Below are 105,512 nucleotides of genomic sequence, written 5' to 3' on the forward strand. Positions count from 1 at the left end.
TAAACCCCCAGGTTACAGAGCTGTTGTGCCCCTTTCCTTTTCACCTCCCAGTTCTGGCACTACTCCTCCTGCCCCTTTTCCAGCTGCCACCACACTGTGTATGTCTGGGGAAAGTAACAGGACCAGGGTTTGGATCCAGCCTGGGGGCAGTGTTACCTTAGGCTACCAAAGATCACAACGAGCTTGCCAACAGCAACCCAGCTGCCTCCATTTCTGCTCCCAACCCACACAGACCCACAAGACGCCTTCAGGTGTGCCAGGCAGGGGAGCAGCCACAGACACTGTGGGACAGCTTGGAAATGTGCACGACTGAGGGAAACTGAGGAAAGGGGAGCCCGCTCACCCGGGGTTCTTGGACTTGAGCCAGTTCAGCAGCGCGTCCTTGTTGAAAGCTGCCGTGGCCACCATGTTGCTCTTGTTCAGCTGGATGTTGGCGATGGTGTCCGAGTGCATGACCACCTCAATCAGCCCAGTCTTGTCTCCTGTGGAGAGGCAGCCATAAGGGGTCATCCTGCAGAGATGAAAGAAACCCTTCCACTGAAATCCTGCCCAGAACTGGGTGGTGTTGACTTTTAAGCTTTCCCTTGGCTGCCATGTCTCCTCCATCTCTCCTCTGCAGTTCTGTTCCCCAGTACCACAGGACCTGCCCAGCTGCTCACACCACACCAGACAGACCTGCTGGGGGCAAAATGAGCTTGCAGAGAAAAACAGCCTCACCAGCCATGATTTATCACTGCAGTAGGACAACTGTGTGCACACCACTCACCTCAGGTCCAGGCCCTCCTGCTTCCACAGGATGTCCATCAGCTGGATCATCTGCAGGGTCAGCATGTCCTGACGCAGATCTGTACAGGGGAAAAAGGGGCATCAGGACCTCCCAGTGTCCCCTCTCCAGTGCTCCTGTAAGTGGCCCTTGTTCTGTCCCTGCAGCAGAGCTGCTGGAGGGGCCTTTGCCACGTCTGTCACTTGCTGGTCCAGCTCAGAATGAACACCAGCACAGAGCAGTGTTTGCTGCTGCAGGAACAGTGTAAAACCACCCCACCAGGCACCTTAACTCCCATGATTTTACTAAGGGAGGTACAGGCTACTTCAATTTGCCCAAGCTCTTGCCATGGCAGTCACTGTGGCAGTGCAGAAATATCTGCCTGGACACAGCAGTGAGCAGCAGCCACCCCAGCCCTGCAGAGCTCAGAGTGCTGGAGCTCCTTCACACCTCACATCAGGTTCGGGTTTATTGTTCAAGGGTATCCAGCCACGCCTGCACTAAAATCTACAGGAAAGAGGGCTGCAGGTGAAATATAGAGGGGAGCTTATTATCTTTCCAGATTAGTGCCAAAAAACCTCAAAACATTAAAGGTCCTCATTTCCACAACATCTTGATTGTCCATATTTAGGCCCACTCACCACAGTAAATACTTGAGACTAAAGGATATGTTTTCAGAGCCATTAAATAAAGACTTACCATCTCCATTTTTAAAAATAATGCCCACTCCACCTCCACCTGTCTCTTCATTATTAAACACAATCCATAAAGGTTTCATTTTGGAGTCCATGAAGGTGCACTGATCCACACTAGAGGAAATAAAGATATTACCATCAGAGTTCCCATCTGTTAAAAAAGCAGCCATCCAAGCTGCCAGTTCAACAGCACCTACAAACACTGGTGGAGTGGGGACTTCCATGAGGAAAGAACCTTGGGATAACCTGAAACCTGGCTCCACTGCCAAACAAAGCACAGGTGAAGAGGTGCAGTTCCCTTCCTTACCAAACTTCGGCGAGGATAATGTTGGGGTTCAGGGGGGACTGGAGGTGGGAAAGTGCTTCACGGTACGTTTCCTGCTTCATGCACACATGCATCATCTCCTTGGTTTGAGGCTTGGTGGCCTTCTGAGAACTCACTTTAACAAAGTCATTCAGAGCTTTCATCTTGTTGAGTGCTTCTCCCTGGAAAAAAAAAAAAAAAAAAAAGAGAGTTGGAACAGGGTTAACAAATAGGAAATTCCTGGAGGAAGTTTAAAAAACATTAAAACCTCCCGTGAAATGGAAACCTCGGTTGCACCTCTTATTTTCTCTTCAACTTGTAGCAATTTCACATGTTGCAACAAAACAAATTTAGTAGTATCTGCTTGAGAGAGATCCATAATTAACTGTGGATACTCTGCTCTGGGCACAAAGGCATTGGAAGGTAGTGACTGCACTGCTCTGAATCAGCCAATTGTGACCAGCTCCCACTAAATGATAACTCAGCCACTTTATCTAATAACAGCACTGCTCTTTGAGATTTCAAACCATTCTAGACACACAGTGTGATTTGGGGGGGGTGTGGGTGAGTAAGAGATGAGGGAACTCACACGTGATGGGGATCTCCAGGCTCCCAACAGGATGTGCCAAAACCAACAGAGCAGTTACGAGGCTTTTTTTGTGTTGCTGATAACGTGAAGTTGGAAAAGCCAACAGCTGAGAACCAGCCCCAAGCAAGAGGGAAGTCAACCTTATGGCTAAAAGCGATTTTTACCTGTTTCATCAAAACTTTCATGTGGTGGGTGCTGCCTCTGCAATAAGCTTCCAGGATCAGCCCAAACCTCAGGGAAACAGCAGGAACGTGCATTTCTGACCTGGGGAGAAGGGAGGTTACAGCAGTGCTGACTCACTGCATGACTGACTCATCCTCCCATTCATACCCACACCAGGAGGGTGCAGAATATTGGCTGCTGCTTCTTTCTGTGTAATGGGGAAGGAAAAAAAAATATGCCCCCAACCCCAGAAGGTGATGGAGGAAAACCAATGGGTGAGACATTTTCTGTGTGACTAAATCACTAACCACTCCTTTGAGAACGGCACTTGGGGAGCAAGAACAGTTCAGGGCTTATGGCTCAGAGCTGGTAGGTGGCCATGGATGTCCAAAGGAAATTCCAGCTCACAGGCTTGTGTGTGTGTATATACACATATAGACAAAAACTCTGAAAACAGAACCTAAGCCGAACTCCACCAACTACAACAGACAAAAATAAATGAACAAAAAACTGTATTGTCCCCTCTTGGAGAGCTGGACTCGGTGATCCTTGTGGGTCTCTTCCAGCTCAGGAAAGTCTATGAAATAATTCTTACTCAGTTGCCCAAGGTAAAAAGCAGCAGTTTCTGGGTTTTGGGAAACACAGCAAGGAAATCCCATCAACGCTTAGGTGGGAGACACAAGCTAAGGGACAGCAAACAAACACCCTGTCAGCTCCACATCCAGCCAGGCCTGCTGTCCCACTCCACAGCACAACAAAGAAACCAGAGAATGCTGGTTTCACTCAATTGCTGAGAAAAAGCCTAAAAGATTTGCCCTTCACCTCAGGTGCCAGAAGAGGAAGTGGCCGATCTTGCGGTTGGATAACGCCCTGTCCAGCAGGAACTTGGTTAATTCACAGTCTAAGTAGGATTCGTACTTGAGCACCTGGACGAGCTGCAGCAGGTACTGGAACACATCATGATCTCTGTTGGCAGAAGGGAAACAGAAAAGACAACCTCATCTTTCCTGCAGAGACAAGGCTGTCAGGCTTGTTCACAGCCCCCCTCAGCAGCCCTGGCCAGGAATAGAAAGGGGCTCTGTCCCCTGGGGATGACACTTACGTCAGCTTCTTCAATGAGTTGATAGCAAAGGAACCAACATAACGGTCGGGAAAGCTGAAATCCAGCAGCTCCAAGGCATTCAGGACAGGCAGCTCTGGCCAGGTCTGAAGCAGGGAAATCATCTGTAATGGTCAAAAAAAAAAAAAAAAAAGGCACAAGGTTTCATGACAATGAATATAAATCTGAAATTCTGCTGATGGAAGAGCAGCTCCTTGTGGTGGGTCACTATTTATAGATGCCTCACAGCAAGTTTGCAAATACCAGGTCAAACCCTGAGGTGTCTTGTGCTGGTCTCTCACTGTCATTTAAGAATATCCAATCCAGATCCTATTTTTCCCATGAATTAAACAGATCTTTTTTCCCTTGCCTCCAGTTTTTTGAAGGAATAAATAAGACCTTGTTGGTTAGTAATAAATCTGGGACAGCCCACAGAGGCAAACCTCAGCTGGGAACAGAAAACCTTCCTTTGGGGCACCCTGAAATGTCCCCAGCCAAGCTGGGCCCCCAAGCACAACACAGGAATGCAGGCACTGAAAGATGCATCAAAAAGGGAGTCCTGGCTTGCTAGCCCCAACCTCCTCACCTGGGCAACATCCTCGTGCTTGTTCCACTTGGTGATGATGAGCAGCTTTGCCAGGGCCTGTGGGTACTGGTCGCGGATGTCGTACCTCATCTTCCACACCAGGTCCTTCTCGTGCTCGTACAGCTCCGTGTGGCTCCTCCGCTCCAGGATCTCCCTCAGCTGCAGCTTCTGCTCGTGGGAATCACAGGAAAGAGCACACACAGGGCTCAGTCTCAACCCAGAGGCTGAGAGACCCTGTAGGACTGGGGCATGGCCCACTTTGGTGGAAAAAGCTGGTGGGGTAAGGTGGAAAGGTCTGACTTGATCCATGAAACCAGGTTTGCACATAGCTGAAAAAGTGGTGTCAGAAGACTCACCTCCTCAGGATCTTCTGGTGCAGCTCGGGGTGGTTCTCCATTCCTCCCCAACTCCAGCAGCTGGGACACAAATAAAGAGTCTGAGGAAGACTGCTCAGTGATTCTAGCTCACCACCACTTCAGGGATTTATGCTGTGTTAGAGGTCAGTCACTTGCCACCTCTGGAGAAGGGAATCACACCTCTCACAGCCCAAGTGTAGGTCAGGGACTCAGCAGGACCCCCCTTGCCCATGCTGCCCCTGCCCTGGTGGTGACAAGGATGAAGGGATGAGTCCTTGCCCCCAAAAGGGCACGTCTGCACTCCCAGAGAGCTCATGAGCTCTGGGTCACTGAGCTCCAGGCTAACATGACCCATCCCAGATTCTCAGAACTGGGGAGTGTTTGCCAAGCAGTCAGTGCTGCCCGAGCCCCCCCTGCACTGGCACAGCCTGTTACACCCCCTGAGCCAGACCCTGCACTGAGGGGAGCACACAGGCATGCCCTGGCAGAGCAGAGCCCCCTTCTCCCCTGTAACAGGCACATTTCTTCTTCCACTTGTCTGCCCAGTTGCAGTGACAGATGGAAAATCCCCACCCAACACAACACATTATCACTCTGCTGAAAGGCTGCCTGTTTTCACTCATTTCCCCTTTTATTCTTCTTCCTCCCTACAGAGTTTAACACTGCCTGCAGTTTAAAGGCAGCTCAGTTAAACCCATTTTTTAAACAGGTTCTTGTCTATAAGAGCAACTTCACCTCAGTAATTCACAGCTTGGAAAACTATTCACCCAAAGGTCCGTTAGTTAAGAGAAAAAGTCACATTTTCAGTCACTAATATCTATTTATCAAGTCTGCTTGTGCCCAACTGCCCAAGGGACAGTGACACTGGATGCTCCCACCCCAGCACAGCCAGGGAATTCCTGTGTCTCCCAAAAAACTGTCCCAAGTGTCCTACCTGCTCGAAGGACGGGTAATACACGGGATGTGCTGCCACGCTGGGGAAGCAGATGACCAAGGCTGCTGCACTCTCAGTGTTGGGGTTGCATTGCACTGTGCCCATGGGGTTCAGAAGTTCCCCTTTCTCGTCTGAAAAGCAAAGCACATAAACCCCCTGGACCCAAACGTGAAGCTTTGGTGCAGAAAGCAGAGCACAGAGCACTGCCAGCCCCCAGCACTGCCAGCCCCCAGCTCTGCCACCGGGCACTGCCCGGCCCTGAGCAGCTCCTTCATTGCCCTGACCTCTCCCAGGTGAGGTGCACATGACATCTGCAGGTCAGCAGCCACCCCTTGTGTCACATGTGCAATGCCAAGCACAAGGCCTTCACCCTGGCAGGGCTCTGGATGCCACCACAGCACAGAGCAGTGACCACACAGGGTCTGCTGGTCTGAACTGGACAGCAAGGCAGGACCTGGGGCACCCCTGTCTTTGTGAAGACGCAAAACAAGACAGGAGCTCCATCTCCTGACATACCTGGGAAGGAGGACCACATGTGCAGGCAGCACTCCCCGGTTTTCAGCTGGTCCTTGTAGTCAAAGAGCATGACATTGACCCAGGCGATGGGACAGTCCTGCAGGGCACAGACAGCAGCTCATTTGGGGCTGTAACTGCTAAAGGGGGGGTGAAGGGAAGAGAAGAACTAACAAGGAAGTGAGATATCCCCATCCAAAGGCCTCACAATGTCCAGGAATCCAAAGTTATACAATCTTTTCCAAGTCTGCAAATCCCTGCAGGCGGGGAACTTCCCATTCAAGAGTGTGTGGGGACCCCCTCATCAAAGAGTTTCTGCAAAAAATTGTACCAGGGAGCCATCCTGTCTGCCTAACTTTTAAGTTCTCTAAAAGTACAAGATGACATCAAATTCAGGTGTTTGCCAAAAACTGAGGTCTTTTGTGTAGCGCTGAATGGCACCAAACACCCCCCACAAATATGGCTAAAAATTCATCACCTGATACTTTTTATAACTAAAGAACCTCAAAGTTTCCAGTAAGGCCTTGTTACTCTACACTCAATGATATTTGAAGGAGCTGTGAGGTATTTCCTATATTTCACAGTGTGGGGGGAGGGAGAAGAACCTTAATGTTGAAACAGGGAACGCGGAGTTCACATGACTGCAGAAAACTGGGCTAAGAATGCTAGAAATAGCTCATAATAGGGGAAAAAAGGCTTGGCTCCTTTGTACGAGAATAAACACTATCTGTAGGAATCAAACTTTATGCTGCCAATCCCCCACCACACCCCCAAAATAAAACCCACAAGCCCAAGCCAGGCTCATTTTGGAGGAGGGAGACTCCAGCAGGTGACGGGACTGGGACACGGCCAAGACAAAGAACCTGTCTCCCTGCTCAGCCCAGCTCCCTCCCCCAGAGCGGGCCAGACACATACTCCACAAGTGACCTAAGCTTTCCTGCAGTCAGGTCCCCCAGATGGAACACTTTACCTCATAGCACGGCCTCAGCACCACCAGCACTCGGAGCTCAGAGCACACCAAGGCTCGAGCACAGAAACCAACTGGAAAAGGGGTTACGTGGCAAAAACTCTGCTCAGACCCACCCACAAAGAGCATCGTGTGTGAAGGGAACCACAGTGACACGTCTTCTTCCACTGGGGCCTTCTAGAGAGCTCAGCAGGCTTACCCCCAAGGCCACCACAGGCTTGGTGGAGGTGACAGAGTCCCCACTTCCCTCTAAGGTGACAAAATGAATCACTTCCCAGCGGCCTCTCACAAACCCTGGAGCTGATTTGATTACACTAAGTATCTTCAGCAAAATCCCCTTTGAGACATCAGCTCCTAGATCACGGGGAAAAGCCAAACAAAACACCAGCAATAACCTTTTCTGACAGAGTAAATGGCAGCAAACCACAGCTCAGAGCCTGCCAAAACACAAGGCAAGATTCCTGGCAGATATAAGGCCCAGCAAAACAAGGATTCAGCATTCTAAATTCAGACATCTCCTGCATGATTTAGAGAAACACTGAAAGCCAACCCTCTGGGTGACATTAACCCTGTGACTCATTCAGTCAGCCTGAAAACACGTCTGTTTTTGTGGTAGTAAACGACTTAGTCCCACCTATCTGCTCTGCTCAGTCTGCAGAGAAAACAACATGCATGGCATTAACTCTGGGTGAGGAAAAAGATTAATAATAAAAAAAAACAAAATAAAGAAAAAAATCAGGGTGCACTCTGGCTGTAACCTGCTCTTACCAATCATTTTAAATGATTTCTGAGCACCTCACCCAGAGCTGCAGCTCAACGTGTGGAAAAATCCTTTTGTGCAGAGCTCAGCTCCAGTAAAGGTGATTTTAAACTAAAAGCTCATCAGAATGCATCCACCTCGTTAAGATCCTTTTAACAACTCAGCTAACCAGACTGGGTTTGTCTTGCCAATCAGAACAGTAAGATTTCCTTCTGACTGTTTCAAAACTGAATATTATTCCAGAGCGGTCACAAACATCCAGCCTGTAGATGAATCAGATCTTCTGTCCAACAAAAGCCTCCAGCAGGAGCTGGGACTGTGCTATTCTAAAATAACAAAAAACAACAATAAAAAGGTTGATCCTGGTCCCGTCCTCAGAACGTTTCCAGTCTGAAGTTTCCAACCCAGAGACTGGTCCCCACAAGCAGGATTCATGAGTTGTCTGCTGCTCCCAGACATGACTGCACAGTAACCCTGAGAACCCCACTGATGTCAGCCCAACAAAGCCCAGTGAACCTCCCAGCAGAGAAAGGGAGGGAGTAGAACTGCAACCAACATCTTCCCCGATCACATTTGTCAGCCAGCCCCTCATTTCTCTGCACTCTAGTAAGGATGGCAGGACTAACCCTCTCTCCGGGGCATGAAAACAGTGTTTTTGTGGCCACACAAGCAATAATTTGCAGAGGAACAAGTGCATTTGCTGCTCATAAAGAAAATTCTCACATACAAAGAGCTCGAGGCCGTGAGCTTAAGATACAACTCTGGGAAACCTGGAATTCAGTTACAGGCTGCACTTGGATCTAGTTACTGAACCATTAATGGGCTAGAAGTTTTGGAGCAGAGGTGAGGAAAGTGAGGAATATCCCCACCTCTCCAGTTAAAGAAGCTCAAATCAAGAGCTTCCAAAGTGATTTAACACTTTCCATCCCCAGTTTGCTACACCTGAACAACAGTAACCTTGAAGAACCTGCACTTTCATTTTACCTCCAGCTTTGCCATAACCAGTATTTACATTCCTCAGTGTATTCCCCCTTCCTAGCTGCTAATTAGCTCCACAGGGGATTTGCAGGAAAGACCTTATTAGAAAGAAAATGCAACACAGACGATGGTTTAACCTCAACTACCAAACAAGGAAGTTGCAGAGCAGTGAAACGGAGACACCACCACCACAAGTGATTCCTCTTTAAGTGCAGTCAGATGCTGGGCATGTTTCTTAATGGCCTTTCTAGAGGAGAAATGACACTTAAACAACCTTCCCAACAGGCAGCCACTCCTCAGCTTCCCGTTCCTGTTGGAGAAGTTGGCCGTTACTCTGTAAGCCCTTTTATTAATAGAAAGTCTCCTGAGAGCCCTTGGTTCAGAGCGGTGTCCTCTGCCCTCCAGCCCTGGCAAGCCTGGCTCAGCCCCACACTGGCTTTACTTACAGCTTTCTTGGACTTCTTCTTGGTGGAACGTGCCTTCTTGGCCTTCTCGATGACGGCGTAGAGGGCGAAGCAGAGCCGGGCCATGCGGGGAAGGTCACAGATGTTGATGTCGAAGTCCAGCCTCTGCTTCCACACGGGCTCTGAGCACACATTCACTTCTGAGCTGGACACTGTCTTGCACAGCATCTCGTTGCCATGGAACAGCCCTGCCTGCACCACCAGCTGAGGGAAAGAGAAATAAGGGAACACCATGAACCCGTGGGGAATCGCCTTGTTTGCTGAAGGCACACGATTAGGAGAGGAGTGGAACTGGGCACCCTGAACAGGATGTCCTGCTCCTGCCTCTTTCCCAAATCATTGAGACATTCAGTTCTTCAGTCTTTATCTTTACTCAGCTTCAGGAAGGGCATTGTTATCTTCTTACTTAATGCAGACTTGCACATTGTATAACGTGATATATTCCTGCCCTATTTGCTTCCTTTCCCAAAAGGCAGCCATTCCCCTGCTCCCCCTTCATGGCAAGCACCCTGCATATCCCAGGGCCTGCTGCATCCTGCTTTCTGCCTTCACTTTGCCAGCCACCACCTCTCCCATCATTCCCTTCTCAGAGCTGCACTTCCCCTCCTCTGCTCTTTGCAGCTTCCCCGTCCCTCCACACCACTGCAAAATGCCATCACCACAGGGCAGCAGCTCTGCTTGGCTGTGCAGAAGCTTTGGCAGGGCAGTGTTTCTAAGGCTGGGCTTCTGCCTGACCAGTTCCCTTCCCCTTCCTGCTGTGCTGCAGCTCAGAACTTGCCCAAAGGCTGGATGAAGCACCACAGAGGATCAGGTGAGATCACACTTGCAGCCACTGCTGCCCTCACCACACAGACAAGACAGATGTGACGGGAAAAGCCCGAGTACAAAACCCCAGAGTGAGTCAGTACCCACCTTCATCCTCTCATCTGCATTGACCTTGCTGCCTTGCACCAGCTCGATGTAGAAAGGCTGCTCTAAGGACCAGAGAGAACCATAGTTTGGCTGGAAAGAGAAAAGGGTTCTGATCAGAAATAAATGGAACAAGGACCTCTCAAGCCAGCACCAGAACTCAGCTCCCATCACATGATTTTTGCTCCCACAGGAAAGGACATGAAGCCTGGGACAACCAGGGAAGCCGTGGAGGGGGCTGGAAGGCTGCCTGGAAATTCCCACCTCTGAGACCCTTGCGAGGGACTCATCCTGAGAGAGGAGGGAGAACCAGCTGCTGTTCCCAGCCCAGGTCAGCATCTCCATCTACAGACAAGCTGAGGGGACCCCACAGACCACTGTCCCCTTTTTACCTTTTTCTTGGGGAGCGGGGGAGGCTTGGGAGCCATCTTTGGGGGGCTGGCAATGCAGTTGGTCTGCTCATCCCTCATGGCAATGATGGCAGAGCAGTGGACCATGGTCAGGTGGGGGGTCAGCCCTCGGTGCAGGCAGCTGCGGATGTACTGCAGAGACAGAGGCAGGGGGGTCAGAGCCATCACACAAACCACAGCTGGCTGAAGGAGCCAGGAGAGGACACAGCAACAATCAAACTTCAGTTCTAATTTATCTCCTCTTGCTTCATGAGCCTGGGCTCGTGTTGCCAGAGCTGAGAATATGAAGTGCCTTTCACAGCTGGCATTTCATCAGTGCACTCAAATGGCTGCATTAAGGGAAAACACTGAGAAGGGTTCAGCACTCCCAAGAGGAGTTTGCCCTGCCAGGACAACACAGCTTACAGGATTACTTGCCCAGCTTTCAGGAAGAGAAGCCCCAGCCCACCACGCAAGCAAGCAAATACTTCCAGAACCATGGTCTATAAATGTATTTACACAGCACTTGGCACCCAGAGACAGGCTAAGATCACTGGCCCCCGAAAACATAAGGACCTGTTAAGTTGCCAGAAGTACCCCTTGCCCTGAATAGCACCCAGGTCCTGTCACTGCTGTGCTGCACTCCTGTAAACAGCATTGTCTCCTTGCTAACATGTCTCAGTCCATGCCCCCAGCAAGAGGAGGCCATGAGGGAACAGATTCTTTGATAAAGCAAGACACGAGGCTCACCTGGAACTGGTACAGGGGGTAGTTCCCGTAGAGATATTCCCACTTCCCGTTCACCTGCAGGGTGTAATCCTCTGGCTTCTGCACCGTCTCGTGGCGGAACACAGTCGCCTGCTTCTTGATGGCATAGCTCATCAGCGTGATGGGGAACTCCTTCGGGGAGATCTGGAAGGTGAAGCTCTCCTGCAATCCCAACAACACAGCACAGGCCGTCAGACACCAGCAAAGGGCTGAGGCAGCACACACACAGGTAACAGCCCTCCTGCTGAGGACAACAAGGAGAAGGACGGGGAGCTGGAATCACACAGACATCAGCCAACCAGTAGGGATGTTTGCCAAACTGGGCGGGAGAATGTTTCAGCAGCGCAAGCGTGAGGCTGGAAATCAGGAACTTCAAGCCCAGTTTAAGCAGAATCACCAGCTCACGTGGTTGCCAGTCATTAAAAACCTTCCCACTGTCACTCCAGCAGCAAGGCACAGGGTGGAAGGGTCACCACGCTCAAACACACTGCTCTGGAAGGCCCTTCTCCCTGGGCATGGCTTCTGCTTCATGCCCAGGCACAACATGCAAAAATAACATTAATTAGGAGTAGCAGGCAATACCAGGGGCCCACGGGCAACACAGGCTGGTGCCTGTAAGCAGTGTGTGCTGAGCATGAGCTGAGCAGACTCGTGAGCTTCCAAAGGAAAGGCATGTGAATGATTTTGTGCTCCTCTCCTACCCAAAACCAAAACATTTCCACCCCATTAACATGCAGCAACCTCAGCTACCAGATAACCAGTACACCCAAGGCATGTTCAGGAAGGGGAACAGCTCCCTTGGTTGGAGGCTCAGAGTCTCCCTCCCAACCATCTCCACTGGCAGAGGAATCTGGAGAATGAAGATGAACACATGGAAACACTGTCCACACACACATTATTCTGTCTCCAAATGCCCAAAGGGTCCCAAAGGGGAAGCACAAACCACCAAACACTGGCACAGAAAAGTTTGTGCTTTACCCCTCCAGACTGGAACTTGACGTTGACGAAAATGTTCTTGGTGGGGGTTTGTAGAGAGCCAGTCCCAAAGCCCTTGGCCATGGGCTCCAGCTGCAAGGGGAAGTTGTACTCCATCCAGGCTGCCCAGCTGAGCTGCTGCCTCTTTGCTGCTCTCTCCTCACAGAACTGGCACATTTTGGTGCGGAAGTCATTCACCTCTGGATCCTGAACGGAGTCGAACTCGTGCAAACCTGAGTGGAGAGCAAGGGGGAAAGGCAAAATGAGCATCTGCAGCCAAGGGGGGAAATGAGCCTTTTACTCAAGTGCCTGTGAAAGAGTCTTCCTGAACACATGCTTAATATGTGGCCAAGAGGAGAAGAGTCAGCCAAGCTACCAGCAATCATTTATTGATGATTTACTATTGACTCAACTACCCCAGCCCTCATCCAGCAGGAGGGATCCCCCGGCTTGGGTCTGCACTCCCACTGTTCCCTCACCGGACCCACTGGAGATCAAACCTGCTGATCCCACCTCCCGCATGAGCAGGGCTCCAGCACTGCCCCAGGGAGTCTGGGACAGGAGCAGTCCCACCTGCAGCCCCTGACTGATAAGGGGGGAACTGACCTTTCCCAATGAGCAGGCTGATCTGGGAGTTAATGACCTTCTTGACCCTGTCCCCTTCCCGGGCCACGAGGCGCAGCACGGGCAGGAAGGGCTGGATGTCGCAGAGCCGCCGCTGCTCGTCCTCCAGCTCCTGCTGCTCGGCCGTCTGGTTGATGCAGGTGAACACATAGGCCTCGGGGTCACTGAGCATGTGGTACAGGGGCTCATACTGGGCGTGCTTCCACACCACCTGGGCCAGACAACAGCACAGTGAGCCCTCCCTGCGCTGCCACAGCTGCAGCTTCCCCGCTGCGGGTCGGTTCCGACCTCCGCTGTCACCCACGCCCTCGCTCTCCCAGGATACACCACTTAGGAAAGGCAATGCACAGCCCAGCCTCCTCCCAGCACTCCTGGACCTGCAATCCCAGGCTGCTTCCCACTCTGGTGACTCCCAGCTCGTGCTGAACTGCTCTGTGGGTTTAATTTCAAGCGCCTTTAACTGATTTCCTTTTCTCATGCTTGCCTTTTGTTTCAGGCAAGGTAAATCCCTCAACCTGAGTGTTTAAATAACCCCCACCTGATCCTCACAGAAAGCACCTGTGACTGTGACCCTGTGAAACAGAGGAATTACTCACACTGGAAGCAAAACTGGGATAAGTACCTTGCCCCCAGTAACATGAAATCTATGACAAGAGCCAAGAGCTTTTCTCACGTCTTGTCAAGACTACCCAGTTCCCAAAGATCCTCCTCTCCCAGGGGACAGCACTCCCACGTGATTGTTCATATCCCATTTTTTACTCTCATCCTAAGTGTCTGCTATAGACAAACCTCTGGAGCAGATGGGCCTCTGGCTCTGACACAAACCTGTTACCTAGCAGCTGGAACAAGGCTGTTACCTGCTTGATGGTGCCCAAGCTGGCATTGCAGGGCACACAGAGGTTTAAGTATATTCCTGTGGGCAGCAGAAAGTCCACCTGGATGTTCTGGTTTTCCCCCTTGGACCAAAATTCCGTAGGGCAGTAAATGCCTGGGGGCATCCTGCTCACTGCTCAGCTACCACCTGCAAGAAAAGGGAAAATAGCCTGTTGCTGTTGACCACATATTGTCTGCTCAATTCTGTGCTGGGTTTTGTTGAGAGTTAAAGTGAAAAATAACCCAAAGAAAGGAAGGTCAGCACAGCCTCATAGCTCAGGAAAACATGGACTTTAGTCAACTTCCCAATCCGGTGTCTTTAAGCCACATGTAACTACTGCATTTGCTTCTATCTCAGTGCAACCCTCTCTTAATCCCTTCTAGACTGGGATTAACATCTACATGTGCATTTGAGGATGAAACAAAAGAATTATCTTTACTTGAGAACAAAAGCACTTGTCCCAACAGCTCATCTATGACCAAGCAGCCAAGAGAAACAGTGAGTCCCTACCCCTGGCTGTGTAAGGCAATCCTCAGGCCACATGCTCCAAGCTCCACTTTGTTTTTCCAGAGCTCAGTTCCAGCCTGCAAGAGGGAGAAAGAGAGTTGTTGCTGGTTCCAAGTATGCATGGATTTTTATACACACAAACAAATATTACTCTGCTGTATATCCCCTCCCTCTACAAGCATCAGAAAGATGAAGTTCAGGGCTGAGGCAACCAAAATAAGTTTGTTAATTCTGTCTGCAGCCTTTCCCTTGGCAGGGCTCTACAATTTATTCTCAGTACACCCAAGGAATGCAAAGAGGAGAACAAGAATCTGAAGGCTCTCAGGTACAAACTGCTGCTTTCAAACACAGGATGAAACAAAAGGCATTCACCAGAAGCCAGTTGGACATTTCCTCTCTCAAAGACACGTAAGACCAAAGTCAGAGACACCCTCACACTCCATCCCATTTGCCCACAAGCAAAATACTCCAGCAATAAAACTCCAGTTTCCTGCACAGATGACAAGCAGCAGAATGTGGTGTCCCCACGTGCTGGGGGAGACTGGGACTGGTGGAATTGGCTCCCAGCAGGAGACAGGGAGGTGGCTCTAACCAATTCTCTCCAAACACCTCAGCAGAGGAACCAGCTCACCTCAATTCCCTCTCACTTACCAGGGTTTTCCACCAGGTCAGCAGAGGAACATCCCAGTGGTACAGCCTGGAAGATGCTCCATAGCCAAGGTTTCAGCCTCCTGCCCTGAGCACTTACCCTCAGCCCATAAAACCAGCACAAAATTTGCTCATTCACAACTCAAAATACGGCTTTGCAGCTGCCAGTGTGGAAACTTTGGGAGAGGCTGAGCAATGTGCTGCTGGAGATTCGGGTCCCCCAAACCATGGGGTCCTGCTGGCAGCTCCTCCCGAGCCAGCCCTGTGCCTCAGCACGACAAGGAGCCCAGCAGCATCTTATCTGCCAGGTCCTGGGAGAGCACACCACTTCCCTGTCAGCACTGAGGTCAGGATTCCCAGAAACATGAGCTATGTTTTATCTGTCCTGCTTCCTCAGTGCACAGGCTGTATCACACAGCCACCGGATAGGGAGACCGCAAAAACCACCCTGAATGTGCCTGAAGAGGGAGGGCACGAAAAGGGGGAGGAGGCAAGGTTCAAAGTTTGAATAAAGAAAAACAAGCTGGCCTTGTTTTCTGCCCATTAACAATAAAATCAGCAAGTTTCTGGCATATCTGCTGCCTCAGCCTAAATCAGCAAACCACCACAACCCTAGTGACCAGCAGAGACAGAAGACACAGCAGTGGCTGAACTGCTTCCTCCTGCTGAGCATTTCTACCTGTCACCACATCCCACTGGATACGAGGTGCCTGTCCAAGCAATGAACACTAAAATGTCAATGTCAAGTTCAATACCTTGTCTTTCCCAGCTCACTGATTTAGAGGGATGTAGAAGGGTTTTTCCATATCCTGGAGTGGATATACCAAAGGAAGAATAACACTGGAATTTCACCATCTCTAACACATCATTCGCCAAGACTCTCCCCTTCCCACTGCCAAATTCAGAATTCTCTGTTTGTTGAACCTCAGATCTGACCCAGTGTGACAATTATTACATGAGGCAAGGTCTGCATAGATTGGTACTCCTGCACCACCTCACTTCCACCTTCCCTTTTGCCTTGGGATATGGAAGAGAATTCTCCAGGCTGTAACCTTGTTTGCACTATCTTGACCTCCTGAGTAAAAGTAACTACAACTCCCTTTTCTCTGGGTCATTTTGCCATTTATGAATAGCAGCATCACCCCTTTTTGTCAGGGTTGTTTTTGAGATATACTCTGTCTTTCACTGCAGCAGCCTTTAAAAAAAAACAAAGGATTCTCCATTGTAACTGACAGTTTTTAAAGCCCCAGCAGCACCTCAGACTTTCATCCTGGTGGACAAGCAGATTATTTTTAGAAATCCCATCCTGTGGTAGGGTTTTGGCCTGTAGGTCTGGTAGCCTGAGGTTCAAGTTAATCAACCCACACTTGACAAAGTAGTTTCCTGTACAACTTGTGTATCTCTCAGAGCCAGGGCAAGCCAGGGTGAGACAGAGCTTCGTGTTTTAGAGGGATGTAAACCCACAGAACCAACCTCCCCAGGCACACAGGTTACCAAAGACCCCTGCTTGTCAACGCTGGGCTGCAGCCACCCACAATCTACTGTAAGACACCCCCAGTTCTCACTCTTCCTGCTGCAATAAACCCCAAAGCATCTTCTTGCTAGAATACTTCCACATTCCCCCACCCACATCTTCCTACGACAGATCTTCCTCCCCCGCCGGCCACATCTCCCACAGCCCTCAAACGCTGGGTTTGGGGTGCAAGGCAGGTGCAGGGCTGCATTTTCCACCAGAAGGAAGCCCAGTGGATGGGAACTGGCTGTGAAAATGAGAGGCACGACCAGGCACAAGGCCGGGGGAGGGCCCTGCTGTGGGACAGGCTGTGCCCACCGAGCTGTGGGGCTCTCACAGCTGCTGCTCTCGGGCTGATGATAAACTCTCAAGCTCTCAAACTCTCTTGAGAGCTCTCAAGCAGCTCTCCAGCTGCAGGCACAGCATCTCTTTGGACCTCTCAGACCCCGTCAGAGGAAGGGAAGTGCTCCCTGTCACCCAACACAGGCCCCAGAGCATGGAGCACGTGCCCAGCAGGAGATTCCCATGAGTCCAAACACAAAGTTGTTCCCCACAGTTCCTGGACAATTCAAGTGCACTCCCCCTTTTCACAGGTATTTCTGCTCCGTGGAATATTTTTGTAAGGCAAAAGTTAAAAAACTGTGCAAGACAGACTTTGGCAGGAAACTAGGGATGAAATCCACGTGGAGCCATTCCACACTGACCCCTGCCTCTGGCTCAGAGCAGCACAGCAGCAGCAAAGTCTCCCAGTAGTGGACAATTTCTCCATAATCCCTCATTAATTCTGAGGTGTGGAGTCACTTCCCAGGGGAGCAATCAGGGAAGAGGCACCCATTGGTACTAATCACTTCCTTAGAGTCCCACATGCAACAAACCCATCACACAATGCCCAGTCCTCTTCACCACTGGGCAGAAAAAGAGGTGGAGGAAAATAATTATGAGACAAAATTCCACTTTTCAGATGAAGGCAAGTCCACAACTTCCTCTGTTCCCTTTGTCTCAATTCATGATTCACTTTGCTGCAGGAAAGCTACAGGCTGCTTTGCCCTCCTTAAGGTTTCCCCTTGCAGTAATTAGTGTAAAGGTAATAAATGTGTGTCTTTACCATAGAGGAGAGCTGGCCAAGGCAGAGCTGATGTGCACATGGGACTAGGCAATGACTAGCCTGCTAGGACAGAAATAAACCCCCAATTTTACTAAATTTCATGTAGAAAATATAGGCAAGACACCAGTGACAGGAGGGAACACACCTGAGGCATATTTGCAGGTAAAAGTAAATTTATACAGAGCGTAACAGACACACCTGAGACTACCCAGCCAGTATTTCTGGCATGTTGCCATAAAGCACACTAACACAAATTTCCCCTTGTGAAGTCTGTCAACCACACAGCTCTGGTGTTTGCAGCACAGGGCCAGCAGTGGCTGGCAGGATCACCCGGGGAGCGGCGCTGCCCAAAGCCCCGCGAGGCTGCACGGGAGCTCTGACACCCACGAACAAATCGCAAAGTTACTAAACCCCAGGACCACCAAAACACCTCCTGAGTTTATAAGAAACGAGCAGGTGGTGGTGCTGTGTGGGATACAGCAGGAAGGCCCTTTCCCTGCTGGCATCAGCTCTGCTGGGGGAAGGGCCCACGGGAATTCTGGTGTGCACACGTGTTAGACACGTCTTTGCCACACAGTCAGTGGGCACCTGGCAGGTCTGAACCGACCCCGAGCTTTCCGTGAGTGTTCTGAAAGTGTTCTAAGCTTGGTCTTGATTCTCTGGTCGGGGTCACAAGTTGAAACAAGTCCACTCTGCACTGTAAAATTAACCCACAAATTCCCACCCCCCAGGACAGACTGTGAACAGCCCTGCAGCAGGTAAGTGTGTCAAACTCTTCCTGCACGTGGGGGACTCCAGCCTTGCAGGGGACTCACCCCCAGTGCCAGTCACTTAATCACACAGAAAAAAACACGTGTAGCTGCTTCCCTTTGGCATAACTGGCATTAGTAAGATAGATTTTTGCTCTCATGTCACAGAGGTGTTTCCTTTACAACTTCCACTAATCTTCCTGTGAAATACAGATGTATTAACTTCTATTATTCTTCCTGTAAAATGCAGATCTGTGTCCCAACTGTGCCATCAGGCCATCACTGCTCTCTTTCAGTTCCTGTGACAGTGTTGCACCTTCAGCACAGTCCCGAGTTGCACCAGAGCTCTGTCTGTCTCTGGTTCCTCCTTCAACACACACACAAGTGCAAGACTCGGCTCGTGAACTGGGTGAGGAAAAACTGGGACCCCCTGAAAAGGTGTGGAGAAGCATTCAAACACTGAACAACCCCTAAAATCAAAGGCATTGGCTTCTGTACCTCCAGGGTTTGCTTCCTCTAATCCTAGTTTAAAATGTTCTAATCTCCTTTATTTGGTTTACTGTAATATGACTTCTACCTCTACTAAATATAAAAATCAAATAAAGGGTTTTTTTCAGATTATCAGCTTCTGTTTGTGCATCGATCTCTCATATCCTGCCACACAATCCCCTGCACTGATTCATTCATTCTTTCAGCAGCAGTTCATTGTTCATCCAGCTCTACATGGCAGACACATAGTTACATTGGTTTGATGATGCCTTTTATCAGATTTCTAAGCCCCTGATTAATCACTTTTAATTACATAAACAACTAGACTGATGTGGATGTACCATGGACTCTACCCAGGACACCTGGGCAAGGGATGACAACACACCCCCCTAACTCTTCAGGCCTCTGAGACACTACAGAGCATCCTCTTCCCTACCAGAAGGGCTGATAAAAACCAGCACTTAAGTCCCAAAAATCAGCATCTTCTGTGCATCAAGATCTCACTGGAGAGCCATGGATTTTCCCACCTTCCATGGAAGTGTTCTGGCTATGGGGAAACTACAAAAATCAAGCTTTACACAACTGCTGGATCCAAAGACTCCCTTGGCTTGTGCCCTTCCCTTTATGAAATAAAGGCTTCTTTACTTTGAGCTCTTATATAACTCAATGCCCGCCTTAGACACACACACGCTCCTACAAAACAGGCTCATGGGGAAAAGTAATGGGAAGCAGAAGTACACTAATGTGATCTGAACTGGAGCTAACCTTGTTTGTGTGCAGGGCTGATGATGGAAGGGGTTGTCACTGCAGAGATAGGAAAGCAGAATGGACACGTGGTGATAACAACAGGCTGCAGTTCCCGGGGCTCCCAGCTCCAGAAAGAGCCTCAGAGCAATATGCCATTGTCCAAGCTCAGCAGAACCTTAGATCCAACCAGACGGAACAGCCAGAGGGAGGGAAAGAGGAGCTCAGGTAAAGCAACTTAAGAGAAAAGGAGATGTAAAGCCACACCTCATCCTGGGACGAAAACCAGTGTCACCAAAGAGAGACAGAGGAACATCACAGAGTGAGAAAAGCATCTGATGGGAGACTCGAGAGTCTTGCTCTGGTGGAAAGTTCCAATCAACTTTTAGGCAAGCTCACAGCATTGCCTGAGGAACTATCTAGTAGGAAACAGTATATTTAGTGGTTAAAGCAAGAGCTTGAAAACCAACAGTGTGTAAAGTTCCATTTCCAACCCTGACAATTGTTTGATGCACAACTTCAAACAACGAACTCCTACGTGTTTCAGCTTTCTCACATGCTCAAGTACAACCTATAACTCATGAAGGATGTTGTAACCCTTAAATGCTGGCAAAGTGCTTGTGGCATCCTTGCACTCTTGCTATTACTGCTCATGCGGGCAGAGTCTGGGAGTTGGAGGAAGTTGTGACAAATAAAAGCTTCCAGCTGAAGAGGTTGCTGAAATTAGGCTTTTTCAACTGCTCCCATGAGTGGGCAATGCCAGAAACCCCCCAGGTGCATCTTGTTGATGAAAAAAAAACTAAGTCATGCATTTCTAATGACCTCTACCACGACATTCAACTTTCTTTACTTTCAGGTTCCCATCTCGGGCACATGCAGCACACTGTGTTTGGGTGTTAAGAGACTCTCTTCAGAGAGCTCTTAAGAGACTTCCTCATGCCCTGCCAGAAACACAATCCAGCCCACAGCAGAAACACACACGGCTATGAGCAACGGAACTCCTGCTTCAGGGAAGGGCTGGACGACCAGATGTTGCCACTCCCCAAACCCAGGAGTGACAATTGTGGTGACAAGGTGCCATGAGTCCAAACCTCACCGGTAAAGGCCTGGCAGACACCACAGCAGGGCAAGAGCTCACCACCTCCCCGTGGGGTGGACCACTGGCCAAAACAGCCATCCATCCATCCATCCATCCATCCACCCACCCACCGTGACACCGAGCAATCGCTGCCACCGCCACAGCGCTCCTGGGAGGGGGGGGGGACACGGCGCCAAGGGCGACCCTCAAGCAGCTCAAACCCGCGCACCACCCGCAGCTCGCCGGGTTCGGAAAGCCCAAATTTCCATAAAGCAGAAGCGCTTTTTTTGACCCTGAAGAACAGCGCCGTTCGCTAAAGGAGCCCGGGCAGAGCCGGGATTTGCCGCAGCCGGCCCGGCGGAGCCCCCCCAGCACCGGGAGACCCCCGGGGCCGCGGCGGGCGGGGACACCGCGGCCCCGCTCCCTTCATCCCCATCCCCATCCCCATCCCGGCGCTCACCTGCGCTGGTGCCCGGGGGGTCCCCGGGGGCTCCCGGGCGCTCCCGCGCTCCCGGCCCGGCCCCGCCGCCGGCACCGCCCCGGCACCGCCTGCAAAGGGGCGTCGGGCACCGGCTGCGAAAGGGCCGCCCACCGGGTCCGGCCCGGCCCCCCCCGCACCCCGGAACCCCCGCAGGGCCGTGCGGGGGCCGCTCCGGCCCCGCTCCGCGCCGGGGATGCGCTGGCGCGGGGTGAGCCCGGCGCGGGTCCCGCAGCGCTCAGTGCCCCGAGAGCCGCTCCCCCGCGGGGCGGGCAGCGGGAGGGGACCCGCGGGGAATGCGGCGGGAGGGATCGAGCCCGGCAGCCGAGCACCGAGAGTGTCCGGAGCGTGACATGGCTGCCACCCTCCTGCCGCAGCGCCGTGTCCCCGAACCGCACTCGCTGTCACGGGGAGCGGCTGCGGGGGCTGCGGGGGCTGCGCGACAGCACAGCAACCAGGGCAGGTCCTCAGCACGCATGTACGCGTAAAACTACTCACACAGCAGATGTGAAATGGTTTGGGATTCACTCCTTCCCTGGAAAGCCCTCCTTTGACAACCTCAGTCGTGCAACTGTTCTTCCTTCGTCTGAAAAAGTGTTGTGTAACGAGTACGGGGAAGAACCCAAATCCCCAAAGAGAGTCAAGTGGATTTGAGGGTGAGCACAAACACCTCCAAGGCAGGCAAGGAACCCCCGGCTCCGAGGTAGGGGTACCTCCTGGTGTTCCCCTACACCTGCTAATCATGGGAGTGGGAACAAACACTTTTATACGCTGGATGCCAAGGATGTACAGGGTTATCCACCCATTTTTTTTCTCCCTCCAACCTTTGGTACAGGTCCCTTGGCCGCAGAGGAAACCCACCCAGGGCCCTCCCACCAGCGCAGCACCCCAAGGTGGCCCAAGGCTGGGGACTCCTCACACCCCCTCGGGGCTGCGAGCACCCTTCGCACAGAGCAGCTCTCCCACTCATCACGGGAAATCAGTGGTTCCAAAGCAGCAGCAGATGGGGATCTGGAATGTTTCTAGTGTTCAAAGACAATCGTTCCTCTCTGCCTCGTTAAATTTTCAGCAGCAATTAGATACCCAAAGACCATTTGTTCATTTGAAAAAAAAATCTCTGTTTTTTTTCACACGTCTCCTCTGAAGCGCCCACCGTATTTTGGGTCACAAATGAGAGAAGATTGTGAGCGTGGATTTGTGATTTTAATTATTTCACTGCCCCCCAGGGAAACAAACAACCCTGGTACAGGATGTGGTTGGTGCTACTGTGTCACCCTGACTAGTCCTGCAATTTTAGGACTCCCGGAATCACCATTTTTCCTAAAGCTTCTGCTGCTAGAGGCATGTGATTAAGGTATAAATTCTTTTTTTTTTTTCCATGTTATCATCCAAGAAAAACTCATTATTCTTGCATTCTGACTCATTTTTTTCCCTGAACATTACTAGTTGGCAACACAGATATCTTGCCATCAGTACAAAATGTGACTGTTGAAACATTTGTTCTTCAACTCCATTTGAATCTACTATCGTGCCTCCATGTGACCTTTTAACGCTAAGAAATTGTCTATTTTAAATCATCAGCCCTGACATGTGTTGAAGATATTTTTAACAGACTGTTTACAGGAATTCTGGTTTCTGTTCTGCAATTTTTTTTCCCCTTTTCAACAGCTTTTCTATTCACCATCTCCAAGTTTCACATGTAGGACTGTACTGAACACTGACAGGGCATTTGCCCACCTGGCCTGTGAGAAGTTGGACACCAGAAACTGTTGGAAAGGGGAAAAAGGGCCTGAAAGTCAGAAAAATAGTTTGCAACCTGCTAGATTTAAGATCCGAGACCTCCAGGGAGAACAGAAGGGAAGGGTATTAGTTGTTTTCCCTCTGTGTTACTGAGAACCGAACAGTGCTAATGCGTGTGAAGAGAACGCTGGTGAGAAGGGCAAGTGGCATCCACGTGGCATTATTCCAAATGCACCCAGTGTGAGGGACGTGCAAGGCATGCCAGTTCACAAAGACCATCTCTGCTGCATGCCAGTCTGGTTTAAATTTACCCAGAGTTGTTCCTAAAGCTCTGAAAGGTTAGTGTTTGCAGCTCTCGGGTTCTCTTGATACAGTAGCATGTGCTCCATGGCACTTCAGCTGGTGAATTTGCCAGAAACATGATTCCCTGCTCCTGCTGAGTCAGGGGGATACCACGTCCTGCTTGGGGAAGATGCAGACCCCAGCCTGGGATTCACCACTGTCACACCACTGAGAAATTTAGCCCATGTTCTCAGCCTAGACGAGACAGCTGGTCAGCATTTGGAGGAACAACAGCGGGAGAAAGAAGAGGATGACGACAAGTAAGTAACGTAACCACAACACCTTGGTGTTTACAGGAACACCCAGCAGGAACACTTCCAACTGCCAGTGGAGCACCCGGAGAGACAAACACCCTGCCCTGCCTCCTGGGTCCCAGGCCATTCGTGTCACGAATGCAGGGATGTTGGCGAGTTTTGCGAACACCTCCCGAAGCTGCATTCGCCGCTTCCACGCGCCGGGCTAGAAGTCACCTCTCTCATCCTCCTCCTTTCTGGGGCAGGGGGTAAACAAACAAACAAACCAACCCAGCCACCAAACCGGCCGCATTTCTTAGCGCCACAAGGCAAACAGGAAGCCCCGGCAGCTCTAGGAGAGTGGGGGCTCTTTGCTCCATGTGGTTAACGCGACTCGGCAGCGGGAAACCGCGCCTGGCTGCAGCTCCGCCGCGCTGCTCCGGCACGGCTGGGAACCTGCTCGTGTTTAGAACTCAGACCAGGGTCTGGGTTTGGTTGTTGTTTTTTTTTTTTCGGCAACGAGATCCGAAATAGGATCGCAGCCACGTGAAGTGTGCAGCACTGATCCAGGCTGGCTGTCAGCGGGGAGCAGAGAGCTCACCTGTGTGAGAACAGCTACAGGACACATCCTTTGCTGAGAAAAGCCCCTGGCCAAGCCAAACTACTTCAAGGTTTGACTATCAGTTTCTTTTTACATGTTACACAAAAGCTCTCTGTGTTATAGCACAACACCACACTGCTACAGGCTCTTGAGATTCCTTTAAACACACACATATATATATATATATATATATTTGGGGCACACAGCAATGTGCACACCGAAGGGACATTAGGATATCAGGATAAACTGCACTAGGTATTAAGGCACCTCACAGCCTCCAGCCTCTGTACACACTCATTTGCATATTTTGAGCTTTCCAGTTCTTCACTTCAAATAGTCAGAGCTGGCAGAGCCTTTCAAATTCCAAGGAACTTCACAAACAACTTCATACTGCTGTATTAATACTTGTTCAAGCAGGCCAGAATGTAAAAGGTGAGGGGAGGACTTGATGTTCATCACTTTGAAAATCAGTGCTAATGCTCCGAGAAAGCGTTGACTAATCTGAACCAACTGCAGATCCAAAACCTCCTAAACTTCGTTGGAGAAATTCAGATGTGAAGTCACAATTTTAATGCCAAGCCCCGTATGACTATTCCTAGAGCAGTCAGCAGTGTGGTGGGACATCAGAGATAAAACAAACTGCTCAACTTGTCAGAAGGATTATCAAAGCAAACACTCATCCCGGGGAAACCGAGCTCTGATCTAGCACTGATGCGACAGCACCAACCTAATTTGACATAAATTCCTGTTCTATAGGAATACAGCACTACTAACAATAAATAATAAATAGTAAATATTGCTAATATATTCAGAACTCACACACTTTCATTTGTACTGCTTAAAACACTTAAATAGCATGTTCTGTAAACTCTGTGTGCCTCTGGCTCCACAAGACTGGCCTGTCCCCTGCTGAGGGCAAGGCAGGGGATGAACGCCAGGTGAGGATATTTAGGGAAACAAACCCCAAAGCATCACAAGCACAAACATCCTTAACCAACCCCAGGCAGTTTCTGTTTCCCTCTGTTCTTCACCTGTGCCCAAGCAACCTCGTCAGGAGGACATTTCTCTGAGGACAAACGCGACAGTTATTTCAAAGCTCAGACTTCAGGACAGCTGAGGGCACGGTGGGATAACGTGAGTTGTTTTTCTTTCAAGAACAAGGCCACAGTTTGCTTGTTGATGTTGCCACAAGAGAGGCTAAAACCACGACAAGGCCTCAGAGTGTTTTTTCTCTTTGATGGACATGCATTCAAACAAAAATGCCATTAAGCAAAGTCTTTCCCCGAGCTGCAAGGAGCTGATGGTGAATTATTAGGGGGTGGGATTCGAGGACCTGAGCAGCCTGTTCAAAAAGCCTCTGAAAGAGTGTTAAGCCAAAATGACAGAGAGAAGGGAGAACAATGACAAAAGATACTCTGCTCTCTTGCTGAAGGCCAGAGTGGCCTAATTTGGTGTCCTTGCCCAGATAAAAATACTGTTTTCTTTGTGTGACTACGCATTTCAATGAAGGATACTGCAGACTGGAGAACAGTGCATTCCTCCATGATTTCCCCACAAATGTCTGCAGAGGAAAAAAGTAACAAGAACTGACCCAGGTTAGCTGCAGTGAGCAGCTGAGAGTCCCATCTTGGTCATCAGCAACACCACAGGACTTGTACAGGAGAAAAATCCCTGGAGGCAGTTCTGCTACAGAATTATCAAAATGAACCTCCTCGGCTGTTTCTTCATCAGATTTTCTAAGTTAGAATCTCTGCCCATGCCAAATTACTGTGTTAAGGAAAAGAGCACGTTCTGTTAAGTGCTGGTGTTGCAGGCAGCACATCATCCCAGAGAACAGGGTGGAAGGTGTTAGTCCAATGTGAGATAGGAGGAGAGGCTGCTGACCCAGTTTGGCAAGATATGTGAGGCTACAGCTAAGTCAGGGATACAGGGTGAGCTACTGACTGCAGAAATGCAGGAGAAAATGGTCTGGGGGGGAAAAAAACCCCACAAATACAAACCAACACCAACAAAAATCCCCAGCAAAATTACACACCCTGCTGTGAAACCCCAGGACTTTCAAGGACAGGACCTGGAGTGAGGGACTCATGGTCCACTCCTCACACTGTGCCGATGCCACGGATTTCACTACACCAGCTTTCTCTGAGTGCAGAACACAGACAATATTACTTTGTGTTCCACAGGGCATTTTTGTGAAGCTTTGCTGTTTGTACAAGTCACTTGAGGCCTTTGTCTGGCGGTGCTTCACAAGTTCAGAGCATCAATAATGTGTCCACACAAAATATCACTTCCTTATCGCTTCAGAACGTCCCTGCGAACACACACGGGGAACATCTCCCCCCACACAAGGAATGCTGCTCAAAAACTCACTTCTGTTGAAGATGCTTTTTTGATACAAAACCAAAAAATGTCAGACACAGCTGGGCAGAAGCTCCATCCCCCTTTTCTGACTCTCAGTTCTTCAGGAGGGACAAACAACTCGATCTGAGTGATCTATAAACCCACAAATTTCCATTATGAATTGTAACTGCCTGTTTAACTAAACCACCCTGCTTAATCTTGAAATTACTCTGAGGGGATTCTGGATCCTTTTCTTTGCTGCCAGGAGAAAAGCAGCACCCAAGTCTTCCCACACTACAGTTCAAGTTCACACGAGCGTTGGGTTCTCAAAAAAAAAACCCCGTAAACTCAGAGCTCAGTGACAAAGTCAGAGCACTGAAATGAAAGTCCTTCATCCAGTTTGGGAATCTTGGGGGTCTTTATTAATTGTTTCCAGTAAGACCGGATCTTGTGTGGGTGGCTGGCTGGCTGCACACGAGACAGATGCAGGTGCCTGACTGTGCTAAATATTTTGCACAAAACGCATGAGTTTGTTATATTTCAGTGGTTTTTGTTTAGCTCTGTTTGGCATTTAAAATGTGTATTCCAAACTAAGCAACATTCAGAACCCAAACAAATACAGTCTCTGCATGAAAATCAGAATATATGTATCCCGTTACCAAACGAGGCGGATGCCAGTGACAAATGCTACAAGAATTTTTTTAGCAGCCACCTGAAAAATCACTTAGGAGTCAGAAATTAGTAGCAAAGGCCACTGCATGAGTCATCAGTGACAACAAGGAGAAAAGGAATGTGAAAGGAATTTTTTTTTCAAATATTTTTTCTAAAATGAGAGATGGCTTTGGCTGAGAGAAAACTATTTTTACTGTCACCAGAGGAAAATTTCCATTTGCAAACAGGGGAATTTCCACCTGAGACATATTGATGAAGACTCATTTACATAGCTGGAGGTAAAATTGCTTTTACCCTGGGAACAGTGTTGAAGGAAAAACAAACTCTTTTCGGCAGCAGGAAAAGTGCAAGATTTTTGTACTCGAATTTTGGTCCAGGAATAGATAATGTTTGTTTTCATTACGTCTTTAAAAATATTTACAAAGAAGAGAAGATGTACTTCACAGAAGTGAACAGTCCAGCCAGCCTAAACAGAACCAGGACTGGGAAACTGGATTATCTGTGTAAAGCACTGTGTGCTCCAAGGGTGAGTGGGCCTCAAAACATCACATAAAAAGCTCTGTTGTTTATTATTACAGCATCATCATTTAAAATGTGGCAGCAGCTCCATGTGCAGGTCTCACCCTGCCCCTTTCCCTGACACCAGCCATGCTACAAACTCCCTGCCTTGGTTTCCCTCTCAGCTCGGTGGGAACAGGAATATTTAGGGTTGGATCCTTTAAGAGTAATCAGCATTTTTTCACCTTGTCTTTATTGTTGGATTTTCTGCTATTCCCACGAAAAGGAGAAAAAACAAAGTGTCACAAACCAGCAAGGTCTTTAAAAATCAGTCTCCTAAAGCCAGAGAGAGGGGACAGTATGGAAGACCATACTGCTTATTTCAAGGAAAATATCTGAATAGTTTAAAATTAAGGGGAAAAAAAAAGAGTCCCACTCATTGAATTGATACTTTAGCTGAGTCTAGCACGTTAAGTAAATAATCTACTCCTAAATAGATAATAAACCGGTCCATATTCATAAACAAAACTGAATATTAATTCAATTATTAAATCAAGTGAATCATGGCAGTTTCCATGTGCAGTCCAAATTGCTTTCTAGAAGAGTCTGCAGTCTCTCTTCAATACGTGTACATTTTACACCCCTGAGGAACGAGGCTTCGCCTCAGTGACTTTTCCATTTTTCCAGAATGGCAGTGATCTAACACAGAGTGCAGAGCTTACACACCTTTGCCCACACAGTGCCTCGCTCGGCTGGAAAACTGGAAAGATTTCAGGTTGAATTCGACTTTATTTCCACCATCTCCTCAGTAGCCACTGTCTGTATCAGCATGTCGAGCTCACAGAGACTCACTCCCCTCCTCTCCTAAACAGGAGGAATTTTGGTACTCTCCAGACTGCCTGGATGTCCCTTTTCTAAGTGATCTCTGCTGGAAGCTGCTCTGCACCATCACAAAGACCTCAAGTCCAGCTTTACCCTGACAGTGAGAGGAATAGACCATCAAACACAAGCAGCCATAAAGCACCTGCAGCCTGTGGTGCTGGGGGGGCTCAGCGAGATGATCACTTTGCATTGAATTTCCTATTTTATTTCCTTGCTACCTGCAACAGGAAAAAAAATCAGCCTCTTGTTTCCTTCCTCCTGCCCGCTTTCTGTTGGGGGTTTTGAGTGACTGCTGTAAATTAGCTGCAGTCAGGAGCCAGATTTTTCAATTTGTCCTCCTCCTAAAGGCCATGGGCAGAGACACGGAGCAAAGTCTGCTGGATAAAGTGACAAAATGACAGGGGTGAGGAGAGCATGGTGACAGACACACGGGGTAGAGCTCACAGGCAGCAAGAGGAACGATGCTCAGTTGCTGACAGCACAAAATCAGGGGCACAGCCCTGTCAAAAACGAGATGGATTGAGCACAACTCTGGCGAGGTGATGCTTTCAGAATTACTGTTGGAAATTTAATGGGAAAATGTAGCGAAATCTCTGCTCCCACAAGCACCAGCTCCACAGGTCTGTGCTGTTTATAGAGCACAGTGATGTTGCCAAGGCCCTCTGCTGTGTGTGACTTTGAGAATGAAATGACCACCCATCATAGAATCACAGAATCATAGAATCATAGAATCACAGAATCACAGAATCAGCTGGGTTGGAAGGGACCTCTGAGATCATCAAGTCCAACCCTTGATCCAACCCCGCTGTGGTTCCCAGCCCATGGCACTGATGCCACATCCAGTTTCTTCTTAAAGACCTCCAGGGATGGAGAATCCACCCCTTCCCTGGGCAGCCCATTCCAATGGCTGAGCACCCTCTCTGGAAAGAAATTCTTCCTAATATCCCACCTAAACCTCCCCTGGCACAGCTTCAGACCCAGCCCTCTTGTCTTGCTGATCTTTGCCTGGGAGAAGAGACCAACCCCCCCTGGCTCCCCCCTCCTGGCAGGGAGTTGCAGAGAGTGAGGAGGTCTCCCCTGAGCCTCCTCTTCTCCAGGCTGAACAGCCCCAGCTCCCTCAGCCTCTCCTCACAGCACTTGTGCTCCAGTCCCTTCCCCAGCCTTGTTGCTCTTCTCTGGACCTGCTCCAGCACCTCAATATCATCCACCCATTCATCCATCCTTGGGCCCCCTTGGGAACCAAGATACTCAGTCAGTAAAGTATTCCTCTCCCCCCTGAAAAGCCCCCAGCAAATCCCACCTTTTGACTTCACGTGATTCCTTCAGTGTCAAAAGCAAAGGAACTCCACAAGCCCTTGGACTCTAAAAACACACCCTGTCTCTCCTCCTGGACTTCTCCTTTCGCAGAAACATTTCTATTCCTGTGCCATTTCCCAGCCTGTCACACTCGTCTCTGGGCTCCCACCCTGAAGCCAGACGAGTGCCCTCTCAAAGCACAGAGCTCCTGGTGGTGCCATATGGGCTTTTACTGCCATTACAGCACCCACTTACAGCCCATTCACCGCTGACAGGTCATGCCCTGGCTATTCCTCCAGCACATTATTTGTTTACCGTTCTTCCCTTCCTTCAGAGCTTTATTGATTGCTGTGCTTGCTCTGCGTGTTCCCTCTGATGGGAAGTCACACTCAGCAGTGGGGGGATGGACACCAGCACTGCTGCCTGTTCCCAAAACACCAGGGAGCTTTACTCTGTGGTCACATGAGAATCCACAGAGCAAACTTTTACACTGGAGTAGCTCCCTCAGATTAGCAAATGACAAAAAAAACCAAACCCACCAATCCCTCAAAACCCACACCTCTTTTTTTTTTTTACTGCTGAATCAGAACAAGCAAATCCTACAGAGATTTGAAATGTGTATCCCTCCTCTTGGCAAAATAACAGTACAGGCATCTGATCTTATTTACCAGGATGGCTGAGCCCTTGTCCCCCATGGCTCCTGTCTTTACTGAACCTTTGTCTGGCCTCATCTCTGATAGTGGACACCTCAGCATGTTTGGTGGTAACAGATTTGTCCCAGGCACTGGGAATTGCTCAATCCACAGCATCAGAGCATTTTTCCCTACTCCTCTTCCTGAACCTCTTTTATGGGGTTCCAGCTGACTGAAGGAGGGAAGGCAGCCAAACACCTACTCAACTTACAAACGACGAAAACCAGCACGTGAAATCCTGCTAAGTTGCAAAAAAATTGAAGATGAGAACACCCAACAAACTTGCCCAGAACTGCTGACAGAGCCAAGTCCCTTCAGTACCCTTCAGCCACCTTAGACAGCAGTGACCAGCCACGGGACAATCAAACCCTGATTAATTTTTGATCACCCTCTTGACTCTCGGTGTTTCCAGCTCACTGACAGAGGCTGTGCCTGCTACCTTGGCTGTGCTTTGGAGACCTTCTAGCTCCAGGCTGGCACGGGCAAACACATGTTCCTGCCCACATGTGGATTAGCAAAGACGGGATGAGCCCTGCAAACACTGCTCCCAGCATGTGGGTCCAGGGAAAGTGGCCTTCCTGCACACTGGCAGCATCAGAAGAGTGTGAGTTGTCCAGCAGTCCCCCCACACTTATTCCCTTGGGACCAGCCTTGTAGCAGAAAATTAAAACCAGTCACACTGCTTCTCTTATGTCATTAAAAAAAAAATAGAGGAAGAGGCCATAAAAAAAACCCAACCAGCAGCACAACTGATTCAGAAAACGATGTTTTTCTGTGCTCTGAACGAGGAGTCAGCAGCTCTGATTGCATGTGTGCAAATTCCCCCAAAGTTTCCCTGAAACTTTCCATTACAGAGAAGCAACTGAGCTCTAGTATTAAGTTTATGCTGATACTTGTTTGTTTACCTCAATGAAGAGTATCTGTTAGATCTTATCATGGCCGAGTGAATCACCCTCTACTACATATGTGTAGTTGGCTCTCCCCAAGGGAAGGAGCACGGCAGCAGTTCCACAGATTGCAAGTGCTCTGTGTTAAAGGGGCTTCTCCCAGCACCGCTTTTTCCTCCCCTTTTTTGGCTGGTTGCCTTCACTGAAGAACAAAATTCTGGTGGGAGGACTGAGAACAGCCAAGTGACAGGTTGTTTCCTTTAACATACAAGGCAGTTGTAGTTTTATGCTGTCTGTGTGCATCACAGATTTACGAAAACCAAAAGATCTGCTTAGGTAACTCAGGAAAATATCTCTGCGAGAGCCCACAGGGCAAGGAGGGAGCACCTGCTAAATCCTAAGCAGAGGTCCCTGGAAGATTTGTCATGGGAAACCAAACCAGGAAGGGTAACAGCCCTAGGAATTAATCTGAACGACATGAATGAGCGTCACCATGAAATCACCAGCGACCAAGCGACATCCAGCACACAGCAGAGACTGGCTGTTAAATCTTATTAACTGTGTCCTTGTATCACAGCAGACAGCTCTGCCCACAGATCAGACACCACAGCATTACACTGCAAAAATCATTCATGTGCCTGCTGGTGGCTCTGGAAGGAACTGTAGAATGAAGGAGAAAAAAGGAATCCTAATGGAAATCTGTTCCTGTCATTTAGAAGCCTGGATTAACCAGCATTCTGTCCGATCCCTTTACAGCCCTGGTACCAACTCAAATATGGAAAAGCCAGGCAACCCTCCTCCACAAACACTTGCACCAGCTGTGCTCCTCTCCCTGTATCACTGCTCACATCTGGCACCACTGGTAACTATTGAAAAGCCACAAAAATGGTACTTAATTTGCAGGAGCCTTTGGTGGAAGAAGCTTGAACGAGAGGATGCCCCCTCCCTCCCTGCCCTGCTCTGCCTGCAAAGCTCATACATTATTCTTCATCTCTCCCCAGCCACTGAATGAAGGAGTATCTTACCCCACTCCCCTTCCTTTCCCATCCCCAGTGAAGTCCTGTCTCCCCGTGCTTTGGCAGCTGTTTTTCCTTCTCCTCCCGGCCCATTTGCCTGCTGTTGCCTTGCTAATTATTTTTACAAGGCTCAATAATTGATGCAATCTTTCCCATTTTTCATCTCCTTCCTACAGCACTGTCTGGCAAGCCAGGAACTCCTCCAGCAGCTGTGCTCCCTTGGCTGCCCACCCACCTCCTGGGGAGAGGGACCAGCGCCAGAACAAGACTCTGCAGCCTGATCCTCTATTTACCTTTCTCTGGACTCAGCAACTATTATCCAGAGGAGCAGCTTTTGAAGTCACTTAGCAACGTGCCAGCAAACCAAAGCTCTGATGTCACCAACAAAAATAGCATCTCAGAAACACCCAGTTGTCTCATGCCTTGGACCAAAGTGTCTGTGGACATGTAGCTCAGTTCCTCAAAAATTGTTGCTTCTGGAGAATTTCTCTTCGACCCACTGGCAGACAAAGGAGCAACACAGCGATTTCAGGTTAAAAACAATCTTCCATTCTGCAATAACCAGACTGATGAGAGCACAGGGCTCCTGGTGCCTCTCTAAAGCACGTGGCATTGAACAGGAGCACAGACCAGATGCTGAAGTGACACGGCTCTATATTGAGGAGCAGTTCCCTCAACCCCTCAAGTTATTCACCTACAAAGACGAATTACAGATTTAAAATAACTTTCTTCACATTTTGCCTCTTACTGATGGTCAAACAGGCCATTTGCCCCCCTCCCAACGCAGAGGGGAGAAAACACGGCAGTAAATACAGGAATTACACCGACAGCAACTTCTTTGGTTTTTTATGAATGCTGTCAGGCCTCCAAAAACCAGAACTCACAGCTCTTGAGAATTTTCAATTCTTTGCTAATTTTCAGTTCAAAATTGCTGCCTGGCTCTCAGTTTGGGAACCACTTCTCTGAGCAGTTCACTGTAGTCCAGCCTCTGTTCAGGCTGCCCGGGGTCATGGGAAGGTAGGGCAGCTCCTCACTGCTGCACTCCAAACCAGAGGCTTCCCCATTTCACACACCCTGAGCAAACCTACACTGCCTGGTGTGTTTTGAGGCACAAAATCCCAGACTCTGCAGGAATCAGCACTGGTGGTTCAACGTCCAGCTTTGTTCTGGCACGGAGCACGTCTGGCTGATTGTCACAAGATCCCTAAGCACAGGACACATTCTAGTTTTGTCCATTCAAGAGCAGCTTGAGGAAGACAACTGCCAAGGGGGCAAATTAATGGATAGTTCTGCTGCACAGCACTGAGCAGTGCATTTATGAGGGGCACCCCCCCCCCCCCAGCATCACCCCCTTGGAGAGCCACTTCTGTGGGACACAGTGACAGGATCCCACCTGGAGGAACACATAACCCTGCAGTGCCTTTTCTGGAGCCTGCACCAGGACCTTTAGCAGGTGTTTCCAGAGGTTTCTTCCAGCCTACCAACCTCCACCCCTGTCCTCCCCTCCGCTTGCAGCTTGTTGTTTCTAAGAGCAGTGGTGTGAAAAAACAGGAAGCCATGCAGAGAAGAGAGAGAATACAGATTGAGGCACGAAACTGCACCAGCACCAGCTCCCCCAGCACTCACCCCACCCCCTCTTCCCCTCCCACCCCCTCACCACAGGCCACATTCTCGATGAGAAATGCTCTACTCGCTCTTGACGGGAAACTGGTTACGGAGTCGCGTGGCCGGAGAGCCATGGAGGGAGGGGAAATCCAGCAGCACGAAGGGGAACATCTCACTGGGCTCTGCTGAGCTTGGGGGGGTCCCATGGCCGTGGAATAAAAGGAACAGGCTGAACAGACACTGCTCCACAGGCAGCTCTGCATCCATTTTGCGCTCCGTGGAAAAGTGTGTAACTCCTTTATCCTCAAAGGTTCAGATTTGCAGCTTCAAATATCTACTGAGGACCATTCCACAGGCTGTTGGAGCTTTATCCATGGTCTGCTGCAATCAATCAGCTCTTTGCACCATTTTATGCCCATATAACCTGTTAAAAGGATAAGGATTCCGAGTCTCATCTCCCTACTGAAGAAGGACAGAGGATTATCTTGCCTGCAGCTCTCTGCATTCACAGCTCTCCCAACTCACCCTCTGCTGGCAAATTCTGACACAAAGACTTCTGTTTTGCAGGAGTCTTCCTTGCTCACGCCCTTATCTCTTCAGTCTCCAGCATCAGGCTGAGAGATTAAAAGGGTGGAGATGAGGAAACTGCAGTCAGGGGCAAAAACACGAGTGGGGGACAGAAAGGCCGAGCAAACTGCTGACAAACACACAGATACCCCAGTTCCATTCCATGGAAAGCATTCCCAGCTTTGTTGCTGCACATAACCACATCTGGGCTTGACCAACCATCTGGGTAACACAAGAGGGAAGGAAGCAACACCTTGGGAATCCTGGTGATGCTGAAAGCCAGGAAGAAGAAGCCCAACACCAAAGGCAGCTTGGCCAGTGCTTCTGGAGACCAGCACTCAAAATTTAAAGTGAATGCAGTGGGATGAGTGTGTACAACCTGAGTGGGTAACAGCTCACAAAACGAAGGCACAAAATGACCTACCACATCCCACAGTGAGCGACAGCTCAGGGTCAGTTATGGGGATTAACATGTCAAAATATCAGCACCTCCCCATGCCATGCTTGGATTTTGTCAATCAAAAGTCTTTTATATCTGTACTAACTCAGCACCATGCAGAAATTGGCCTCCTCTTCTACTGGCACCAGATAAGGCCTCCTCTTCTACTGCTAGTAACACATAAACCCATTTTTAATTGCTAAAACCAAAGGGGAAGGAGTGAAGACAGACTTGAGGCCACAAAATGTACAAGAATAAACAGTCTGATATCTGCTGGTGGGAAAGGGGAATGCTGTATTTCCTCAGTCATACCCAAAGCCTCTGCACTGCTCACAGAGGGATGTGCTGGGCTGAGGTTTATTTATAAAACCTATAAGAATGTTGACCTGAGGCTGTAACTTGAAGAAAAATAAGCAGAGGTCAGATTTTCTAAATGCAGTCGCAAGCCCAAGAGAGAAGCTTACCAGTAAGAGCCTCAGCTGTTGGAGGGAGGCAGAGCACAGGGGAAGCTCCAGCCCTTCTGAGCCACCAGGAAAGCCGAGCAAACCGGGAGCCATCCCCTGGTTTAAGTGCAGCCCATGCAGCAGCTTTCTGTTCCAGCCACAGAGGCGAGGCAGGGACTGGGGGGGAGTTCGGGGGTGCCTGAAGGAGGCTGAGGGGGATTCCCAGCACCTCCCTGTGCTGGCAGAGGTAGCCAGTCTTCCCAGGCTCTTAGGGTTTTTTTTTTTGTCTTTTTAAATAATGAAAAGAGAGAGAGGCTCCTACAAGTGGTGAGATACAGAGCAGGGCCTTTGTCTAAGTGCTCTGAATAGTTCTTTGGAGGAGCCCATCCCCGCTGACAATTGAAGGAGCCTCTGGAGAATACAGACAGCTCAAAGAGATGATTAACTCTTTTGTGGCATCCGTATCAGGGCATCCACGTAAGAGACAGAACCATTTGCTACTGGGGCTGTGGCTCATTACCCAAACCTGCTCCCAAAAAAGGACAAAGCAGGTGCAATAAGGAGCATAAAAGGAGGAAGAGCTCCTCACAAAGTGGTCTGCAATCCAAATACTTGACCCACAAGTAGCTCAGTCACGTGCATCCCTACTACTCTTACAGGGAATACCATGAACTCCACCTGCATTTGTTTGGATCTGACCATGGACCTCATCACCTCGAGAGAAATTATCCAAGCCCAGCATGACAGGGGCACTGCTGGGAGGGGGTGAGCAGGAGGGACCACTGCGGGTGAAAATAGCACTGGGACGTTCCCATCTCCATGTGCAGGGTTTTAGAATCTCTCTTTGACATTGCTCCAACACGTATTTATTGTTTCGTTTTCCGGAGGGGGTGGAGGAGATGCTGGGCTTTCACTAAAAACCCGTTTTAGCCTCGAGCGCCGCTCCTCACTCTGGGATGCTGGCACAAACGCCCCATCTAGTGGCAATCACAAACCGATTAAGTGCTGGCAAATAAATCACTCTTTACCAACTAAACAGGCTGCTAAAAGCGATCAAGGGCCAACATGACACATGAACCCACTGGAAAAAGAAGACAAAGCTCTTGACTCTTCCTTGTGTCCTCAAAAGCCTGCCACACCTGTATGTGTTTTTTTGAGAGATGAATATCAAGAGCTGGACCAATGCAAAATTCCTGCATCTATAATTACTTTGTATAATTTGACATTATTAGCATTTCTTAATGCACAGAACTCCTGTGCCCGTTTATTCACAATATAAATCATAACACAGGCTTTAACTGGAAACCTGAGACTACTTTCCTATGCTTTGCCTGATATATTGCATTCTCTCTCACAGTCTCCACTGCCTAGAAGGCATTCAGCATTTCATGCAGTTTCTAATACACAGCATTATCTTGCAGGATTTAGCCCCATCCATATCTATTTCCTGTTCTTCAGAAACCTGACATATAAACAGAGCTCTTGCTATGTATTAGTAATTATGTAAAGCTTGAAATGGCATTTCCAGTGTCTCTGCTGCAGTTGCTGAATAAAATGCAGGCTTATGTACCGACCACAATTTCCTTTTCTAGACAGTAAACTTTTTTTTGTTTAGGAATACCTGGGGCCTGAATGCTGTAGCTGTGAACACCATCACAGAGAAGTCTGCTGATAAACTACAATTATAATTTAAATGCATCCCGGACAGTTAAAAACTAGGACTGCTCTAGGAAATCCTGAAAACTTAACCAACCCCCCCAAAAAAACCCAACAAAAATACCCCGCCCCCAAACACCTCCCTACCCACCACTTTTAAAAGCCAGAGTTAACTGGGAAGTTCATTTATTTACTGAATCTCACACAGACAGATGAAGGATAAGACGGTCCTCACAGGATCTCCAACATAAAAAAAGGAACTTCCATCTACTAAATCATCAAAGACAAGGGATGAACAGTAAATCAGTTCTTCCCAAATTAAAATGCAACTGTAGAATTCCAAATGGAAAGACTTTTAAATGCCTGATATTAAAAAAATCTTGTGTCCAGGACCCAAATTCACTCGTTGTTTTGGAAAACCTTGGGCCAGATGTCGATAGTGATTTCCACTGGGCTCACCATCTCCGTGTGAGAATGGATGCCCCAGACACAAGAGCCACAGTTAATCCAAAAGTTAAAATGGGAAATAACAACAGGAAAAAAAAAAAAAAAAAGAAGCCACAAAACCCCAACAGTTAAGTCCACTTTTGAGTATGAAATGTCCGTGTCTTGGTACCTGCAGGATTACATGGGCCAGAGAACACACAGTAAAGTGCTCCTTTAGCGGCAAGTTGCTGCAAATGGTTTCAAATATCTGAAAATCACTTTTTTTTAAAATTTGTTCTCCTGCCTGGGCTGCATCGCTGCTACCACAGCACAGACAAAGCCGAAATGGATGACCAATTCCTCACTCTGCACCCACAAAAGCCAGAGGTGCCCGAGTGCCTCACGAGCCACGGGCACACAGCCCCGAATCCACCGGGCTATAAATTCACTTTATAATCTCTTATTTCCGAAAGGAATAATCACGGCAGGAGCGATCTTTACCTAAGGGGAGCATAAAAGCAGCCCTGTCATCGCATTTGGAGCCCACCCCGCTCAGCACCCCCGGCAGGGAGGCTGAGGAGGGAGCTCCCCTCACACACCCACCCCCCCCCGTGTGAGGGCACCGCGTCCCGAAATGGAAGTAAAGAAAGGGCCATCATTTAATCACTTACCCCAGCTCATCCCTGCCAGCTGGATGCCGAGCCATGGGCAGCCTCAGCCCAGGAGCCATCCCTGGGCCGGCACAAAGGGGTACGACATCCCCCGGGCTGAGGCGAGTGCGGGTCCCCGGGGCAGGAGACCCTCCCGGGCCTCGCCAGCACAGAGCAGGGGCAGGGACGGGCTGAGGGGAGGGCACTGAGCCCCCCCGGCTGGGCCCAGGCCTCTGGATAACGGGGGGATTCCCTGGGGAAAATGATGTCCTGGCCCTTCAGGAACGGGCATAGCCGCTGCCTGTCTCCAAGAGAGGGTATTCCACATCAAACCCCACCCAGAGAGCCCTTCTTGAAACCCCCCCACCCCGGGGACAGGTTTCAGCCTGCACGGGGCCCACCGCCGGGTTTCTAAGGAGACTCCATCTACTGGACCTTTACCTGGGCAATGGAAAAATCAGAAAATCCAGATAAAACCACCAGTGGGAGGCACACAATGAGAGTCAGACTTTCAGAAACCCTTCCTATTTCCCTAATTGTGTGCACTGTGGAATTAATGGGAGTGCAGAGGTCAAAATCAATACCCAAAATTCAGCAGCTGTAGTTTTACATATATGAATTGTTCACATATGCTCTAAACTGCAGCAGGCACTTAACAACTCTGCCAAGCAGAAGAGAACCATGCCTTATTTAGAACAAAAACCCCATAAGAATTTGTTTCAGTTACATACAGTTACCAAAAGCTTCAAAATAGAGCAATCCTTATGTACCTGCATTCCCCTTTGGGCACTGAATTGATTTTATAGCCAGAGTCCAAATACACTTCTTCGAAGTATAGCAAATGGTTTGGTGTTTAAAGATATCAGGAGCTACATGAAAAATGAGATGAAAAGAAAAAAACAACTTGAAACATGACAGAACTGCAGCATCTTTAATGTGTTGGCATCCCGTAAAAACAACCATAAAGTTGTCGCCCCATCTAAATCTAACAGTATTTCATTGTTTATAACATACTGGTAGAATTTAAAGATGACATTCAGAATCACTTCATAAACATAAAAAAATATAAAATAACTATAAAACTGGATTTCAGTTGTACCTACTTTCAAGAAAAGCATCAAAATAGTTTAAGTACTTTTTGAAGCCACAACTCTTAGGAAATACCACTCATTAATATAACATATAATAAATGCTGCTCTTCACATAACAGTATTTGAATCCTTCTCTCCCTTAAACTTAAAACGTGGTTCTTATTGGAAGCATATTTTGTCTCTGAACCCTTATTTTGAGAGAAAAGCATAAAAACTACTCCCTCTGAAACCCAAAGGGAAAACATTATTACACGGTAATATATAAGAAACTTGTTAACAATGAACGTATGCAAACATACATAACCAGCAACAGTATAAAACAACCCGTATGAAAAATCCCATATAAATTCACTTCAAATACAAACCCACAAGATTTCCAGTATTAACCCAAACACCTTTGGGGTTTGTTGGTTTGGGGTATTCCCCCCCCCCCCAAAAAAAAAAACCCCAACAAAACCAAAAAACCAAACCAACCCCACAACATAGATATTGCTTTTCCATAAAACCTTGAAAGAAAAGCTTCAAAATAAATTAAGGACACTTGAAAAAAATAACTTCCCTGCACGAACCGAGGAGTAGCATGTGCATGACTCCTCCTCGCGTACTTTCAGAGGTCGCCCGTGTTCTGCGGCTCCCTCTCAGGCTGCCTGAAGGTTCAAACACCAAAACCGTAATTAGTCCCCTGCCTGAAGGTTCGAACAACAAAACCATAATCCCTCCTTCCCCAAATCCAAACCGATGCAGTAGAGAAACGCAATTCATCCTCCTCGGGGCACAGAGGACCGAGACAGGGGGAGCATCTCAGTCACCGCAACGGGCACTTCTCACGCGGCGCTTCCCGGGCGGTTTGAAATCGCTTTCTCAGGAATCCAGCGGGTTTCAAACGCTTTCTCGGGAACCCAGCGGCGATGCAGCAGCGCCCCGAGTCCGGCCGGGGGGGGGTCACTTGAAGGAGGGCGACATCCTGGCGCCCAGTTCGCGGGGCATCCCCGCATCCAGCGGCCAGGCGGGGAAGCCCTGCGGCGGCCCCAGGAGCCCGGCGGGGGCCCAGCCGGGCAGCTCCGGGCAGAGGCACCCGCAGGGCAGCGCCAGCGCTGCCCAGGGCCCGTGCGAGCAGCCTGCGGGGACCGGGGACACCGCGACGGGCTGCGGCGGGGACCAGGGCGCGGTGGGCAGCGGGGCGGGCGGCGGTGGCGGCGATGATGATGATGATGATGATGATGATGATGATGATGATACGGGTGGGCGGCGGAAGCGGCGGCGGCGCCCGCGATAATCGCCCTCCGGGAACATGTCGTGGAAAGCGGGATCCAGCACCCAGTCGCCGCCGCGGCTGCCGCGGCGGGGCAGGCGTCGGAAGCAGGAGTTGAGGCTGAGGTTGTGGCGGATGCTGTTCTGCCAGCCCGGGGAGCAGCCGCGGTAGTAGGGGAAGTGCTCGGCGATGAAGGCGTAGATGCCGCTCAGCGGGAGCCGCTGCTCGGGGCTGGCGCGGATGGCCATGGTGATCAGCGCCACGTAGGTGTAGGGAGGCTTCTCCGGCTCGCCCGGGTCGGTGCCCGACATCGCCGGGTCGGTGCCCGCCGCCCGCAGCTCGCCGGGGTCCGCCTCGCCCATGGCCCCACTGCGTTGCGGCCCCGCGCTGCCGCCCTAAAACCCTCTCCCCACGTCTCCCCTCCCACCCCTCGGCCCGGCCCGGCCCGCTCCGGGAAGTTGGGGGTCGCGGCGGGGTCGGGACGGCGCGTTGGCTCCACAAACCCAAACACTGAGGAGCGAGACACAGCAGCGACGGCGGGGCGGCCCCGGGCAAAGGCAGCCCCGGCAAAGCTCGGAGCTTGGGGGGCAAAAATCCCTGTAGTAAAAGCGGCCAAATCCATCATTTCTTACCGTTCCGGCGGGTTCGGGTGCCTGGCTGCACACCCGCTACTTACAGGTGCCAACACCCCCCCGGGGAAGGGTCGCTCGGGGGTCCCTGCGGGCACCGGGAGGAGGATGGAGGAGCAGAGCTGTGGTGCAGCAACCCGGATTCCACCGGTGCTGCATCCGTGCAAGTCACTAAATCCTTCAGAATACATCCCTATGCACAGAATTATTAGTGGGCCTATGCCAGTTATTTAATTAAAATAAACCCTCCTTTAAAAACTACTTCCTTGATCACCCTTAATTAATTAAAAACCCACAAAAGTGCCTCAATTTAAAAAAAAATCTGGAAGGGTTTTTGGACGGAATCAGTCCCTCTTTTCCAAAAGTTGTACAGGGCTAAGAAACAGAAGGAAAAAAAATCGATGACTATCAGGCTGCTGTTCCCATTTACAAAAACTACCAACACTGGTGGCTCATATTTTAAAAATAATGCACAGGTCTTTGAACAGAAAACTTCTACTGGGCTGGATGGAACTATTTAAATAGCTAAGAATGAAACATCCCTACTGGTTATAACAAATCTGCCAACAGCAGAAGGGAGCTCTGATGGAGCAGAGGAAAGACTCAGCAGTGTGGCCACAGTGGTTGTTTTTCTGCCCTGTGTAATGCAAAAGCAATTAAACACGATGGCACCGCTGAAAATAAAAACAGGTTGCAGAAGCAAACAGGTCCCCAACACTGAAAGAACAGGGGTGAAAGGAAAAGTGCCTGAGAAGTGCATCCCCTCCTGCCCAGCAAAACACAGAACTTCTCCAGGTATTTAAAGATACAGAGAATACACGGCCAGGTCTTGAAACAAATTAGCAGCCCATTTTAACAATCTAAACATGAGTCATAAAAGTATAAATGGAGGAAAATGACAACCTTTGAAGCCTGTGATCAGAAAGCCTATGTCTAAAAGCTTATACCACCTGTCCCTTAACATACATTTCAAAATAAAAACATAAAGTTAAGACCATGCAACAATATGTAAAACACTCTCAGTCACCATCCCACAGAACAAAAAAAAAAAATCCCTTAAGTGCCAAATGAACACAAAAGTACAGTGTGCATATAACTGGACCACACACACTAAGGTGAAAACTTATCCATTTTTATTTTTTAAAGAAAAATATTCTTCTTTAAACACAAAGCATGAACTAAAAACCTCTGAGGAACAGCTTCTCCTTCCTTGGAGCACGTTTAACTAAACTGTACAGTGATAGAGCTCCCCAAAGAAGTATACACACATAACATACAGTCTTTCACAGGAAATAAGGTTTAGGACTTGAAATTGTCCTGCTCACCCTCTCTAGATACCCATTCAATCCAAAAGTACTCTGTACCTTACTCCCACCACAGGACACAGTGATGATAATTTCTGGATGCAGAAAAGAAAAAAAAAAAGAAAAAAGTGTTGGCCAAATTGGCCCTTTCTAACCTTTTAACAAATGTCTGTGAGAGAGGTTAAGACCATCATTTCCAGGAATGGTGCTTGGAAGAAAAAATATAGCAGCATCCACAGGCAACACAAGCCCTTCATTCCAGCTGCCCTGTTTTAAGGAACCCAGCCAGTTCAGCAGTGTCTTACAGGTATTCCCATCACCCAAGAAAATGAGGTGGGAATCCAACATTCACAGGCCGGATCTGTTGCTTGAACAAACAGCCTAAAATTCAGTGAATCTGGCCTACATATGCCAGTTCCCCCACCCCCACCCCAGAGGGACCAATTTAATGTCTAAAATTTTATGTAAAAAGATAAGTTGTTCTACCAACTCCCTCTATCCCATCAAATAGATATGGGCATAATATTTGTCACATCTGCCAAACTACCCAGACTGTGGAACTGGAACCAAACTCTAAAATCCAAATTCTTTCTAAGTCGGAACAGCAAAATCATCTACAGTATCTGCAAGGTCTCAGAACATGCCTAACAAGCCCATATGCAAAGAAAAAGTACCTGGGCATTTCCAATGGAAGGTAGGAAATGGAAAAGGTCTGGAAACAGAGCTCACTTATACTCCACCTGATCATTAACTGTTGGTATTATTAAGTAATGCTCACATCTTTATCACACCATTTTGTAAAGAGCTTTTTTCCATCCCACTCCAACAATTTTTGCAGTAGGAAAAATATTAGAAAAATAAAATCTCCCCCCGACCAACACTGTATGAAGATCAACAACATCAGTCACGAAGACTTTTACAGGGGGACCAGATCAACTTTTGTTTCCTCCAAACCAGCTTCATATAGAAAAGAGCAGCAAGATAGACACAGTATCTACGAGCTAGATTAAGGCCAACAATATAGAGACAAACATGGGCTCAGATCTTTTGAAATGAAGAAACCCTCCAGATGTTTTTATACACCTGCACACACACACACACACATACACACACTCACACACACACACTCATGGATTCTTCAAGCAAAGGCTTCACAACTGTGAGAGCACCACTGGAGAGTGTTCTAGCACCAGAATGAAAAACTTGGTTGTCTTCCCTCTTCACCAATAAAATCCAAAGTCTTTATATTGCTTTGGACAAGGTCACCAAACACCCCTCCAGGAACAGTGACAGGTCAGAGTGTTCCTGTTCTGGAATAGGAGTGGGAAGAGGTGTGTTGAGAGGCTGCAGCTCCTTGGTTGCTGGAAAGGAGGAGAAGGTTTCTATTGCAATCTGGTCGAGACCGAGAGCAACTTGGATCCAGGTGGGTGTGATGGTAAAACCCAGAGCAGGCTGGGAGGCGAAGGTGGGAAGTTTGCATACGTGGAGTCACAGTGCACATCTGTTGGTGTGACAAAGACAAGCACAGCCACAGTATTTTCTGGCAGCTTGTCTCTGTACAGGAGGCCCCTCAGGTAGGACAAGGATCCGTGAATGGGACGTCACACACTGCACCAGGACATCACGAAACCCAAACAGCAGAGGTTTAAATAGAAGCTTGGAAGTTGGTCTGCTAGCATCTTGCCTATACACATGCTCAAGTGAGCCTGCAGAAGTCTATAAAAGGGGACAAAGATCTTTTTACAGCAAGGTTATGGGTCCAGTTTGGCTACAAGGAACAATTCATGCAAGTTACAATAGAATCCATCATCAGCCCACAGCACATCTTCCTGCTGCAGGTCTGTCCTGGCTCCAGGGCTTTGTGTGGGAGGTGTTGCAGCTCCCGGAGGGGGCTGGGAGAGATGCCGAGTCAGGAGTGGCATCTCCTCAGCCTCTCAGATCAGCACGTGTGGGTGAGTCTGTGCTCCAGCAGTGCCAGGCAAAGCAGGAGGAGCAGACCTTGCTGAAACTATGCAAGGAGACGTGGAAAAGACAAAGAGAGACTTAAATTTTTCAGTGCTTGAATCAGCAGCAGCAAAGCCCCACTGAAGCTGTCATATGCATGCTGATGAGTCTGGTTATGACTCCAGTGATACTAAGTGAGGCTGTGGTGGGGACTTGATCAAAACACAAAAGAAAAAAAATGAGGTGAAAGGAAGGTGTGAATTCCAGGTTCAGAGCAGAGAATGGTCAGCACTGATAGACTTTGTTCTTTGCACATGCAAGAGCACAAGAAAGGGAACAGCAGCAAACTGAAAGGGAGGGAAAGACACAGTAAGCCCAACACTAATTTAAGATGCAAACACGGGACAGTGGGGTGGGGGAGAGAAATTTGAGGTAAAGGAGCCCAAGGGAAGACACAACAGAAAAACTCTTAATAGAGCAAGTCCTGCTTCAAGAAATACACAGCTAATGCCAGTCAGCTCTCTTTTCACCAGGTATTCTTGACACACTGGTAAATCTTCTCTTTGCACTTGGTATTTATAAATCAAAACACGAAGACATTTTTTTTTCCCTAGGATGCACTAAATGATTTTGAGTGTTCTGCACAATACTCTAAATGGCCCCTGAATTCCAAGCAATGCTGAAGACTCACCCAAAAGCAGAAATGCCAAATGATAAACTGCTTTTAGAAATCAAGGGTTACTTCCCCTGGGTTAGAAACAAAGAATCTATCCAGAAGGCTGAACTGTACAGGTTTGGCATTTTGAGAGCACCTGGGCATTTAACTAAGAAATATTTGAAACAGTTACTCAGCAAATCCCAACATCAGGCTGAGGCATCAGGTTTGTGGACAGATGTGCACAATCAGACAGCCCCTCACCCACCTCTGACAGAACAGGTTTGTGCGATTTACAGCAAGAACAAGCTCTGCCACCCACTGCTCCAGTGAAAACACCAGCAGAGCTGGGAGCTGAAGCCCTTTGACTGGGGTGCAAATCACAGCAGGATCCTTTCTTCTTACAGACTTCACTGGAACAGAATTAATGCCTCCTGGGTAAAGCAAAGCACATCCTCGTTCTGCTGCAGCCCCCCCAGATGTCTGTGTGGGGGCTGTGCAGCACAGTGTGGTTGCAGGCATGGACAGACAGCAGGACAGAACCAGCATGACCAGAAGGAGAACCGGCCAAAGTGGCCTCAGGGCCAGGTCCAGGTGGAAGAACATGGACATCTAAGATGCAAGAACATGACAGAGCAGCCAAGGTCACCCACGTGCTTAGGCAAGCTTAAGGCAACTAAAGAAAATTCACTGATAGTTTAGAGGAGAGTGCCAAAGGGAAGAGAGAAGAGGAACCATGGAGCAGAGGCTGGGGATGCTGCTACAGTAGCCAAAGCCCAGCACCAGCTACTAAGCCATCCCTCTTCTTCAGCTCATTTGCTCTAATTCTCCTCATTTTACCAGCACCATCAGCACGAGGTCAATATGTCAGAAAGAAGAGCTGGGATAGGTTCCTAAAAACGTAGCTCACGCATTTTCAGGCTTGTGTCTCAGGTCAGTTCTTTTGAAATAAAAGTGTGTGGGCCGTTTAACAGGCCTCCTGCTTTGAACTGGAGCTTTCTGCCACCTCCAGGGGCAATCCTGGGATATGTTCTACCTGGAAGTGATGGCAGCAGCTACCCAGGTTCCTTGTCATGAGTGTTGGGTGTACAGTAGTTCTTTAAAAACCAGCATGCACCAGTGGCATGGCCATGAGACATGAAGCCATGGTTGAATTCTGGTTATCTCCTCAGGACCAGGTGGACCCAGGAGGACAGGGAGTGTGGGCCCAGATCAGCGCAGGCTCCGGTAGACATAGGCTGACGTGAACACAGCGTTGAGGGTCAGGCTCACAGCCAGCAGGCCCCGGAGAGCAGAGGTACCAAAGCGACCTTAGAGGAGGGGAACACAGGGGAAAAAGGGAATAGCAGAAAGAGGTATTAAAGAACTGATGAGAACAGTGAACATAGGCTGTACTGCTTCTCTCTCTTTGACCAGTGTTTTCACCATAAGCAGAAGTCACTGAAGGACTTTTCCTGTCAGGAAAGATTCCTCTGCTCTCTTTGGCTCTATTCTCAATCTCATCGCTGTTCTTGACACCTGCATCCCCACCCCTTTCCCTCTGTCTCAGTTTAGCACCCTGTCAATGCTCTTCAGACAGTCCAAAGAACAGGAACAGCCTTGTTAAGGTCTTAGAATAGCAGGCACAAGTTCCATTTTGCTACTACTTATTTATTTGATCTGAAGATCAGGTCACTGCAGCACAGGAAAGATCTCAGTTACCCTCACAGAAATGCTCACACATGCATGAAACACTCACATGACTTGCACTTACCTCTCCAGCCTGCCAAATCCTCCCCTTTAGTAGTTGTGTCTACCACACAGGTAGATGAGTGTGATGAGTGATCCTCCTTTTTGATGGAATTATCACTGCAAATACTCCCCCCTTCCATAGCAGATCTCATATCTGCAAGGAGAAGAGAGGAAAATTCAAAAGGCACCAGCGGAAGCCAAATTTTGCTACCAGACTACAGCTAGACTTGAGTAATGGATGGTTGCCTGGTAAAATTATGGACAGGAACTGGAAGCAAAAGGCAAATTTCAGTGCTGTGCAGCAGAACTGCCTGCACGTGTCTCATACACTGCCCAGAGCAGCACCACCTCACCCATGGCTAAAGGAGTTCTCCAAGCCAGGGTAAAGGTGGTGGCAGCAGCATTCCTGGGCACCACCAGGGAGAAAAGGACATCTGCTTGGGCAGCCAAGAGGCTCCTCAGGCCAGTGGATTCTGAAGGGAGTTTGGTAGCCCACCACCACCACCACACGGGTTTCTCTTGAAGGTTTCCCATCTAACTGGGGCCTAGATGTTGCAGGGCTGTGCTTGCAAGCCAACTCCTTCCTCCCAATGCCCTCCCAGGAGTGCAGGAGGCTGCCAGCATACCGGGCATTCCCCGCTCACTGAGGCTCTTCCTCGGGAAGCTGGACAGCTCGGGGGCAAAGATGTTGCTGTCTGAGTGGGTGTGCTCCTCTGAGCTGGTTGGGGTGAGCAGGGCCTCATTCTGGGATGGGAACAGCAGCAGCTTCTGTCCTTTCAGGTTCAGGCGGGCAGGGCTGATGAGGGGCCGGCGGAACCGCAGGGATCCCGAGCTGGAAGTCACAGATCCGGCCACGGATGGTGCTGGGGAGGGGATGCGGGAGGGAGCGCAGCTGCCGGACAGCAGGGAGAAGTGCTCTGAAACGGAGACATCCCCAGAGGGGAAACCATGAGATTATCACCCAAATACAACAGGCACAGTTTTCTTTAACAGTTCTATAAGAAAAAGGAACGGGAGTTGCAAACGTCCAACGTATCTTGTATTGAAATTCTTTATTTGAGTTCCCACCCTGAGAAACATGGAGAAACCCGAGATGAGCTCAGCTGGTCAGAGCATGGTGCTGATAACACCAAGGTTATGGGTTTGATCCTTGTATGGGCCATTCACTTAAGAGCTGGACTTTCTGATCCTTGTGGGTTCCTTCCAACTCAGAGCATCCTGTGGAATTCCACGTGCACTTTAGTACACTCAGGAATGACTCAGGAACTGGGTTATCAGGAGCCTGGTGAGCTTTCTCTTTGCTCCCTTGTGTCCATCCTGGAGAGCCTCCATTACACATTTTGCAGGTAAATGGATTGCTCTGGCATGTCCTTCAGAGGCTGTTGGGAAGGTGCACGGGGATGTGAGGAGGTTTGCACAACTGGCTGTGGGGGTCAAACCAGGCTGTCACCGCATTTCCAGCAGCACAAACAGCCAAGGGATCCATCTGGGGCAGAGAGGCAACACACAGATCATGGGGACACGGGAGCAAAAGGGCAGAGCAGCCAGGGCAGCCAAATTAGCAGTTCCTGGGGCTGGGAAAGCACAATAAAAAAGCTGCCCTAGGAACAGTTAAAGTCTTCTATCAAAGCAGGCTCAACTCAGCTCTGAGCAGGGAAGGGCTCCTTGTTCTGTCTCACTGTGAGCCCTCCCGGGGAGAAGGACATCCAACACATACAGCACCTGATTTTAATGCAATCCCACTCTCAGCTGGGGCTCTCCCTGCACCATTTCTAACAGCACAATTGACATTTTCACTGGGATGTGAGCAGGGAGGAAAGAATTCAGCCATGTGTTTCAAGTCATTCACTGCAAATCCTGCAGACAGTTGGCCTGGCAGGCCCAGTGCAGTACCTGATGTCGGAGATTCCTTGGACTGAGAGGACTGTGAGGCCGGTCGACTTCCACTGAACAAGTAGCCAGAATCTAAAAGCAAAAATGAAACAATTTGAAGGCAGCTGGCTCAGCTGCTGGAGGTCTGTCCTCCAGAAATGCAACTGCATCATCTCAGAAGGGGACAGGTGGGAAATGCAGGCAGGAAAAATGTCTCTGTTTTCCTGGGTTGGCTCTATGGCAGCAGCAGAATAATCCACTTTTCCCAGCTGCAGCAGAACAGATCTGTGCAGGCTCTAAATTACACATCCCTCTCCAAAATATCTGAAGCAGTACATTTGCCAGTGGACTCTGGCACTGCAGAACTGGCTTATAATGATTTATCTCATGTTGCACAGGAGTAGATGACAAACATGAACACAGTTTAGTTGTGAAAGTTGTAACAGAAGGATGGGGCAGCTTCCAAAGGTGGTGACTTCTTCACCTGCTCCTAGCAAAGCTGCCAGATGACTTCTAAATACACATCAAATTCAGATTATCTGCCCTGTGACTATATCACAGCCTGGTTTGCCACTACTTAAAAAGGAAGAAGGTGAAGATATGGTTATATCCTTTCCTTATGAAAAGATGGATGCTGAGATGAATTCCCATCTAACTGACAGGTTTATTATGGCATGGTAGCCATACCAAATGAAAATAAAAATAAATAAAAGCAAAGACAGGGAAAAAAACCCAAACCATGAAAAGTACTCCTGTCAGGCAGAAGTGCTACAAACAAAACACGGCAGCTTAAATAAACTGTTTTTCTTAGGCACTTGATTTACAGAACTATTGGCAAACAGCTTTGGAAGTTGAAAACCTTGATGCTTGCAAAAACCCTTCAGCCCCAACAGCCTGTTTTCTCCAGACTGTCTGGCTTTGCACCTCAGTAAATAAAACCCAGACACCCATCCCAGCTGTCTGGAGCACTTGCACCTGCCCTTCCAGGGCACTCAGGGAGCTGGGAGGGTTCAGGCTGTGCCAAAAGCTGCCACACTGCTGGAAGGTTTGTGTGGCTGGTCCTTGTCCTGCTCTTATTAGATCTGGCAAAACTGCTGGCGGTGTGAGCTAGAGAAATGTGGAATGAACTACAAAATCCCTGCAGGACTGCAGTGCTGTCCTAGAAAACTGCCACATTTTGGCCTCTGACTTTCTGTCAATCAGTTAGAGACACAGCAAAGCTTGGCTTTCCTTGCATGGAGAAGTGCATTGGAACACTATTGCCCATCTGTTGGGTTCGAGCACAGCAGAACAGAGGGGTTACTGAGTTACTGGGAGAGAGGCTTTCCTTAGGCCTATAAATCTTCCCTGGATCACACAAAGCCCTTAAAAATGGCAGGAAATGGGGTCCCTAAAGCAGCTTCAATAGTGTTGCTAATGCAAATCAACTCCAGACCAAGGGCAGGGCCTGCCTTCACCTCTGCTCCTTCAGCTGGAGCAAGAGAAGCAAAGTAACAGAGCAGCTCGAAGGGAGGGATGGTTCCTATCAGATCAGTTATCCCACTGCTCCAATCCCTTCCCAAGCTGCTCTTCTCCATTCCCACATCTAACTGCCCCTTCTGCCTCTCTCCCACACATAACCTGGTGGATTGTGTCATCCTGACACAAATGCCTGGAGAAGCCCCTGGATTTCAGTTAACCTTCAGCGGGCAAGCGCTCAGGGAGGCTTTTGCTTCCCCAGGATGGCAATGGCCTGCTGTGCAACTTCTTAATGCCAAAACCCAAATGCCTAATGCTGGAGACTCCTCTGTGCCACGGGAGCAGCCATCTCTAAACAGGACTGTGAGGTGTGGATGCCTCACAGCCCATTTCCTTCTGACTGCACCACTCCATTGCCTTTCCCGCCGGGAGAGTTTCCTGCCCACTCACCTGCCCTGGCCAAGGAGGGGATGGTCCCCAGTGACAGGGCCCTGTTGAGACGTCCAGGGAGGGAGGATGAAGAAGTTCTGCGTGGGGACCTGAAGAGCTGTTGGTTTGTCAGGTGGAGGAGACTGGGTGGTGTGGGGACAAAGAGAGACGTGGCAGGCGAAGGGAAGGCTGTCCCGGTGCCGTTGGGAAAGAGAGTCATGGAATCCCCAGAGAGGTACCTGCAAAGGACACACATGACAGACATTTAGCAAGGAGAAGCTCCAGTCACTGCCTCTCTCAGTTGTAGTAGCATGAACATTTGTTTTGTTACCAGCTTTGGACTGACTTTTCAGTGCAGGAGTGCAAGATGCAGAACGCTGAAGAGTTCACAGGAATATTCCCACACTTTGAAGCTGGGAAAGGAAGAACTGCTCAGCCTGACTCAAATTATTGTGCACTGACCTGTCCCACAGTACAGGGTGGAAAAGGTGGTGGAACAGTTTAGGAACTCAGGTGCAAATAGGCACAGTACCTTGGATCTCTCCCTGGATGAGAAAATTACCTAGAGACACCAGAATGCTTTAAAAAATCCAGGTACACAGAGCACATCTTATGTCTGCTATGTGCACATGCCAACTGCATGCTTAGACATGTCATGGCTGTGGGAAGCAAGTAGTCATGTACTATTTTTTTTGTCCTTAGAAAGCAGAATTAACATCTTACCTCTGATGTCAGCACAGAGAAAAGGATTTTTAGTGGCTACCTGGACGAAGATTTCAGCACAAGAGCTCTGTTTTAAAACCAACATTCAGACCTCCTTAACACATTTGCCTTTATTTATACTTCTGTCAGATAATAAAGACTCACTACCCTCATTTTACAGATGGGAAAATCCTAAAGTGAGGCCTAAACCACTACATTTAGTTTCTCTGCCCCAAGTGTGTAATAGCACAGCCACTCCAGGGAGCTGTGCCCCTGCAGCACACACTCCAGGAAGTGCCTGGTTCCTAGTGCCTAAAACCCAATCTCTGTTACAGTGCCTGGAAAGAATTTAAATTGGAAATAATAATGGCAATTGTATTTCTAGGTCTGCGAGTTGTTTTCAATGGGTTATTTCCAAGTGAAAGAGTGGGAGCTGCAGAACAGAGCGAGCAGGCTGAGAACACAAGAGGAGAGAGAACAGACAAAACATACCTGTACCAGTTATTGATTTTTGGGTGCTACAGACATAAACTGACCTCTATTCTCTGGTAAAATAACTGTATGAGAGGACTTTGTATTCTAAATGTTTTCACTGCTAGTACTACCACACTCAATTGCTACATGCAAACAAACTATGCAATTAATTTCCGACCCCCATTTCATCACCTAACTTTGCAGTGGTTTAAAATTTAAAAAATCAACCTGAGCTGAACAATCTGTTAAAAAACTTACTCCTATTTTTACCTGCTTTCTATTCCTCCTTGCAATCACGTACTGATCTTAGTCTATGTGTACAGTTCAGTTGACTACATCACCTCAGAAACGAGGAGTCAGCTTTGGAGTCTCACTTGTGTCCTCAAACCATCCAAATGAGTATTCCACAAAGGTTGCAGTGCTGAAAGTATGGCAATTTTGTACTGTTTTTAACAGTGGGATGAAAATACAAGAAAGAAAGTCTAGAATAGGGAGCAGATCTCTGATCTCCTGTAAGAGTTTTGTTTTGTTAGAAACAGGTAGTATAATTGTCAGAGAAATCATGATGAAGAACTAACATATATTTTTAAATGGAAATAAAATTAGGTTGCAATATTTGGAGGCTTAATCTCACTTCTGATGGAAACAGATGAGACAGATGAGAGCAGCAACATGGCTTTTCTTCTGTCAGAGGGAAGCCAGGAGTAAATCAGAGCATGAAGGAATATACATATCTCAGCCTTGTGCTGTGAGGTGATTTATGGACCTTCCATTCTGTCTCAGAGATTAAAGAGCTGGTGCACCAATATCATGCTGTGCTAAAACGTCCAGAAGAAGCAGTCTAGAATTAAGATTACAATTTAAAATATCTTATAAAACCACTTATCTGCTCATATGAGGCAGACATAACAATCCTGACCAGCTTAATCAGGTTGAACAACATCTTGGAAGCAGGACTTGCCTCTAACAGCAGCAAGGGACTCCTCAGTCTAGCAGCAGAAACTGCCCAACCTCTTCAGGTTCCAGGACCTGGGAAGGGTGTTGTGCTTCCCTTTAGTGCACTCCCACATCCACATCTGCCCCATAACACACATACACACACACAGAGATGTACGTGTCCATCTCAGCTTCGTAAGGGAAAATGAGTGGGAAAGGGGACTGGAAGTGCAGCTCAGGACTATGATGTGAATCACAGGAGAAAGAGTGATACCTACCACTCACTGTGCCATGGCTGGGAAGGGCCAAATCAGAGCATCCCCTTGAACAATGCAGCCCTTTTGTCCTAACTTTGCACCTTCTGTGTCTTTGGGCTAAAGGACCCAACTTTACACAGCTCCTTGCTGCAGCAGTTTTTCATTCAACAGGTTGGAAGATGTTACAGTCATTTATCACCCATAACCACAATCTCTCTCTCTCTCTCACAATCCTGGGATTGTAACTGTTTTGGAGTAGTCTTCCAATGGCTCTGCTGCTCAACAGCCCCACTTCTCAACCTCACCAAGTTGTGCAGTCAGATCCTCGGGGCAGCTGAGGAATCATTTGCCTTGCACCATCCAAAAAAAGAAGTTTTCTGGTTAGCAAAGAGGAGCTGAAGAATTTTAAGCATAGCACATTAAGGCCTTAGGATTGAATGCTGACTAAAAACTGGCTTAAATATTGATCTGTTCTGAACAAATTCCTGCAAAGTGTGCAAAATCCTGTTCCTTTTCCCTGCACTTTTCTCCTTAGTGTTTGCCACTGCCGTGTCAAGAGGGCTTGATGCTGCTAAAAGCTGTCCTGGGAATGTGCTTCATGACTTAGAATAGGTAGCTGAACTAAAACTTCTTTCAGAAGCAGATGAAAAAAGGTGAGGAGATCAAGAGGATCATAAGGCAAGAAGCAACCACATCCCAAGCCTTGGAATGGAGCACTAGAGCTGTGCCTTCACTCCAAGCCATTTGTGCATGTGATAATAATGGGGCTGGCAACAGTGAAAAAAGTAACAAAAAGGCTCTGGAGTCAGACAGTTTGTGGAAATAGTCAGGGCCCGGAAGCCGTTTATTTCAGAACTTGATATTGTGAACATCAAAAATTGGGCATCTTAATTAGTGTTTACAATGATCACAGCGTTACTAGACAGTTGGGCACAACTCTGCTACACGGATACTTTAAAAATAAATAAATAGAAGGTTAAATAAGAGTATTACACGGTATGGGACTGTACACGGTCCTGAAGAGACACCTCCTGCCAGCAGAGCCTCCCCTCCTCTGTCCCAACACCTCCCTCTTATCCAAAGACACCACCTGTGTGTGTGCCTATTTAATTCACATTTTAACCAGAGATGCTGCATCCTGGGACAGAGAGAGACATGGGAGGGCATGGGGCAGGTCAGACTACAGGGCTGGATGGACCCACTCCTGTGCCAGGGAATTCAGTCCATGAAGGAGGAAGGTAAGATGCAGTCACAGGCAGGCAGCTCGTGGTGTTTGCCCAGGTTCACCTGCCCGGGGCAGTCAGGGGATAAAATGTTAACTCTGGACTTAATGTGCCATCACAACTGAGCTGTGAGTTCTCCAGGTACAACTGCACCCTGTTCCCAGGCACTGTGGGTGCAGAACAGCTCCCTGTTACCCCACATTGCTGTGCCCTGACCAGGCACTGCTCTGCTCTGCTCCATCTCATCAGCCAGGGCCACAACCTGTGCCTACAGTCAAGAATCAGGAGTAAAGAGCAATATATGAATAAAAAAACAGGCACAGGGAGAAGGGAGAATAATGATTAAAAAGGGCACAGGTCTCAGACACATTAATATTTTGATATGTGATTTAAGAGAGCTAGAAACTTTAGCTGCCAAGAGTAAGAATTCTTCTCTCCTACATGTTGTCCTGCTTTGGATGAAAAAGGAGGGTTGAATTGGAGCTGAAAATGCTCCAGCTGTCAGGTCCTGCACTAACACCTTCTAGAGTACAGATGTTTGGCATCAATTTTGCCTTCCCTCCTACAGGTGGCACAAAGGTCCTGTGTCTACACAAATCCAGACTTGCTGGCATGACAAAAATGTCCAGGGAACCTCTTCCTGCCTGTGCACTCGACCCCTCTGGTCTCAGATGAGGCTTTACAGGGGATGACTTCAGGACTGAGTACTGTCCCTCTCACAGGAGAGCATCTGCCATGGCTCAAAGTGGCCCCAAGTGTACTCACAGGTGACAGCACACTTGGAATGACCTGGCAGGTTATATGTGACAGCATGCATTTTCAAAAGCATCTCTTTAAAAATCAAAGCAAAGCCACACACCACAGCTCCCTGCTTTCAGGAGTGGAGTCAGTCTGGAGCAAACATCTGGCTATGAATTATATTAAATTTTTATAAGAGCATAAATACTTTGTCCACAGTACATCAATACATAGTTCCTAGAGTATCTAAGCATGATTATAAGCTTCACATAATTTCAGAGTACTTGAAGAATATTCACCAAGCCAAAATCAAACGCCGCTACACCGTTTTTATCTTCCCCTCATGTCCTCACCCTTTGCCACACCCCAGCTCAGTTCACTAGGGCATGCACAGCACAGGTGCAGGAAAGGAGGAGTTAATAGAAAAGAAAAAATGGGATATAAATATAGTGTATTTTGAAGGGTAAAGGGCTACAAAGGTGTCAGTTTGCATGCACTGATGTCAGTGAGGGCTTCAGAAGTAGCAGCAGCAGAGGTGCTGATTTGGCTGCTAGTTCTGGGTTCTCCCTCAACCCCCTTAGAGACTGCAGAGCTGCTCAGAAGTTTAAGAGTGCAGCCCAAGTGTCCTCTTATGCCCTGTCACATTCACTGGGGGCAGATGAGGGACAGAAGCACTGGCCTGGCACACACACAGGCACTGCTGTCCCACGCTGCAGCCTCGGGGCTTCCACTGAAGCAAAGCAACACAGTGTTGTCACAGATCTTGTCCAGGGAAAGGCACTTAAAGAACCCACATCAGCCCCTTTATAAATCTGGCTCTGCTGGGCAGGATACAAGATTTTGAGTTGGAGATGAGCCATGACCACCGAGAGCCAGAGTCAGGCACTTGGGCATGGAGCAGATCTGATTTCAAGTGACACACAACCCTCAGCTCCATTCTGCTGTACCATCCTCTGGTCCAGACACCAGCATATGGCCAGTGTGAAAGAGCAGCACCTTGAATTAGGGGCTTTTGGGCTAAACCCCTCTAATACTGTTAAAATGTTTGCATGCTCTGGCCTGCATGGCTGGGAGAACCCTCAGGCTTCAAAGCTGCATCTCGTAACCACAGGTTACCACAGTGTTCCTCTCTGGCCTGAAATAAAGAGTCCAGCTAATGGAAAACGAGAAGCTCAAAGCACTGACCAAGTGGTCCTGGGTGCTTTTGTGCCAGCTGTGTTCATTAGCTACCAGCCCTTTGTTAGCTCTTGTCCCACCCAGCAGGAGGAAATGTGTTCCCGTGTGTGTGTCACACAAAATAGCACCTCAGCTGCACAGGGACGGGAGGATTGTGCTCAGGGCATGGACTTGCACCACAATACCTGAGCTGGGATCACACATTTCCTTCTGCTGGATCCACTGTGGGAGAAGCAATCATGCAGTCAGGTGATATATCCAACTGCTGAGCTACATCCTAATTGAACCTCGGGTGAAAAATGCAAAGCACCTTCCATACAGAACCTACAGCATGGCAGTGTCTACAACAGTCTATGTGGCATTAAATCAGGTATGGCAAGAACAGGTTCAGTAAAGGCAGTAGTGATTTACCTAATTTTTTTTTCCCCAGGAACAGTCCAGAGTAAAATACTGCAAACTCACAACTGATCTTCTACAGGCCTCGTTGTCTGAGACACAACTGGTACTACTCGAATGCTACAGTTTATAAATCAGAACACCTCTGGAAAATCCCACCCTTCTCCTCCTTTCTTCCCTTTCCCCTAAAAGATCCATCAGCAAAAGCATGAGAGACCAACCATGTGAGAGAAGCAGAAAGAGAGGAGACTTGTCAGCATCAGAGTCTCTAAAGGACCAAAAATTCAACTGCTGCAAGTTTGGTTTTGAGGCTCTGAGGTTTTCTGGTGTTTTGAGAAGCAGCAGCACAGACATGCTGAGGCACGAAGAAGGGGGGGAAATAAGCTGACACCTGAGTACAGACATAAGCTTCTTTGGCATTAAAACTGAACCCCACTTCAACATGTGTTATTTTGTTTCACCCATGAAATGTTTCCAATTACAAGCCCAAAAGTTCTTCAGTAAATCATGAACAAAGCACCACAGAGATCACTTGTACAGCTCGGCCACAAAACAAAGTAGCTTTCTGATGTTCTGACATATAAATTAGTGCAACTTGTAAATATACTTCACTGGTATTAATCTGCATAAAGCGAAGACAAATGGATTTCTTGCTTGTATTCAATTGCAGTTAACATATCTCCCAGATTAAAAGATTTTAAACTCAGTGTAGGTCTGCACTTGCTGTGCAAACAGAGCTAAATATATTCCTTAATAGGACTATTCAGGCTTCACAGTGTAAATCCCACTGCTTCCCACAGTTCTGCCAACTGCCTGTTCCCAATATTTAGTTGCATCCTCCCCATCCCAGCACTGCACAGGGAAAAAGACAAGAGAATAAGAGAAAAGAACAGGAATGGTCAAACAACATAACACTGAAGAGAAAAATATCATAAAAGGTGCCTGACCTCAGGGGGCTCAAAGATGGGGCAAGTTTAAATTAAAGGAGAAAACCCAAAGTGCTCCTAAAGAGATGGGAGGAAAACAGGAGACAGGAGGGCACGTGAAACAGGGCACAGAGAAGTTTAACAGAGCCTTGACTTTCAGCTCCTGGAAGCAAAGCATCCTAAGAGGCTGCCAAGCATCTTTAGAAGCTGCCACTGAGAGATTCCTCGCTACTGGGCAAGAAAATTTGGGCAGATTAATTTCATTCTTATTAAAAAAGGGATAATTGCTGATAGAAATCAGGCATGACACTGCCATGGCCATCCCCACGCCCCTCTTCCTGCCAGCAGCCTCAATATATCCTTCAAACATGAGGTTTCTCCCATCACTGGGACACACCTCACAGGAGAGCAGCAAGAGGAACTTCCAAATTGTGCAGTAAGTGCAGAAGACAATCACAGCTCAATAGGAACATCAGTCTTTTCCTACGTTTAACTCTAGGAGGAAAATTTTGAAGTCCTGAAGCGGGAAAAAGGGAGGAAGGAAAAAGAAGTCTGGTGTCTTTATTTCACTTAATGGCCATGACAGCTCAGGGTGTCCTGGGTTTTCTGTGCAGCTTTTTCAGAGGATGGCAGAGCTGGCACTGGATTTGGTGCCAGTGCCCATCTCATCAGGTGGCTTTGCCCACCCCACTTTGAACAGCAGATGGGCTGCAGAACAGGGGTGTTGGAAGGGCTGCTGCAGTGAGGAGTTTTCCAGGAATCACTGCATAGAAAGGAGTGCTGAGTAAACAGCTGATAGCACACAAATTGTCCCCCTTTTTGGCTTTTTTTAGGGCTTTTATCCTTTGCCATTTCCCATCCTTTCATGAGCTTATTACTTCCTGTCCTAACACTGCTTCCTGCTCCAACAGGTTGATAGGTACAGAGAAAAAAGACTGGATTTTTAAGGAATGTTTCCTATTAAATCTCCTAAGGGAGAGTAGGAAAGAGGCACCAGAGGGATTGTGAAAGTCTGACCCAGCACACTTCTGCTGGCTTTTTCCCCCTGCTTTGTCATGTGGCTTCCTGTAGTATTTACTTTGAAACAACTCTCTAAATTCACTCAAGTGCCCCTGCAGAAAATGGGACAAAATAGTTATTATTATCATCATTTTGAAAGTCTGAGACTAGAATAAGAAGCAACCTGTGAGCTGGAAGACAAGCATTTTGGGTCAGGATTGGTAAGTGATGGGAAGGTGGAAGATGGAACCAGACTTTGCAGGTGCTGGGTTCCTTTAGTGGGTAAATAAGTAAACAACCCTCAGAGCACCATCATTCACAAGCACCAGAATGGAAACAGGTGTTCTGTGAGCTTGGAGGTGGATATTTGTCTGAAGGCACTGGAAAAACGTTCCAAAGGAGAGCCCAGAAGGGAAGCAGGTTTGTGTGGCCCCTTCCCTTGCTAAGTTACAGGCACACAGTCCTTCAGCCAGGAGCTGCACCTTCCCAGGGCACACTCAGCCTGGCTTATTGTTAAAGAACCTCACAGTGTCACCTTTGTGCTTTCACAACGATCACAGGTTGGAAGAGCAGTAACTAAGAAAAGCTATGAAAGCTTTTGTTTCCTTTAAAAAAAGCTTCTCTGGTTTCACCAGCATCTGCAGCACCCAGTAGTGTCTGAATGTTTCAGCAGGAGTTGCAGATACTTCACAGTGAGAGCTCCACTCTGATTATTTTAGAGTTTATACACTGGAAGATCACGACATCCAATTAATTTATATCAGACTGTTAGTGTGGCAAGTTCCACTGTGCTATCTGGAACAGAAGAAAATAGCAGATCTTCTGTAACAGTGCTATTTCCTCTTGGAAGACCCAAATCCATCAGAGAAACTCAGTGGAGTGCCTTGCCAACGACAGTGCAGGATATTCAGACTGCTGATCCTAAGAGGCCCCAACAAGTCAATCCCACAAAAACCCAAGCAGCTGGAAGCTCCTTCCTCCCTCCCCACACAGTAACACCCAGTTCCCCCAGCTTTCAGCAGAGGACTGCCAGGCACTCAGCTCCAAATCACAATTTCCAGACCCCTTTTTTTCAACAGCATCAGCACCGATGCCAGACTTCAAAAGAGAACCCTTCCAAGTAACCCCAAAAATCCATCTCTGTTGCCATGCAGTCCCACAGCAGAGCTCCCACCCCTTCCTTTGGCACATCCTTCCTATCTGTGTTCTCAGCAATAAACACTGCCTGAGTAAGTAGTGATGAACACTGCCAGCTGACCATGTATCACAGCATGAGGTTGTTATCACATATTTCTTCTATAGGAGTGAAGGAACACACACATTAAAAATGTGCTTGTACACAGATGTCCCTCAGGGAGTGGGTGGGTGGGTAACAAACCCAAAGAAAACTGGCATTGAAAGCAACAGCCACTGGTAGATCTGAAAATTTAGCCTCAACCAGCTGAATACCTTCATGTATTAAATCAGACACCCTGAGCTACATGATCTTGTAAAGCACCCTTTTGAATAAATTATTGGAGTTCCAGTCAACAGCACTTAAGGACACTTCTCCATATAAAACAGGAGTCAGGAGAAGGGCAGAGCTAGAGAACATGCAGGTAAGTGATGCTACATTATGGAAGGCAAGAAGAACCAGGTTCTGGGCTACGTGTGGTCCCCTCCTCGCATGCCTGGGCGTTACCACAGCACACGTTACGAGGACTCCAATTCCAGAGGCAAGTTCCCATCAGTTCCAAGTTAAAATGACCAGCACCATTAGAAAAGTGAAGGTGGCCTGGGCCCCATGGTGGATCAAGGCAGAGGGTTCCTCTGTGAGTGGCTAAGGATGGAGAGGCAGTGAGAAGAACTGGGAGGACAGGAGGAGCCAGAATCTCTTTGGCTGGAGGAGCAGAATGGGGAGGAGGCTGCATTCACGGAGCAGTTTGTGGGGCAGCTGCTGGAAGAACTGGCTCTGGGGAAGCTGGATATTTGCACTGCTGATGTAGGATGCAGGAGAAAGGGAGAATGGAGGCAGCAGGAGAGGCTTCCATGGCTAGCAGTGGAAGTACTCCAAGCAGCTAGCACAGTGGTAAGCAAGGATGGGAAAAAAACTAAAATATATATATATATATAGATATATATAAAAAGGAAGAAGAGATCTTCACTGCTTATCTGATTAAAAAAACCAAACAAACAAGGAAACAGAGGAAGGGAAAATAAAAAGAGGAGAGAGAAGCACCAGTCGCAAAGAGTTCACAAGGCTTTTTTTGCTCCTTCCCCCAGGGTCACTGCTCTGGCTCTGACCTTCGGGGCCGGTATCTCCGCTGGCCCGTCGACTTCCGCGTGGCCACGGCTGCGGTGAATCCCACCAGGCAGCACAGGGACGTGGTGCCAAACTTGGCCGTGTCCAGCCAGCTGGGGGTTTCCATCTTCAGGTACCTCTCAGCTACGTGCAGGCTCATCACCACGAACCACAGCACCGAGGCAAACGCGTCGATTCTCCGGAGTCTGCGATGAAAAGAAAAAAAACAAAACAGGAGTTTGAACACCAGCCAACTCCCTCGGTGCTGAGGAAGGAGAGGGAAGGTGGGGAAGAGGAGGGAAGGGTATGGATTGAGCAGGTTATGTACTACCTCTGACTAGGTGCAGCCCTGCCCACTGCTGTGTAAGAACCTGAGTAGATCAGCTCTATTTTCTACCAGAGTTGCACAGGAAACTCTTCATTCACAGTAATTCAAGCTTAAACTGAATGAACCAAGGCACAGATCCAAAGTAAGCTCTGCTGTCTCCACCCAGCCTGCTGGCAAAGAGCTGTGCCACCCAGTGCTACGTGTGCCATTCTGGCAGATGTTTATCCCTAGATCACCGAGTCAAGACTGGACCAAAGACCTCCAATATAACATAGTTTTCCTTGAAGTGAACCAGGAGCCAAGTGCACACTCACCTGATCCTCCCGGCCAGGAACATGGCCAGCAGGCAGGTGAACAGCCCCAGCACAGCCACGGCCATCTGGTGATTCTTCCCGTAAGCCCACACGGCGCTCAGGTTCTCCACCACGTGCTCCGGGAGCAGCTGGAGCAGCTCCCTCCATCCTGCCACCCTCACCGAGGTGTCATTGCCCACATCTGCATGGGAGGCTGAGCCAGTCCTGTTCTGAAGGGACGCTGGGCCAGAGGGAACGGGAGCAGGGTCTGCTGTGCTGAGGGAGAAGGGGTTGCCTGACCCATACAAGGCCATCAGAACCAGGAACGCGCAGCTGAGGAAGGCCAGGAAGCGCAGGAGTATCACCTGAGCTGGTGTGGTTATGGAAGCAGAAGAGGAGGATGAACATAAATTCTGCAGAAGAAGGGAGAAACACCTTGTCAGAAGCCTGAAGGAACTGCAGTAAGGTTTTGAAATGGTGCTTTAAGAAACACTTCCAGACTGTATGGTTTACTGGACTGTTTTGCTCAGGTCCTTCTAAGTCTCTGTACTGGGCTGACACCATATGGGATGTTGTAGACTAGCAGGGAGCAGTTGCAGAGTTATGAGCAGAAGCCAAGGTCAGGCAGGGAGAATGTCATAATTTACTTCCCATCGTTCTTTTTTAATTTTTTCCCCTTGTACTCTAGTTTCTTGCACTGCAGCCATAAATTGCCTTCCCTACCTCCCCTTCTCTGCCTGTCCCATAATTTTCCTTCCACTCTGTTATTATTACATTAGACTTGCCTTCTGGCAACTGCCCTGAATGACACCAGCAGGAGGAAAACCTCAAACTAACATCAGGAGCATCTGTGGCAACTACGCTGTACTCTTCTAAACTGCTGGTACAGAAGCAGCTCCCAGGTTTAGGGAGCCCCAAGGCTGCTGCCTCCCTTTCCCAGCAGCAAACCCAGGTGCAGTGGGATCAAGTTCCCTGCATTTCCTCCTGAGCCCCCTCACCTGGGCGTAGGCCTTGTCTGTCTCGCGGCGTTTGAAGTGGTGGCTGAGCAGCAGCGCGCGGAGCTGCCGGTTCTGGTGTTTGATGTAATACTCCACAGCAGCCTGGCACGGGCGGCACAGCTTGTAGGTCTGCTCCAGGTGGTGCTTGTACACCTCAATCTCCTCATCATACTTGCCCTGGTGAGAGAACAGGAGAGGAAACGTAGGTGAGCACTGCAGGTCCCTCACCTGTTATCATATTTGCTCCTGACAGGCGGACAAAGCGTGACTCCAGTCTCCAGAGGAACAGCCCCCAGAGGAACCAAGCTGGAGGCCAGGCATGCAACCAGCTTCACATACAGCTGACCCAGCCTCCATGTCCCAGAAGAGATGAAAAAAGCCTTGCAGAAGGCTGCTGTGGCCCAATTCCAGGATGCTGAATTTCTGTGGCCCTATTTTGCCGTCTTTGTTGAGACCTTATGAACTCAACACAGGAGGTGAGACGAGAAACTAAAACTGCTCTTTCCCTCCTCAAATGAGGGAACACAAAATACCTGTTGCCCCTTCACTCCACTGTGCTGGAGAAAGAGATAAGTTCCTTTCAAAAATCAACCCCAAACTTGAAGGCTGTCCCTGTTTGGAGGCCGTAGTGAGATGAGCTCCACAAATCATTAACACTGGTAAAAACAGTCAGTAGGTACGTTTTTCAGTGTACTTCAGCAGACACATCACTTATCACAGAAGCTCCTAGGGCTCTCCTAACTCCAAGATCCTTGTACCAAAAGTGTCAGCTGAAAGCATGCAGCTTCTTTGGAAGCAGGATGGTGCATTGAGGCTGCCCAAGAGTTTGCTCCAGCAGTTCCATAGGCTCCATCTTTTGGAACCAAGAAGGAATCCCATGGCAGAGACCAGGAGCAGCAGGGTCATCCCTCACTGGAACAGGCCAGCAATGCTGCAAGAGGCCACTGCTGCCACTGACACACTTATCCAACCATGCTGGATAACACAGTCCCGTGTTTCTCAGCTGGCACAGACATTGCAGGTCACTGAATGCCTAAAAAGAGGCCAGAGGCAGTGCTTTGAGGAACTGCACAGGTCTGGCAAGAGGCAGGGACTAGAAATAAAGCTGAGAAAAGGGCACCAGCTGAAGATACTCTCATTAAGCATGATCAAATTTAAATCTGTTCTCTGGGAGTCATCCTGATCAAACTCATTACAATTACACAAAGCAGACTGGATTAGGCAAAACCAGAGGATGAACACATCCCACTACAGCACAGTCTAACCCCAAGGCTTGTTGACAATGGTTGAAAGCTAAGGAGTGCAGCACTAAATTCTCTGTGTGAAACGTTGGGGAGGCATAAAACTGTGAAGGAAAAACCCCATTATCCCATCCTCCATGCATATTAAGTAATGGGAAAGCCAAGAAGTTGCTCAGCAGGAAATCCTGTTGCTGTAACTGTAAAATTCCCTTTGCCCTCCTAGGCACAGATGCCTGACCAGGGAAATTATGTGGCTGCACAGGATTCCTCTCCCACTGCACTAATAATGCAGAGCAGCACAGGCAGGGCCCCAGGAAAAACAGAATCTGTTAAGGCTTCAAGGTATCCAGTGGGCAGCTGTGCCTGCCAAATCCTGCAAGCTTGGCCATGGGAAGCACAGGAGCTGTAAGGTGATCTCAGCAATGTTTGGGGCTCGAGCTTCAACTCCCAGTGCTCATCTAGAACAGGGCATTACATTCTGGCTTTGGAGTAGAATTAGGTAAATTTGCAGCACTAATCAGTAACCTCCTCTGCACTGGAGTGCCACATAATGCTTCTGAAGACTATTGGAGCATCATTCCACAGTACACTGAAAAACTGCTCTCTCTCCTGCTTACAAGGCTGCAGGATGGAATTAAATCGAGCAGGAATAGCAGAGCCACGCACGGGAATGCCTCGGTCAAACACTCACCTCCTCCCTCGGTGAGAATGAAGCCAGCTGTTTGATTTTCATGGTTTGATGGTTGTTGCACTTCTTGCAGAGCAGAATTTGGCTGCTCACCCACTGCTGTGGTTTGGTGGGATCACAGAAAGTTGTGCCGCCCGACACAACGTGGTTAAGGTGCTCCATGTACTGGGCAGGGATGGGCTTGTTGTAGTCTCCATTCTGACAAAAAAGCAGGAGGGGAAGCAGATCTAATGATCATAAAATCAAAACTGGGTTGGCAATAAGATTCCCTAAGCTCTGTCAGGAGCTCTACATGCATTCACCTATGTAACAAAGTAAATAAGCAAAAAAAAAAGAGACAAAATGCTTCAAATCTTCTGCCCACCTCCACTGTTCCACACACCTATTGCAGGCAGCTGGCTGTGCTGGATTCTGGCTTAAGACAGGTTTTGCTATTTAACAGAATACAAACCCAGAGAATAATAATATTTTAATATATTTCTAATTACTGTTAATATTTTATATATTATTTGCTATGTTTATTGTTGATAATATTAAATTATTAATACTTCAATTAATATTTAATCAATATTGCTAATAGTTTAATATAGTGCCGACACCTAAAATCTATTCTGACACGATTTTAAACTCTTTTACTGTTGTTGGCTATTAATAAAGACAATCTGATTGCATCATTAAAAAACAGAGGTTTTATTTTTCCGTCCTCCTCGTCCAGTAGAAAGGAGCAGAAATCACCCAGAATGGTGGAATTGCATGCAATGTTTATATTAAGGTCTTTTTATCACACCTAGCACAGGGATTTTTACACTGTTTCATATATTTAAAAAAATATTCTTAAGAGATATGTCAAGGCTGCTTTTGCCCTTTAAAGAAAGGGAGGAAAATTTGTCTTCGTTATCACAGCCAGCACATCCCACTACAGCGGATTCCTTCTCAAAGCTGATCAAGTGATGGGCTGCTGAGCTCACCAGTGCTCAGCACAGCTGTCAAACCGCTGGACATTCACGTGCACTGGGCCTGCATCACCTCAGAGGAGGAGCAGGGATTTCCCAAAGCACTGTCCCACCTTCCCAGCCCGTCCCAGTACCTCCTGGAAGCCGTTGTACTGCTCGCAGTTGGGGCAGTCCCAGCAGTTGCGGTTCCCGTACGGCACCACCGTGTCCTGGTTGCAGAACCAGCAGTTCACCGTCACGTGTGTGGGCTTCTTCCTGCTGGGGGAGGAAACGTGTCAGGCACGAACACTGAACTCAGCTGGTGGACAGGAAAGCACAGGCTTTCAAACAGGGAAAGGCAAGAGGGGCTGGGAAAACAATCAGTCTTCCCATTCCGTGATACAACTCAGAGTAGTCACTTTGGCAATGAAAAGGTGGGTTGTTAAAGTAGAAATTAATTCTGTACTAATACCATGAACATGCTGGATTATCAACTTGCCTGTTTTTCAGGGGCACATTTGGGGGTGCAAATCCTCTCCGTAATCAGCAGTGTTATTATATGAGAAGGGTGCTGTAGAGTTGATGTTTAATACATAGAATCCCAGGAAAAGGAAGTTACAATCCACAAGAGCTGCCTATGATGGTGCTCAGAAACCCAGGAAAGGGGCTCACGGTTACAGTTCTATCTATTTTGACAGAAAATTTTTCAAGGGCAAGAGTTATCACATTATCCCAAGGCTCAGGCACTGTTAACAGCTGTTTCTTCACAGCTTTAGATACATAAAGAACTGAGGAAACAACACGTCTTCCCTGAGAACGGAAGGGATAAAGACTAATGACCTTGATCCATGAGCCCCTTGTTTCTTAAAGCAATCCTGTTAAAACAACAGTCAATACAGACAAACAGCTGTGAAGTGACCACAGGTTGTGACAGATGTTTGAGCAAAGAGTTCCAGTGGCCCAAGCCCTGGGCCTGCCTGCTAAAGAAGGTCTGCATTTGTCTCAGAACTCGGTGCAATCTCCACGAGGAGCTCCCTGGCAGGTCAAGGCAGCACAGCCCAGCTGTCTGGGTTTACTAGAACCAGCCCCAGTCCCACTTCCAAGGGAGGGCAGCTGCTCAGGGACTGGCTATGGCAGCTATGCAGACAGATGGACCCAGCTGCCACCAGCCCAGCTCCACCAAGGCATTAATCTGTGTGGCTCCACTGCAGCGGCAGAGAAAGCAACGGAGCAGGGGGGCTCATGGAGGGCCTGGGAAGCAACTAACAGGAATCCAAATGCTCCCAAATTGAGAGCAACTTCTCTTCTTCCTGCTCTAGGAAATGGTCTCTGCTGCTACAAAATTCCATAGTGGAACACCCTCTGAATCCTGCAGAAGTGTCGTCTGGCACCCTGCGACCAAACAGGCAGCTGGGTCTTCCCCTCTCTCTCAGCCATCACCTCTGTAGCTGGATGCCTACAATTAACATTCTTCCTCCCTCCCATTTCCACAGACAGTGCCTTGAAACTTGGTTCATAGAATATCCAACCCTCAGGCAATGCCTGGCCTTCCAGTCTAGGTACTAACAGTGCTTGCAATGAAGCACTGAAACTCCAGTGTGCATTGAGGATTCCCTGCCAGATGCTGAAAGAAAATAGCTGGAGCTACTTGGGTGACAGATTCTCACCCCAAAATAGATGCAAACACCCACACCCCTCCTAAAATGAATATTCCTTGCTCAACTTTCTTCACTGCCAAGGGGACTCAAAACAGTAACTGATGCAAGTTAAAAATACCACTCCTGAAACTAACAGGCAAAAAAAAAAAAAAAGTTTAAAGCAGACAAATCTAGGTCGTTAGTCTGACTTATCCATGAGCTCCCACTGTCCAAATGCCAAGAAAACCACTTGTCAAAACAACCATGTGAAGGATGGACAGCAACACCTGTTGGTACTGGTTTCATCTCACCATCACAGGGGTACAAGTATAACATGCAGGCTTCTTTAACCACGAAAATACAAATCCTAGTGCTCCTCGAGCACAGACTTCACAGCAAGCACAGCCTGAACTCCACCCACTGAGGGAGGTTATTGCACAAGTCCCAGGTACTGTGGAACATGCCACAATCCCACCCCCATGCTGCTGTTCACCATCCTCTGGCATCCATGGAAATAAGACACACCACACTTCAGCCCCTACCCACCCCCAGCGTCTTCCATGACATGACAGAGGAGGTGGGAGCACTGATTTTCAGTAAAAAAAGAATCAATGCCAAACCCTCTCCAAGAACTTGCTAATATAAGAGACCAAATCCTCAGTATACTCCAGACCTTCCCATCATTTTCCAAACAGGATTCCACTTCTAGTTCTTGAGGCTGAGGAACTGCTACCGAGGATTAAACAGCAGCCCTTCATTCTCACAATGTATGCAAAAGAAATGGCTAAGTCCTGGATTATTTAGGATAAGAGGCAATAATCCTTCCTTTTGTGAACCTATGATCTGTTGCCATAGAAATAGGTGCAAAAAACCCAAGTTCCAATCTGCTGGATGCAAAAAGAAGAACAAGGGGGGAAAAAGGTCATTTTAGGCAAGAACATGTAGGTGGGGTACTAGTTTTCTAGTAATTGGGCAGGACTTAAAAAGCAAAAAACAAGTACTGCATTTGGAAAGACTCTCAAATACAGATTTAATGAGTTTGGAGCTATATTTACCTTGACTGAATTCAGGCAGCAGCTGAAGGCAATAAGCTACAGCACACACTGCTTCTGAAGTCACACCCTGGGATGAGACAGACAATGCAAAACTGAGCACTTACAATGTGCTCAATCCCTTGCAAAACACCAGGCAAATCATCCCTGAGGAGTTTAAATGTACCACTGTACTAACTCGAACCAGCTTCACTGGGACAGAGAACCTCCCTGCAAAAGAAAACCTGAGCAGCAAGAGGTGACAATTACTGACAGCACAGGGGGATTCCACTCACGGCTCACCTGCTGTGCTAACTCCGTGTGGAACCTGCACGCACAAACAAGCTCGAGAGAATTCCCAGGCTTGGATAAATTATTCTGCAGGTAGAAGATATTTGCTTAAGACAACAGTGAGGGGAAAATACCTGCAGTAAACACATTTAGGGGATCAACACCTAAATGTCTGACAGCCCTCATATAATACAAAATGTTTCTTTGTGAGGGGCCATCAGATGACTTCATTTTGCTCACAAAAATCAGGTTGCAGCTCTGTAGGTCCTGTTGACACTGTTTAGCAACTACTTTGTGTCTGCCGTGTAACATAAGAGGACCCTAGGTTCCTTCCAACTCCCAGCACCCTTCACTATTCCTCATTTATACACATATTCAAGGCCACACTTTTAACGGATTGCCAGAAGAACAGTCTGCCTGAAAAGTGCTGATAATAATACACTGGATCTATAAATATTTATATATTTATTTATAAAGATTTACATCTATTCCCCCTCCCTCCCTTTACTACTAGGTCAGAAAATGAAGATGTTTGGTTTTCCATATTTAAAAGAAATATGGATATGCAGTTCTTCAGGGGGTTATCCTCATCCTCTCCCAAGGATCAGAAGAAAAACCCAATTCTCCATTAAAAGTATTTAAAGCAGCACTCTTAATTCTGGCACAACTGGATTACAAAGCAATTATACAAAGGGCTTTGCCAGCAAATCTGAAGGAAAGACACGCTAGGAAGAGGAGCTGATTTGCACAGATCAGCCCCAGGCACAGACCAAGCCATGGCACAGTCCAACTCACCATCAGGGAAGCTCCTGGGTAGTTCCAGGTGGTGCCCATGTCCATCACCTGCCAGTAAAGGGGTCTGTCAGTGCAGACCCTGTGCTAAAGCCCATTTTCCAGTGCAAGAAAAACACATGTATCTAAATTCCAGCAGGTGAATGCTGTCACAGACACATCTGCTCACACGTACCAGTTGTGGACAGGGTTGAAGATTGAGCCACAAGATCAGATTTCTAGTACAGTGTCAGAGGTTACAATGCACCCTCTCCTCTCATAAAAGCCAGACTTAGTGTCCTCTTAAGAGGGAATAAGGTGCCCAGTGGACCTAGGCAGGGACACAGACCCACAGTTGTAACCACTCTCTGGGCTTGTCCCCCTCAAGGGCTGTCAGAACTGTGAAACTGCAGCTTCAGCAACTTTGAACACTCTGGAGAACACTGGCCCCAGGACAGGATGCTCCAGGAAAGGTGCCTCTTTTTGCCACTGCAGTACTTGTGACAAGCTTCCCAAGGAAATGTTGCTACAGCTGCTGGTCTGAACTCAGCACCCCAACCAACAAACAGGCAGCCAGGCTGTGATCTCAAAGAAAGACCACAAAACATACCAGAGTTTTTCTATCTGACCCAAACTCACACGGATTCAGGAGTTCCTGTACATTGTACATGTGGACATCAAATCTTTTATTTCCTTGATTCAAAAAGCAAAGGTAGCATCATATTTGTGTTTGACATCGTGTCTGTGTCCCTTATAAAGCTGTCCTCCTTGATGACTATGGAAGATTAATTTCTGAGACAGAGTAAGAAATCTGGTAACATCAGAACATTACTAAGAAACACAAACACGTACCCCCAAAGAATTATCAAGGTCACCTCCTGACAGAATTTACCAGCAGTCTTCAAGGACTTGGGAAGAAATGCTTTCCATTCCAGAGACCTTTTGATGAACTTGAGCAAAACAAATCCAATCTCCTCCCTCAAAAGGCATGTTAGCCTCAACTGGGTCAAAGAAACACTGCCTGCTTCACTGGGATTGCTTCAGGCCACCAGGATTTCTTGGCTACCCTAAATATGTCACAGAAATGCCAAGTCTTGTATATGGGCTAATGTACCACTGATCATTTATATGGTTCCACAAACAGCAAAGGCTTTAGAGCAAACCTTAAGCATGATATTGTGAATGTAGAAATATGCTTCTACTGCTAAGCATAAGCTTGAAGTGAACCTTAACACAGGGAGCCCTTGGGGCTGCCTTTTCTCCAAAAGAAGCACTCAGTAGATGAGCTGATTGCTGTCTGTTGCTATAAAGACTAAAGTGCCTCGTATTCCATACATCCCTGCACTCCTGTCACGCTATGCTAGGTTAGAATCTGTCAAATTAAAGCTTTGCTCCTTTTTATGAGATCTGCATCCTGACATCTCTCCTGATGCTTTTCAAGCCTGCTTTCCAACTGGTCTGAATTTGTCCGAAAGTCAGGAACGTCCTGTGCAATCAAGAAACCAAGTAACCAAAGAATTTTGCTCCCTAATCAATAATTTTGACTTCTATGGAATCCCCCCGAAGTTCTAGCACCGTGCTAAGTGTGCTGTGATTTTCCCCACGAAATCCTGCCTTCGCCCCTCATCAACCAGCACAGCAAGCAGGATTTTCTCTTTCCCTGCCTCAAACACGACAGAAAAAAATGGGGGAGACCCCGACCCCTGGGAGCCTCTGTCCCTGCATCCTCACATCTCTCCTGATGCTTTTCATTTGTCCTAAAGTCAGGAACGTTCTGTGCAATCAAGAAACCAAGTAACCAAAGACTTTTGCTCTCTAATCAATCATTTTGACTTCTACGGACCCCCGCCTCCCGAGTTCTAGCGCCGTGCTAAGCGCGCTGTTATTTTACAGTCCTGCAATCCTGCCTTCACCCCTCACCAACCACGACAGCAAGCAGGATTTTCTCTTTCCCTGCCCCAAGCACTTCAGAAAAAACGGGGGAGACCCCGATCGCCGGGAGCCCGTGTCCCCGGCGGCGTGAGGGCAGCGACCCGCGGTACTCACCGCTTCCACCGCGGCGCGTCCTGGATGCTCAGCCCGGCACACACAAAAGCCATTCCGGGGGACACGGAAGGACAGATCCGGCCATTCACCCACACCCTGACAACGCGGGGGGCCTTTCCCTCAGCGCCCTCCTCGGGGACGGACCCAGACCCTGGCCGGGCGCACCCGCGGTGTCCCCACAGCCGCGGTGTCCCCACAGCCGGGCCCCGGGCCCCGCGTGGCGCCTTCCCGCCGCCGCGGGCCGCACACCCCGCCATGTCCCTCCCTCCCTTCATTCCCTCCTTCCCTTCCCACACCCTCCCTCCTCCTCCTCCTCCTCCCTGCCGGCCGTACCTCCGCGCGAAGCGGTAGAGCAGCAGCCCCGCGGCCGCGGCGCACACGGTGGCGCCCAGCCCGGCTCCCTCCATGCCGGCCCCGGCCCCGACCCGGCGGCGGCGGCGGCGCTTTGTACGCGGCGCGGCCGCCCCCCCGTCCCGCCCCTCGCTCGGCGGCGGGGGCGGCGCGTGACTCACGGAAAGGCCGGAGTCGTGCGGCGGGGCCGCCGTGAGTCAGCGCCGCCGAAAAAAGGCCGAGATCGTGGCGGCGGGGGCGGCCCCGCGGGCCCCCCGGCGCTGCCCGGGCCCCGTGCGGGGGCTGGCGGCGAGGGGAGGTCGTGCCTGGCCCCCGCCGTGCCTGGCCCGGGGCCCGCCGCGCTCGGGAGGCGCGCGGGGTGGTGGTGGTGGGGGGAGTCGTTGGCTTGACTAAATTTAGACGCGGCGCTTTCCGCGTTAGAGACGGACAGGCCGGGCGTCCCGGTGAAGGGCGGCCGCGCTGCACAGGCACAGAACATCCCGGGCTGGAAGGGACACACAAAGATCATCCAGTCCAACTCCTGGCCCTGCACAGACACCCCAACAATCCCACCCTGTCCCTCAGAGCGTTGTCCAAACCCTCCTGGAGCTCTGGGAGCCTTGGGGCTGTGACCAAACCCTGGGGAGCCTGGGCAGTGCCCGACCACCCTCTGGGGGAAGAACCTTTTCCTGGAATCCAACCTAAACCTGCCCTGGCACAGCTCCAGCTGCTCCCTGGGTCCTGTCACTGATCCCCACAGACATCAGCACCTGCCCCTCCATTTCCCCTCACAATGAAGTTGTACCTGCAGTGAGGTCTCCTCTCAGTCCCCTCAGCCGCTCCACCCACACCTTCCCCTCAAGGCCCTTCACAGGTCCCAGCTCTGAAGGGGGAAAAAGACTTCAAACATCATGTTTAACACCATTTAAAAAGGCACAAATGGAAAAGCTCTTCCCAAATATTTGTGCTGGAAGTAAGCTGTGCTTTTAAGCTTGTCTTAGCTATGGTTGGGCTCTCTTCACTGTTCCATTTCTCTCTCCGCAGATTTAACCACAGTAATGAATTCTGTGGAGTAACAGTGAATATTTCATCTTGACAAACATAAAAGGGACATAATTTTTTCCATTTCTCTTCCACTGTTTAGCACAGTCACTTAAGGATTGTTTTATGAGCCCAAGTGATAGGGATAGGAGGAACAACCCACCCTGTTATTTGGCACATGAAGACCTTTGAGGTCCTCTAGGACTTCTGGAGACCTGGTTATTTTTTCTTCAGAGGTCCCTCCCTTCCTATCAACTCTCTGTAGCACCAGTCCAGCCAGAGATGCATTGTTTGAAAGTTTCCTCCTTAAAGGAGCTAATGAGGAACTTGTGCAAAACCACTATAAATCACAGTGAGGGGCACAATCACAATACAAGCATGGATGCCAATTCTCAGCAAATGCAGGTATTTTGAGGGATATCACGATACCTAAAGGGAGGCAGTAAGTCTTACAGCATAAGGACTTTGACAAATCTTCAAAAGCCTCAAAAATGCTTCCAAAACTAAATTAACCAACAAGAGCAGCTCATACAATTGCAGCAACAGTGTGTTTGTAACTTCAATTTAACTGTTAATATATGAATAGGAACGGGTTCAGTCCTGGTAAAGTTAATGGAGTCATAGTGGTGACTTCAGATAGGACTGTAGTTTCATCACCTTACTGATAATTAAACTACAAAGAGTCTATTAGTGAAGCCTTTACCTATCTTCCATGAAAATGACTTTCTGTGGAAGCTGGAGAAGAGGAATGAAGAGTGAAAAATGCTTTTAGTTTGACTTTCACAAGCAGAGAAAGGTTGGTTATTTTTAAATTCAGGTATCGTTTTGGTAAAAGCTACTTCAAATTCTTTCCTCTGGTAATAGGCTTATTCCATACTCAGTGACATCAATGGGATTGCTCACAGAGCGTCACCTAAAAATGGTAACTCTTTATAGGGTTTAAGGAATCAAGGGCCAGTGAATTTTAAAAATTCTATTAGAGAGAGGAAGGAAAAAGGATTTAATTATGTTAATTCAGAAACTCTATTAGTTCCCAATATAGCTTATTAACCCTCTATCAAATTAAGACTAATTCTGTCAGGATTGGTAACAAAGCTTAAAGAACAGGAACAAAAATCCCACAGAATTCCTGATTTTCCATCAGATTTAGGCAGAACAAAAAACTGTTCACTTTCTCTTGCTTTCTCTCTTACCAAGGCCCAGACTCCTCCAAAGGGCTGGAGTTCCCTCCCCTCATTCTCAGAAGACATCAGCAGTCTACACATTTGACTAACATTTTAGAAGTGAGCTAGAGCACTGTACGTACAGAGGAATGCTAATTTAGGAAAGCAAATCTCAGAAAATGTTTCAGAGTAGCAGCACAAGTGTCCCAGTTCTCAAAAATAGCATCAGCACTGTTTGACAGTTTTGCCTCCTATACAGCGAGTGAAGCTTTTGCTGCTCATCGTCTCCATAAAAAACCCGTGTCAATTTTTACTCAACTCTTTCCTGTTTTAGCTTAGGAGGAACGTGATCTGTTTTGTTCAGTAAGACATAACAGAAATCAGTTATTTTTGCCTCACAATGAGGTATACACACAGTCTGCTGTCTTTGCTGTAAGCTCCTACATCACACTGATGTCAAACATGACCTCGAGTACCAGTCATCAGCTGGGGTCTGGTGCGAACAAATGGGATCTGAATCCAGTTATCAGCCCATTCTTTTTCTGCAGCAAAACACCAGCCTGGAAACTTTACCTGATCAAAGACAGCCCTGCTCACTACCAGGCTGTTTCTCAATGCTTCCCATGCTCCTTCCAAGCCTGCACACCACCATCTCTGCTGTGAGCGGGGTCCCTGAAGCCAAAGATGTCCATAAACACTTGTTTATGCTCAAGAACTCAGCTCCTGCTCAGATCACGAGGAGCTCATGGTTCAGGTCACCAGGGAAGGCTGAAGCTGGGCTCAAATGCTGCAGGGTTTGTCTCAGCTGCCAAGGCAAATGACACTAATGAAGAGCATAGTATGGCCAAAGCAAAACACAAATCTACACATTTGAGTTCTAAAACACTATCAGTAACAGCATTTCATATACTACACATGAATTACAAGGTACTGCTGCAAGTGGTAAAGATTATTAAAATTGAAACCATATTCTATTTTTTATGAAGAACTAATCTCAGGTATGCAGGATATTTGATTTTTAAGTGAAAGGCAAGAATTGTATCGTGAGAACTGTTGAAGAATACCCCTTGGATACTGTGTTCGTGAAGGGGAAGGCAGACATCACAGCTATATGAAATGTAAGAACTCTTCAGAAGGCTGCACTAAGCTGATGAATCCTCATTGCCTTCAGCAAGAAATCAGCTAATAACATGAAGGAACTATTTACATAGACTGGGGATTTTTTTGGTGTTAACTGCAGTGATGTGTCCACAAGATAACACAGTATCTCATTCCCATCAGAAGCACTGCTCTACAAGGATATCAAGTCAAGAGGGACTTATTCCTGAGTATCATATTGTAAAGTAGAATCCACAACTGCATTTATAGTATTTAGGACATAGCTTATCTTCTCTTCTACTCTCTAGACCCCTGACATTGAAGTATAAGACAAACATAGCTCAATAAAGTCCCACTGCAGTAAAAGGATACCTGACTAAGTTACTCCATCTCCTGGGATTCCCACAGGCCCGCCAGGCCACAATCACTGACTGTCCTTATGCTCTCAGGCCTGTGCAAAAACAAGGTCTAAAAGCCAAGTCCTGACAGATCTGTTTATACCCAGTAGCATAACCATGTATCCCAAATGCACAGGGGGATCAGAACTGTAGTTACATTTTTATGAAAAGCCTCCCAGAATCATATTGGAAGTGATTTTTCTAAGAGATTCTGGTGTGCATAGTTCACAGCATCAAAACAGAGAAACAAGATTGTCCTACTTGAACACTCAGGAGTGTTCACACAGCAATGAATGATGCACCTTGAATAAACCAGAACTACTCTCAAACTTATTTGGGCATTTAGGGCATTACAGAGCTAAAGGGCAACATGACACCAGTGCTAAGAAGACAGAGTTTCAAATGTCCAAACCAGTTCTCCTGTTTTAATACAGTTTTAATGAACATCAGTCCAAGAGATCACTTGATAGTATGAGGTACATTCCTTGACCACATATGGCTGTGCTTAAGGAAAAGGACAAACATATACTTAAATTAAATAGTGTAATTTAATTTAGTAGCATTTTAATTATCATCAAGTTAAAAAAAATTATAATTAACTATTAACGTTAATGACTCGAAACCTTTCAGAAAGCATGAATCCAAAAGGAAATATCCACAGGTGGTCACGGACTTGGAGTTTTCCCACCAGCGCTGCCACCTGCACCAGTCTCTTAAAGGACTATTTGTTCAGTGAAGGAATTGGTCTTCAGTCTGTAACTGAAGTCTTGGCTCTGCTACTTTGCATGGTCTTCTAAGAGATACACAATCAACTCGTAGGTGGACAACACAATGGCTGTGTTTGGGATCTGCCGGATGAGCTGGGCAAAGAGTCCTCTGTAGAAGGCCAGGTAACCTTCCTCCCGGGCCACCAGCCGAGCTGTCTGGATGAAAGCCTTGTACTTGGTGCCTTCCTCCCGCAGCCGTGTCCGTATGACCTCTGCAGAGCAGGGGAACAGCGTTAACAGAGCAAACCTTCCACCCTTACAGCTTTCAACAGCTCTTAGAACTACAGAAATGGTTCTCTGCTAAGTGTTACTCCCACATTCTCCTAGGAAAGCTGCACACAGCAGGACTATCGTGCTAAGAGTGCACACTTGGCTTTGCTACTTCACTAATACATACTCATAATAATTCTTTCAGCTCGAGTTCTATGCAGTCTGTCACAGTTCACACCTATGCTTTAAAAGACAATAAGCACTGAAGAGACACTGCTTTGTGTTAAACTACTGATTCCATTTAAAGCCATGTTCAGCAGGCCAAGAGACACAGGTCTGCTGCATGAGGAATGATCCTTCATTTTAAGAAACGTGCCACTACCAGGAAAGGCCTTGTATGCAAACCCCAGGGACAGGAAAACCTTCCTGTACCAACAGCCTGCCAGTACATCCAGCCATGGAATCCTGGACACACCGTCCTTCAGGCAAGAGGAAAAGTTAAAGAGTTCTTCATGTGGAATAAATGAATTGTTTGCTCATTGAAGCTACTACAGATCTAAATGCTTTACTGATGCTACATAATCAATATTGCTCTCTATACAACCATGGCACCATTCACATCTATCCAAAAAGAATAACACTGCTCAGCCCACAAGTGTTTCTTTCCCCCAACTTGATCACAGAATCCCAAAGGCTGTGGGGACTTAGCTACATGAGGCTACTAGTAAAAACAGAAACATTAGGCAAGCCATTTCTTTTTGGTGTTTTTTGGGTTGTTTTTAAACCAGCAAGTCCCAATCACCAACCTAGTGTCTCCCTAGGAATGGTGGGACCAGTACTGAAAATGCCAATGCACAACAACACGCAGTTGGCCATTCAAAGAACTAGGAATTTTCATCCCTAAACCCCATCATTTGTCTTGGATTACAGGCAACAGCTGCTCTACAGTTCTCATAAATGGAAGAGCTGACATACCGTGTGGATAAGCAATACAAGAGGCACAGCCCTTGGAAACAGCAGCAGCAAACATCAGTCCAAAGAAGTTCGTTGAGCTCCTTTCAGTCCCATTGGAAGAAGGGGGTGGTTGGACTTCCTTTAAGTGCTTTTTCAAACTTTCATAAATAGCAAAGCAGATAATGGTCTCAGAAATCCCTGCATAGGAGGCAGTCAGGCCCCTATAAAAGCCACGGATCCCTTCTGTTTGGTACACATGTCTAGCACACTGCAAAGCATTCATCGGTTTGGAGCCCCTGACTCTAAAAAATAAACAGAACAGAGCATATTATGAACAAAGAAAAGAATTAATATTCAAAAAACACCCACCCTTATGGCTTTCAGTAGTTTTTATAACTACAGAAATGGTTCTCTGCTAAGTGTTACTCCCACATTCTCCTAGGAAAGCTGCACACAGCAGGACTATCGTGCTAGGAGTGCACACTTGGCTTTGCTACTTCACTAATACGTACTCATAATAATTCTTTCAGCTCGAGTTCTATGCAGTCTGTCACAGTTCACACCTATGCTTTAAAAGACAATAAGCACTGAAGAGACACTGCTTTGTGCTAAACCACTGATTCCATTTAAAGCCATGTTCAGCAGGCCAAGAGACACAGGTCTGCTGCATGAGGAATGATCCTTCAGGCAGCACTCTGTTCAAAGGTGTCACCCTGTGAAGTGCTGGAATTAAGTCTTATAAATTATTTATAAAGTTGTCGTGCCTTATAAGATCCTTCTTATTTGACCTAACATGTCCTTCCTTGCAGGAGGGAATTTCCATTCTAAGCAGTCACATTATTAGCAGAGTCCCTTATTGCTTCGATATCCATCAGTGACTGTGAATCACTCGGCTAAAAGATACTGCTGTCAAATTCCCTCTCTGTCTTCAGGAGCTGTGCTTAACAGCAACACAATGCTGAAGGAGGCAAAACAACATTAAACCACTGCAACAGATTCTTAGTGCCTCCAGGGTGTTTGATGAAACTACACTAATGTGGCTTCTTTACAATTTAAACTCATCATCTCTCTGTTTACATGAGCATCAGCACCCTTGGCCTGCTGCAGTAACACACACCTGCACGACCTGGATTCAGTACAAGTGACCTTTCCATAGCCTCTGTTACTGCTGTATCAAAACATTTCAGTCCTTATTACATTTATCCTCAACATGACCCCTGAATTACAGAGGATTCTGTATGCAGGAATTTGGGAGAAAAATAATGTTGTGCTCAACTAAAGATTTACAGTGAAACCAGAGACTGAACCAAACAGCTCTCAAGGCAACTTCCACATCCTTCTCAACAGGATCTGTGCATCCAACTGACACAGGACACACAGAACCAGAACTTTTAGTCTGACCAGATGGAAACATGGTGGCTCAAAAGGTGGAACTGGGAGTCAGGGAAACAACTGGGCAAGCTCTATTGAAGTACAAAGAGCCATGAGTAAAGACATGGAAGTTCAGTTTCCCAGAGGCTCCCTTAGCCATGCAGTGGCATCCAATCTCTCTGTCAGTCACTTACTTCCGTTCCAGTTGCATTCTCGTTTTCACCATCCATATAGGATTCATCAGGGAATTTGTGATAAAGGCTGGAGAAAAGAAAAGAAAACCAAATGTGTAGCTGAATCCAGGCTGGTGGATTGTCATGACCTTTATTCCCCTGTGCAGTGATGCAGTTCCAGTCACCAGCTCTGGCTAGAGGTGTCAAAAGCCCCCCAGGTTCACAGCTTACAATCTCATGTTAAACTTCAGGAGGCATCAACCAGTGGATCCTTCCTTTTTGCACCTATTTTAACATGTATGTCACGTTCCTAAAGGCTGCTGCAGACAACATACCCTCCTTACTGCCTGGGTTTTGGAATCCCAGCTCCAAGCAAACCCGTGGGAACACACTCCTGTACTGGACTTGTGTTCCCCAGGGCTGTAGGTGGTGCCCTTGAGCCGCTCATTAACAGAACCCACCCCTAATTAAGGGATTCGTTTGGGAACGGTTATTTTTAGTGACCACTCTGATGACTGATGATTGAACTAGCAGAGCTCGTCTGCAGTATTTTTCCTACAAGAACAAACCATTTTCCCCAGCCTGGTAGGAAAAATACAGCATCCTGAAACAATGTGGCTAAAACAGTATTAGAAGTTTGCTGGTGTCCACTAATAATTTTTTTCATGCCTTCAGAGACATTACCAGAGCATTGCAGCTGGAAAAACATTCCAAATTAGTAAAGAACAATCTAGAAATATTTCAAGGTTGAACAGAAAAACAGTTCCTCCACAGACAAAGTCAATTTAGGAGCTTGCAAACTGCTGTTTTCTGGCACGTACCACCTCAGACTAAGTGTACATTTTCAGAACATGCCACACACTGGCCTTTGTACTTGTTTATGTACCACAATCACCCAGAGGTGTCAGCCAGGACTGGTGTTAGCCCAGGTCCTGCACAGACAGACAGCCCAGTCTCCACCTTATGATCCATTCTTTTAATTTCTGAACTATCTAGAGGGCCAGAAGGAGTCTTGTAGCAACAACAGCTTGGAATAAATACTTTAAAGAATTAAGGTGCATCTCAGAGCCACTGTCTCAGACAGCAATGCACCCAAGCCTGCGGAGGGCTGGACACAGGTACTGCTGCAGACCATGGGGAAGGTGAACTATAAACACAAACCTGCAGAACCTGCAGAACAGACATGCACAATGTTGCTGTTGGGCACAAACATGCTGTTGAATTGCTCTTTGGCTTTGGAGTAGCATCCAAAGTAGACAGCTCTGTGGGGAAAAAAAAGAAAACCAGTGTAATACAATGTCAAATGAGACAATTACTGTTCTGTTCTTCTCCCCACCCCTGAAAACCAAACCTCTCTCCAAAGAGGCCTCCACGTGACCACTTCCATCTACAAGGACACAGGAGGTTTTGTTTGGCTTTGTTGTTTTTTTTTTTTCCCTATTTGACTTGACACCTACAGAGTAAAAATATTTTACTCTGGGAGGCAAGATGGTCTTGCAGACAAAGTAAGTTAGATCTGATACCTACACCAGCTCTGGCACTATACACTCTTTGTAAACTTGGGACTGTCACTTTCCCACCTGGAGCCCATGATTTCCCTAAATTTGTGCAGCACTCTAACTGCATCAGCAGCACTTCATGCTTTAAACACTTAAGCCTGGACTGAAATAAAAGTTTTATCCACCTCAAATCCCTACAAATGCACAGGAATGGAGGAAGCTCAGCTGATCTGCAACAATCAATGGGCTGAGTAAAAGCTGCCTGAATTAAGTAAGCTCAGCTCACAGCTAAGGGAACTGCTAGAAAAAGGTGGATAATGGTGGCTACAATTTGAGAATTTCCATGAAGTACCTTATTTCAATCTTATGGATGAATGTGAAGGAACACAAAAGAGAGCAGGAGTGAGTTGTATGGACAAGCATGGATTGGATTCAGATCCCTGCTGCTGCAAAGGTTACCTGTACAGAAACAGGACTCCCTGCTTCCAGAGGGGAACATCCCACCTACTAGGTAAGAGGCCAGGCAGGATGTTCACCATCCCTGAAGTTCCCTTTTGAATGGTTCAATTTTAGGCACAAAACATCTGCCAATTTTCCAGTGGCCAATGAGTTTTAACATTTCTTAGACAGAAAGATCTTCAGCCCTGCCAAGACTGGGACAGCCACAGGCACACATAGAAGCCCTTTTGGTGCCTGTAAGACTTCCAAATGCAAGCAAATTTGTAGCTGCTTTTGTTGTTGCTGTTAAAAGAGGGACACACATTCCCTTCTGGGGTTGTGTGGCAGCAATGAGACTCCTTTCCCCTCAGCTGCAGTGTTTCATTGGAGAAGAATTCAGACAATCAAGGAGCAGACAGGCATCCCTGCCCCCTGGCATCCAGCTCCCACTCACTGCTGGGCACTGTTACATATTCAAGAGAAGCAGTATATTACAATAATGCAATTATTAGTCCTACAGACTTTTCTGCACTACTTTCTCTTGCTTTCTCAAGCACATAAGTGGCTCTTGCAATGACTTGGAATTTAAGTGCTGTATTTACTCTGCACCTTACAGTGTTACACAAGTGTAAACCAGATTTCTACCAGTGTTCCTTGGTGTGCACACTGAGCAGTACCTCTACAAATCTCACTTTACACATGGGATAACTTCATGGCCTACTATTTTGAATCACAAATGCACTGTTAACATTTGTGTTGGCATCTCAAATGTTACTTTTAGCAATAGTTTAACTATTTACCTTGATGGTGCAACTCCAACCAAGTTTGGACCCAGCCCTCGGAAGAGTGACCTTGGTCCTTCTTTTTCCAGAATCGACCTTAAAATAAAAACAACGACAGTATTTAGGTTAAAAGTTACATTTCTTGTTCTGTCGGGCAGAGAGTCAAAAGAACTATATAAAAGCAGTGAGTATTACTGTGAAGCTATAAAGATTTTAAGCTACATGATATCCTTCAAAATTAGTAGAATTATACACTACTGAATAAAACCACTGTACCATAAAATTCAGTGCACTACAGGCAAATGGGTGGCATATGGCACCAGGTTATAATTTCCATTCATTGAAAGCTGTCAGGAATTGATTCAAAGTTTCCTGGAGAATCCAGTGATAGCTGAGTCTGATGAAGAAAGGATATCTTTGGCATTCTCTGCATCTAAGCAATTCAGGAGTTTGCCTCCTGTACAGTCCTGTACAGAGACATGAAAAAAGAAATGCTTTTCCCTTTCACAATGACCCAGTGATGACACAAAGGTGAAATGTGGCAGCCATACCACAAGCTATGTGAGTGCACAGAGACAGCAGCTCTCCGAACTGAACTCCCCATGTGAAAACCATGCAAGAAAATCCAGATAATTCCAGGCTCCATGGGTAGTCACTGCACTCACTGGAACTGCCAGTTTTCATAATTTGCTCTCTAGGTCATTAGCACTGTTGAGAGTGTTCCCCACAGACTTCAAACCCAAGCTCATTAGACAGGAGGAGATACGTGAGCTTCTGAAACACTTTTTTTCTGCAGCAGAGTTGAACTTTCTGTATAAACTCCAGGGCTGAGTGTCTCCAAGGAGACAGATCCACCAACTACTTGTTCTTTGTCACTTAACAGTCACGACTGCAGATTCCAGCTGGGCTAACTCATCAGAATCTTAAATGGATTAGACAAAAACAGCCTGTCCTTCTGGAATGAACTTTTATCAGCAGCAGGCTTAACCTGCCTCCCTGGGTACCTGTTTTTTTTCTATTTACAGCAGTTAAGGGGTTTTCATACTTAACACCTTTAACCCTTACAGAGCAATTTTACAGGTAGGGCTCTAACGGCTGCTTCCACAGCCATATAATTTTCCCAAACCTGGAAGCCCAAGTCATACCCAGTTTGGCAATGAATGCACGATCAGGATTGAGAAAGGGCTGGAAGAGTAAAAGCAAGAGACTGAACTGCACTTCTTTCTTCATACATTTTTATTTTCTTAGGTTAATCAACAGCATTATCTGCTCTTCATAGATGCTGCCTGCAGGGGAATGACAGCAGAAGTATTTTGCTCCTACTTCTCAATCCTCTAAAGTAATCAGCTTGAAAACTTGGCAATACACATAGCTAAGCAATTCCTGAAGTGAAATGAAATCAAGATCACAGTCACCATATTTAACAAGCTTAATAAATATATTAAAAGGTTGACCCAATTTTAAACCATTTCCTCTCCCCCTAAAAAAATGAGACAGCCCCAGAAAAAGATGGGCCCAGAGGATGTATTAAGAACCTTTTGCCTTAAAGTTTTCACCTCCTTTAGTTACAGCTGCCTAAAGTCAAATGCTGCAAGGTGAAAAGACAGCAAGGGAAAGGAAATGCAAATCAAAGGCAACTGGCACTACCTCACGCATTCAGTCACGAACTGCTCTAGACTCACCTCTGAGTAGACAAAGAAATGTTTGGCAGGGGAAAGCAGGCTGTTTACAATACAGAAACTCAAGTGCCAGAATGACTCCCAGGCAGAGAGCTCTGCAGAGAATTTGAATTAGCACTCCACTGTTATATAACTGTGCAGCTTCTCCCCAGGCAGGCTGCCAGGCCTGCTGGCCTTACATAAAATCATTCAACTTGCATTGCCACCCGGTGTTTTCTTTGGCATTCCTGCTACCTGATCTCAACAGGACCTCTCTGCATCACCCTGGGGTGCCCAGGGAGCCAAAAGAACTCAATCCTTTTGCAGGAGGTCTGACCCATATGTCGATGGTGCTCTGGTATTAAACACAGTGGTAGGGATTGGGATGTCAGAGTTGCTGGTAGAATTTGTCAGCAGCTGTAAGATAAGTAATTTCACATTTGCTCTTCTTCATGAACACACAGTTGAAAGGTACAGCGAGAGCAGCAAGTGCTGCAGCCTGAGCCACTCAGAAGGCTTTTAACAGAGACTGTAATACTGGTCTAGACAGGACTGATGGATAATAATAATCAGCAAAGACAACATCTAGTAGCAGAGGAGAGCTCATTGTCAGCTACAGCCGAGAAGGTAAAAGCCTCCAAGTAGATATTACATTTTAGGGAGTGCTTTTGCAAAAAGTGTTCTCCCCCACTGCCATAAGTTTCAGTCTTAGATCATCCATACAAAAGTACAGCAAGCATGTCTTAAAATGTACGGGAACACAGAATTCTGGAGGTCACCTGGTTCAAAGCAGTGCCAGCTTCAAGGACAGACCAGGGGCAGACCTGCAGCACTAAGGGCAGGAATCACAAACCTGGTTACAGTGCTGGCCCATGGAGGTGAAGGAAAGGCTCTCACTTCTGTATTAGGATGCAAAGAGAGAGTGCTTCCTGAGAGGGATTAAAAATTCCCTCCATCAAACAGGTAAATGGGCAGCAATAGCAACAAGTATCTCTACAAGTTACTCAAAGAAAATCGGGAACAGCTCCAGGAAAAAGAAAAAGACAGCATGTATGACTTATGCAGTCCTTCAATCCTTTACCAGGAATTGCCCTCAGTTAGTAGGGATTACGTGTGCAATGCTCAAAGGACACAGCAAACACGATTATTCCAAATGAGTGACAAAGATGACACTTTTCAGTGTTGAAAAAGAGAAAAAAGTCCTTTCTGACAGTTCCCACAAGCTAAGGTACATTAAGATCTTACAGTCTGTCCTGTGTATTGACCCCTAGGAAATCATAACTACCAAAAAACCTAAATGTGAGGAGACAATTTAAAAATAACCCTCCAGGCTCTTATTCAATTTGGAAAGTTTCTAAGCACTGGAAACAAATTCCTGTGGAAGTTCAAAGGAGCACTCAGGAGTCCTGAATACATCTGTGTTTTTAAAAGAACCATTTCTCTTTCTGTGGCTGAAGGCAGAAGCCCAACTGACACGAATCTTTCCAGTGCAAGTCCGGAGCAAAATTTGCATTCTGTGTTTGCACAGAGGAAGGGAAAACTCGGATCACTGGAGTCAAGGAACACTGAATGAGAGGAGCAGCAGCACTCACTTGAGGACACTGAAGAGCCCAGGTGACACAGATGTTGGCCTGACCATCCCTTCACCACTGATGGTCCCCAGCTGCACCTGTGGGTAGTAGACAGTCCGGAAGGCCAGCTTGGAAGATTGAAGCCTTGTCTTTATTACCTCTAAGGGACACGTAAAGATGGCACCAACTGTTCCCCCACATCTGCAAAATACAATTTAAACAGAAGACAGAGGTTGAAAACCAAATCACAGCACAGTGTGTAAATAAAACCTGCAGACTTGTCTCCAGCTGGTTCTACGTGTTGGACAAATCATTAAGAAACAGGGCAATTTTGGCAGAAGGCAAAGGAAAACTGTTCCCATGCCCTGGGGGAAGGGAGAAAGTTGGAGAAACTGGTAGAATGATCATGTGTAGTGATGAGATTGGTAAACACAAAGGTGATTCCCAGCACTAACACAAAATCCCTGGCTGACCATGGGACTGGTCCCACGTTCTACCACGACGTGGAATTCTGCCTGTAAAAGCTTCAGAGGCATCCATGTTTCAGAGGTTGTTGTCCTAAAACAGACGTACCCTTGGATGGATTTTCTTATGGGAAGCAGGAAGCTGGCAGATGAGAACAAGCCACTGGGGATTAGGACACTACAGACTGAAAACACAACAATATAATTCTTCACCACTTCAGTACTTATGATTACAGAGGAGTAAATATAAAAACTATACTAAGGCACTCTTAAATAAAAGGACGAATGTCAACTTTTTTGGGGGGTTGTATAGAGGGAAGGAAGCTTCAAGGATGAGAAAGAGGGTGAGAAAACAGAATAACAGGGCAGAAAGGCTACTAAGGAACAACCCACCCCACTCTGATAACAGAACAGAAATAAAATATTATACACACACAATCCTATAATAGGCATATATTCATCTTAATACTGTCACTGAGCCTCATAAAAAGGACACTTGGCCAAGAATATAAAGTGTATGAGTCCTAATTTTCATTTTAATCAGTGATCTGGAGAGTGACTGGTCAAACCCATTTCTCTCTCTGCTGCTGTTCCTCTGTCGTAATTGAATGTCCCCTCTGGCAAACTTCACAATTAAACATAATGCTGGGCTTGGCTAAAAGGTAATAAAGTCTACATTTTATTACTCAAACACACCGGGATTTAACTAAATATTAGACTTAACTAAATACTTCAGGGGTTTTTTTTAAGGGCATTTACTACAACTGAACTGATCAGGAAATATTTTCTTTGTTTACACAAGTGTCAAAGCACGTGACAATTTTCCTTACAAAACACCACGAGTCAACAACTTAACTCTCTTTGAAATTGTAATTTAAATAGTTTTCCATGAAAGGGAGATGAATTTATAAAAATGATGATTTTAAAAAAATAATCCCACCTTTTTTCTTGTGTATAAAAAGCCCCACTGCTTGCTAAAGAACATTACCTGCACTAATTTGGGAACAGGGATCCATAGAAGGACATTAATGAATGTACTAGTGCATATTTCCTAAAGCCCCTTCTAGATGTGAACTACTTTACTAGGAGAATCTTTTTTTATACACAAGGAAAAGGGCAATAAAAGAATGGCAAAAAGATCCCAGCTGTAGATACTGACTTGGAATTGAAGGTTATAAAGGCTTTATCCAGTACAGCTTATTTTTGCTTGTTGAAACAGTATGTCTTGCATCAACAGAAACTCTTTGCCAAACCCCTGAAGTTTTTAACAGCCTGACCACCCTGGCTACACAACCACAGAAATGAAGGTCTTTCTAAGGTTCAAAAGGACACCCCAGACCTCATGGCCAGGGAACACAACTTCCTCACCACAGCTTTCATGTTCGGCAAGATTCTGTCTGAGAATGACCCCAAACTGTGCTTTTCAGATGTTAAATGCATCCAACAGAAGAAACTGTTTTCAGAGACTGACAATATGATTTAACAGGACTGTTCCACGAGTTTCTTCTCTAAGTCCTTGCTCCTTCCCCTTCCCTGCTGAAAGGGATAAAACCCTAAACTTGGGACAAGCCACACATCCACAGTGACAGACACCATAAGAATGGACTTTGCCTTCTCCCTTTGGAGCACTTATGCTTTGAGTGCTGCCTGAAGTCAGGAGTCATCCATGGAACTGAGTCCAGAGCAGCTGAAACTGTGTCACTTGGCTCAGAAATGACTGTGCTCACAGACCTTATCAGGGCTGATTATTTTGTGTACTGACCCAGGGCTCGGAGCCGAGGTCTCTGTGTCAACAAGAGCCTCCAGTTCAGCGGTGTTGTTTTGTCAGATGAACCTCACGTTGCTCACACTTCTCTGAAATTAGACCTCGGGGGAAAAGGTCGGTCAGGAATGGCTTCTCCAGCAAAACCTTTCCTGTTCCACACAGAACTCCGAGCAGAAAGTGTTTTGAGGATCCCCCTTCCAGGTCCTCACTGATTCCTTCCCTAAGATGTACATCCAACACAGATATAAGTGCATACAATTAACACCTGACTAATCAGCCTACTCAGAGCAATTGTAAGTCGATGAGAACTTGATGAAGAGAATTTGATTGCCTTAATTCCCAATTCATTCCTCTACCAATGCTACACTACTGGGTACCCTGTCTTCAGTCCTCATTTATTTCACATTTATCACCATTACAACAATACTTTGTCAGTAACAATTCATAAATTCAGAGCACTGAAACTCTATTTGCTATTTTCTGAACCACCAGCTGCTCAGTCTAGTGACATCTTGCCATACAGCTTTTTAGCCTCTCTGGCATATTCCCTCCTGCATCAGCTGTCTTCTTGCTTTCCTACTCCACTCCTTGCCTTTCATCCTTTTAGACTGATAATCCAGTTAATTTATGCAGCCTTTAATAATTAAGTACTTCTGGCAATGCACATGTAATCCTCTGATATTGAGCACAATGAGTGAATATTTGCAACACCAGTTTTAACAGCTCAGAGTTTATGTTGTCAGTGTGACATTTAAGAAAAAAAAACATTATCTAACAGAGCAATTCTCAAAGTGTCACCAGGGTGCACACACTATGTCTCAAATATAAATATACTGCAGATAGTTCAAGTAAGGACTTTGATGTATTGGGCAGTTTTTTCAGATGAGATTATTTTCCTCTGCATGGGAATTCTACACATCCCTCCCTGGTGTTGCTCCAGTCCCTGGGAACATGCCTGAAAAACAACACACTGTGCACAAGGGAAACACTCTATTCCTGGGGCGTTCCAAATGCCTGACTCTGGGAAGAAAGGAGAAACAACCTCAGCTACATAAACAGCCACAGACCCCAAAAGGTTCAGGGCTATGCAGGAAGATAAACTTGATTTGGGAAAATCTTATGCTGCAATTAAGGCAAAGCCTCAAGTCTTCATACTGCTGTGAGTCAGGAATTTTTTTAATCCATCACTGCAGAACAATAGTTCCAGAGATGTTAAGCAGTGTTTACTGCAACAGCCTCTTGCAAAAATCCCACAACAGTGCCTGAATCTGTCCTTAGTGAAAAGACAGAAACTTCCCTAGAAACATAACACAATGGCAGAGTATTTTCAACAGGTCAAACACGGTGATCCATGGAGAAACATAATGTATTCTACATTGACAGCTGCAGAAAAATAATTTACTTCCATAAAAGAGAACACTTTAAAAAACACACAGAAGATTCACATCTCAAAATCCAACTCCCATTTCTCCCTTGCTGCCAGCTTTCTGTCTGTACAAAGTCCACCCCCAATGTACCCATGACTTGCACTTGAAATAAACCCTCAGCACCCACCAGAACAATTGATAGAGATGCCAAGAATCTTAATTAAGAGTAAGACTTACTTCATCAGTCCTAGATTTAATCACTGAACAATATTCTCAGTACAAATAACAAGACAATGCTGAACGTTAAAGGGAGCCCTGCAAAACAAAGATCTTTCAGTAGAGTACCCCTGACTTCACCAAGATCACAAGCAATGATGATGGAGCTGCCTGGTTAGAGAAATCACAGCTTATAACCAGCCTGACACAGTTTGCAGTGGGAGTATATGAAGTTCTTCTGGTTTTCCAAACCATGCCACATGGTCTGACGTGAGGTGCACAGCAGAAACAGTGAGGCAGGTTCTACCTTGGAGATTTCATCACTGCACTGTCAATACTGTAAAGAAAACAATCTGCTGAATTCTCAGACGCCACAGGAAACTGAGTATCACAGCAACAGATTGTTCCTAATGAATTTTAAGATATTGGTCATTCAATGAATTTCCAGCTTTGACTGAGACAATCCACCTGTGCCCAGGGAGACAGATACCACTGTGCCCTCAATTCAAAGCAGCTGGGTGTCACCCACCTTCCCACATTAATGCTTCCAACTCTTACACAGGTGGCTTAAACAAGCTTTGGTATCTAAGGCTGCTTTTCAGAGCCACGGGAGCAAGGGAGCTGTGGAATTAGGCTTCAATTCCAAGATGGAAAACAGCCAAGTCACAAACATGGCTCCATTCAAACACTCCCCCAGTCTGCACCAAACTACTCCAGAACACACAGCACACAGTGCCTGTATGAACTCGGGATTAAAAGTTTCTGCCCAGGTTTTGCTCTTTGCCAGTTCTAGGAAGGGCACTGCAGCCTCCCAGTACCACTTCTTAGGAAATCCCTGTAGTAAACAGCATTACTCCAGCTGGAAAGATAACATGGAGTAACCTCTGCTGCTGCAGCTTTTCCTAAACAAAAACAAGCAACAACTGCCCTGACCTGAGCAGGGAAACAGGAACCCAGGCTTGTAAACAGCCTTATATCTGTTGTGCAACTTGGGCATCATTGTCCCTGCTGCCTCCAAAACCTTCCCAGCCCTCAGAGCCATGTTCCCATCAGAACTCCAAGACCCTTTGGTTTGCTGTTACCACTGGCAGCCTTAAAAGGAACTAACAGAAACAAAGGGGCCAATGAGTCCGTGTGCCTTGAATAACCTGGTTAATAGGAAACCACCTCTTTCAACAACTGCAGAGCACTTTGCAACATTCAAGTGCATTTCATCACCCCCAGGCTCTGAAGTACTAAACACTTCTGTTCTGGCCACTGAGATTATCTGAGGCTGGCCTGGTTTGTGCCCACATAAAGACAGTGTATTACATTTTAATCTCACACCACCCCCCATCCTCACCTTCCCAGAAAGCCATCGTAGTAGCAATAATGTCTCTATTCAAATTATTTCAAGTGAATGGGCTGCTTTATCCGCAGAAAACACTTTACAAGTGAACAAAGGTTGGCATCTTACACGACTTATAAAGTATTCTGAACTTCCAGCATTTTCTTTGGCTGTATGGGTAATTTTATCCAAGGTCCTGGTTCTGCAAGCAGCTTTATGTCACAGTACAACCCATTTGCTGTAACAGGGTTCTGTGAAATGAATTGCAAAGGTAAAGGTATGTGAAGGACTGAGGAAAAGATCTCAACAGAGACTATTACTCAAGCACTAACACACTAATTCTTTCTAAAATTCCTTTGGGATGTAATAGATGCAGCAAAATATTATCACAGCTGAGCTCCTTTAATCAGATTTTATTGAGCAAACATTCTCTACCACTACTACTATTAAAAAGCAAAATGCTCAAGGCAGATATGGCAGAGAGCCTTTTACCTAATTTGATTAGGGTTTCCAGCTTGCCTGTTAGTGGGCTGGCCCAGCACCCCTCCAAACACATCACCCATTTCCCACAACATTTCTTACATGTCCCTACATGGGCATTTTAATCACTCAGGCACCAGTTTCATGTTCCATGTCTTGTTCTATCCAGTGAGCCCCAAAAAGTGCATTTCTCACTTAAAAAGCAGATAATAGCATTAATAAATGTGCACACACAGAGAGAATATGGGAATTCAGGGCCTGAAACTGGATTGCATGGCAGGTTGGCTGTGTGTGGGGACAGACACTTCAGCCTTGGCTGGTGCTGGAGGATCCTAAATCTGCTGTCTCATTTTCCCATCACAGAAGTGATGGCACACCTTCCCTTGTCCCTTTAAATAACAAGAAATGCAGAACCAGCAATAGGTCCAGCACTGAACCTTTAAAGGTCCATTTACCCTAAAAGGGCATCTCTGTCCCCTGTGCTGCATCTTCATCTCTGCTTCAGAACCAGATCAGTCCTATCCCACCTGAGTGGTCAGGGGGGATATTCCCTGCTGGGTTCTCCCTGTAACCTCTCTCAAAACCAGACTGGACCTCGTGCCTTCCTGGGCCTGCTGCAGAAGGTGTTACTGGGATCCCTGGAGAAGAGTACAACAAATCACTGAGGAAGATGCTGACCACCAAGTACTACATTAAAACCCTAATGAGTATAAAATTCCTATTTATTTATAGTCTGATGAGTCACATGAGGACACCAGGAGCTCTGGATAGGCATTGTTAGTACCCAAAGAAGTTCCATGTGTACATCCAGGTCCAGCTTCTGTCCCAGGTTCCAGGTACTGCTCTGATGCAAGTGGGGGAAGAGAGGACTCAGCACAAAGTATTCAAGCCAGTAGAAGTGTCTCTGAAAAACTGAGCTCTGTTGGGTTTAATATTATATTAAATGAACCTATTGCTCCAAGGACATGTCAGAGGAGACGGAAATCTCCTGTTAGCAATCGAAAAAAAAATCGGTCTGCTATTAAACAGATTTAAACTGACAACAGATTTCATGTTGGCTTCCCAACTACCATCAGCTGACAAGCACTACGGAATATTCTATTACTTAGATAATTTAAGCTGCTAAAAACTTAAAATAAAATATTTCTGACAAGGGCAAAAGTGCACTTAATCTGTACGACAGATGATTAAAAATTAGTTTACAGCATAAAATTTTCTTACTGGATTACTGTTAAAACAACTGTCGTAAGTCAACCAACAGGGCTTTTTGGAAGGGATTTTGGCTGGTGGTTTGTGGGCTAGGGCTGTTACTTTAACACAACAAAATCAGTACGTTCGCAGGTCCTCGAAGCAAGAAGTGGCCTGGAATGCCAGGTCATTTGCACACAAGTACCAGGCCCTTCTCGAACTCCCCTTCCCCCCGCTGCTTTCCCCTTTCGGGAGCACTTGCTTTTCAGTGCCATCCCACGGACCAGGCAGTTACGGGCTCCGTGGAACGCCTCACGTTTCCTGCCACCTCCCCAGAGCCCATGGCAGCGCTGAGCCAACACCTTCCTTGCCCAGCCCGCGCCGCGGCCCCGCGACAGACCCGCAGCCACCCGTGGGGCAGCGCTTTTTGGGCGACACCGCTCAGCCCCTGCCCGGCCCCGCACGGGAGGGCGGATTTACGGGGCTCCATTTCCCCGCGCCCTGCCGGCTCCGGGCCTCGCACACAGCGACTGTCACAGCGACCAGCGCTGCCGGCCTGACCTCGGGCGGCCCCGCGAGCCCTCCCTGCCCTCCCTGCCCGGGGCGCCAAGGATGGATTTGCTATTTCTGGGCGGCCCGGCTCCTTCCAGGCGGCAGCGGGCACAGGGGGGGTCCCTCACGGCGGGGCACGGGGAGGGAGGGGGGGGGCAGAGCGTCCCCATCCGCCCCTCACGCGGGAGCCGCGGGGGCCGGCGCGTCCCTCCCGGCGGGGCCCGCACTCACCCGCCGGCGAAGAGGTGCAGCAGCGTGTTCTCCTGCGGGCCGCCCGCCATGGCCGCGGCGGGGCTGGCGGGGCTGGCGGGGCTGAAGGGAGGTGCTGAAGGGAGGTGATGAGGGAAGGTGGCGCGGGCGGTGCCGCCGGGCCGCGCTCGGGCCCCGCCGGGAGCTGCGGGCGGCGAACGGGCCGCGCGCGCGCACGTGACTCCCGGCGGGCGGGGCGGGGCCGGCAGCGCGGTGACGTCACCGGAGACACCGCCCCCGCGGTGACGTCACAGCACACACTCCCGCCTCGCCGTGACGTCACCGCGGGCGGAGGGACACGGGGGGCGACCCCTGTAAATGGAGTTTGCTAAAACTAAGGAATGAATAGAGCATTATGTGCAAATAGGATCTGAGGCAAAGTTACAGCTCTGGCCACCTGGTCCCCAAACCTCCTGGGAAGCTGAGGACCCCAAATGGTCATTGAGATTCTATAAAGTTACTTTTTTAACGACATTAAATAGATACCCAAGATCCAGGCAGCAATATGGATTTGCTGTTGTTAATATATCAAGGATGCTGGGCTTGTAAAATGGTAAATGAAGAGTTTTCTCTACAGTGTAATCCCATTAGATCATACAAATGAATGTAAGAATAATAAAATCTGGAGAGGAGATGACTCAGAAGGGAGCTGGTAACCATCATGGGTTATCAGAACACAGATGGCTCTACTAACACATCTCCTTTGTTTGCTCAAGATATTGACTCAGCCACCTTGTTTATAGTGTCTCTCACCAGCCCAAAAGCCCTCTGACCTTATCACAATGACAAAAACTTCCACGTAGGCGTAAACATTGGGCAACACATCTGTGGCAGGTGATAACATCGACACAACCCGGCTGTGAGGGCCTCTTTGCTGCGGCTGCCAGCTCAGCACGACAGTGGCACACATGCACACTGCAAATATGTAAGGGTTCACAGGGAAAACTGGGCCAAATAGGCTCATTTGCACACACAAACTACAAAGGCACAAAGGCAGGTGGTCGAGGAGAGAAGCAGCTGTGCCTTCTTGGCACAAAGGTCAAAGGAAAAATCAGTTTAAGCAACTGGAGCATATAAGGACCTTCAGAACGTGCACATGGGCTGGATGTCCTTTCCATCAGTTTGTTTTATTCTGTTGCTGTTCCTTCGCTCTTTCCCTGCCCTTAAACTCTGCACAGTGAACAATGTCCTGCTCCTGCCCATTGGTACCAGGGCAGTGGGGTTTTATGCCAGGCAAAGGGCTGAGTGGGAGCAAGAGCAGCTGCCAGGCCAAGGAGGGAGCCAGGGCCACGTCTTGGGTGCCAGCCCAAGCAGGGGGTGTGTGGGAGGCGTAGCTCAAGACAGCCACTCATCAAACAGCTTCCCAGAAAACCCTCTGGATTTCTGGGAAGGGTTTCCAGGAGGGCTGTCTGTGATCTGAGACCTGGGGGAGGATGTGTCCAGAGCTGTGTTCTCTTGAACACAGCCCCTGGAGTCGGTTCACTGGCTGGAATGGCAGGTCATGTTACAGTAAAAGCTGTAAGGCCTGATTTCCACATTCTCTATTTCCAGGCTGAGGCAGGACAGAGGAAGTTTATACTGTTTACAACTTCAGTGCAATGTGCACCCTACAGCCTGTGGCCCAGACAGAAGCAGAGATGGGCAGCAGTAGAAAATAGCCATAAGGGCAGACTGCAACCCAGCACGTCCCTGCCTGCCTTGTGTGAGATTTACCAGGTCTAGGGTGACATCTTTAAATACTCAACTCCTACAGAAGCATCATCACTCCCTTTATGCCCCTTTGTGCTGCCAGACATGCAGCAGCCACTGAAGTCTGGTACTTGAGCTCTCCTAATTCACATGGAAGCAGTTTAGGAGGTGTCTGACTGTGGGCAGCAGAACTGACAGAGCTGACTCCTCAGTCATCACATCTACAGCCCAGCATGGCAATTTAAATGTCCCTAGATTTCAGTTAAATTTAATACAGTGCAGCACCTAAGGTAGGTTCCTCAGGCAAGAATCATAGAATCTGTCCAAGACTGTCCAAACTACCAATGAACACTTTTTGTCTACCTATGAACACTTTCTGCTTAGTTCTGTATGTGCTGTAGGGTGTGAAACCACATATCCCAATTCATCCCCACTGAGGGTGTATAACAAGAAGTTCCAAGCTATTGGGAGTTTATACAATGATAGTAAAGTAAAACTACAGGCTTTTTGTGTAGAGCACTTCCCCTAAAGAATGCTAATTAACGAGGAGGACTCTACAATAACATAACGCCGTATTTTTTTAGCCAATAATTTGGTTAAAACTGCTCCTTTCCACCTGGTTTCTCACCTGTACCTGTGAGTGGGTGTGTTCGCTGCGCCCTCTGGTGGGAGCACCCGCGCAGCACAGGAAGGTGTGTTTCCGTCTAAAACTTGCATCTGATAAGGTGACAAAAGTGCTCTTCCACCACCGAACGCGAGCTTAGCAGGACTTGCCTCGGTGATCAACAGTGGATGGTTCCCTAATTTACGAGGCGAGCAGTTATCCCAGTGGAATTTACTGTTTGCCTTACCTACCATGGCCGGCAGCACAGGGGGAGCAGTAGAAGACACTAATCTAATTGTCTTGCCGAGCTCATTAAGGAGTCTGTGACACGGATTCCAGCTGGGTGCCTGGGCTGGGCAGCCTGAATGTCCCCCGAGCTGCACGAGAAGCCTGTTTACCCCGGGAACACCGTCACACCAACAGAACAGCAACACGCCACTGGCTCCAGACATTTGTGCCACCTGCTCCTGCATCTGCTGGAAACTCATTCCTGGAGCATGGGCACATCCTGGTTTGTACCTGGGTGGGCCAGAGGACGATGGACACACTCACTGGAGCGATGCATAAGCTAAATTTGCACATTATTCCTTAGCCTGTGGAGTTGTCTGCCTTCCAGGCTGGAGGCAGCCCGGCCTGCCTCTACCTCTCATTCCCCAGCAGAGAGCACTGCAAGAGCAGTGTTAGGAGCACAGTCACCTTGGAGCAGTGAGGGATTAGGCGCGTAAGGTTTGATCTTTACCAGCTCCTGTGCAGTCTCTGACTGCGCCTCCAGTTTTGCCTATATATGCCTATCACTCACTCTGGACACTTTGAAGATACTCTGTCTTGTGGCTCCTGCTCCTCTTCACCAAACACATCTCCGAGGGGAGATCAGTTCTAAAAAGCTCAGGCATTGATGACTTTTTCTGGGACACAGTGCCATTGGCACTGTTTGGGCACCTCACTTGCTTGATCCAGACAGCAAAATTCCTACCTGCTTCCTGGCCATCATCACCTGATTTTCATTTTCCCCCACCAGGTGGAATGAGGAGGTGTTTTTGCTCATACCTGTTCACCTCAACAGCTGTACAGACGGGCTGCTCTGGAGTGCTTCTCCTTCCCCATCATAACTTTCTGGTAGTGATCTCAAACTTGGAAAACATTGATTGTCCAATCCCTGGACTGCTTCACATGCCCAGTGGGATATTGTTGGGGAATCAAACTCTTTCTTGCTTCAGCCATCCATTGAATTTGAGTTCCGGGGGTACCACACACTATGATGTGTCTGCTCCTCTGCCACGGGGTGCCCTTCAGTTCTGTGAACTGAAGGAGGGAGCTCTGCAGAGTGCAGGTGTCCGGTCCAGGGGATGTGGGTACAGGCAGGGGAACCAGAGGAACACAGGTTTTGTGGTCATGCTGTGGGCCTATCAAAGCACCGGGAGAGTGGGCCAGACCTGGGAAAACACTGTGTTCCAGACACTGCTGTTACAGCATGTTGAGTGTTTCCAGGGAATTTCATGAGGATAAATGTGCACAGAAGCATTGTGGCCTCCACAGATCAGACACCACAGGAGCCACATCAGGGGAAGTTCCTAAATTACTCTCTTGCCAGTACAGAATGAACCCAACCAGGAAAGGGTTGAGCCGACTATTCCTGGGACTTGTTTTGTCTGGTGGCTTCCTACAAAGTGGAGCAAGGACTCACCAGCTTGTTCCACATCATTAGCAGCTGGCATCTTGCCAACCATTACCAGCCTAGTCTGGATCTCACCCAGCATCTTGGAGATGAAAGACATTGCAGCACCACTGCACTCACTGTTTTAGGTCCCAGTCCAGCTCCCACTGCAGTCAGTTACTGTTTTTCCTCTGGGTGCAGCTGGAGCTGGGTCTGACATCCCTGTAGCAGATGTATCTCAAGTCCTCAGATTGGTGAAACATTGGTAAAACAGTCCAACACAGCAGATAGGTGCCTGCAACCCTGCTATTTTAAAACCAGCAACACAGTCAAGCAGGAGCATGAGGAATTATGTTTCTTTCCTGAAAACACTGAAGGCTTGAACTTAGAGCAGCCAAAGCACCTGGTGAAAGGAATCTAGGAGCCTGCTTAAGTGCATGTCAGTGGGAGGCTGATACTCTTTCCAAAGTGCATCCCTGCCAGGAACACCATCAAGGAAATCTCTCTGGTGGTGATGAGCATCCCAATAGCACTCATCTGCCCTAAGAATGGCTGAGGTCATTGCTCAGATTTTAGGAGCATCCTTGGGAGAAGTGTGTGTCCAAAAGAGTATCTATCCAAAGTCACAGTGAAGACTACGTGGCGTCCAAGAACATAATGAAGAGACACATCACGTGGCTATTTTGTCAGCAAGATTTTGTTGAGAGCATTTCAAGTGATTTGATGGGCATCCTAAAGGCTGTAAAATGCACCTGCATATTTGAATTCCTTCTATCTGTCTCATTTTGCAGTGAGGGATTATTGACTCCTCCTGTTTTCCATGTGGAAAGCTGGAGCACAAAGACAGTGGGCACAAAATGATCAAGCAGGGATGAGGCCAGGGCAGGGACTGCCTTGCCCAAAGGTCAGCAGTTGTCTGTCACAACATGTACTCCCTCAGTCAGCTGTGCTTGGATGTTCTGGATGGAATCTTGGGTTCTTACATGACTTGGCCTCTGATTCTGAACACGTTGTCATGGCTAAAATAGGTTTAGTTCCACCTCCAGGGCCAAGACACCAAGGAGCAGCTGCTTGGTCATTCTGCCACTGCAGGCTGAGCCACCAGGGGAGCAGCAGCCTGGCAGCACAGGAACAACACGGGCATTCAAGGGGATGGGGAAGTGGGTAAAATTGTAACCGGCAAAAGACATTTTTTCCACACTAACACGGAACTGAATTCAGGAGCTTGAGGTGAGAGGATGCCACTAAGGCCAAGAATTCAGTCTTTTGTTTTTTCTCTCTAGAAGAACAGGAGGTGTGATCAGTGGGAACGAGTGACTGAGAGCCCTGAGAGCCCTTGGTTACTGGGAGGCTGTTCAGAACTGGCCTGTGGACAACCTGGATCCCTGCTGACTCAGAGAGCCACCACCACTGACCGTGGGAAGGCCAGCTCTGGTTCTGCTGGAAACATCAGAAAATACTGGTGGCTTCACACTGTGGTAAGGATGACCTGTAGCACAGTGCTGAGATATCTCAATAGCTTTCCCTCTGAAGGATACATGAAGCTTCCAGAGGTCTGTGGGGAATACCAGGAGCCCATGAGAGCCTTTTTCCAAGAATCAGCATTATTGAATTTCAGTGGGTGAGCAGAGCTATTCCAGCCTTGGCAGTTCAGTAAAAATGTAGCCTAAATAGCCAAATATAGGGTATATAGACAAATATAGTCAGAAATAATCATGATTTCTGGAGAATGAAAAGGAGATCAATGGAAAAAAATAGCAGCATCCCTCTCTGTGAACCCCCTTCCCTCCATCCTCATAGCCTTCTCTGCAGGCAAGGCTGGGATTAATAGGAAACATATGGGAAGAGAGCCTGTGATCCAGGGCTCCAGGATGAGCAGCTGAAGCACGAAGGAGCTACCTGGACCCCATTCAGGAGTGAGCTCAGGGATCAAACATCTTGTGAATGGGGAGTGGGCTGGGTGGGGAACTTAAAAGGTGCAGGGTCCAGTTTGGTGGTTCCCACCCTCCCAGGGCAACACGCCAGTCTGAGAATGTTCCAGATCCAGCACAGCAAAGCATGAGAGTCACTAACCATACCCTGCACCTTCCCACAACACCTCTTTCCCTTCCTCCCAAATCAAACTGTCAGAACTGGACAAGCCATGAGGGACATTGGTCCTTGCTGAGGTCTAAAGACAATGTATAATGCAAGTGAACAGTGTGTTGTTACACAGCAGAATTAGAGCTGCTTCCAATTCAAACCCTAAAATCATGAAACTGCACCACCTACATGCTCTTGTCATCCCTCAACTGGAATTACAGCAGAAACATGGTGAGGAAAATTTTCAATGTGACAGTGCTCTGGATATCTTTGTTTCCTGTGTTTCTGCTTCTCTGCAGTTTAGCTAACAAAATACCTGCAAGAATGCCATGAAATATCCTTCATCTCAACAATACCTCTCACCTCCCTGGATTTGCACGTCATCACTCGATTTAATCTTTCCCTTAAAAATAAGGAGTGGGTTTTCTTAAAGAGGAATTAAATAATCGAAGTGAGGGTGGAATGCACAGGAGACAAGCTCAGTTACAAATGCTCTGCTGTTTTATTAGCTAACATCAGCATAAAGTGCTCAGTAAAATGGCTGCCCATCCCATCAGTTTTATTACCTTCCACATGTGCTTTTTTATTATCATTAGCTGAGCTTTAAACAATCCTTTCCAACCTTTCCCGTGTCTTGATCTTTGCTGTCCTCACTCCAGAATTAAGTAACAAGGTTGTAACCAAGCATTTTCTATGTCTTACTGTACAAGGTTCTTTGGGTTATTCCAGGACTACTTTCTTTACCTCATCCCTGACATGCTGATTGTGCCATGAAGTCTGTGCACAGACCCCCTGAAATTACCACTCTAACTACAACATGAAAGCTCTGGGTGACCTTCAGATTTATCTCAGTTAATCTTCTGTCCAGCATGGCTTTAAAAAGATTTGGTCTAACAGCCCAAGACTTGGATTAAGTTTTATGGGAACAAAAGCAGTAATTGCTACAATTTGAACATATTTTTTTCTTAGGTTTGTTTTTTATTTAGTGGATGGGAATTTCCATTTAAAAATGCTCTGCAACGTTACAATCTGGATAGAGGAACAGTGAGCCAACATGGCTCTTTGCAATACAGCAATAAACCCTCAAGGACTCTGTGTCCTATTGTTGCAGTTTTATGGGCCCTGCCTCTTTTTCTATAAATTTGAAGCTGTCGGTCACCAGATCCTTCTAGAAAATTCCTCACCCGCTTTCCCCAAGAACTCCAGAATAACCTGCAATGCCCTGAAACATCTCAGGATTTCTTTTGGGACCAAGTCTGGACAGGAGGATCTTTCAAAGCTCGGCCCTTTCTCCCGATGCTGAAGGGCTGCCTCCGTGTCACCGATGCCAGAGCTTCCTCACTGACATCCAGCCCACCCAGTGACACCCACCCAGGCTGTTTGGAGCTGTGGCCCCCGGGTGAGCTGTTCATTCCCTGGCAGCCAGGACTCGGTGAGATGGGACTCTGCACTGCCTGTCAGGGGTTGCACTGGTGTGTTGTGCATGCAAGACTTTGGAGCTCTTGCTCTGCTGGGGCCACCAGCCTGGAATGTGCTTCCTCCTGAAATGTGTCCTAGTGACAGTCTAAAGGAACTTTGCCATTTTGGCTCGACTCTGTGTTCCAGTTACCTGGGGGGTTGTGCTGGTGGCTGAGAAGTTCTGCTCAAGCCAGTGCCTTTCCCTGCACTGAGCAGAGGGTGCTGGTGGAGGGGCAGAGATTCCTCCCAAGTGGGAGGAATTAGAGTCATGCAAACGGCAGACAGATGCTGAATTCCTCCATGCTGGGATTCCTCAGGAGAAGAGAGTGCCGTGCTGTAGGCACAGGGACAAGGTGTGAGTAGGAAGCGTGTAGGGAATGGGGGAGCCTCTCTCACCAAGAATATGTGCTTTGTACCCTCCACTTCTCTGCTTTTCAGCCAGCCAGCAAAATTAAAAACATGTGAGGGGTGGAGCAGGAGGGCAGGGATTTATGGGTTGTTTTATAGGAGATGATATAAAACACTTTTATGTCAAGTCCTCTGTTGTGTTAATTTCCTTTCTCCTTCTCTTGCTCTTTTCTTCACATGCAGGAGAGGCAGAGCAGGACAGATCCAGGCTCTCTGCAGTCCCAGCACAAATCTATCTACTGGCCTGTGGTCAGTGGCCAGCCCACCCCTTCTCTTACTGTGCCATTTATTGTGGCTCATGGGAAATGAAACCTGGAGCCAGGTGATGTCTTTGTGCTGTGAGCACTTCAGTCTTGTTGGTTCACCAGCTCTTCTGACAGCTGTGCTGAAATGTGCCCTAAATGTCACTGCCCTTGGGATACCTTTTTATCTAATCCTCAGGATTCCATTGCAGTTTTAATCCCATTGTCAAGACCTACATGGTTCACAGTCTAAGGGGATGAGGCTGGTAAAAGAAGTAGAGTTATTTTTATTTTGTGGATGTGTAGAGACGCCTGTGAGAGTGTGTGAGCTTATTGTATGTTGGCTACTGTGAGAAACAGGTGACTCCTTAGCAAATGACATTATTTGATGTAGTTCACACTTCCTCATCATCTCTGACCGAAACAATGAGGAAAGGCAAGGGATGAGAATGGGTTAAGAGGGAAGGGGAAGCAGCACAAGCAGATTTTAAAAAATAAATTAATCACTGCATTCAAGGCAAACGGCAGCCTGTGGATATATCCCACCCAAAGGGGACTGAAAAAGTGACCTCATGCTGCTTGTCAAATCCAGTCCCATCCCTCCCATGACTACCTAATGCTGCAGCTCCATCTGTCAGGAAGCGAGTCCTCACCAGGGCCAGCTTTACCATAGAGACACAACAGTGCTCGTCATTTGTAGTGACTCTATTATACAGCCTGCCCTGGTCAAGGCATTTTCCAGTAAGTCTGGGAGCAGCAAACAATTACTAAGTCCTGCACTGTCACATGTACATGATGCAGAGTGGCTGAGTGCTTAGGTACAAGTTTATGTCATGCTTTACACACTGTGCAAAACCCCTTGGTTCGTCTCGGCATCGCTGCTGTGCCAGAAGAACCTTGTCCTGGCCCTGGATCCTCAGTGTGCTGGGGGTGTGTGACCAGATTGGGTCACCTCTGCCTCGGTTTTGTTGTTCAGCTCGTGCATAACATCCTTGGAAAATGCAATCCAGCCAGGCAGGGCAAACTGCAGCAACCATCCCTGCAGTACCTCACGTGTTCTCTGCACCTGATGAACTGTACATGAGCTGACCACAGATTGTCACTTGGGCATGGAGGGCAAAGCTGCAGAAAATCTTGGTTCCTCTTATTCAGGGGCACAGGCAGAGAATACAAGGAGGAAAGGTTGCCACTTTCTCCACAGACAGCTGCTCTTTCCTCCCTTCCTCCCATTTCTGAGGCATCTAAAAACCCAGGGTCAGCCTTCTGCTTCCCAAGCCAAACTTCAATCCCAGCACAGCAAGATGCAAGTCCTGGCTGAGCCATGCTCACAGTACCAAGGCTAATTCCATGCAGAACAAGGTCATTCTCTGCCCAGCTACTCACACACATACCCACGTACCCAGCCCCAGCACTGGTCCAACACTGGCTGAGTTGTAACCTGCCCTAGTGCTCTTCCTTTCTTTTGCTGTTATTTTTCAAAGATGAACCACAAAAGTAACCTCTCACTGACTAAAGTCCAGCAATTTCTTTGGTGCAGGAGAGCCAGATTGCTGCTCAGAGACTCTGAGGAGTGTGCCAAGAGGTACTGCCTCAGGGATCCTTGAGAAACAGTCTCTGTGTAAATCTTTCCCCTTGGATGTGTTTCATGGAGTCATCCAGAGCCTCATCAAAGCCAAAGGCAACACAGAGGGGTGGCAGGCAGTAGCAGGTGACTGGATGTGATGGTGCAGGAGGCCACCTGAAAGGATCAGGACACCACAGCCTCTGCCTGGGTACAGTTTGTCAAGAACTCTGAGCACAGGTTGGGCTTCAGCCAACTTGGCTTGCACAAGTAGCGTTTCATGAGGATTTTATGGGGCTCCCTGGGACCACGGGCAGTGGCAGCTCCCCTCTCCCCCTGCCTCATCACCCTGATGTTAAGTTATTTTACAATTATTATCTGAAGTCAGTGTTTAGCTGTTGCCCAGGTAACAGCTCAAACACGCCTCACCTCATGGCCTCCCTGCAGCTTCACATGGCTGCTGGAGAGCTGGGAAGCAGACTGAGTGCCAGGCGCTGAGGAAATGAGCTTTGCAGCCTCCCCAGGACATCCCAGAATATTGGAGAGCTTGGAGGAGAAACATCCCCAGCCAGATTCCTGGGCAGGCACCTCATTCAGCACACAGTGCCTGACACAAAATCCACAGCATCCCCCCCACTCCTCACACCCTCCAGCTTCTCCAAACACGTGCAAAGCCACGAGGCAAAGGCAGCCCAGCTCACACCACCCCCTCTGGAACCTCCCCCCTACCTGCAAAGGCAGGCCCTGGGATGTATCCTCTGGGAAAGGACGTGCTCTGACACACACTGGGAGAACCTACAGCCAAACAGATAATCCTGCAGTACACACTCTGTCCTCCGGAGCCACTGCCTGAGCTGGATACAAGAACTCAACACACGGAGCCTTTCAGTCCCTGCAAGGGGTTAAGCAGCTGGAATGAAGGCTGTGGCAGGCACTCAGCAATCCCAGACTGCTAATACGGGATTAATAATTCAGGCAACTCACTCACTGAAGTCACGGGGAATGTCATCTGGGTAAAGGGGTCATATCAAGTCTGGTGTCCCTTTTCTACAGCCTTTGTATCAAATGAGCTCATCTCCCAAGCCAAACACAGTTCTGGCAGTGTTGCTGCTTGGTATATCATGACCACAGGTTTACCTTTCCAAGGCCTGTGGAAGTTAGCTGCATCCCATAAATCATCAGGGACTCCTCAGGGACTGACTGGCAGCTCTGTGCTCCCTGCAGTTTGCAGCCCTGCCTGCCTGCATGCCACAACCACAGTGAGATGTTCTACATTCACAGTCGAGCCACAAAAAGTCTGTCCCAATTCCCCATTCCTTCAGGGAATGCTGTGGCCTTTGTCAGAGAGGAGCAATGCTGTACAGCAATTAGGCAGCTTAAGGACTCACATGCTGCTGACTAAGGTTACAGTCCAGTGAGATTTCACCAGTGTTGGCCCAAAATGTACTTACAGCCAGTGCTCCGATGTGAGATGTGATCCCTGGTTCTGTCAGTCGTCCATCATGGAACAGCCCCACGATATGCCAAGAGTGTTCTCAGCCTCCAAACAAAACCCAGGAGCGGGAAGGAGTTCACACAGTCTCCCTTACATAGCTACAGACAATCTGGCCCGAAGTGGTTCACTGTCCTTAGTCAAAATACATATTATTACTCTCATGTTGCATGGGAAAATACATCAGCTTTGCTTGTGACTCTGTATTTACTAGCTGAGGTTCCTGCTGCAGCTCTATCACCATGGCTTTAACAGGCAGCTCATGCTTGTTTATTCTTCCTACCCAGCTCAGTCTTACAGCCATTTGCCACCCCTTTGGTATCTCAGCCTGCCTTGCCAGCCCCAGCCCAGCCTCAGCTTGGATCTGTCTGGGCTGGTGAAGGTGAGTCTGTGATGTTTCGGACCTCTTGCACTCAATGGTGCATTGAAGCACATCAGGAAAGGATAAGGTCAGGTATTTCCTTTGGGCTGGGTGCCCAGCAGCTTTGGAGCAGGGGAGGAAGAGAGTTTCCAAGGCCCCCTTGGAAAGTGGGGCCAGTGCTGCTCTGGGATGGCAGGAGGAGAGCAGTCTCTTGCCAAGCCTCCTCTGGACCCCTGATCAAACACTTTGGGGCACCCCCTTTGTGCTAATAGATGAAACCACTACTCTCATGAATCTGGGTGCCCAATGCCAAGTTTAGATACAGTCTAGACGCAGTAGCATATTTATAACCTTGGCACATGACGTGGCAGCAGTGGGGTATAAACAACATTCAAAAGTGATGAGGTGCCACGTTATTTATACATCAAAGTGCTCCACGTAGGTACCACAGCCCTGAGGGCAGAAATCACAACTAACTGGAGATAGGAAGAAGCTGCCCTATCAGTGGGAGTGGGGGTTTTGAGAATGGGACACAACAACAGTCAAGATCACTGTCTAATCCTATACCTGAGCTCCACTGACCACATCTCACTGGGAATTCAAGAATAAATTTGATTTTACCTGTTGCCACACGCGATGAAGAGAGTGAAGAGCAGCTGAATGGCTCAGCCACTGCCTGAGATGTAGGCAAATTTCCATTCTGTCACAACAGCAAAACCATCCATATTCAGCAGATAAAATTCACAGTGAAACTCTACTGACAGCTTGGCATGACTGAGTGGAAGCAACTCTCTCACAAGTCTAAGAACTGACTAAGTCATGACAGGAACACAAATCAGCACCTGTACCACCTCTTGAATACAAGAGAACATGAGTGCAGTGAGCCTGCAGCTGCTCAGGTGTGAGGCAGTAAGGCATTACTGGATATACAACCTCTGCAGCTCCTTGTAATTAATTCAATTTTATGCAACATAGGTGCAGCCCACTGTTAAGCAATATTTGGGTGACATTGTCCTGAGCTGACGAGGTCAGATAAAGATCTAGCTGAGAAAACAGAAGAGTTACAGAATGATATGTTCCAGAATATTGGCCTGTTTATGGATAAAACTGATTTAGTGGAGGGTTAATACCTATGGATCTCTTTGATCTCTTGGGCTGAACTGGGATGGAAGTACAATTTTTGGCCCGGGAGCCTGAGCTTTCAGCCATCTCTCTGGTTTCCTTGTGGGAACTGCACCCCTAGAGTAGGCTCACAAGATGATTTTGATTCCATCTTGGCACTGATACAGGAATCAGGCAGGGTTTTAACTGCTTATGCTTCTCAGCAGGCAGTGGCTCTCTGGTTCGTTGTTATCAGTGTGGCTCAGTCGTGCCTGGAGGCTGTTAACATCCCAGACCTCTGAAACACCCCTGGGACAGCCCGGAGACAGCAGGCAAAGCCATGGGATCAAGTCGCTGATAACAGGATGAAGGAAGTTTCCATGTCAAATCTTCCTTCAGCCCTTGGGGGAAAGGAGTGTCACATCAAGAGCTGGACATGACTGCTCTTCCCTCTCCTCTCTCCATCTTGCTACACAAGGTTTTAGGTTACTGCCTCTGGGAGGGGAGAACCGGTTCTGCAGGTGATGGTGGGGGAGCAGGAGGGGAAGAGTGAGGTTGGACTCCTGTGGCAATAAATACCCATCTGTGTCCTTTGTGTGACTTACATGTCATGAAACACCTCAACCTTCCACCCGGAAAGAAATTTTTACAGACATAATTGGCTTTAATAACAGCCTGCAGGAACACGGTACTTTCTCCAGGGAATCCCACACACCCGGCAAACATCTGACCTACAAACCTCAGCCCTGGACACAGAGATGTCACTGTCACTCAGGGATGGATTATGCCAGCAGAAAGTATACTGCCCAAATGTTAGCTCATCCTAGAAGTCAGAGAAAGGTCAAGGAGTTGAATCCTCCAGTGCTTTCGCTGGGAAAATGTGCCTTTTTCCCAGCAGGTTTTTAAGGAAACATGGATGCCAGGGGTCTCTGCTTTCAGGTATCTGCTGCCTTTTTTATAAAGTGAATCTAGTCTTTGGAGGGACAGGGACAGACAATGCAGGGCAGTGACTTGCAGATCTTGGAAGCCTTCTAGTGGGAGGCCTCACTGCCAGCAATCAGTTCT

General features: G+C 47.8%; 4 protein-coding genes across 9 annotated transcripts in view; all 4 read right to left on the reverse strand.

The window, feature by feature from the left end:
• PIK3CD (phosphatidylinositol-4,5-bisphosphate 3-kinase catalytic subunit delta) overlaps positions 1 to 21,555 on the reverse strand; it is a 27,349-nt gene extending 5,794 nt beyond the window's left edge. Inside the window, exons 1-20 of one of the 2 annotated variants that reach the window (XM_027728544.2) lie at positions 21,519 to 21,555; positions 14,220 to 14,293; positions 13,693 to 13,856; positions 12,818 to 13,046; positions 12,215 to 12,444; positions 11,219 to 11,398; positions 10,472 to 10,621; positions 10,083 to 10,172; positions 9,153 to 9,374; positions 6,005 to 6,101; positions 5,489 to 5,619; positions 4,555 to 4,614; positions 4,199 to 4,366; positions 3,616 to 3,737; positions 3,336 to 3,479; positions 2,516 to 2,615; positions 1,766 to 1,944; positions 1,463 to 1,572; positions 767 to 845; positions 344 to 511 (exon numbers count right to left, since the gene is read on the reverse strand). In XM_027728544.2, coding sequence (XP_027584345.1) covers positions 344 to 511; positions 767 to 845; positions 1,463 to 1,572; positions 1,766 to 1,944; positions 2,516 to 2,615; positions 3,336 to 3,479; positions 3,616 to 3,737; positions 4,199 to 4,366; positions 4,555 to 4,614; positions 5,489 to 5,619; positions 6,005 to 6,101; positions 9,153 to 9,374; positions 10,083 to 10,172; positions 10,472 to 10,621; positions 11,219 to 11,398; positions 12,215 to 12,444; positions 12,818 to 13,046; positions 13,693 to 13,833 — 2,600 coding nt within the window. In that variant the 5' untranslated portion in view covers positions 13,834 to 13,856; positions 14,220 to 14,293; positions 21,519 to 21,555. Of the gene's footprint in view, positions 1 to 343; positions 512 to 766; positions 846 to 1,462; positions 1,573 to 1,765; positions 1,945 to 2,515; positions 2,616 to 3,335; positions 3,480 to 3,615; positions 3,738 to 4,198; positions 4,367 to 4,554; positions 4,615 to 5,488; positions 5,620 to 6,004; positions 6,102 to 9,152; positions 9,375 to 10,082; positions 10,173 to 10,471; positions 10,622 to 11,218; positions 11,399 to 12,214; positions 12,445 to 12,817; positions 13,047 to 13,692; positions 13,857 to 14,219; positions 14,294 to 21,002; positions 21,397 to 21,518 lie in introns of those variants that run through there. The other variant, XM_027728542.2, reaches the window with a different exon arrangement.
• Positions 21,556 to 40,038: 18,483 nt separating this feature from the next.
• Positions 40,039 to 40,676, reverse strand: LOC120325204 (forkhead box protein D4-like). Its single transcript, XM_039390896.1, has 2 exons — positions 40,336 to 40,676; positions 40,039 to 40,242 (listed from the first exon to the last, which is right to left on the reverse strand). The coding sequence occupies exons 1-2, from the start codon at positions 40,657 to 40,659 to the stop codon at positions 40,039 to 40,041; spliced, it is 528 nt and encodes a 175-aa protein (XP_039246830.1). The 5' UTR covers positions 40,660 to 40,676.
• A 1,417-nt stretch (positions 40,677 to 42,093) lies between these two features.
• Positions 42,094 to 71,566, reverse strand: TMEM201 (transmembrane protein 201). Of its 5 annotated transcripts, none has more exons than XM_039390848.1 (11): positions 71,247 to 71,566; positions 65,114 to 65,234; positions 64,030 to 64,224; positions 62,098 to 62,274; positions 61,121 to 61,512; positions 60,481 to 60,684; positions 50,392 to 50,609; positions 48,505 to 48,576; positions 47,238 to 47,528; positions 46,634 to 46,765; positions 42,094 to 46,190 (listed from the first exon to the last, which is right to left on the reverse strand). In XM_039390848.1, exons 1-11 carry the CDS (start codon positions 71,561 to 71,563, stop codon positions 46,093 to 46,095), a joined length of 2,217 nt encoding a protein of 738 aa, XP_039246782.1. In that variant the 5' UTR covers positions 71,564 to 71,566; the 3' UTR covers positions 42,094 to 46,092. The 5 variants fall into 5 exon arrangements, with proteins under 5 accessions (XP_039246782.1, XP_027584379.1, XP_027584378.1 ...); XM_027728578.2 differs by lacking the exon at positions 71,247 to 71,566 and adding an exon at positions 71,068 to 71,178; XM_027728577.2 differs by lacking the exon at positions 71,247 to 71,566 and adding an exon at positions 71,068 to 71,178 and having other exon boundaries at positions 65,114 to 65,237.
• Positions 71,567 to 75,169: 3,603 nt separating this feature from the next.
• On the reverse strand, positions 75,170 to 91,962 carry SLC25A33 (solute carrier family 25 member 33). Its single transcript, XM_027728652.2, has 7 exons — positions 91,778 to 91,962; positions 84,209 to 84,388; positions 80,977 to 81,054; positions 79,401 to 79,501; positions 78,261 to 78,327; positions 76,717 to 76,997; positions 75,170 to 75,743 (listed from the first exon to the last, which is right to left on the reverse strand). The coding sequence occupies exons 1-7, from the start codon at positions 91,825 to 91,827 to the stop codon at positions 75,541 to 75,543; spliced, it is 960 nt and encodes a 319-aa protein (XP_027584453.1). The 5' UTR covers positions 91,828 to 91,962; the 3' UTR covers positions 75,170 to 75,540.
• Positions 91,963 to 105,512: the final 13,550 nt, after the last annotated feature.

This window comes from Pipra filicauda, unplaced genomic scaffold (assembly GCF_003945595.2).
Source record: "Pipra filicauda isolate LSUMZ 115617 unplaced genomic scaffold, ASM394559v2 scaffold87_size3191425_pilon, whole genome shotgun sequence".
Lineage (NCBI taxonomy): Eukaryota > Metazoa > Chordata > Aves > Passeriformes > Pipridae > Pipra > Pipra filicauda.

Excerpts from the sequence above, each read along its gene's own strand:
- LOC120325204 (XM_039390896.1), bottom strand. The coding sequence starts at position 40,659 with ATGTCGGGCACCGACCCGGGCGAGCCGGAGAAGCCTCCCTACACCTAC. Across the intron at positions 40,243-40,335 it reads GCCGCTTCCGCCGCCCACCC|CCCGTCGCGGTGTCCCCGGT; the intron begins GTATCATCATCA and ends TCCCCGCCGCAG.
- TMEM201 (XM_039390848.1), bottom strand. The coding sequence starts at position 71,563 with ATGTTCTGTGCCTGTGCAGCGCGGCCGCCCTTCACCGGGACGCCCGGC. Across the intron at positions 60,685-61,120 it reads TTCCTGGCCGGGAGGATCAG|ACTCCGGAGAATCGACGCGT; the intron begins GTGAGTGTGCAC and ends TTTTCATCGCAG. Across the intron at positions 50,610-60,480 it reads CGGAGATACCGGCCCCGAAG|GTACCTCTCTGGGGATTCCA; the intron begins GTCAGAGCCAGA and ends TGTCCTTTGCAG.
- SLC25A33 (XM_027728652.2), bottom strand. The coding sequence starts at position 91,827 with ATGGCGGGCGGCCCGCAGGAGAACACGCTGCTGCACCTCTTCGCCGGC. Across the intron at positions 79,502-80,976 it reads GTTGGAGTTGCACCATCAAG|AGCTGTCTACTTTGGATGCT; the intron begins GTAAATAGTTAA and ends TTTTCCCCACAG. Across the intron at positions 78,328-79,400 it reads CTGTTCTGCAGGTTCTGCAG|CCTTTATCACAAATTCCCTG; the intron begins GTTTGTGTTTAT and ends TCTTTTCTCCAG.